Below are 132,615 nucleotides of genomic sequence, written 5' to 3' on the forward strand. Positions count from 1 at the left end.
CTGTGGCCTAATGGTTAGAGATTTGGACTTGTAACCAGAAGGTCACAGGTTCGAGTCTCGGTGCTGGCAGGAGTTGTAGGTGGGAGGGAGTGAATGAACAGCGCTCTCTTCCACCCTCAATACCCATGGCTGAAGTGCCCTTGAGCAAGGCACTGAACCCCCAGTTGCTCCCCGGGCGCTGGATATAGCTGCCCACTGCTCCGGGTGTGTGTTCACGGTATGTTCACTTCTCACTGCTGTGTGTGTGCACTTGGATGGGTTAAATGCAGAGCACCAATTTCGAGTATGGGTTACCATACTTGACAAATGTCACGACTTTCACTTCACTTTCACTTTCCATTTCTTTGTAATTATTTGTGAAATTTACAAGCAATTTCTGAATTATTTTTTTTTCTACGCCATTTATTTCTCAGTGTAGACACAATTAAAATGGATTAACTTAACTTCTGTTTTACAAATTTAAGTTAATTGCATGAAATCAATTTGGGACAGAAACATTTGTAGAACTCTTCTTGCATTAACTTAGCAAAAATCCATTTATCAGCGTGTAAACTTTGTACAAAAGTTATTATACCCAAATTGTTTAAAAGTATGGCAAATGTATATGAATCATTTTAGAAAGAGAAATTGACCAGTTTTGGCTGAAAAGTGTGCAAAATTGGCCAATTCCGGCCTAGGCCCCTCCAGCCACCCGATGACTCCAGAAACAATGAAAAGGAAAAAGCCAAGATCTGTCGGCGATTAGAAATTGTCAAATTGTCTTCTCTCTCCCGATCTCTTCCTCCAGCTACTCTCTTCATCTCTCTACCTCCTCCCTCTTCTCTTTTCTTTTCCTAACCACCTGCCATATAAATAACCCGTTAAAAATGGACACCTCAAATTGAGCTCTGGCTAAAACAACCAAGTCATTTCACCTCCCGACAACAATTGATCAATTGTAATTACCGACCTGCGGATTGGAGCTGGAGTCTGCCTGGTGCCCCGGGGGGACCCTACAGAGAAAGCAAACAGCAGTAACAGGTAGACTCCATAGGACAGAGCAAGAGAGGGAGGCTTTTAATTGCTTTGTGCAGTGCGTAATTGAAGGTTCAAGTGAGTTTCCATGAAGAGTGTGACTTCACTTGGCCTTGTCTAATTAATCCCGTCACACGATCCTTCTGCCTTCAATTTTCACATTTGGCTTTCATTGCTAGGTGCGAATAAAGCTGGAAATATAGGATGGTAACTGTATGCTGCTTGCTGAGCCAGATGCACACAAATAAAACCATATGGAGGGGTCCCATTGTTTTGGATTCAAGATAAATGATTTCAAATCTCGTGCGCAGAGCAGTGGAAAATTGAAAACATAATGCGGCGGTTAGCATTGTTTACTTATGTCGAAAAGATAAAGATGGCACAAAGGGGATGGCTATTTCACATTGTGACAAAAACAATGTTTTGTGATGGTTTACTTTGGTTCTAACATAAGTGATTTTATATTGAGGATATCATAAGGTTATCTGAGTAGGAGTAGTGGAAAATAACATGAATTGACCTCAGAAAATCCCACTGTGCAACAGGTTCTATAAGTGTCTTTTCTATGTTGATGTATTTACTATTGAAGCAGATAAAACAATATATATATACAGTATATATATATATATATACGAATACTGTTCAGAAGTTTCAGGTCAGAATTATTATTATTATTTTTTTTTTTTTTAGAAATTGACTCTGTTATTCAGCAAGGATGCATTAAATTGATCAAAAGTTTCAGTAAAGAATTTATTTTTATTTTTTTTACCAAATTTTACATTGTACCAAATAATAATAAATAAATAAATAAATAAATAATAATAATAATGGTTTTTTTTTTACTTTTTATTCATCAAAGAATCCAGAATTTTTTTTTATTGTTTTCCACAAAAATGCTAAATATTAAGCAGCACAGCTGTTTTCAGCATTAATAATAAAAAAGAAATATTTCTTAAGCAAGCGATCGGCATATTAGAATGATTTCTGAAGGATCAAGTGACACTGAAGATTGGAGTAATGGTGCTGAAAATTCAGTTTTGCATCACAGGAATAAATTATATTTTTAAATTAATTAAAACAGAAAACAGCTATTTTAGATTGTAATAATATTTCACAATATTACAGATTATTAATGTATTTTTGATCAAACATATACAGCTTTACAGGCTCAAACTGAAAGGTGATGCGTGTGCCAATAGCCTTTATTTAGTACAGTAATTTGCTACTTGCTGACTGTTCCTCCTCAGTGTATATTATTCCTCTTTGTTTTCTAACTATCCAGATATTAGCGTCACATTCTACATGCCATTCTGGAATCAGTTTCCTCTTGAAATATTAGCCTAATAAACCACAAAGAGGCACAAGTGGTCTAGAGCGCACACTAAATAAACACCCTATGTTCTTCCCAGCAGGACTTAACGATGAGCTTTTTGGCTGACTTTCGCTACAAGGAGCCGACAACATAAGCTTTCCTTCCAACGCAGTGTTTACACAGTTACATATGTCTGGACTCACAAGAGTGCTAGAGGGTTGTTGCCCATCGTGGCCCGTGCTGCATCGCTAAGACACGAGGAGCACGGCGCACCTACCTCCTCACTTCCTTCTGTTCTGTTCACAGCACATCTGAAGTAGGCAAACTGCACTTCTACTAACACCCCTCCCCGATACCCGTGTTGCCGTTGGACGGCAGCCACCAATCACGAGCCAACCGAGTCAACACAACTTCCGTTCAGCACAAGGAACCATCTGTTTTTAAGGCAGAAAAGAAATAAATAAATGCATGCACCCCAACACACACTTGCACGCACCGTACATCACTCGTAAATAGATGCACAAAAGAAAAATGTTTTCACAAAGGTTTTTATTCATGCTTGACCACATGCACTCTTGACGGCATCTGTCTTTTTTGCGTAATTCAGTGTGACTGAAAAGTTGTACAAATTTTACAAACCCCCAATTCATGCTCTGAAAACGAATGTTTTGTTAACGTTCTCATGACGTTATGAAAATGTTAGTTCTAAATGTTTTCTTAACATTTAAATGGCCAACATTTCAAATGTTTTTAAAAAAAAAAATGTTGGTTATACAAATGTTAGTGAAAACATTAAAGGGATACTCAACCCCCAAAATTAAAATTTACTTACCCCCATGTCGTTCCAAACCCGTAAAAGCTCTGTTCGTCTTCAGAACACAATTTAAGATATTTTGGATGAAAATCGGGAGGCCTGTGACTGTCCCATAGACTGCCATGTAAATAACAGTGTCAAGGTCCATAAAAGGTATGAAAGTCATTGTCAGAATACTCCATCTGCCATCAGAAATGCAATCTGGGTTATATGAAGCGACGGGAACACTTTTTGTAAGCAAAGAAAACAAAATAACAACTATTGAATAATTCCTTTGTCAACGGTCTACTCTGTGTCTCGCCATAGCACCGTATGCTGTTCATGCTCTTCTGTGTCATCCGCGCCACAAGGAAAAATAAAACAGCGCATCCTTGTGAAGCGGATGACACATTTGTGTTCCAAAGATGAACTGAGCTTTTCCGGGTTTGGAACGACATGGGGGTAAGTGATTTAAGGACAAAATTTTCATTTTGGGGTGGAGTATCCCTTTAAGGGATATAATGGGAACTTTACTTTTGAATGTTCTCTAAACTTTCTGAAAAAGTGTTCAGTATTAATGTTTATTTCATAAATAAATATTTTGTGCTAATGTTTTGAGATCATTATTAAAGACCAGATAACTTGTATATTCTGTTAACATTTCAGTTTGCAAACATTATGGTACATGTAGTGAATATATATATATTGTTTGTTTCTAACTTTGAAAGAATCTTGCCAGAACATTAGCCAAAGTTCTGAGAACATTGCCTTTTAGCTGGGTAGACAGTTAAGCATATCATTTATGTCACAAACTGTGAATTTGTTTTTGCGATATAATTACGACACGTGGCGAGGGCTGAATGAATGGTGCTTTTATTCTCATGACCTCTATTTCGAGGTGTTTTTGAATTGCGAAAGCTGTTTTTTGTATGTACTTAAGGACAATGACTCTGTTCTGCAGGATAACAGTTATAGACTTTAAGGTGGAGGTACATCCATAATCGTCCTTAAAGAGCTGAGGTATATTTTAATAAATGCATTATTTAACAGTTTTGACACAGGGGCCATACGTTAATGCTGAGATCCAATTTCTGTATAAAAACTAAGCAAAGCAGAGAAAAAGAGGTCATTATTCAGAGGGCCTATTTCTAGGTTTCTTTTTTAAAGGCTATTTCAGGAGCCAAGGGGCGTTATAAATGTGTCTGCCTAAATTTACCTCAGTAACATTAGTCTTGACTCCACCTCTTCTAGTATATTTTCCGGACAGTGCGATGACAAGACTTCATCTGTGGAGATGACATGACTGCTGTGTGGCTCCTCGTTTTTAACAGTAGATTATGGGAAGCTTTTTCTCCTCTTTTGTTCTTCGCTGTCACAATCACTCATGACTTTCTAAAGCTGTACAGTCTCTGTACTATCTTTGCTGTACAGTTTGAACAAAAATAATGATAGCAATTTTGAAATGTACTCACAAATGTACACATTCTGTAATGTACAGCTTAAAAAAGGTTTTCTATTTTTAAATATTTTTTTTTCTGCTTTGCTTATTTTTTTTATACAGAAATTGATAAGTGTAAGGGGGATTCTTATTTACATAGACAACTATATATATATATATATATATATATATATATATATATATATATATATATAATATATATATATATATATATATGTATATATATATATATATATATATATATTAAATTACAATTTATGTATTTTGAATACTTTTATATCAGACCACAAAGTATGTTAAATATGTAAAATCTTTTAGCTAAAATCATAATCAAATCATATTTTTGGACCTCTCCTCATTGATTTCTCCCTACTTAACCCCTTCCTTTTGTCTCTGTCTGCTCTCTGTCTCTCTCTCTAGTGACAGATGGGTTGGCCCACCTCTCTGAGGACAGTGTAATGTGGACCTGTCTGTGCCTGACAGGACGGCAGAGATCAAACGACATTGTGGAAGGTGAAGAGCCTTTCCTTTCGCCAGCTTCGCTGTGTGACACGTGGCAGAAGAGGCCAGTTGCAGCCTGACTGACCAGGGAGTCAAACTGCTTACTAACCTGTTCAGTATACAAAACGCTAGCACTGAATGCTGGCAGAGTGGAAGTGAGTGCTTAAATACTGTCTGCATCAACATCTGTCCATCATCATCATTTGACCATCTCATATTACTATTAGGGGAGACCGGGGACAATTCTAATATTTATTAATCAAGAAGTAGAAATAGTGATCAAGATAGTAATCAGTGTGCCATACTTCAGTAAGACAAATTTATAAGTTCCTATTATAATATTTACACACAGGAAAACATATTATAATATAAAAATTTATTTTAAAAAGTCATAGTATTTTTTTGTAAAAAAAAATCAATAATATATCATGCTATATTTTTGTATGACACATTTGTAAGTTCTAACTAATAAAACTATTACACGTGCATACAAAAAAAAACTTTACTTTTTTTTTTTTTTAAAGTCAATGTTAAATCCTAGTTTTGTAAAAAAAAAAATAAAAAAAAAAATTGTAAAACAATATGCTATCAGTAACTTAATTTCTTTAATATTTATTCAAATTACTGATTAATTTGAATAAATAATAGTATCAGTATTAGTATTAGTAATAGTATTACCTCTTTATGGTACTTACTGTTTTAGCATTCATGAGAAATTTGTGTTTAAAGCAAAAGTCTAATTGGTACCTACTTTATTATTATGCTAAATGGGTTAAATCCTAAAATATATTTATCAGCTAATAAGTCAAGGGCAGTCTTCAACAAGCTACTTTAATGAAATAGCGTTCATTTTAAATCATAAAGGCTCATTCTTTGCAGTCATACAGTTTTAATTTCATAACTATTGTTACAGTAGCCACCGACCACACAATTATGATAAAAGAGAGTTGAATGAGTGTCATAATTCTACCATATAATATTTAATGTGGTGCAGTTGTCCCACGTCTTCCCTATACTAATTTGCATATTACAGAATGAATTTTTGTACAATTATAGTACACAAAAAATGTTGTTCTTAATTTATAATTTTATTTCACATTCATGGACAATCACAAAAAATCTAGCAGAGAGTATCAAGACAAAAAAAAAATATAAAAAGTTTATACATTTCTGTTGACGTGACCTTTGATCAAGTCAGAAGACCGTTCCAGATTAACTTCTGACTCCCACCGTCTGCCAGCATCTGATTATAACCAGCGCAGATGCATGTGACCCAAAGCTATAGCACAGCACCACAACCCAATTTCACCGCTTTCTGAGCACACATCAAAAGTGATTCATCAATGTCGTACTTGCAGACATCTCTCCCAAAAGCCTGACCCCTTTTGTGTTTTTATCTGCCGTGAACCTGCAAAGTGAGCAATGCTGAACAATGTAATGGATGTCAACCGGTGGCAATGCCTGAGTTCAGCCTCTGCTCAGCATCAATTATTGTTCCAACACCGTGATCCTTTCCAGAGTCAGCAGCAACTACCCCCATCTTTGATCATCTCGCTACATACGATTATCAAAGGTGTGTAAATCAGGTCTGTGTTCAGAGTGTTTCCATACATGCCAACAGATGCGATGGAAAAAAGTGCCAAAATATTTTTACTCCTTAAAATCAGAACCTGTAACCATTTTAAATAGAGAATATAAGCATTTAAGCACTAAAATGTGCACAGCTCGCACCTATAATGGGTTGTGTGAGATATCACAGACACAAAATTTGTTCACCATCTTAAATATTTGCTCAAGTGTTAACACTTTTCAAATTGCTGTTTATTTTCCGTGACTGTAAACAGTTTAAATGGTCATCGTTATATCAGTCCATGTTTCCAGCGCAGTTGTTCCCTTGAATTACCTCGTGAATGATTTATGTTCATCGCTACGGCTTTCGGTGGCTGAAGGCTGAGAGCCTTTTCATAGGTAAACACGCCATATTAAAAACCAGCACTTCAAAGACGTTTCGGCTGCAAGGAGAACATTTGGTCTCATTTCACTTGTCAAACATGTGAGTGTCACAACCACTCAGACAACACAAACCATTTCCCATAAGTAAACACAGCCTGCCGTAAAACTAAGCAAGGTAGCAGGACTCTAAGCAAACAGACAGAATCAAGCTAAACTGCTGGAGCTACTTTGCTAATGGATCTAGTAGTTATTTGCTTGCAGGTAATAGATGATTTATCGGTTAAAGACCATTTAAGAGAGGTTTAATGGGTCGTGGTGTCACAAATGTAGAAGCACAGATTGCAAAAATTACGCATTGACAAAAAAAACCTGCAAAAACAATCAGTGTTTTTCCATGCAGGCTCACATGGTACATTTCGAAACAAATAAAAACGGTCTATTCTGGGCGTAGAGTATTCAAATAGATCTGAGAACAATTCAGCGTACAAGATAACAGAAAGAGGACATCTGTAGCCCCATTGAAAGACTTGTTTGACAAGATTAGCATGGAGATTATCGAACCTTACATGGGTCCTTTTTTCCCCTGACCTCTTTTCAACTCTCTTTCCAGAACACTTCCTCACCATTCCACCACATACTTCGAGCGCCGAGAGGTTTTGCATGAGATTTTAATGGGAGATGTTTGAATAAACCACAGTCATTTGTGCTTTTTTGGTAACCGTGACGGTCGTTTTAACAGCCAAATTTGACCACAGCCTTGGGCCAGTGTGTGCTTGATATTATGGGACACAGTTGTCAAGATTGTTTACCAGTGTGTTGTTGTGACGAAGTGTTTGTATAAGCGTATAAAGGATGGCGGTTTGTCTGCACCACTCAAACGTATGTTGGTAATACCAAGGTAGGCTACTTTGAAATGTACCAAGGTATTTTTTTGTAAGTAACATTTCACAGTACAAAAAGTCAAGAGATTAAACGATAAAGCAAAATGTAAACAATTTAAACAAATTAAAGTGGTTTCATTTTGCTTTTTCATTTAATTTGTGTGTGTGTGTGTGTGTGTGTGTGTGTGTGTGTAAAACTAAATAGTATAACAAAAAAAAAAAAAAAAAAACATTTACTGCATCAAAATCTCCAGATTTAAAGCATCAATACAGAAAAAAATAAAAAGGTTGAACTGGACAACCATTTCAAGTAATAACTTCTATTTTTTCAGTTTTATTGTGGATTTGGAACCTGAATGAAATCATTTACTAGGGAACAACACTGCTTATTTGCGTGGCTGTATTTGTGATTGAAATATGCGACAAAGATTGACAAAAAGAACATAAAAAATGCATAAAAAAACAACCCAACTGTTTTTCAAGACTATTTTATTACAGAAGTGTAGCTATTGCCATTCCCTTTGCAATTATGTATATATTTTTTACAATCAATAAACACTGACGTTTTTTCTTTTTTTTTCAATGTAAAAAAAACAAAACAATTAACGTACTGCAGGGCATAGCTGCCGTCTGATCATACTTGACTAAATTTACACAAAAAGCAGCATTGAGGTGCATTAACCTGAATATACATGTTTTATATTTATTTTCAATGATGGCATGGGGGAGCGAGTAATGGACCAACATCCACTTTTTTTCCTAATAAAAAAAGCAATTTGTCTCTAATATTAGAAATGTAACTTTCATAGAATGATGTCATAGACACATGTGAAGCTGTCTGAAGAGAACTCTTTGATATCTATAGCTGCGTTTGATCAAAACGTGTGTATCAGTGAAATATGGTGTCAGTTATACTGTATTGTTACAGATGTTTATTTAAATAGAGCTTAAGAAAAAAACTGGAGCAGTATTTGAAACACCATGTACTGTATTACAAAATCATGCTGTCATGGCAGTTTATTTATTTATTTATTTATTTTTTGTCTTTATTTGTTTCATTAAGAAAAAATCTGTTGTTTATTGAGAAAATTACCTGCATCTTCCCTCCTCTAAGACATTATATTCATAAGGGAATATATATATAAGGGTATAACTTGAATATAAGTATATAATATTCCTTCACAAATAACATGAATCAGTCATTTGTTGTAACTTTGCAAGTATTTAATCACTTTATGGGTCTTGAATGGGCAAGGAATAATGTGGGTCGTTTACTCAGTCAAGTTTAGATATGTGCTCACTTTGAGATGGAGAGTTTTAAGGATTTTATTTCCATTGTAATACACTGTATTATTTGCTCAGTTTAACACCAAGGTAGAGAATACAAATGTTGAGAAAATGTGTGAAAATAACAAAGCGCTCCACAAACAATCCAAGAGATTCAATGGTAAAAGAGGTTGGGATTTTTCCATTCACGTGCTCCAGACTCTAACTTGTCTAAATAGTTCAAAACATCTGTCCGAAGAGAGGCCATTTGCCCTCAAGAGTCTTTTCAGTGAGAAAACGGCATGCTTAAACACCCCATCCCCTTCAGTAGCAACAAAAATCACCAAAGGAGCATCTAACATAACCACACCAGTACGTTTGTAGGTTTACACACTGCCATCATCCTCTGTTCATAAAGTGCTCTCTTTTGTCCTGGGGAATGACTGAAGGAAATGAGGGACAAGTCTGAAAGTTTGTTTTGTTTTCGAACGGCCGGTAGCAGTTTTCAGTAGACGTAGCCCTCATTGTACGGGTGTGGGTTGCAGTAGCCGCCCTCTTGAATATACGCCATGTTCTCATCGAAGTGTGACAGCGGCATGGTGTCTTCCTCGTTGATCTGCCGCTCCAGGTCGGTCTTCAGCACCGGACGCTGATTGTCGGGGAAGGCCATGGAGAACAAAGCCTCGGGGTCGCAGACAAACTTATACACGTATCTTTCACCTGCCACCTTTGAGTCAGGAAACCAGAATATTACTATACATTTCAACAGTGCAAGGACAATGTTTAATTCACAGAAATTTCACTTGTTTTTAATGATCACTTGCATTAAAAGAATTCCTGTGAAGTTCTCAAATAACATGTCTATTAGCTTTTTAGTTTTCAATAAAATGAGGTCTTAAAAGGCATGTATAGTAATTACACAAAAAGTTTATATAAAATAATTAAATACTTTTAGAAAAATAATGTCACAAAACAAGAATTTCGAAACCTTCATGTCCAAATTTTCATGTTTTGTTGTTCACCATAAATGCCTATTTTTGCTAAAAAGATCCTTATCTTTATAAAAATAAATAAATAAATAAAAAAGGTTGGGGTCAGTAAGATTTTTAAAAATTTATTTTGAAAAAAGTCACACCAAGTCTTCATTATTTTATAAAAAGATACAGTAAAACCAGTCTTTTTTTTTTATTTTTATTTTTTTTTTATTTTAAATATTATTGCTATAATACACACGCACGCACACACACGCACACACACACACACACACACACACACACACACACACATATATATATATATTGGTCACATGATCCTTCAGAAATCCTTCTAATATGTTGATTTGGTGCTGAAGAAACATTTCTTATTTTCAATGTTGAAAACAGCTGCCTAATATTTTTAGTGGAAACTGTGATAATTTTCTTCTACAGGACTCTTTGATGAACAAAAAGTTTATTTATTTGAAATAGATATCATTTGTGACAATATAAATGTCTTAATTGTAACTTTTGATCAATTCCATGCATCCTTTTGAACAATAGTGTATTCAGACTTCAGTTCTGTATTTGAGCGTTACATTTTCTTATTAGCATATTAACATCATCATAATTAAAAAGCAGCTTATTATGAAAAAAATAGGAAATATTTGCCAAAAGGAAAGTATTTTGAAAACAGGTTATGATGAGTTTCATTATGTGTCAGAAGATGTAGCTTAGCTTGTTAGCCTACATTACCTTTTGCATGATGCCTTTTTCATAGTAGTAGCGCAATGATCTGCTAAGCTTGTCGTAGTTCATGGCAGGTCGATTCTTTTGAATTCCCCAACGCCGTGCCACCTTTGAAGCAAAAGAACTCATTTGTTACAAATGAACGTAATGTAAGTTTCTCTCAAACATTACATAAAAATAAGACCTAACACGCACTCATTACTAAACTAGCCCACAAACTAGCCCTCAAAAACAAAGCACTGACGGATCTGCAGCTAAACCCTGTCAGGGGTGAAATACAAGTGGGCGTCCTCTCATTAGCCACAGCCGTGTACTCATACCTCTAGCCAGAGATGTGTTCATTAGGAACAGTAGATCGTGGCAGATGTTCCTGCACCTGTCCGCATGGCCACCCACCTGTGCCCCCTCCTTTTCAAATCTCCCTCCCACCACTCTCCCAGAGCCCCGCGCTGTGGGCCTTTTTCACTCTACTGCAGTTCATTCACGCCTTGCACCCGCCCAGCCAGTCCCAGCGATTGAATGACTCCCCTGTTCCCTACAGCTGCCCTGTGGACCAACGCCAGTACACGCACACACATATATACAGGACTAACAAATCCCACTGTTGCTGATACTTTACACAAACACACCTCTGTCCGCACTTTCCAAACACTTTGGACCTTTTGGAGAGTCAACATGTTGAAATACTTCATTTTTTGGATGGACATAACAGACACTTTTGAACAAACAAATGAAGAGTCTCTTAAGGAATCAAAACTTGCATACTGGGTGGAGATACTTTAAATTTCGTAACGATAATCAGATAATGATGCAATTAAGCAATATATAATCTCCAAAAATTATTTTAACCCTATAAAGCCGACTGTATCATATTTGATACACAAAATTCAAAAGCCTCTATGTTATCAGCATGATTATAATTTTGCTGAAAAGCAACTGCAGCATATATTTGCTCAATTTGGGCCTCTGAATAAGTGAAAAGTGTTTTTTCCCCAGGTATCAGCTCCATATTATCTTATATCTTAATATATGAACCATATAAGCCTGCAGTATCAAATATGATATTCAGCAAAAAAAAAAAAAAGTCTAAAGGCTTAATATAATGAAAAAGTGAAATAAAAAAAGTGTTTTTATTTCATGTCAGGTTTTACAGGGCTGAATTATTTATAATGAATAACTTGCTTTAAATTAAATTATTAATGCCCTAAAATAGTTTTTATTAAATACCACAAACATAAAGCTTAAGAGGCCACATACAGATAAAATCTTGGTTGAAAAATGTAATAGTGAGGCTAGTTAGTACCTCCTCAGGCTCAATGAGTTTAAACTCCATGCCCCGGCCTGTCCAAGCAATGAAGTGTGAATTTGAGGGGTCATCCAATAGGGCCACCAAAAACTGCCAGAGCTGCAGTGAACCTCGTCTCTGATAGGTTGGGCCTTCACGATACAGCCCCGCCTCCTGCTTTATATCACCTGTGGGAGGAAAATTTATAAAAGGCGTTAAATCTCATAATGCCTAGGGGCATGACATCATCACGATGAAGCTGGGCATAAAAAAAGATTCAGCTCACGAGAGCCTTCACAATAAAAAGTAAAGGAATAGTGCAACCTTCAGTGGATAAAGTTGTCATTTTATATGTTACATGTCTGGAGGTTCATACAGTATTCAAGATTATAGATGACTGTACAGTACAGTACAGAGTCAACTTATTATTCAATAAATAATATTTAACTCAGCACATAAATATCTTTTTAAGAAAAATACATTTTGTGCACAAACAATGATATTTTTTAGAAAGATGAATGAATGATTGAGTAAATAAATAAAAAATGAAATAAATATAAAAACATACCTTCAACCTTCTCTGGTACCACGCAAGTGTCATCATAGAAGTGCCTTGCAACTTTTTCGAACATACATCCTATTGAATAAAAACATTGAGATATTATATATATTATAATCTGACTTTAAACATTTCATACAACTTCAAATTAGACACTTTAAATAATAAAATAGCCATATAAGATAAAATATGACTGTGTGGACAGTTACCCTCTGTTCTGTTATTGTGGGCCAGATATCCTTCTTGTCTAAGATATACAGAGTGACAGCTAGGCACTTCTGAAAAAGAAGAAAACAAAAAGCATTTTAAAAATGTGGAAAAAAATATGCATGGGCTCAGCTAAAAACTAAAACCCATATGTGTATATGTATGCATTTATTTGCTTATTATTTTCCATTTTCAGGCAAAGCAAAAAAAAAAAAAAAAAAGAAGAAGAAGAAGAAAAAGTCCTCCAGCACAACATCTAATTTAATATTCAAAAAATTTTGGACAACAGATTTGTGAGGATTAACCGCAGTGGACACCTTGTGCTCATGTCAGTCATGTTGTTTGTTGGAGCTGTTATTCAATCAAAGCAAAGCAAGACAGCTTAAGTGAATGCTCCATAAAACATCTAACCCTGTTCATTTGGACCTATAAAGATCACTCTGGGTTTCATTCAAGTAATGGGCCTGTCGAGGAAATTACCACTGATTAAATTAGCCGCTGACTGCCCAGTCCTTACACAGCTCACAACAAACAAACTCCTTTATGAGGCAGAATAAATGCTTCTAAATGGCTGGGAGGGGATGCAAAACATGTCAATGATCTCCTCCACTGATGTAAAGAACCAATGCAGACAAATCACTTACACATATGAAGCCTTCATCACTTTATTTGTTAGCTTTTAGTGTGTCTAACTTATAGATAATAATTAGACAAAATGTTATAGATAATAATGCTAACATAAAATGTGAAATTTAAAGTGTATTTACCTACGAAAAAAAAAAAGATTTTCAGGGTATTTGTTGTAAAAGTAAATGTCATAATAAAAAACTTTTATATTGAAAATAGAGTCTATAACATTAATTTTGTTTAAAAATTTAATGCACTTGAATTTGTTGCTTTGACATTAAGTAAACAGAAAAGGCCCCGGTATTACTGCTATTATCCTCAGGTTGTGTTTTACATATTTACATAATCAACAGGAAACAGCTGAGAACAGTGCTGTATTCTTTCCTGACAGGCTGCTGCTTCCACCTCCATTTTTATGAATGAAAACCAAAAGCCTCTTCATTCATGCCAGAGCTGGGCCGACAGCCTGGGGGTCCCTGGGGGAGAGATTAGGGGCCCCTGTCTTTTCCAGCCAGGCCCTCAGGAAATGAGATCAGACCTAAATTTCCTTATAACACGTTAATTCTGTTAATCTCTCGTCCCAAAAAAAAGTTGCTATCTGGCTGTATGTGTACCCAGAAGAAAACAAAAGAAAAAGGATGTTCAGACTGTTTCCTGTTAGTTTAGAGAAGTACATACTGTCTCCATACCATTATAAATCAGGCTTTAATTTTTTTTATAAAACATTTCTTACCTATTTATTCAATTCTATTTATTTATTTTTCTGTTTAATTATTTTTAGGGTCTGTTCATGTTTTTGAAAGAGGCTGTAATTATTTACACAAAATACAGTAAAAACAGCAAAATGTAATTTTTTTTTTTTTTTTTTACAATTTAAACTGTTTTCTATTGTAATTTATTTGAAAAAGCCATTTTTTCCTGTGATGGCAAAGCTGAATTTTCAGCAGTAATAACTGCAGTCATTGGTGTCACATGATCCTTCAGAAACCATTCTAATATGCTGACTTGGAGCTCAATAAACATTTCCTTTTATCATCAATGTTGAAAACGGTTGAGCGGCTTAATATTTTGTGGAAACGTTACAGATCAAGCTATATACCGCTCTGTCAGCATTAGCAGACATGTAAACGGATAAAAACAAACTCACCTGAGTCATAGGTGAAGTCGCGAGGCTCTTGTTTGATCATCATGGAGTGCGGGTACGTCTGGGGAAGCGGCGCCCCCACCATGGCTGGATGTTCGAAGAGGGGGTCGCCATACTCTTGCTTGAACCCCTGAGGAGGGAAGGGGATGCTGGGTTCTGACATCTGTCTGTGATACATGGGCCGTCCGTCCCGCGACATTGAAGGAGAGGGGAAGGAATGACACGGCTCCGACAACTGCCGCCGAAATCTGAACAAAACACTGAATAGAATAAGTCTCACACATGATCTGTCTGTCTGTCTGTCTGTCTGTCTATCTATCTATCTATCTATCTATCTATCTATCTATCTATCTATCTATCTATCTATCTATCTATCTATCTATCTATCTATCGTTTGTTCGTTCGTCTGTCTGTCTGTCTGTCTGTCTGTCAGAAGTGTTTTGGTAATTGGTAGTACCTGTGGTCCATGGGGTAAGCACTGTCAGGGAGGGGCTGCGGGGGTGCGAGGTGAGGGTACGTCCTGTCTGGTTTCGGGGTGGGGGCGGCAGTGGGAGACCCATGCTGTCCAGGGGACACAGGCGTGCTGCAGGGGGTAGACACTGGGCTGGAGGCCTTCATTCCCGAGGGATGCTTCTGCTCGTAGGCACTGGAGACACCAGGGAACAAAAGCAGTTTAAGTTAGTCTTTCCTGAGGGCCCTTCAGGCAGCTGAGATTATTAGACTGTGCTAGACTTTATTGCTTGAAAATTAAAAAAAAAAAAACTTATACTGCATACTGTATAATGCATGCTAAACTGGTATTTCAAAATTAGCTTGAAAAGTTTTTTTAATATATATATATCTTTTGAATTACATGTTTTTAATGAAAAATAAATACATGCACAAAATTCTAAATAATACAAAAAATATGAGTGTATCATATTTCATATATCAGTGTCACGTGATCTTTCAGAAATCCTTCTAATGCTCAACTAACATTTCTTAATATCAATGTTGAAAACAGCAGTGGTGCTTAATATTTTTGTAGAAACTATTTTATGTTTTATTGTAGAAATTATGTATTGTTCACATAGTTCCATAATCTAACAATAAAAAAAAAATCACCACATCTATCCCTAGCCATCCAGCTACCGGCTCTCCACGCCTCACATCCCACAATCGACAGGGTACCAAAGAGAAACCATCTGATATCTTGTCAGATATAAACCTTAAAGCAATTACACTCCATTCAGAAACATTAAAAGACAAGGAAGGCACAGGCTTCTGTGGGGCTTGACAATCTCCAAAGCACCTCTGAAGAGTACATCATTATCACAGAGGTTGTTGGTTCAGCTTGAGTGCCATCTGCAATATGAGGGCAGGTTGGCTCCTCCAGCGAAATAAAACATCCAAGTGAAATGTCATAAATTTAAAATCAAATCAATAAGAAGATGACTGTAACCAAGCAACCGTGTTTGCCGTAGACGCTTGTCCAAGTGGAAAAGCCATTTATTGCACTTAATGCACCGTAGCGTAATTTCTTGTTTTTCTTTTTTGTGTTTCTTCCCCCTTTCCAATTTCAGGTGGATCTCATTCAAATCATTTCGAACAGCACCTGCTGTACAGTTGGCTTTGAGTAAATAACTAAAGGAAAACTATTATTATTGTGCTTTTTCCCCCATAAATCTAAGACTATTCTTAGCTCACATCTATGCCAAGACCCCATCTGCTTTAGGACTGTTCTGTCAAATGAACGTCTGTGCTTTTATTCAGCCTTCAGTCACATATAAAAAGGTGAAATACACACCAAATGTAACACCTTAGTGTCGGAGGTGAATTTTTGCTTTATTTGAATCCCTGAAAATTCAGCGTCACAAGCAGTGTGATTAACAAACCCAATGTTTGCATTCAGAAAATAGTTTTTTTTTTCTTCACAAAACATCTGTAATTAGGAAAATAACACACTCTAAATTGACAGATAATGGGTAAAAATTGTTTGTTAAATGGTATCTGTATTGCAAATGTATGTAGACATATTCGGCCTATTTAACTCTTTCACACCAGCTGCCGAGGCTGAATTTGCAAACAAAACCATGTGATGTTAGTGTCGCTCTGACAGCTGAAAATATACAGTTTAGAGGTGATTTTCACTGATTTGGTGCAAAAACACTTACGGTTTCACGCATATTTCTCTCAAACCTCATAGTCTAGCATTCGTCTTGTTACTCTCTGTATTTTCTTATAACACCTGATGCATGTAAGTTATACAATAATTTGGATTTATAAACAAGATTTGATTATTTAAAAGAAGAATATGTGGTGTATGTGTGTGATTCTGTTCAAATGTGTTTCTGCACTACAGTACCTGATGTTATACAGGCACTTCTCCCCATAGTGGAGTCTGAAGGGCCTCTCCTGACTGCAGGCTGAGCCCAGATCAGTACACGGACTGTGGGGCTCTCTCTTTATCCTCAACTGCAGCCCGTGGAACGCCACTGAGAAAGAGACAAATGTATGGATGTTTAAACAGAACATCAAAATTAAATCATGGCTAAAGAATATAACAGTGAACAATAAGATTCTCACTACATTCATTACTCAAAGGATGCAGAAGAATTGTTATTTAAAATAACACACAAGGCATCTGCAGGTGAAGTTGAGGTGACCATTCAACATTTACCTTCTTTTATGCATTCACCAAAAATCATTAGATTTCTGTTTGCATGCAAAAAGTTGGTATTTTTTTTAGCAAAGGTTTCTTGCAACTAATCGCCAAAAAAGTCCTCACATGAACAAGGACAGATAAATACTGTATGTAATAATAATAATAATAATAATAAACATTTGTAAATATAAATCTGCATCAATTCAGTAACCAAATTAAATAAATAAAAAAAATCTTTAAAGCAACATTTAAGTAAATTCAGCACATGAAATAGATTTTTGTCATTCAGTAATTTTAATAAAAAAAAGTTTAAACCAAATTAAATAGTGTAACAAATGTATTTGAACATTTCTGCTTACTTCTAAAGGTAATCTAATACTTTGATACTAATTGAAAAAAGGGGGAAAATAAAAGCATAAATAGAAAGTACTTCATTTATTTAACTAGATTTGTGAAATATAAAAATATTACTGTCTAAATTAAAAAACCTTAATTTATTTGCTCGGCTTCTGAAATTTTAAATGGTCTTGTTAGGATGTGTCGTTGTTCAAGATAGTGGATTCTAAAAGTAGCAGTATGGATGAATAATTTATACTTGAGAAGACGTTCTTGACGGACCATATTAAGAAGCACGTAGACAGACGAAGAAAAAAAAATGCCATAATTGATTTTACGCAAAGGAATACGAGTAAACGAATCAATACAAAATCTGTTAGCATCAAGGACGTCATACATGTAGGATGTCATTCCACGATTGCAACAATTACAAGTGCATTGATTGGTGTTAAAGGACAACATTTTAAAAAAGTCGTTTATGACATTTACTTTCAATTTTTTGTATCCTTGCAATTTATGAGATGCATTCAAACCCCCTGAGTACATCAGATGTCAACTGAAGTGGGCAACACCTCAGAGAAGAAGAAAATAAATGGAACAGGAGCAGCAGTACATTGAATAAAATTAAAGAGCTCTTATGAAATCAAAAGGACATCTAGATCTCAAATCTCAACTTGTTATGCAAAATATTCCCAAATGATTTCCATTGTTATGACGTTAACTAAACTTTCATGTTCCATTCTATGAAAAGTTACATTTCTTTCCATTATAAAATGCACTCTTATAGATTTAATTTTCATAAATCAATAGCTTGATATTTCTGATTAAACGCTAAATGTAGCACCTCCACCTGAATTCCATTAATAATGTTACCGAACACTATTTTCACTGCTCTCTGTTACACGAAAGTGCATTTGGGTAAAAAACACAACTGTTTCTAAGTGTCAAACTGTGTCTTTTTTTTCTGTGCTGATGGTCGTGTGTTTTCTCACCCTTCTCTCTTTCTCACTCTCAGCACTTCGCTGACTGTTACTCGCTGATAATAGATTCAGTCACACCTTCTTCTTAAACACTCTGGGCTTGAATTACGATGGCCTTTACAAAAGGACAAAAAGCTCAAATATAATCACTGTTTGATCACACATACCCAGCCAAAAATCCCTACTATACTAGTGTTTAAATCGATTGATCTTTCTACAGTAACACCACCAATTCTCTTAACAATTATAAATGAATTTAAAATAAAAGCATATACAATATAATTAAAAAATGTGGGGTCGGTAAGATTTTTTTTTTTATGCTCACCAAGGCAGCATTTACCTGAACAAAATACAGTAAAACAGCAATTTTGTGAAATATTATTGCAATTCACAATTTTTTTTTTTTCATTTTATTTTAATATGTCTTAAAAATAAATTTTCCGCTAATTTCATTAATCCAGTCTTCAGTGTCACATGATCATTCAGAAACCAAATATGCTGATTTGCTGTTTGATTTCTTCTTATTATAAATGTTTAAAACAGTTGTACTGCTTTTTCATTGATTTTTTGATGAATAAAATGTTCAATATAAAACTTTTTTGTGCATCTTCGCTGTCACTTTTGATCAGTTTAATGCATCCTTGCTAATTAAAAATCTGATTTAAAAAAAAAAATAAAATAAATACGGTCCCCAAACTTTTAAATGGTAAAAGTAAACAATGTATATCTTACAAATCTTCAAATGATACAAATAATTTCACAAACAACCAGTTTATCAGGCCACGCACGTCTAATGTGAAGCAGCACCAGTTTGAGAGGTGTATTTTCTGGCTGTGTTATCCCTGTATATCCCATTTCGAGGTGTTTTGTGAGAAAGGACCACATGAAACGGAAGTGATCCACTGGCATTGTCGACTCAGACCCATATGGGAGGGCCAGGATGCCCGTTCAAGAGCCCAACCGCCATGCCCTCGCTCTACCTCCATCTGCCTGTCCCTCCTCTCCTCCCCTGTTCTCCCGACAACGCCAACTAGCACCCTGCAGTTACAACGTTTTTGCTTAAATATACATTTTGGAATGAAATAATATTTACTTAATAATACAGAACAAAAATAAAGAACAATGTTCATATAGACGCAAACAAAAAGGCTTCCTTGAGTGACATTTCATTTCTCTTTTGTCACGGACTATGCTCACAATAAATTCTAGCTCACACTAAGGAAGGAATACAGGACAATAGCCCATTATCAGCAAACACTAGTATATTTTATTTGCCTAATGAGCTTGAGTTCTCTAGAAAGACAAAGCCCCCCTTCTTCTCCTCTACATCCTCTGTAGCAGAGTCTGTTTTGGCTCCTCTTTAAGACATAAGCTGGACTCGCTCCCCACTGTGCCTCATTCAGTCCATGCCACTTCCGACACTGGCACCGGCTCTGCCACGACCACTCCGTGCCAACTTTACTTCCTATGCCCATTTAAAGGCCTATTGCTTCTGGCTGCACTCGCTGAGAAGGTACACAACCTAGAGAACACACACCACTCGTGCTCTTTCTCTCTCTCTCTCTCTCTCTCTGTTTATTCACAGAAACAACAGCGGCGAACGACAACATGTCGTAAACGAGTGAAAAAGTGAGCTGCGCTTGCAAATTTTCGCACGCTTCTTTTAGTCAGGCCTTTCTACAGTATGACATTTTGCAAAATATAAGCAACTATTTTGAGCCACAGTAAAAGAAAAAAGGCCATACTTACAGTTTTCACTCTGAAAGTCTGGAACAAACTGCTCATCATTGTCAGGAACTTGAGCTGGGAGGGGGAAAAAGAGAGAGAAAAGGGTAAATAAACAGATTTTTTTTCTTCATAATTATTATATGTGACCCTGGACCACAAAACAAGTCATAAGGGTCAATTTTTCAAAATTGAGATTTATAGATCATCTGAAATTCTAATAAATAAGCTTTCCATTGATGTATGGTTTGTAAGGATAGGACAATATTTGGCCGAGATACAACTATTTGAAAATCTGGAATCTTAGGGTGCAAAAAAATCTAAATATTGAGAAAATCGCCTTTAAAGTTGTGCAAATGAAGTTCTTAGCAATGCATATTACTAATCAGAAATTAAGTTTTGATATATTTACAGTAGAAAATGTACAACATATCTTCATGTAACATGATCTTTACTTAATGTCTTGATGATTTTTGGCACAAAAGAAAAATCAATAATTTTGTCCCATACAATGTATTTTTGGCTATTGCAACAAATATACCCCAGTGACTTAAGACTGGTTTTATGGTCCAGGATCACATATTTGGTTTCCACAAGTTGAGCTAACACAATCTCTACTCTAATAATCACTTTAATGAGTAATTTCCTCCAATAATCCTCCGTAATTGAAACACTAATGATTTGAAGTTCTCAGACCAACCCATAAAGACATTTATTGGTTTAAAACAGACAAAACATATCCTCTAATTATGTCAGTAATTTAATTTCAACTTAATTTAATGGACAAAGCTGGCTTTTGCGTGTGAAACGCATCCCATATGTGTCTCAGTCGTTCGCTTTGACATCCAGCTACATAATTCATTGATATGTGTACTAAAATAGTTTGAGAATAAAAAAATAAAACAAACCTGGAAACCAAATGAAAACACCTTGCCTTGTGATCAAATGTGCTTTACACAGTGTCTTCATGAGGATAGCCATGCAGCGAGAAAACACCTATTGTTCACACTGTCTAATTGGGACACATCCCCACTGGTGAATGCACCTGTACCTGCGGCGACGGCTGCCGTCCAAACAGAGCATGTTCCCCTACCTCATATTAATGCTAAAATAATGAAGCCTTCATATGGAGCTCAATTAAGCACATTCATGTTTATATCACATGCGTTTGCACTCTTGCAAGAGTTCTGTTGATTATTGCTTGTTCAGCTTGACACAAAGGCACTGTGGCAGAGGAGAGCACGAGACCTTGCTGCACGGAGCTATTAGCACATTTATTCCTCTGTGCTAAAATTGGATTTTCATTTTCACAACAACAGTAACAAGTCGCAACACACACAAATCAGCATTTGCTTTGTGTAAGGCAACAAGTTTTGGCTTTTCGGAAAAGACAGTGTTTTCTCAAGTCTGTGTAAATTGTAATGCATTCATATCTGATGTAAATATGGGAGAATGTTTAACTGAAAAACTACTTGTGAAGTTTTATTTGTTAAAAAATATAGATGAGACCGTGCCACACTGTAAAAATTTAAATTTTCTATAGTTTTAAGTAAAACTTTATTGGAGTACATTTCACAAGAAAATACTGTTTCAGTAGTCTTTCTACTTCAAAATTTCACTGCTTGCTATTTCTTTGAAATTAAATAGCAATTTCTGAGTAAAAACACCAAAATTATTTTTAGAGTAGTTGTCATAAGTTTTTTTTTTATCTTAGTACCTTCTTAGGTTTTTAAGTCAAAACTCTTATTCAAACAAGAGACAACTGCATAATAAAGATATATTATAACTGAAAAGTTAAAATACAATAGATTTTATTTTAATACAATATTTGACATGTCAGGTCAGGGCAGGTTTTCACATATGTTTTAATTCACATAAATTAGAACTATTTATTTATAACAACATTTGTAGGCCAAAACAATAGCACTTTTGTTATTTTTACATCTTTCCTGTTTTAAATTTTGTTGTCAATTTTGCTAAAAAAAAAAAAAAATGCTTAATCGCCGGTTTTTCTATAACAACTTACCCCATAGAGGCCCACATGTATTGAATTAACTGTATCTTTTATTCCTGTTATGGTTAAAATAGAAATACATAAATAATAAATATAAACGTGTGTGCATATGCAGAAATTGACTTTCATTAATAAAAAATAAAAAAATCAGAAATATTCACTTGACTAAAAAGTCTGACAACTAGCCCCAGTCTATATCTTAAAATACTACAAAGCATGCATTACCATACATTTTTTCGGTAATCAGGACCAATTTATCTTTACAGTATTTGTCAGTGTTTTGAAAAGGCAAGTTGAGCACAACCGCAGCAGATGTCTTTACTGGTTAAACTCTACAAGAAATAACACCGCCATTTCTCTGGCTGGTTCCAAAGCAAACACAATCAAAGTAATACTAAACAGTCCCCTCACCAGATCAGGAGAGAATGAACAGGAAAGAAAGACCAAGTGCATTAAGAGTCAGAAAAGTAGCGTAAACATCAGTTAAAGAGAGAAAAGGTGAGAGGAAGGGAAAGACTGAGCTGCAGCCAGTATTCTCAGCGGGGTGAATGAGTCAACCTGTGAATGGGACAGCTGATCCCAGCACCGCTCCTGAGGCTAGCTAAGGTGTTGGAGCATGTCCACCAGTTAAAGAAAAAAAAAGAAGAGCAGAAAACACACAAACTGCAGCGCCAGGCCAGGAACTACATAAAGAGACTCAAAATCACTTCTCTGCTAAACAAAGAGGAAAAGATACAGAGAAATCAGATAAAACTCACACTAGAAAACAATGAAATCATATATATATATATAAAAAAAACTACTAAATCCAATAAACTAAATCCTGATATGACATATTCAGTGATCGTTTCAGAGTCTTTTTTTTGTAAGTTTTCTAGACGTAATAAATGACTGTCAGCTGTCTCTGGCCAAAATGACACATGTACGTCAAATGACGAGCCATCAGCTCTTTAGTCGACGCTGCCGGAAATTCTGTCCGTCGCTCATACATCGTCTTCTTTCCAATTACCTGAGCTAATAAATCTCTGAAATGAAACTGCTAGTTCTTCGTTTGGATTCTAATGGACAGGAAGTCATATATTAAATCTATCTGTGATTTATCTGGAATCTTTGGGCGCTGCGGCTGATGGATGTAAGACAGGTTGAATTGTACTCCTCACTGTAATATCTACTGCAGCGATGACTATTTTTTTTTTCTCAGCACACTTTTTTTTTTACCCCTGCCAGATACACTAAAATATTTAAGTCATGTCTTATTCTTTTAGAGGCCCTGGGGTGGATTTGGCATAATCAAACTCACGACAAGAACAGTACAGTCCGAAATCTGTTCTAAAGCGTACTTTTAATTTTAAAATCCACAATTATACTGCAAGCATTTTTAAATATATTAAAGAATACATGAAAGCAGCCTATTAAGAATGAAGTGTCTCTTTCCTTATGCAGGTGCATGGGCAAATCATATTTTACTTACTGTATTAAACAGATCATTTCCTTATATTTTAGATGTTTGGCTTTAAAAGGTGACCAGTACACACAACAATGTCCTGTAGTGCAGCTGTACTTAAGCCTATTTCAATGAAGTTATTTGAGATGACGCTAAATAAAAAGATACTTAAGTTGCATTAGTCTGACTTTCATGTGGCATTCAAAAATTCAGTCACACACGCCAGATGTAGTGCGATCACTAACAGAAAACAGACACACACTCATCTTCATTTCCTCTTTTTGTCCAAAATGCATGCAAATGCATTCCAAAGGCTGAAAGGCAGCTGGGATTTCACAAATGCAAAGTGCTGGTATTGGTTTTACAAACTGCTTTGCATGACTTTCAGCTGTCCAACTGCTTTTTTTTTTTTTCAATTTGCAACTAAACTGCTTTTTACAATAAACAGACAAAGGCTGTTATGTCTATCATGATTTGCGACATTTAAACTTTTGCACAGCCTAAATTAATTTATAACAATAATAAAATCCCACAAAGCTTATTTATATTTTACTAAAAATGGAAACATCACAGTATAATTGTCACCAACTATATATAATATTTATTCCTTTTTTAGAAGACTAAAAAAGTTAACTCAAATAATAAGACTGATAAAGAGTTAAACATTAAAACTGCATGCACATAATCAGTTTAGTTTTTTTCCCTGAATGTATACATGTCCTCAAAAACATTTTTAAAACGTTTCAAACCTCTCAAAAAAATTTGGCAGCCCAAAAATAAATAAATTATATATATATTTAGTAGCAATGTTTTGCAACACCAAAAACTTCACACTCTTTAACATCAAAATTGGCAGTTTGCAATTTAGAAATTTTTCACATAACATTGTTAGAAATATAACATTTTAAGACAAAAGACAAAGAAAAACCTTACAATTTTAACATCAAAATTGCCAGTTTGCCATTTATTATTTTTTTTTACGTTACATTGTAAGAAATTTAACATTTATATCACATTAAAATATTTCCAAACACATTAACAACCAACCAAAGGATGAACCATTTACTAACCTAAAGGTCGGTGCTGCAAGCAAGGTGGGAAGAAGACACTCGCGCTTAACTCCTGAAGCATCACGTTTGAGTTAGACCACAACCAGCATGTCTTGCCATGAGAAACAAAAAATTGCCAAAACAAACCAAAAAAAAAAAGTTAGGGGAAAAAAACAAAGCGGTGAAAGTTGAAGCTCTGGAAGCGATGTACCATCAATCCATTTCTTTAACAAAAAGAATTACAAAAATAAAGAAAAGTAAAGAAAAAGCACTTAGAACTTAATATATGAGAAGTACCAAGTGAGAAAGAGAGGGATACAAAAAGAAAAGGAGTGAGGAAGAAAAGGTGTGCGCAAGTGCGTGCATGCAAGAGAGAGAGAAAGGTGGCAGTGTTGGTGGCTCGTCTGCCTTAGCTCCTGCCAAAAGCAGACGAGAGGAGAAGAGAGTGAGCGAGACTGCAAGTTCTTCTGGTAATTTGTGATGACACTCAAAGTAGAACCTCCTCGGTCTCCCCCTAGTCTCCTGCTCTTCTCAAGCACTAATGTATGCATGACACACCAAGTGTCTTTGCTACAGATGCATTAATTGGACTGCAGATTAGGTCTGTAACTTGAGGCATATTTGCTCCCCTCCCCCAAACCCCCCCAAACCCCCCCCAAGCTCTCTCCACTTCTTCAGCTTTGAAACAAAAGCTCGATCAACCACTGAGAACCTTGAGCAAGACTGACGTAAACAGACCAGAGCTTACCTTCAGCGAGCCAGGTTTCCTGAAGTTGACTGAGATCTTGAAACAGCTCTAAAAACAAAGACAGCAGAATTTGAGATGGCAAAACAACAGGTACAAAGCTTTAATTATTAGTTTTGACCCTCAGCGCATCTCGATTTCAGTCTCAAAGCCCTCTGAAGACCGAGGCGAGTGCTGCTGATTGAGATTTTAAAGCCCCGAGTGCAGGTGGCAACGAGCGATATTGCATTTTGCGAGATGTTAAGAAGGCGTGAAATGAACATTGTCTTTTTCACCCACACCTGAGTGCTTACCCTGAGTGTCCAAAGCCAGGTCAGAGTTAATGAATTTTCTTTTCCTGTCCTTCGCTGGTCTCGTGTTGGACGTCTTTCCCCGAGGATTCTAAGCAGAAAGCAACAGATCAATTGACTTAAATGAAGATGGAGTGTGTTGAGTTTGCTTTTGAAAGACATGCAACACACAACTTTACCTTCACACATCATGCTTACTGCTAATATATGAGAGGTTCTTTAGTTAGTGGCACCTTTGACTTATTTGGAATCTTTAAAAATGAAATATAAAACTGTGTTTCATCATGTCCTGGAATAAAAGATATGATCATGGCCTTGATCAACCCTTAAGTAGAGTTTTTATTTTGATGGCAATTTTTTTTTTTTTTTTTTAAGAAAACTTTGAATAAGTCTTGGACTTTCTAACCCAACATGTTAGAAAGTCAACAATTTTTTTTTTAATTGTTTTGTTTTTCAGTCTAAAAACCCCGTTTGTTAATGATACCTAGTTTTAAAAGTTATAAAAACAAATTTAAAATGAGCATTTTTAATCTTTACACTTTCACTTCTCATTTCCGTCATAACATTTTGTTTTTGGAACAATTATTTTGCAAAATGCATCTGTGCATTGTGTAATAAATGTGTAATATCTTATTTAAACTATACATACATATACCAGCGGATATATATATAAACTATACATACACATACCAGCGGAACTAAAAATATAATTTTCTCAGGAAAAAGTGAAATGCATAAATTCCCTTATTATAATCAATACTTTAAAACTATCAATGATTATTAATGTCTTCGAGATCAGTCTAGAAGTTTCCCTAAAGTGAAGAACCGCGCACATACAAATGATAGACCTGTCACGTTACGGTTTAAAAAACGCAGATTCTCGTCATCATTCAATTATATGACAGATACATATTTACAGTCATGGAGAGCACTAATTTACCTTCATCAGACTTACATGAGATTTTATGAAAGGCACTTGTTGGTCGTAAAGTCCGTCCATTCTGCAGCGGTTGGACTCTGAGCGCGTCGTCCGATCACCCTTTGAAGTAGGAGACTGACTTAAGCGATTTATTGGAGATGGAACATGAACTGCTGCGCGCTCGAGCGCATTCAGCGACTCCACTCATAAGCATATCTTTCAATTGACTTACTACATGCTGACTATTATGAAACAGACATTAAATGCAGCAGATCCGTGACACTTTATAGATAAAGTTGCAAGTGTCCTAATGTAAATATGTTGCGGTACTGTGCGTGCGTAAAGTGCGTAATCGGTGAGACGATCCTCCGAAGGGACTGGACTTTTGGAAACTCTTTTATTTTTTTCTGTTTCTAGTTACGTTTTACTGAAGCGTCGAAGGTGATGGAGAACTTAAAGCTTGCACTCACCCCAGTAAACGCACCGCATTCATTCATGGAGGTGTCGCCGGACTGAATGAGAAAGGCGCTCTCGTGTCTCTCCTCTGCGCTCAAATCAACACACACTCGCTGCCTGCTGCTCCAGGGGCCTCCCTGTAGAAACAGCCGGCGCCCCGTTTCCCATTGGCTGCCACTGTTCTCCGCCGGATCAGATTTCCACCCGTCAATCAAGAGCCTATTTCATCGTTCCTTCATTAAAATATGCAAAACTGATATTGCAATTATAAGGTGTTTATTTATGAGAAACACAGCACATCATTATAATCTCTCTTGTGGCTAGATGTTTTGGAAATTATATGCATAAAAGTGCACACAATCATTGTATCTCGTTTACAACGCTTACAAATGACCTAACAGTTCTTGACAAGCTAAAAAAAAAAGCTTTCAAAAGAATGAAATAAACAGACATACGCTCAGAATGACCACATCAACATATTCTAAAACCATTTGTTATTCATAAATCTCTCTTTTAGATAATTTAATGCAGCGGTTCTCAACCTGGGGCCTGGGTATCTCAACGCCCCCCTAGAGGACCTCAGCAAACTTCCAAGGGGGGTAATATTATTTTAATATTAAATATAACAGGCAACATGACATGGTCATCAGGACATGAATGGTTATCTTAGAGACAATGAACAGAACACAAGCACAGATGAGTGGTCAGTTATACTATGTTGCCATGGACAACAGTCAATATTCAGAAATATTTGACCAATCAGAATAAATTAATTCCAAATATATGAGCAATGAGTTAAGCATACTGTAAAAAAAAAACAAAAATTAAAAAAATAAAACCTACAAATAAAATAAAAAATATTATTGAAATAATAATAAATAAATTAAATTAAATAAAAAATATTACTGAAATAATAATAATACATTATATTATCAGTAAATAAGTAAATAAAAACACAGGAGAATGTTTACAAGAAAATACTATTGCAAAATACTATTCACATTTAATTCAATGTGTTCTCGTTTCTTTGTAATGGTTTCTGAAATTAGCAATTAATAAAATGATTTATAAAATAGTTCCTAGACCTTTTTTGTAGCCACTAAAAATCTAAAAAACATAGAACAACATGATCTCACAGTTTTTTTTTTTTTTTTTTCTGTATGAAGTAAACTGATTTTTCCATTTCCATTTTTCCACTCCCGATTAATATAGGTTCCATACTATAACCTTGTTTCAATTTTAATTTAATGAAAAGACAAATATACAATAGCAATAAAGATCCTAGTTTCTTTTGATAAAAAAAGAAGATCAACAAAAGATCAACAAAGGATCACTTAGATTAGTATTTTAATTTATTTGAATCTAAAGTCTAAGTCTTGTAAGTTGTGATTTGTGCTAACTATGTAGGGTTTGTAGGGGTCAAGTGAGGAGGATCTTCTTTCCCTTCATAACACCTATAGTTATAGATGTGTTTTCACACCTTATCTGACCTTTGAGATGAAGTTCATTATATCCATTTACATGAACCATATTTAACGTGCTAAAAGTGTCGGTCCAGTGTTTCACGTCATTAAGAAACATCGAACATGTAACTTTTGCAGGATCAGGTAAACCAGCATATAAACAGAGGAACTTCCATTATGGGAAACCTAAACTGACATTTTAAGTCATTCTTGATGCACTGTATAATTCTGTGTGCTTTACAGAATGCAGGACAGGTATAAATGTTCATTTGACAGGTTAACATTAAAAGGTTACAACCACAGGGATCCATCTGTTGTCAGGTCAAGAGGTGAGGGTTGCAGCAAGCTGACAGGTTCAAAAGGTAAAAGTAGGTGTGTTTGTTAGAGTTACGAAAAGAGAAATTAACATGGCAACATCTGGTATTATATAAAATGCTTTTTGTAAAAATGTTGCTTTTACTGGTTTAATATTTTATTTTTATTTTTTATTTTTTATAAAAGAGCCAATTGGTCAAAATTTGTAAATGTTAGATTTTTAGATTTTTCTCTAATATAAATCTGGGATCTTAAACAGTTAGATCTCATACAAGATGATTCTGTGAAAAAAAAAATTAAGTATAATTAAAATGCACAAGTATTTGATGCTGCACATTAATAATGATTATTTGAATGGCTTCAATATAATTATATGGCTTCAATATAATTTTTAACAGGCCAGGCTTAAAATGCAGCACTCACTTTTATACAATATAAAAATCTCTTTATCCACTGAAAGGGTCTGTGAAGATCCTTGGTATAAACAGTCTATGAATTGTGACATCCGTTTTAATGGCTAAAATTTCATATGTCATAATCTTGATCCAACATGCAAATATATCAGGCAAGTTCATTGTCAGTTCACAGAACAAAACACTTATTATGAAGTGCAGGCTATATGGGGTGAGTAAAACATAACGAGGCCCAACAAGAAACTTAAGAGTTCAGTTATCAGGATGTGTATAGTATCTCACATCACTGCATGCTGCTATCGTAAGAAAAGGAATGGTGCAGTCGCAAATTTGCTTTAGCTCTGGCAGAAGTGCATCACAACACATGGATATTCATGAGCAAAGCTCCTTGTGACCATGACAACCAGTCTTTTAAAGACAAAATACAACAAAATGCAGTCTTTCAATCTGATTCTTAGTCAAAAACCAAGCAGTTTTGTCTTAAAATAAAACACAGACAGGCATTCACATTAAAATGCCCAAACACTGACTGTGCATCGATTACTGACTCCGGACGAGGATTGTCAAACAATTACCTAAAACCACCATTTATGCTTTCTCAGTTTAGATTGAGTGTCCACATGTTCATGCTTCTGGAAATGGTTCTCTTCACAGTTAGTTTATCCTTCTTCAAGTGACTTGACCACATTTTGCGTTTAGCAGTTAAATCATTTTATCCATCCAGATTTTTTGAGCCAAGTGAATTTTTAAAATGCAACTTTGAAAACAAGTATATATATATATATATATATATATATATATATATATATATATATATATATTTAAACAAATTAAGTTGCATAATTGTTGTAGGAAAAGTACTGTAAGAAATCACCCATTCACATGTAAATTTGGTTAGTCCAATTTTTTCCATAGAAAAACACTGGCTGTAAGTTTCAGATGCAATGCAATGTAATGTAATGTAATATAATATAATATAATAATACAACGTTTTACAAAGTTATGGATTTGAACCCAGCATGCTAAAGCATGTAAACATGTACCACTAGACAAATACACTACACGTTTTATGTTTAAAAGTACTTGGTTTTTTATTTGGCCATGTCTTATTTCACCTTTCACCTCAAGTAATCCAGAACTGCTGGCACTTAATCTAAATAACATACCCAAAATAAAATGGTTCTGCTTCATGCGTCCATCTGAATCCACATATAAGTCTCAAACTCCTCTTCAGATTTGAAGTGTATCTGCAGTGCCTATTATCCCTAAATCTCTATGATTCCATTTTCAGTATTTTCACAATTGTACCTTTTTACATTTTGTAAACAAAAAAACTGGACCAACATTGGCCTTTTCCTCCCTGTACTTGGCTTGTACTGTATAATGGCAGTTTAATCAAATAGCTGAGACAGTAAACCGGTGGCTGAAGTGATCAACTGAAATCTAGAGTTGTCTCATATGGTTTTCATCATTCACATGAACTCTACAGCAGGTGTAGTGTTGATCTCAGGTGTCGTGGGTTGTCAGTCTTTGCTCCCTCTGCGGTCAGAAAGAAAGAAGGAGAAGAAGCCAGAGCTTTGAGGAGGACCCAGCAGCATATGGGCCTGATTCTCATGAACAATTGTAATCTGTCAGAATATGATGTGAAATGTTTACGTTGTATGATATACATTCATAAAGACAACCAGATGAGAAGAGATATGACAGATAAATATGAAATGAACTGGCATAATACACAAATAAAGGCACATAACTTGCTCAAGAGTCTCTCCAAGACATGTTAAAAAACAGCCAGTGAATGTGAAATGTAAGTGTCATTAAAATCTTGTTTATTAACTATGTACCTGTCACATTAATTGGGTGCTGAATTCCCTATTTGTGGGTCAATTATAATTCCACATCAAAGGTGATGGTAAATATCAAGCTCTTCTCTTTGAATTCACCCATTTGTCTTGTTCATGAAAGTATTCAGACACAGTAATGGCAATAAGAAGGTAAATGGTACTGAACACCTCAAAAAGAAAACCTTTGGAGCATTTAAGCTTAATTAAGAGGAAGAGTCAACATGACATTTTTAACATGGGGTGAAATCGAGAGTGTTCATATATAATGCAAATTTATTGGAATCATGCCCTTTTTAGTGTCTCTCTGGAACAATTTGGAAGAGAAAATTAGGTGCCATAAGGTGAGGATTTTAGCTTATTTTTATGAATAATAAACTTGATGTTTCTCTGTGGAATAAAATTAATCTTTATTGCTAAATAATACACTACAAAATAATAAAAAAAGACACAAGAATGAAAGAAAAGAAAATTATTTTAGAATATTATTTTCCTAAAATTTAAATTTTGAAAAATACTGTATTTAGTGATATTATTTGGTACATTTTTTTTTTTTTTTTTTTTAGGCTGTATTCCAATTATTTTCACACTGATTGCCAGGAATATATAATGAAAAATAATGTAATGCAACTGATTTACACATAAACCATCACAAGCAAACAGATGCAATACAGCACCACCTAAAAATGGATTAGCATAATCACTTTTGCTGAGGATAAGCTGGAACACCTGAATATTGACTGTAGTGCCTCAAAAGCATTCCTTACGTTTACTGACACTAATTAAGCCTTAACGAAGCCATAGGTTGCCATGGAGATCACCTGCTACGATAACCGTTTTGTTGGTTTCTACCTTTAACTAGAGTTTTAATCTACAGGTACAAGTGCTCCTTCCAATTAATTGTGTTGTCATGCTTTTTGGATTTCAGGCATCGACAAAATGAAGTATATGTAAATGAACACTGCACTTTAGAAAAGATGCTTTCAGAGAAGAGAAACTTTAATTAAAAGCAAACAAAGCTTTGAGTCTTGCAAATGAGGTGGTTGTTTCGGGCAGGAGCATTTTTCAGCTTTCTTGTAAAATGCTTCTGTGGTTTTTACACATGATATCAGGAGAATCTAAGGCTGACCAACTAAAGACAGTTTAGAATTAAATGAAAAGTGAGAAAATGGCTCTTAAAGAAAAAGTCAAACTCTTAAACATTTTGACTTTTAAAATGATTAACACATGCAATATCAAGGACTTTTAAGTAAATAAAAAAAAAATGTAAATGTGCAAGTCATACTTACAGTGCAAGGGCTTTGCATCCATGGCTCACCATCAATTTGCATAGGGAGGGCTTTACACTGGTCCTGTCAATGGAACATAGTTATATAATACTGAAACATGAAGATATGTTAAATGAAGTAAAACAAATATTTTATTATTAAACAAAATTTTTTCTTTATATACAGTATATATGCAACCATATATATATTAGGTTAAAAAATAATTGTTTTTCTGCTCTATTTAAAAAATTCTTAAAATGTGGCAAATGAACTTTGGATGTAGTCAAAGTACTGTATAAATATTCCACATAGTCCCTCAAAATAATACACTACCAAGTTTGGAGTTGGTCTCGTATGCTTACCAAGGCTGCATTTATTTGATCAAAAATACAGTAAAATAGTAATATTGTAAGCTAATATTACAATTGAAAACAATTGTTTACTATTTTAATATATTTTAAAATGTAATTTATTCCTGCGATGGCAAAGCTAAAGCCATTTCAGCAGCCATTACTCCAGTCTTCAGTGTCACATGTTCCTTCAGAAATCATGCTAATATGCTGATTTGCTGCTCAAGAAACATTTCTTATTTTTATCAATGTTGAAAACAGATGTAATGCTTAATATTTTTGTGGAAAACTTTTTTTCAGAACCATTTATGAATAGATAGTTCAAAAGACAGTGTTTTCAATTATAAATGTCTTTAATGTCACTTTCAATTAATTTAATGCATCCTTGCTGAATAAAAGTATTTATTTTTAAAACAAAAAAACGTACTAACCCTAAACTTTGAAAAACTACTACACTACAACTTTAATATAGTCAAGAATCATAAAAATAAAAGAACTACCAAAATACAGCTTTAGAAACTCATTTTAGAAAGAGTAAAGCACAATATAAAGTGTTTTACTATAGTAATAAGTCCCCAAATTTACTACTTCATTGGAACGAGTAAACATTTCTAAATTCAGTATATTAGGAACACGGCACTGGAAGAAAGAGTTGATTTGTAAATACAATGAAAAGTAACCTGATAATGATGGAGGAACACTGGGCCAGACGTCTGCCTGCGCTCTTCAGACCCGTGTAGATCTGCCCCATTTCCAATGCCCCCTCCAGCCCCACCACCTCCAACAGCTGATCAGACGGGTCTAAGAGACAGAAAGAAAACTTGTGACAGACAGAAAAGAAATAGGGAACTGATGAGGTCAACCTGATCTAAAATTCATCAAATACTGAAAATGACTAGTTGCACATGAGTAAAGCTTCATCTTAGGAACTTATGTTGCTAACAGACATTTTCATTCACGTCAAATTAAATAAAAAATTAAATGTCTAGTCTGGATAAAGTCTCTGAACTTACAATGACCTGCCAGTTTCTCTAGATCCAGACACTGAATCTTTAAAGAATACATTTTTATAGTAAATGTTGTGTCCTATATGATCGATTGCTTGTAATTTTTGTGATAAAATCACCTGCTAAATTAATTTTTTTTTTTTTAATATGTAACATATGTAAGACATGTGCTAATACATAAAGTGAATTATTTAGCATTATCATTAACGTACATGAAATACACAAACCAAAGAGCCACAAATCTTATCAATATCCCTGTCAAAATGTTTTAGCCTGTTAAACCATCCATTTCTGCCAAACATCAAGCTTGACCCGTGGGGGACATCAGGGGGGGAAATTATGAGGAGAAAGACCAAAAGAGAAGATGAGGAGCAGACAGTGGAGGTGTGTTCCACTGGGGTGGGGGGGGGGGTATGGGGGGTGAGAAGGAGAGAAAAAAAGCAGACAAGCTTGATTTGGAATCTTCACAGTCTGCCTTCCGCTCTGAAAAAGCATAAATTGTCACCGTTGGAGAAAAGGAGGGGAGAAAAGAACACCAACAACCCACAAACAAAACACCTATTAATTAGAATGCGACACTGATGCAAAGCAATCTTGTGTTCCTCCATATTTATTAATTTCTTTTTTGTTTTGAAGTTATGAGCATTGATTTTTCCTCGGTCGGAGGTCCAGTGTCGCGCTGGGACCATCTGTTCAGTAACAGCTCCTATGAGTCTTCCTCTCCTCCTCCTCAAACAGACACGGTATCATTCAGTCCACAGACAGGCAACAGTCAAACCACAAATAAACAGAAGTGAGTGCTGGCAAAGCTCTGACTAGCGCTAACGCAAGGTCTAGTCAGGTCTGTTGCACTGCAACCATTTCTCTTTTCATTTTAGGTTTTTTACATCTTTTTTTCTACTTTTGGAATCTTAGTGAGATGGAATGAGAAATGTTGCGAGCCAGATTCAAACTCTCTCCACTAACATAAGCACTATGGCTTAATGTACACATGTATCATGTATCTTACGCCTATTCTGTTCTGTTCTGTTCTATTCTATTCATTACATTAACTAGCTAACAAATTTGATATACCTTGTTTTATTCTACTCCTAACATTTATTCTATTCTATTATCTATTGCTAACATTTGTTCTATTCTATCTTACATTTATTTCATTCTATTCTATAGCTTGCATATTTTATATCGTAATCTATTTCTTACATCAAATCTATTTCTTACTTTCTCACATTTATTCAATTCTATTGATTACACATTTCATATCTTATTCTATTTCTAACATTTATTCTATTCTATAGCTTACATTTATTAGTCTATTCTATACTATAGCTTTCATATTTTATATCTTATTGTGCTTCTAACGTTTACTCTATTCTACATCGTACATTTATTCCATTCTATTCCATACAGTAGCTTACATATTTTATATATTATTATGTTCCTCAAATTTATTGTTTTGCCTAACATTTATTCCATTCTTTAGCTTACATATTTTCTATCATATTCTGTTTCTTACATCTAATCATTTTTACATCCAATTCTATAGCTCATCCATTTTATTATACATGTATGCTGTTATCTTATATTTTTTTCCCATTCTGTTCTTTAGCCTACATATTTTCTATCTAATTTAACTCCATTCCTTACATTTATTATGTTCTGTTTCCTTAGTTTTATTATCTGTTATCTGTAGTTTATATTAGAATTCTATTCTTTTATATCCTACATACATTTTAATATTTTATTATGTTATATTCCTTGCATTTATTCTTGCATTTATTCTGTATCTTACATTCTTTAAATTGGGTGATAACAGGTGTTTCAAGTCATATTAAAATGTCTTTTAGAATGGCTCAAACACTACTGACCAATCAGAAGCCAGGAACAGAAGTATTTGTTTTATCAAAATAATGTGTTATACTACAAGTTCATTCACATATTGAAGTTACATATCATTTGTGTGCAAAATGCCATTCTATGGGTACCTAAGGCTAATGCAGGAACACTGTATATTCCTTAAAAATGTAAAAGCTAAACACAGTTGTTAGTTACAGTTGTCTGGCAACTGCAGTTAACAGGGTAACACAAATTCTTGGATTGTTGTACCAACCCTGTGTTGTCAAGGAGACAGGCTGTGAACGAGGCCTTGCTGGGATTCGAAAAAGTGTGAGTGTGTTGAGTGTGTGTGTGTAAGTGTGTGTGTTTGTCTGTGAGTGTATTTGTGTACACAGTCCTTTGACCACTGTGGCTCTGCTCTGAGTCAGGCTTGCATGACTGGTGAGGCTGAGAACTCACACAGAGGTCTATCATCAGCGATGGACAGCATCAGAGAGAGGCTGAGGGGATTTCTAAACACCTGAGGGAGCAGAGAACACTCTCTACCTACAGCTTCACATGCTCTGGATGGAAGCTGTTTTCTCTCTCTCTTTTTCAAATGGGTATTTAATAGATTGTCTAAACACGAATGAGGAGAAGTTACATCAACACCACAACACCAAGGTTTTGTGTTCCCATTCATTTCAATTAATGTCTGGTTGGTCAATGCTGCTCCAGAGTTGTGTTGCCTCCAAAATCGAATACTTCTACAGTATAAATGCGAAAAACAGTATGCCATAACACTAGGCAAAAAGTTCTCAGATGACCTAATACATCTTCTGAGATTCTTAAGTACATATTTGATGGACACTTTACTATCCCATGAGGCCAAGTGAGAGGTTTTCTGAATGGCAGTGAAGCGACACAACTGACGCTGGTAGTTCACGTGACAGTTACAACATGGCAGATGTAGTACATCTGAATTTCGTTCATACTACTAAGATTCATACTATATATAACATATTTTTATCCATTGCAAAGTGCAAATTTAGACACACAGCTGGTGAAACACCTACTAGCCAACAAAAAATTTGGCTCTAATTATATTCTAATAAAAACAAAAATAATGAGTACAATTTCAGTCAAATTAAATTAAATAATAGATTTTTGTATTAAATTATTAAAAAATTGCAACATTTAAATAAAATGTAATTATAAAAAAATACACATTCAAATAAATGTAAACTTATTTTTAATTAAAATAATATTAATAAAAATACATTTACATGGCTTTTTGAATGGCTGCCATTGAAGAAAGATCCTTTTGTCCACATAAAGATCTACCAGCAGGGGTTAACTGGCCAAACCTTAACCCCTTGGTTCTAAAAATATACAAAAAATAAAAAATAAAGTGTGTGATTCCGCACCACTAGAATCACAAAACAGTATTTCAGAAATAATGACTGTTTTCAAACAGGTTTTCATGAAGACTCCAATCAAACGGGTTTAAAACAAATAGCCCCTCCCCAAGCTGACACCACTGGTTGATGTCCACTGCTTAAACAAACAGAATTTTTTGAAAGCACTTACAATTTCAACCTCCACATCCATTTCTAAAAGACACTGCATATAAAGCTGGGATAAGAAAAAAATATTTTAAAATCACCTTCACTTTTGAACACAAACCTCTCTTTCTTTTGCACACACATACAAAAGCTGTATGCACTCTATAATGGTGTTTTCTTGTCACCTGTTTTTTTTTCTGTGTGACTGAACAGCCTGTGTTGCTCATGACGCACATGGAGTGACAGGCGCAGGGAGGGCTGAGGTGCACGGGAGGGGGGTTGGGGGGATTTTGCACAGTGTGTCAGGGGACATCAGTAGGCCCAGTGCAGCCCACATCCATGTTGAATAATTCAGCCTGCCTCCATTCCCTTCCACCTGAGGAGGCCTGTCTCCTAGCGTCACCAGCGGGGCCACTCAACTGCTCCCGAAAGGTCAGACTCTACCCCATCTGAGAGCCAGGCCTCGGGAGCTAATGCACTCCCTGTTTACCATCCAGCCAATGCTCCCTCGACTAATCTGACAAGCACAGGCCTCTCACCTTCAGAGCTCCTTCAGATGAAGCTGTATCTACGAAGGCTTTCAAAACTAAGGCTAAGTGCCTTCTCTCATCCAAACCTGGGCTTGCAGTCGCCTTCGCGCCAATCAATTAATCTTTTTTTCCAGGGTAAATGGAATAGAATGGAGGGTAAAGGGTTTTGTCCTTTTGCTGTCTTTTTCGGAAGCCGATTTTATTCACCAAGCGCTCCATTTCTGCTTTAGCCCAACTGAGAAAAACAGCAGAGATGCAGCAGCAGGATATTAGTGCAAACATGCATGATACAAATGGGTGCATTTATCAGCAGCTGACTCGTATTGACTGAAATTAAAGAGTGCAAGGGGCTGGATGAACCGAAAAGACCGTCTCATTCTAACGACACCTAAGATAATGGATTGGTACTTGGGGTTTAACTGAGGTGGACAGATTAAAGAGTTTAATGAATGAGATACTATGGAGTTATGGCGTGTTAATTTATATTGATGTACTGTACAAAACATGAGTACGTATACTTATATGAGAGGTTATAATTCATTTTCACCCATATTGACTGGGAAAAAGCAGCTGGGCCAGGAAAGTAAACTCTTTAACCTTCGTAAACAAGAAAGTCTAACTGGGGATCTCTTTCAAATGGGTGATTTCTCATCAGGGAACCTCAAATTCTGTGATTGCAAGACTCGAACAGGCTCTGACGTTTCACCCTTCATTCTGCTCTTTGTGATCCCAAATGGTCCCATGATAACGGCCCAAAGAGATTCTTCAAAACTACAATCAATGCTCTCAAAGCAGCACGATACATGGATTTTCCCCAATGTGGTGACAACCGGCGTACACATTTCTAGATTAGTGAACGGTGTTCTGCCTTGATGATCCTCCGTGGAGGGAAGATCTAAGTGTTTATCTCAACAACAAATCTTTACTGTTTTTTGCACTTTGACAGGATTGGGGTTAATGTCATTTGGAAGGGAATTACGTGTAAGGGTTTATGCATTTGGTACCTCCGTTGTATTAACATGTGCAGTGTTTGCTCTTATTTCTTGCATTAAGATGCATTTTTATTAGGATCCATCACAATCATAACAAACTCTAGACCAAATGGCTGCTTACAGGGCAGTTCATGGGCGTACCATCTAAGTCTTAGACTACAAAGAACCAAAGATGCACAACTTGCTTGAAAATTGTGTACATTTTGTGTTATGGAAAACAGGAATTTGCATGATGGTAATTTCAGTATCCTTGAGCACAGCTAGTGGCAGCAGCAGACGCATGTGACAGTAAGCCTGCTGCTTTAGAAAGTTATTGAAACCCCAATCAGCCTGTTTTACCATGGTACAGTTGAGTCTGCTTTGACTAGACAGGATTGTCCACCAACGCTAGCTCAAGCCATTACAGAGCCACTGACAATCCCAAACACTGACATTAAAACTGCATCCCTTCAACCCAAACAAAAGCCACTCGCCATGATTCAGTGTGTCACTGGTGAAATATTCATCATGAAAGAAAAGTTCTTCTGAAGTTGCCTTTGATTAATCAGGTATGAAGACAAGGACTTTGCAAACCAGTAACGTTAAGGTGACCCTTGAAGAAATGTTCCAAGTTCAATACAAGTATAAGTTAAGCTCTGTTGACAGCATTTACCGCATAATGTTGATTACCAAAGAAAATAATTTTGACTAGACCCCCAGTAAATAATAAATAAAACATATATATAACATTTAAATTTTTTTTTTTTTAAAATTTACAAAATAAAAAATAAATAAAATGTAAAAAAAGAAAGAAAATATTAAAACAAATAATAAATCTATCAAACTATTTTTGATATGTAAAGAATATGTGTTTGTATACCTTGGACAGCAAAAACAAGTTGTTTTGGGTCAATAATTGGGGTCTTCTTTTCCAAAAACTTCTTCCCTGTTCGATGGATACCCCTCTGTTTCTTGCTCTCTCCCCATAGGTTGGAACCGCCATGCATGCTGGGAATATTCAGGATGGCCTCCAATGAGATGCTGCTGAGGTTCAGGGTGACACCATCACACTATAATAACATGGGAAAGATTTGCAAGAGCGTAAACAGTGCGTGAAACACCTCATAAATGTATATTAAATTACAATTATACAAGAGAATGAATAAATTAATTAATCAGTCAATCAATAAAGAATAATCTATCACTGTTGCATTAGCACTAACATATTAAAAATAATTTGCTTTTTGTTAAGTGGTCCTTCACTTAACCTGAATTGATCAATAATTTGTGTGAATACAACAAAATCTTGAAAGACATTTTGGCAAAATGTAATTTTTTTGTATTTAAACAATACACTACAGTTCTTTCCAGTGGTTCAGCAGGGAGTGTTTAAGTGTTAGAAAGGTGATAAGGCATGTGGTTTCTCACTTATTCTCATTACCTCCACCTCAAGATAATCATGCAACTTCTTGCAAGTTGCCGAGAAGGTCTCTGAGGTTCCATCTCGAAGTACCAAAGCTTATTCTTCATCCTGAAACCAAGAAGTTGAGTCAGTTTATTTTTTATGTAAAAAGTATTATTTACATGTTATTCAATCATAAAGAACATGGTGAGGTATGGTGGTTAAATATCTGAGCAGGTAACTAGTAATGCAGAATATATGGATACCATAATGGTAATCAGTCAAGCGCATGCTTTTTATATGTGTGTATATATATAGATATATATATATATATATATATATATATATATATATATATATATATATATATAATATATATATATATACATATATTATGATTCATATGCTGATATTTAAATGGCCAAATTCTGATAGCTTCGAATGTAAATCAATGAGATCTTTATGACAGTATAACAGACTACCTACATAAGATGTATATAAATATCAGTTGCCATCACTCTATAATTCTCAACAATACGTCTTGGAAAGATTGTATTTAACTAAATGCTTAATTTTATAATCAAAGCTCCAGTTTTTATAATGGGGGCAAACATAGTATAATGCAATGCATAACAATGATGATTAAGAGATGAACGAATAAATGTTCCTTGAAAGCCTGATGCATCATATTTGATACTATAATAAAGTGATGTATGGATAACCGAACCAAAGTTGCTTCAATCCAGTACATGTTCATTTTGAAATATTAAAAATAATGTTCAGAATTGTAATATTAGTGCATCTGTGCTGGTAACTGTAAGACTCAAAATAAAGGCTTTAGAGTAATGCATAACCTAAAGTAACCAACAATGACTGTCTGGTCCTCATCTATGGCATGAAAAGGATCAATATCCAGGATGACTCAAAAACTGAAGCACATGGCGCAAACCCCTACCATCACAGAGCCAAGCTAGGGTTCAGAGAGGGTAATCTAACTGCCCCTTCAATTATGAGTGGGCTGTGGAGCCGGACCCCTGTCCCCCACCCCACACAAAGTCTCTCTGGGATCAGGATCATGATCAGTGACCTCACCAGAACAAACCACCATCTGTTTTCATTACCAGCAGACACACACCTGAACCTTCTACAGCAGGGACCAAACACAGAGGATTTAGAGATTTACAGAATTACACAATCCGAAGCAGAAGAATGGGATCTGGTTAAAGTAAAATAAAGGAGATAAATGATGTGGCAGTAACTGGCATGAAAACAATAAAATAGATATAGCTCAGACAAAAATTTAAATTAGCTGAAACTGCATAGCCCTCAGGCCATCCAATATGTAGATGTGTATTTTCTACATCAGAACAGATTTGGAGAAATTCAGCATTACATCACTTGCTCACCAATGGATTCTCTGCAGTGAATGGGTGCTGTCAGAACAAGAGTTCAAAGAGCTGATCAAAACATCACAATAATCCACAAAAAAAAAAGCTGCTGTTACATGAAACAAAACCATCATTAAGGCATTTTTAACTTCAAATCAAAAACTTCAAATTGATTCCGGCTAAAATATGAGTTCTCTACCCATAATGTTGCTTTCTCCAATGAAAAAGTCTTGTCTAAGTCCAGAGAGAAATATGCACAGATCAAGCTCTGTTTCTAAGCAAAAACAGTCCAAAACAGTTCTAAACAAATATGTCAATGGATTTTAATGTGAGAGGACAACAGGGGAAGGACTTTTTCAATAGATTAGATACTATTAAAAATTAAAAACCTATATTAATACAATAAACTAGGGTTTAAAGTTAAAACACCTTAAAGAGATATTCCACCCCAAAATGAAAATTTTGTCATTAATCACTTACCCCCATGTCGTTCCAAACCTGTAAAAGCTCTGTTCATCTTCAGAGCACAATTTAAGATATTTTGGATGTAAAATGGTAGGCCTGTGACTGTCCCATAGACTGCCAAGTAAATAACAGTGTCAAGGTCCATAAATGGTATGAAAGTCGACGATTTTCATACCTTTTATGGACCTTGACAGTGTTATTTACTTGGCAGTCTATGGGACAGTCACAGGCCTCCCGGTTTTCATCCAAAATATCTTAAACTGTGTTCCGAAAATGAACGGAGCTTGGGATTAAGTGATTAATGACAAAATTTTCATTTTGGGGTGGAGTATCCCTTTAATTATGGATCTGTTTATTACAGACCTGCAGCTTTTCGCTTTACAAGACATTGATTGATGGAATGGATTCAAGTGGATTACTTGTGGATTATTATTATTATTATTGTTATGTTTTTATCAGCTGTTTGGACTCTCATTCTGACGGCACCCATTCACTGCAGAGGCTCCACTGGTGAGCAAGTGATGTAATGTTAAATTTCTTAAAATCTGTACCAATGAAGAAACTCATCTGAATGGCTTGAGGGTGAAAACATTTTCTGCAAATTTTCATTTTGTGTTAAAGGACTAGACTGGCAAGCATGCAGAGAGCCATGGCATTTGTTAGCATGGTAGTTTGGGGGGGCAAGCATTTGCTAGCACAGCAATATTGTAAAAGAAGAAAAAGATAAGTGCATAAAAGCTGTTTTAAAGCATTATCTTTCTAACATCAATCTGTGCCTCTGTAATTAAAAGGGAGGTGACAGGTATTTTTCACCTAATTTCACACAGAATGGGTTACATTTATATTAATGGCAGCATCACTTCTTAAATGCCCACAACTTGAATCAGACCAAAATTCTGGCATAAGTCGCAAATCCACAACAGATTATCAATCAGGGGTCCGTGGCTGGGGAAAAACCTCTTAAAACACGCTGATGTGCAGAAACTGCGCAATAAAAAATGGCCCCCTCTTGGCTGGATCCCAGCCCCAACAACCTAGATCTATTAGTATAAGCAGGACAACAATCACTGAATTATTGATTTCCTCATTAGACTTTTTGTCAGGACCATTTAGTAATGTTAAAAATGAGCTTTCATTAGCCACTTGCAGGAGAACCTCGCTGCCTTTGATTTATAATGTGCAACATGGTCAATATACGGCAGAACAGATGAGGAAAACACAGCGCACATGCTGAGATCGGCCTCCATATGTAACGACACACACCTCAAAGCACAGATTACATGGACATACACTTCTTCATAGTGACAGAAGCTGAAAACTCTCCTCCCAGAGTGTACTTACAGTTACAGCACACATTCAGGACATACAGGATGCCTGGATTAACATATGTGACCCTGGACCACAGTCTTGATTCGCTGGGGTATATTTGTTGCAATTGTCAAAAAATGATTGTATGGGTCAAAATTTTCGATTTTGCTTTTTTGCCAAAAATCATTAGGATATTAAGTAAAGATCATGTTCCATGAAAATATTTTGTAAATTTCCTATCATAAATATATCAAAACTTAATTTTTTTTGCACCCTCAGATTCCAGATTTTCAAATAGTTGTATCTCAGCCAAATATTGTCAGATCCTAACTAAAACGAACATCAATGGAATGTTATTTATTCAGCTTTTAGCTGATGTATAAATTTCAATTTCGAAAAATTGACACTTAAGACTGGTTTTGTGGTCCAGGGTCACATATTGGACCTTCATGTTCGTTGTGCATCTACTGTAGGTAGGACTGCTAATTAAAAGACTGCTAATTAAAAGCTGCATTAAAACTCAGAGCAGAATGTCGAGGGATGGTTTGTTAGCATAATTTATATTTTATGTGAATGCGAAGGGTAACAGCCACAGGTAACTGTCTGTGTTGCACCATTCATGAACTTAGTCTCATTTTGACTGGAATTCTTACTAAAAATAAGTTTAATAGAATTTGGCTCCAAATCAATATGCTGTATTTTTTAAAGAACTGGAGAAACTTCATACAGCTTTAAAAGTTACAAAAATGTAGTCTATAAGACTTCAAATTCTGAATCTTCTGAAACCATTTTTGTATTGGAATATGATTTTTATGAGATTTTAGAATTTGAATGATTGAATTAAGGAACAATTGAATAAATAAATAAATTCATTAATTAACAATGAATAAAAATGTAAATATAAATATAAATTATAAAAAATGAAAAAGTAACTAATGAACTTCTAAATAAATAAGAATCCATTTTTTCATCAGAATATGAATATAGATGAGTTTTGGAGGAGAGATTTTAAAAAATGAAAAAAATAAAATATTCAAGATATTACTTTAGAAGTTATGTAAGCTTTCATATAGTTCAGACTTAAATACAAGTGCTTTGTGACATTTTTTGATGATAGAAGTGGCCAAGATAAACTGTTCTTGTATTTAAAAAATGCATTGTGCAAAGATTTGTCAACATTTCTCCTTCTTCTGTATGTTTCAAGGAGAAAGAGGGAAAAAAGCATACAGTACAGGGATTAGATCAAAAGAAAATAAACAAAACAAAACAAAACAAAACTAAACTAAATTAAATTAAATTAAATTAAATTAAATTAAATTAAATTAAATTAAATTAAATTAAATTAAATTAAATTAAATTAAATTAAATAATGAAGCAATGACTAAACAAAATATGGTTGTCCAATTATAGAAGTCTCAGGGTTTCTAACATACTGCAGATCTCAGACAATGTGTCTTTTTCCTAGACCTCACCTCTGATTTCCAGTATTTTAGACAATAAAATCAAAAGATCAGGATAGATTGAGCCACGATGGCTTCTTAGTCGATTCCTTCCACTTAACCTAACAAGAGTTCTAAAGTGACAAATCAAGCTGATCCCTTTCCTCATTAGGTAATTAGGAGCATCTCGTCTCTTCAATCGAATTCCCATCTGTTCCGTTCCCTTTCACCGACGCACACAAGTAGGGCTGACAGACAGGGTCACAGCTGCACTAAAGACTGAGGGAAAGATCTGTACACAAGCTAGGCGAGGTGGAATGAAATTTTGGATTATTCTTACATGGAAACAGATATTAAAAAAATACCAAAAATGTACATAAAGTGTTTTGAATCAATACTGTCTGTTGTGTGTCTTCCTAGTGCTACCAAACAGGGACTTGAGGCAAAGTGTCACGGTGGCGTTGTCGACCCGAGGCGACTTTGCCTTTCGCCACTTTCTGCTGCTTCTGAGGAAGGCAAACATGGTCTCGTCATTGATTTTTCCTTTGACACCTAATCTAACCTTGCAGTGATGTACGACCTCATTCTCACACTAATTTCTTCTTTATCTGAGGTGATAAATATCACATTGATACAGTATAACCACCTCTGCCAGGACTGCTCCGATGCGCTGGTTTGTAGAACATGACACTACAAGAAGAAGAGTAGAGGGAGAGGAAGAGAGAGGTGTTTGCTGTTCAACAGAAAGAAGTTTCTAAGTAAAATCACTTGACGGGTGTCTGGGTGACTCTGGGAGCACTGTAATATTCTTCAAACATCCTACTTAGGGTTTGTTCTAAAACCGTAACTCTTAGTATAACAGTGTTATTTGAGCATAAAATTAAGCAATTGAGCATACTATTAGAGGTTTTAATTAATAATTTGAATTAGTTTTTTTTTTTTATTTAAATGTAAATGTTTATCAATTTTGTTGTGTTTTTGTCATTTTTATTCGTTTTTGTCTATATAATGTTTTTTTTATTTCAGTTTTAGTTTTACTTATTTAGTTTTACTTTTTTTTAAGTTTTATATATATATATATATATATATTATATATATATATATATTAATGGTTTTAGTTAACAATAACCCTGCTATAGCAGATTTTAAATAAATTACATTTTAAATGAATAAATGAAATATTAAAATATATTAAAATAAGAAACAGTTATTTTAAATTGTAATAAAATTTCACAATATTACAGTATTTTTGAGAGACTTTTATGTAGATTTTTTTAAAATCTAAGAATGAAAAAGAGAAATATATAAGAAAAAATACAAACAATAATATACATACACACACACACACACACACACACACACACATTTTTATATGTGTGTGTGTGTACACCTCTATTTGGACTAAGCAATCCCAGAATGCACTACAACAAGTAAAAATCACAATGTGAAGTGTAATGCATTTAGTGCATCCAGTTCACATTGAAACCAATTTTGAGTTGAGTCTATCATATTGAGTACTACGTACAGGTGAGCCGTGCAGGAAAAAAAGAGACTGTATGATTTCAGTGTAAACTAGACTAAAATTTAAAAGCTGAATTGCTGCTTTAGTCTGAAATCAAACTTGTAAATGTACTGAGTATGGATTCTTGCATGCTAGATATGGATGTAGCATTTCAAAATGCGGAATCAAACCTAAAATCTACTTAAAGACTACGTTAAAAAAGTTCAGAGTGTGCATTTTGGAGCGAAATACTTGAAAGTGTAAAGCCAGGCCTGTCATGTGAGTAGCTGAAGAGTATAGTAGTCACTCCTGACTCCGGGTGATGGTTAATGGCTGAAGAGAGTGAAGGAGGAGAGGTTCCCTGACAGCTGGCAGCCCTGCAGGAGTCAGTGGCTCCACATGGGGCTGTGGCTACTGAAGAGGTTGCCGTGAAGGCAGAGGAGAACTCAGCAGGGAAAGGAGGCCTTTCTAGTACCGCTGGGTTTTATCTGACTCGCAGTACTCGTCAGAGACTAAGAGCACATCGGCACCAACTACAGCTCTGCGTAATCTGTGGTCATGGTACACAACAGTCATCAGTGCTCATGTATAAACTCAGTCTCTTGAAGAGTAAGGGCTTCCCTGTGGAATTCTGTTCCAGTGCGGATGGGGAATGTCTCACAGGCCCTGCAGATGGAGACCAGCGTCTGCCAACTGAGTCTAAGAGATACACACAGGTAATCAGATGACAGCAAGTCCTGGCACGTCTACAACATGAATTAACTAAGACTAAACCAAAGAGGATCTGGCCGATGGCCATCAATCTGAAATCAAACACAACGGGGTCTTCCAATAAACCCACTAATGAAAGGCACATTGTCTTGATTTCTAGCTTATATATATATATATATATATATATATATATATATATATATATAGAAATTGAACAATTTTATAAATGCTGCTGTAAAATGAACTGCTTCTGAACTTTCTGTTCATTAAAGAATCCTGAAAAAACAATTATTAGTTTCAACAAAAATATTAATATTAATATTAATTGAGCAGCAAATCAGCATATTAAAATTAGTTCTAAATGATTATGTGACACTGAAGACTGGAGTAATGATGCTGAAAATGTAGCTTTGATCACAGGAATAAATTTTGAATATATTAAAATAGAAAACAGTTATTTTAATTTGTAATAATATTTCACAATGTATCTGATTTTACTGTATTTTTAATCAAAAAAGTAAAGGACCATAAAAAGTATGATAAAAGTCCATACAAGTTATGCACTATATGTAAGGCAATTTAAAGTGACCGTTCACTCAGAAATGAAAATTTTGTAATCATCTGTTCATTCCAAACCTTTCTTCTGCGAAACCTGAATGAAGATATTTTGAAGAATTTTTCTACTTTTTTTGTACATACAATAAAACTCAGTCAGGTACAAAACAACATTGGAGCCAAATTACTTTTTCAAAATATCTACTGTAATTTTGTGAAGAACAAATTAAGCCATACAGGTTTGGAACCACATGAGGTTTAGCAAATGATGACCGAATTTTAAATTTTTATTATTATTACTTTAAGAACAGATGCTTCATTTGGAAGATTCAGCCGAGACCAATGCATAAACTTCCAAGTCAAACAAACAAGTCCATGCAGAGCTATAATCACCATAACTATTAAGGAGGACAATATCCCGTTTCACACATATGGGTTTTTCAGTGATTGATTCTAAAATATTCCTGTATGAACAAATACAATGGTGTGATTTTTTTGATACCTTACATGATTGTGCAAGGTGTGATATCTTCTTCTAACTTTCAGTATGTGAAGTGGCGAACATCAGGTGGAGTCGTCTGCTATTTCCGTATGTACGCAGTGTGTGAACATGAGGAGGTGGAGCAGGGAGGGGTTTGGAAGTCCAGCAGGGAAGGGGACAGGGCCACAGGTGAGATCTCAATAAATTACACTCTGAAGTGGTCATTAATTATAGATGACATCCCAGTCAGACCAGCGATTTCATCTGAAATGAGAAGCAGTGTGCATAGCGGTGGTGCCCAGGGCTCTGGTGGGATGGCTGATGTATATATGTGTGTGTGTGTGTGAAAGAGAGAGAGAGACAGAGAGCAGTGGGTCAAACAGTCTTAGCTCTTGCAATAGCTTTTTGATGAGGACCCTCATTACGCTAAACGGCCCTCTATGGTTCAGCCTCCCTCTGACTCGAGGAAAGGTTAAACAGAGAATAATTAAAGAAGACCGCCTCAGGCTGAGCGTGTCACCCTTAAGGCAACACTCTGGTCAGCGGTAGGCTGTTTCAAAGACGGCTCAGTACAGCTCAAGTGCTCTTAACTAGTCACACGTTAATTCATTTCACACTTGGTATGAATGTGGAAATGCCAAAAAACAACAAAACCTAAAAACAAAAACAAAAGTTCAGTCAGATTTTTTTTAATGTTTTTAAAAAGTCTCTTATGCTTGCAAAGGTTGCATTTATTTGATGAAAATACAAGAAAGTTTGCAATATTGTAAAATATTACTACAATTTAAAATAGATTTTGTATTAATATTTTTTTTAAATAGTTCTATTTGAATATATTTAAAAATATGATTTATTCCTGAGATAAAAAAAAAACATTTCAACATTTCTTATTATCAATGTTGAAAACAATTTTTTGTGAAAACTGTGATTTTTTTTATTTTTTCAAGATTCTTGGATAAATAGAAAGTTCAAAAGAACAGCATTCACTGGAAATCTAAAACATTATAATATATATAAAACATTATATATAAAACATTTTGTAACATTATAAATGTCTTGACTGTCACTTTTAAACAATTTGATGCATCCTTGCTGAATAAAAAGTATTTATAATTTAAAATAAATAAAACAATGACCCCAAAATTTTGAACAGTACATTATTTTTTATACTGATTTACAAAAATAAAAAAAATTAAATAAATAATTACAAAAGTGAGAGTAAAAATAGTATATTTATAATCAGATGTATGGAAATCCTCTTTTAGTATTAATGGAAAAAAAGAAGTAATTTTCATTTAAAATTATTTATGTGGAAATGTTGAGTATATAAATATTCATAGCCACACATCTAATCATGATCATCTGCCATTTGACTGTTTCCACCATGATACCATTTTGCTCTCATTGTTATTATTGTAAAACCTGAATAAGTTAATATGAGACCTGCCTCAAACATTGTAGAGACTTTCAAATGATATTAACTTTATTTTTTAGATGGCAGTGATGGCTAATTCCAACTCACACAGTTTTACTATAGTATTTTGGTGTAAAACACAGCTACATTTTTTTGTAGGCAACAACCACAAGATCTAAAAAGATCTAAAATCACAAGTCTAAAAAGACACAACTGAAGCTCACCAAACGAAGACAACTGAGACCCATTCTTTTCTCCTTTTTCGCATCATCTTGAAGACAGAGATTATCTTGGAACCGCATGACCGATCAGTGACGAGAGATAAAGTGTACTTTAACAAGCCCACATGACACTGCCACACTGATTGTCTGCTTTTAATCCTCGACCTCATTATCACCCTCTGGTCTTACTCCAGCAGTAAATTAATCTATCTGCAAAGTGTCAAATCTTCACACCTTCCTCCTGGTAATCACCCGAGGTGCAAATAAAAACAGGGAGCCGGTTTCGCTCAAGACCCTGCGTCCGTTACCAACAAGATGATGCCGTGTTATAATTAAAAACCAATTGGCCATTGTTGGGTTGCTTATTAAGCCGATCAAATATTTGTGTTTTCACTAAGGTCAACGCAATGACATACAATAACAGGGAGTGAGAACTGAAAAAAAAAAATAATGGTAGAGATTGGAAAAGTTGCAGAGTAAACAGCCAAAAAAGTCATTAAAAAATATGCTAATTTTAATACTACATCATTTTAAGAAGGAAAGAACTATTTGAAGTAACAAATAAAGCAAGTAAAAAAAAAGTTAAACTGTAAAACTGTATACCTTAAATCTGTCTACACTGATACCTTTCTGAAAGCTTAAAGGAATAGTTCACTCAAAAATGAAAGTTTGCTGAAAATTGATTCAACCTCAGGCCAATATGTAAATGAGTCTGTTTCTACATTGGAACAGATTTGGAAAAAAAGTGCATTACATCGCTTGCTCGCCAATGAATCCTCTGCAGTGAATGGGTGCCGTCAGAATGAGAGTCCAAACAGCTGATAAAAACACAATTTTATATATATATATATATAAATCACCTTATCAAACCTGAAAAGATGCTGTTTCATTGAACAGCCTCTGGGTTAAGACGAGTCAGTGTCAATAAAAAACCCCTCCAGTGCCATTAACTGTAAGTGAGATATGCATGGCCTTTGTTTCACTAATATTAAGATATATTAAAACAGCTATATATTTGTAAAAGATAAAGGTTCCTAGAAAAATCCAAAAAAAAAAAAAATCTGCAATACCTTCCTACAGTACATCATACATTTTTGAGTGAGAATAGATACTATGTAATAGAAAGATCTAAACCCATTCTCTCATGTGAATTATTTATCAAATTCAAATAACAGATGATATAATTTTCTTAAAATATCTTAATCATTATTCAAAAGACACAGTGGTATAAAACAGTTCCTGTACACATGCTTTTGTGTGATCAGAATACGGTTTGATTCTTTATACAACAACACAGGCATACACAAAGGCATTCATGTCTTCTGACTGCTGACCAATCCTTAATTCCTGAAATTAAAATGTTATCTGTTCACCAGGTTTGAAATATAGGACCACACGTAGCAAGTATAATTACCATTTGATTATTAAAAGACTCTCCTGAAGGTCTTGTGTCATCATGGTGATGGAAAAATGATGTCAAACTACCCAAGCAAATTAAATTACCCAACCAATTACTCGCCTGTGTTCGTACTGACTTATTGGGACATTAAATATTAATGGGAGCATAGATATCAAATTTGCTCATCATTAGAAGGTGCACACATTGTGGGCTAATCACAGATGTTCCACATCACTCAGATCCTTTCAGCAAAGAATAAAACACTCCAACACAAAGAAGCACCTACATCTGTTGCTTGACTAGGGGTACCTAAACGAATAGGATTTTATAAAGTAAATCTACTTCTGTGAATACATGAGTAAACTTGTGTCACTCTGTTACTTCAATAGCGATATACAATAAATTAAAGGTGAAATGTATAAGTTCTGTGACACTGGCATGACTAAATGCAAATGCAAAAGTAACGAATGTTTTCAAATAGGTTTCCTGGTCATCTATTGGTCAGACAAACAGAAAGTCCCACCCCAAACAAGAACCACAGAGCCACAGTGAAATCAACCTATAAATACCTGATTTAAAGCTGTATCTGAATATTAAGCCTTTAAAAAAACATCTATGGTTGAAAAAAAGAAAGAAAAACAATATAATATTCATATTATGAGTAATCAATATGTGTTTTTAAAATAGTTTAAAAAAATTACAGTGGTTATATTACATTTTCTGGTAGGGGTGGAGATTATATTCTTGAGATTATTAATAAAACAATGCATTAACTAATAAAAATATATATATGTATATGTGTGCATGCATTTTTATACAATAAAATAGAAGTAGGGAGAATAAATTATACATTTTAAAATACTTGTAATCAGACTACAGTTCATTTTTTATTGATTATATGAGTACATATCTGTCACTCAATATCACTAAATTATTCATAAAAATAGAAATTAATTAAAATATAATATATATTAATATATATTACTCTGTGTCTCTTTGTGTCTGTCATTTGTCTGTCTATCTATATAGTATTTTATATGTAATATTTCAATTAATTACTTTTCATTTTCATATTATGTATAAAAATGCCCTTAGAAAATGTGTGTAATTATATAATATATATATATATATATATATATATATATATATATATATATATATATATTATAATTACACACATTTTCTAAGGGCATTTTTATATAAATAAATAAATTAGAAAAAAAAATGTAAATATATATATATATATATATTTTTTTTTTTTACTTAATTACTCCTTTAATTATGATACATACAAATACACCCTATCCCCTACTGGTGCATTTAGGCCCTATAATCTTAAAGTAAATATATATTTGTATCTCTTAATACATTAAAACTATGTTTTTTTCAGACCAAGAAGGTTATTCAGCTTCAGATCAAGTTTTGGGAATCCTTAACAATGCAATCCCACATCTTCACCTAATTTTAGAGAATAAAAAGATTGTCAGAAGCCTCAAAGACACACCTGAGGGGAAAGGAGAGTTATCAGGGCATTAACTCATTGTAAACCCAGCAGACACACTGGCGAGCTTACAGATTGAGATGACAGCCGAAACAGTGGGAGTTAAGGTGCAGTGTCGGTGAAGTGTTTGGTGTTAACACAGAGATAGAGAGCGAGCAGTACCTGCTGTTAAACCTTTCTGGATGTTTCTCTCACAAAATGTAGAATCAATGAGCAATGGATGCATCCTGCAAAAGGAGAAAAAAGCTAATCATTTTAGTTTTTTATGCACACCGATGCACCATCATCGCTGTTTCGTGAGCTTCTGACAATGGTTCGTTAGGAGCCTTTAATGTATTACACTCGCGCATCAGATTCTCTCATCATCCTCTGTGCATCTGGGTCTTAAAATCTTGAATTTGTCAAAACAGCTGTGTGAAGATGAAAAGACAACAGATTGAGGATTGTATTGAATAGTTTCATGATGGTTTTATCATGGATCATTAGCTATAAACAAAAGCCCCGCATCAGAGACGTCGCAGACAGAGACGTGTTTATTTTAAAACCAGATGAATGTATTTTAAAACCAGACAAAACTCTGACGACAAAACCGAAATTCCTTCCCCCACACCGAGAACCAATTATGGGCCTGATCGCCCTTCCACACGACTGGAAACAAGTTTGAGCTCCATGCATATGTATGTGTGTTAACAGATAAGGTGTTTGTGATTCTTCGCTGGGGTTCTAGCCAACGAAGATGAGTATTGACAAGAGGACTGAACACGTGGCTCAGGCTAATTAATCACACACACATACAGGATGCTGCGGCTCTGCTGGCGCCCGTCGCAGGTACTCTGACATCCGGGGGTTAGAGGTTCAGATGCACTTGCATGTGCTCTGTTTGCATGTACTTTGTGTACTGTAAATGTTTTGTTGCTATGGTGATGTATAGAGATGGTGGTTGAAATGTAAAGAGATTGCATGTCCTGATTGAGAAATTAAGATTCTGAAGGCCTGATCATTTGTAAGAACGAAGAGGAGAAGCACGACAAACATGACACTTTTATACACATTTTTATCGTTTGTTTCAAGCTATATTTTTTGTTGACATATTTTGAAGATGTTGCATATTCACAGAAAACAGCAACATGGCACAAAACTATTGGACCTACGATGAATACAGGTAAAAGTGGCACCTTTTCTGATAATTAGACACAAAACCATTAAAAAAGTAAAACATCTACAAAACACAGGAAAATGGAGTGAATAATTAAAACAGATACTTAAGCATCCCACTTTAACAGTATTCTACCTACACAGGTTTTATACTTTGTATTTTTGCTAAAAAGGCTTAAAAAAAGTATCACCACATGTTATCAAGTATTATTATTAAAAGATTGGCTTTCTAACTAAATTTATGATCATACTTTTTCTACTAAGGTAAAGTTAGAATATGTGTTACAGTCACTTATCTTTTCTTTAGTAGACTAAAGGACTATAATGTTTATATTGTTTGATTCAAAACATAATTCAAATGCTTAGTGACCTTTTCAGGAATAAAATATGATTTTTTTTAATACATGCCAATTCTGTTGAATCATCAAAGCAAATTCTAGCAATAACAATAGAAACAAATGAAACAAAAACAAAAAAAAAAATAAAAAAATAAAAAATAAAATAAAAATGTTTAAAAAGTCAAAATAAGTTAATACATAAAGTCATTCTTATTTTCATTTCAGTTTAAATTGAAGTAATAAAACGAATAAAAATGATCAAATACGTCCAAAACGTAAAAAAAAAAAAATGTAAAAGGAAAATGTAAATGTAAAAATAAAATTCTAAATATTAGCAAAAACTATAATAGTATACTAAAATAACAGTATGAAGAAAAATGTTCAACAAACAGGTCATTTCCACCTGACTAGGTATATTTGGGGGGAAAAGTATGGGTGAACTTGGGTGTGCTCAAACAGAGATTAAAAAAACTTTCTTCTTCCTCCAAGAGGGCCTCCCTCTCTTTCCCCCAAGCCCCAAACACACTGTTAGGACCATTTGTGAATCCAGCCCCTCCAATGAAACCACCTCCACACAGAAGACCCCCTGCTAGCTCACTGCTGAAAAAATTCTAGTGTAAGCCAAAAAAATCAATTCCTTTACTGTTGACATCTTTTAAACCCGCTGTTATTTGCAGAGCATAGGGAGGCCCGGGGTCCCACCAGGCTTGGTTTTCTTCAACGCAGAACAAGAAGAAAGGTAAAATGACAGGGATATCTAAAAGATTGCATTGCTCTTTTCTTACAAAAAACAAAAAAAATAAAAAAAAGAGAGCAAATCCACTCTCCCCGCCTCAACCAGCCTCAAGGAGCTTTCAGAGACGTCATCGTATCCGGCGTCCATGAGAGAGAGAGTTCAAATTACCCTTAATCAACTCTAAAGTCAAAGTTGCAGCAGTCAGTCACTCGCTATCTTTCATCTGCCGTTGTCCACCCCTCCCCGATAATCACCACTGCAAAACTCTCGTGCCCAAATTAATAAAGGGACATGTGTAATGTTCTTTCATAGTTCACCATTTAGTCCAATTACGGCTTGTCCAGGCAGATGATGTGCCTTCAGCGGGAGAGTAATGACTTTGACATGAGCGCAGGGTCATTAGGAAACAGACTACATTATCTTAGGCGATCCTGTGTGATTAGGGACTGTCTCTAGCTTCTGGCTCTGACCGAAATGATAACACCCCCTGTCTAACGGAGAGGGATATTTCAACTTTGGTATTTAAATGGTACCTAATTACCCAAAATATCACTTGACAGGGTGATCAGTCAACGAGACAAGCGTTAATATGAAGAACAGCTTTGATTTGAGATTTTTTGTTGATGCGTTTCATTTGTTTTACCAGTCTTGGTGGTCTTTGGGTTTAAATTTGACTAATTTTGTAAAAAAGTATTTTGCTCTATTTCTTCTATGCTATTTATCAGCACTTGACTATGAGAAAAAAACTTTTTTTTTCTTTTTTAATTGCTAGTTTTCCCTTTGACAGGGTTTCTGCAGGTCTTAATCTTAAAAAGCCTTAAAAAGGTCTTAAATTGGAGCATAAATTTATGCTCCAATTATTTATGCTTATACTAGCGGCAGTAGTGCACATTCTGAGTTAAAGTTGCTTAGAGTTGATACTGATGTAAATGTCTAAAATTACCCCTTTCTGTTAAAATGCTCTTGCACCATCTTGTCTGGCAACAGCTGCATTTGTTGGCTGTTTAGTTCTTAGAGTTCATATACATAATTACGGAAGACATTGTTTTTCATTTGCATAATCTGCAAAGTAATTATGAGCACGACTTGCTCTGTAATCTCTATTGGTTTTCAGTTGTTTTCAAAAGGAATTTGTGTTTTCTTGTAAAATGTGATAGGAAAAATATCACTTGATCCCACTGAGATTTGCACTTCTCTTTAATCCAAGCAAACAACTACATTTGTCAGTAACACATTGAAATTTTTATTTCATTAACACAGTACTGAATATACTGGAGCTGAATGATTAATGAGACAGAGATCTATCTATCTATAAATTAATTTCTATGTAATATGCATGTATGTTTGTATATATATAAAATATATATAAAAAAAATTATTAAAAATAAAAAAGAACAAAATAATAATAAACAAATATTTTGTATTTTATTTATCATGTGATATCTTTCTATCTATACATTTTTAAAATATTTTTATATTTTATATAAATGTAATTAATAGCTTTTTATTAATTATATATATATCTTTATCACTCTGTCTGTCTATTTATCACAGACTTGTTTTAGTGAACATGGGACTGAATGTTTCATGAATCAATACTTAAAGTCATCAATTCCCTTATTAACAAGATGACATTGACTAACATTTGTCCAAGCATGTCTCCCTCATTACAAATTCTTTTTTTTTTTTTTTTTTTTAGATGTGTACAAATCTAAAATAAAACAGAGCCGTCAAACCTGTAAATGTCAATTACCGTATTTCCCCTGACATTTCTGGATAATGGCTGACATGCAGTCGCCATAATAAGCATCATTAGATTTCAGACGGCCCGAGAAGCATCAACACACGACGTGTTTGATTACCGTTCGGTAAGACGAGAACCGTGTAACGTCTACGGCATATTTCATTGTCAATTGGCAAGCTTCGCTCCTCACCACAGTGATGAGGGACAGCTTTGTTAATGTAATAGATGCTCTTGGCATTTCAAAAAGCACTCAGCCCTCTTGATTAGCTCATTTAGTCTTATTACTTAGGAGCCTTATTCACTTCTTCATTCATAAACTCCACTCACAGTCATCACATACTGTATCACGGTTAACAGACCAGACTAGCACACCGGCCAGATGCGTATATGCAAGTCTTTCTCTGTTTATTGGGAGGGAAAGAGTAGAAGTATGTGGATTGTCAAGGAGTCTCAGGGGTCTCTACATCCTCACATGCAGCTTTTATTGTTCAGACTCACCACGCCAGTAGAAAAGTAATTGTTCACAATGCAGTATGGGACTGGATCTCCTCTTTCATCTTTGTCTACAGGAGTGATGTCAATCTTCCACCTGTCCATCATCACTTCAGTGCTGTTCTCAATGTCCTTCAGAATCTGCAAAAGACATTCTCCATCGCAGCCTGAAACCCAAAGGACACATTACAAATTACTCTATTGAGATGTTTCGGGTTTGAATCAATTGCTCTCCAGCTATTTCTAGACAAGGAACTGACGTGATAGTAATGTTTTAATTTAAGTAGCTATGAATGAGAAGAAAAAAAAATGTGAAAAATACTACAGTGATAATATGTGATAAGTTTCCCAAGAGTGGCACACGGTGTGGATTTAGGGTTTAGGATTGACACAAAATCTCATTTACAGCATCAAATTAAAATATTGAAATTACTTATTACCTCCACCCCAGCACAGACACCTTGCGAGGTCATTTCCTGTGCCAAGAGGAAGTACACACACAGGAGGATTCTGTTCAAAGTTGGCTTTATCTAAAATAAAAAAACAGCACTTCAGAGAACAATAGGAAAAATAGAACATTCCATGATTCCGCTTTTGTAATGGCAGAGAGGAAATTTTTTTTTTAATTAAAAATTATATTTGCTCCAGAAAATAAAGTGATAATAAATAAAAAGGGCTATTTATGGAAATTCAACTGCAGAATACACACAGTATAAAGCATATAGAGTCAAAATCTGCTAAGGGGTAATAGTGGAACACAGTTTTCAAAAGTAATTTTTAACCATTATTTACAACAGAATCTGCATTTTCATTGGTTTAAATAAAAGATTTTTAAAGAGACAATGAAAACTACTTTATGCATCAAAACCAATCAAAAAATTTTTTTTTACTTGATTTTCAAAAATCAACGAATTTGCAACATCTGAATGTAAAAAAGTCAAACATATCATTCCCTGAGCAACTTGTAATTTATTTAAGCTACGAAATAAAATTCCATAGAAAAAATATAATGAACTATAATGACATATTTCTAAACCAATCTGTCACATTTTTAACAGATGTCTGATTGATGGTGAGTGTCCAAAACTTTGGAAGGAGGGTAAGATAATTCCTTTACCCAAAGATACAAAATCAACTTTCTGTGGTCCAAATAGTAGGCCTATAAGCATTTTGCCTATTCTAAGTAAATTATTGGAAAAGATTGTATTTAAGCAAGTGCAAATTATTATTTTTCTAACAATGATTTTGACTACGATGTTTTTCAGCATGCTTTATAGGTATGGTCATTCCACCTGCACTGCAATGACACAAAATGTCGGATAGCTGGCTAACATCAATTGATAATTCAATGCTAGTGGGTACACTACTACTGGACTTTAGTGCTGCCTTCGATGTGATCGACCATGAAATTTTGATTTCCAAACTTATTAGTTATGGTTTCACTTCCTCAGCAATCAAGTGGTTTAAGAGCTATTTGTCGGAGAGGTCACAAAGAGTCTATTTTAATGGTGCATTATCTTGTAGCAAGTCTTTGGATTGTGGTGTTCCTCAAGGAAGTTGCCTCGGACCTTTGTTATTTTCAATTTTTACAAATGATATGCCGTATATACTCAGTAAGGCTACATTGACTATGTTTGCTGATGATACTACTCTTTATTATGCAGCCCCTACATGTTCAGAGCTTAATCAGGTTCTGTCTTGTGAGATTAGCAAATTGTATAACTGGATCAAAACAAATAAACTTGTTCTAAATATTTCAAAAACTATGAGTATAATATTTGGTTCTAAGTATAGATTATCTGATAATCCTAAATTAATATACAAGTAAATGGTCAAAATATACAGCAAGTAAAAAAGGTGAAGCTTCTTGGACTTTGGCTTGATTCCACACTGTCATGGTCTGATCACATTAACACAGTTGTTGCTAAAATGGGTAGAGCTGTTGCAGTTGTGCGTAAATGTGCACAGTTTCTAAATTCACAGCTGTTTAGTCGTGTTGTTTGTACATTGGTTTTGTGTCATTTGGATTACTGTTCTGTTGTAAGGTCTGCTGCATCAAGTAGTCATTTAAAAAAATTACAAGTGGCTCAAAACAAGGCTGCAAGACTGGTTCTTGGTTGTTCTTCGAGAACTAGTGTTGCAGAGATGCATGAACGTCTTGCTTGGCTGATGGTCAAGCATAGACTATCTGTTAATATGTTAGTATACCTTCATAGAATTATTAATATTCGGACTCCTAAATTTTTTTATGATAATATAATTTACTATTCAGATATGCTTTTTCATTATACAAGAGGGGCGAATAGTCGACAGATCTCTTTACCCCTACCTAAATCTGACTCTATTAAGAGGACCGTGTTTTATAGGTCAATTGTGTTTTGGAACAATCTTCCAGTTGGGGTTCGTGAAATCAAGGGAAAAACTGGTTTTAAAAAAAGACTAAGACTGTATTTGTTGTCAACATCATAACATTGTCTGGATTGGTTGAGTGAGGTTGTATTATGTGCTATGTTGTTTTTCATTATTTTATTATTATTTTAATTAGTACTTTTTGTATTGTTGTTGTTGTTTTTTTTTTGTTCTCTCATGTGTATTTACATATGATATATTTGGGAGTAATTGTGATTGTAATTATTGGGTTTTGTATGTATTGTTTGGACCCCAGGAAGACTAGCTGTCTTTTCGGCGTCAGCTAATGGGGATCCTTTTAAATAAACAAATAAACAAATAAACTGTGCAAAACGCATTTTGAACATCTCCAGAAAAAATGTATAATACCCTAAAAAACGTAATTTCTATTGGATTACCTTACTAACCATCTGAATATCACAACATCAATGTCTGTCAAAAAATAACATGCACAATATACGGTAGTATTTACGAGAAGCAGAGGTCCAGCGAGTACACACACACTTCCTGGAAAGCCCACACTACCGGATGTTTTGACAGAAGGAGAAAATAGCTGCTTAAGCATGCTGTCTGTCAGAGACCGTAATGTACGTAACAAATAACGCACACAGATATAAATTTGTTCTTCATTCACTGAAATTGAAAGATTTTAAAAAGTAATTTTAAAATTAAGGCAATTATCAAAGTTTGATAGAGTGTTGTTTAATTTTACAACAACAACATAAAAAAGATAAGAAATTTTTACATGATTTGACCCATATACATACACACTATACAGATTACAGTATCTATGTATTTGTATGTATGTATGTATGTATAATGGAATAAATGGCAATGTCAAAACTACAGTGGTTCTTTTCTAATACACTCCTCTGAAAGCATCCAATCTATTACTCTGCCTTTGTTTTGATTGATAAAAAATAGAGGCAATTTTGGACACAAATAAAAGACTAAATGAGTATGCAGTCTTCTAAAAAAAAAAAATAAATCACCTGCGGAGACTATTCTTCAGATGATATAAGTAATATGCCATTTCTTGAAGAAAGATAATCATCCTATTTGCCCTGAAAATACAGGTACGAATGTAATAGCTTTAGTTCTGTGAAAAATAAGTATTTGACTATTTCAACAAATATAACAAAATCGCTTCTGTACAAAAGAACCTCTGAAACAACAAGAAAAGCCTTTTTTGCAGTATTTCCTCAAGATGTCTTTGTGTTATGACGTTTACTGTAGCTTGCTGTTTTCCTTAAATCTAACAGAAAAAACTTCCTGGCTTTAATTTACAACATGGCAACAGTATGGAAGACCTGATCCACATGACTCAAACTTTTAATTGCTCAAAGAAATGACTCAGTCAACAAGAGGCCAAAGCAAACAAAGAAGCACTAAATGAACATCTAACAACTGCAAACACACACACACGCACACACACACACACACACACACACACACACACACACACACACACACACACACACACACACAAAAAAAACACTCATCTGAACTCACCTATAACATCTAGAATCCATCCAACAGTACCATCTCCACCACAGGCCAGGACTCTGAAATCTGGAACATCTCAAAAAGAAATTTAAACTGAAATGAAGAGCCTTATCAAAATTACTAAGATGCCAAGTGTTCGAAAAGCAATTTAACCATGATTTATTAGACAATACACATAAAAAAATAGTAAAATATATTATTATATAACAATATATAAAAAGTATTTATTATATTTAAGAATAATATACTCTCTATATAAAATAATATGCAACACTAATATGCACATCATATACAATATCTATCTATCTATCTATCTATCTGTCTATCTATCTATCTATCTATCTATCTTCACTATACTAGATCTTTATAAACAAATCTTTTGTTTAAATCACAAATGCAAATCCATTTTTTCGAAAGCCAAGCCTGTTCAGAAGCTAATCAGATCTACCAAGACAATGCTCATTGCAGCGCCTTCCGTTCCTTCACAATAATAAAGCTCTAACTACATGAAGGGACCTTATATGGCAGAATGTTGAACAAAATAAGACTCTCAATTACTTTACTTATTGGGACATGCAGGCTTGGCAAATCATATTAGACAGCAAAAACAGACGACCAGTCACATGAAAAAAGCAACTTTGAGGATGTTTGAGTATGAAGAAACAAACAATCAATTTGCTCTAATTGTGGTAGCCGGGACTGTAATTGACAGACAGCCCAGAGCTACGGCTGACAGTCACCTTGACAAAACAATGTCACATTATCATCACATGACTACACCAAGCTCATGTGTTATTTCAACAGATGTGACTGTGAATGCATAGACACAAAATCTATTTTTTCCACCAACAGAGAACTGTCAGTACTTAGGCTACACCTGACTTCAAATGGCATAATCAAGTTTCAAAAGCAAATTGGCTTACAAGGTCACTTAATGGTGTTTGGAGAGCATCGCTCAGTGGGGTGCATTTATAAAATCATATAGAGGAACAGGCCAAGAGGAACAGAAATCATCCTTTCAAAAATATTCCAACACTGGGAAATATTTAGTGTAGTAAAAACTGTGCCAACTCTATGCATCGATATTCAAACATAATTTATTAAATCGTGAATCGTTTGTTTTGAACCACTGAATTAATTGAGATTTTGTTCATATATGTATATATATATAGTTTATTTTGCTCACCAAAACTGCATTTATTTTAGCAAAAATACAATTAAAACAGTAATATTGTGAAATGTTATTGCAATTTAAAATAACCATTTTCTACTTTAATATATTTTTAAAATGTAATTTATTCCTGTGATAAAAAGCTGAATTTTCAGCAGCCATTACTCCAGTCTTCAGTGTCACATGATCCTTCAGAAGCCAATCTAATATCTTGATTTGTCACTCAATAAACATTTCTTCTTATTATTATTAAAAATCACCAAAAGAATTTTATCTTCCTTAACTTCACCCAAGAAGACCAATACATTCATCTATATAAATCAAACTGAATCATTCAGAATTTACCATACATGCATTTATAAAAATGCATATATCTTATTACTAATTGAATCAAATCAATTAATAAATCAAACTGAATCATTCAGAATTTTCCAAAGTTGAAAGTATATGCATATAACCTACAGTAAGAACAGTGAATGGAATCGATTTACTGTCCACCCAAATATTCATACCTTTTGCTAATTTCCATGGCAACATCCCACAAAAACATTTCTGCTTTCTTTATTGCTCTTTAAAATTCCATTTTCAAAATATAGTCTCATTGAATATTGTCACAACCCTCATGGCGGTACAAAAGTGACCATGCAGCTGGCATACTAATAACAAATTCAATCAGTGATCACAGAGCCTCATGGTTGCATGCATTTGATTGACACCAGCCATGGTATGCGTGATCACACAAGGCCCTGAGAGCAGCAACACTAACATGAATCTATTATTACCAGCTTACTGTCAGTACTAGAGACTTCCACAACCTAGCTTTGTTCTCTGCAGTGTTTGTGATGGCAGATCTAACCCTTTAATAATGCCTACATTTACAGCTAACATACAGAGCGAGACTGTCATGCTTGAATTAGAGCACATTATTATCAAGCAGTGTCTGCATACACAATATATTATTAACGTCGGGTTGTCGTAACTCTCGTGATCATAAAGCAAGAATGTGGCACAACAATACGTTTACTAGAATGCAAGACAGCAGGGAGCTAAATATTTCTGTTAGAATGATAAGAGAAAAGCCTCTCTGGAGTGTCTGTCGCTCATCCAGGCATGGGGCCATTCTTGGCCAGGATGTAGACTTGACGAGGGTTCAGGAGGTACTGGAATTTTTGGAAGATCCTAGATAGGGCAGAAGTTGTAAACAAATCAGTGACTAGGAAAACTGAGATTAAATGTCCCTTGCTGTAAAAAAAAAAAAAAAAAAAAAAAAAAAAAAAAAAGGAATTTTTAAAGAAAGAGACTAAAGACACTAAAAATGCTGACATTACATTATGCTTTGTGTAATTTTTGAAAAACAGTATGAGGACATTCCCACATATAATTGTGTGAATTATGTGTGGGAATGTTTAAACTATAAAAACTATATTTTATAGTTTAGATTTTTTTTTTTTTTAAAATCACAAATGGACATTAGGTTTTTTATTTTAATTCATATTATTTTTAATAATAATGTTTACTGCCTAATTCATGTGTGTTACCCTGATGGTGTCTATGTATGTTTGACTCAATTGTTTGACTTGTGCAATGTCCATATATGAGTGTTGGCCACTGTATGATGAACATTGCTTCATCACGTGGCTTTTTATTTTATCACTTGTATTATGGTGGTTATCAATACAGGTATGTAGCAGATTTTGGTAGTTCATGTAGATTGGTATATTAACTTAAATATACATTTTTAAGTTGCAACTTATACAGGGACCATTATTGGAAATATTTTCACCATATTTTTACAGTAAATTTCTGGTAACCACAGATGCCATTAATTCTAACTGGATATTTTTACAGTGAATTTTTCAATAGTAAATGGATGTGGTTGGATGAATTTGCAATAGAAACTAAGGACTTTGTCATTATTAGCGATTACAAGAAATTAGCTATACAAGAAATACTGGTCATCATGGCCATCTCATCCAATATTGTTCAACAAGAGGAACTAAAATCTGATATGGATCTTTAGAATGCTAAAAATGGATTTTAAATTGAACTGATTTGATTAGATCCTCATTTAGGTTACCAGAAATGGAACTGAAACTGGAATTGTAACTCAAAGAAGTTTAAACAACAACCTCAAACACATTCAGCGCATTGCTTATTTGACTAAGGCTGCAACTGGTATGTTCTGATGTCAAACAAACTGTAGTGATGGATAAATTATGCAGATTGACTAAAAGACAGTTGAAATGCTACTGTATATGAAAACACTTATTAAAGAACCATCTTTCACAGTTCTCACCTTTCCCCTTGTTTGCCTCCACTTTTAGGGTTGACGAAAACAACGGATGAGTTCTAATGGTGTAATCTACAGATTAAAATGATAAAAATAAAAAAAAACATTACATATCCTAATTTTGAAACATTTTAAGTGAACTTTTAAATTGGCTGTTGTGCTTCGTGATCCAACTGAGAGAGTAGCAAAATTGCTTAGAGCATGTGACTGGCAAACCTCAGTAATCAGCTCCATATTTAGCCATTAATAATATTCTTTGACCATGAGTCACTTTTCTGCATGGATGCATGATGATTGTGGGGTTTTGGAGCGGACGACGCACGTACAAACTAATCCAGAGAGTGTGAGTCGTCTTCCGGTGGACAGTGACACAGATGAAGCGCTTAAAACAGGACCCTTCGAAACAATCCCAGCAGGCCCAGGTGAATTAATGAGCCGCTCGTCCGGTGACGAGTGATCTATTACTTCCTCTAATTATAAATAATAATCCTGATTATTACACTGGTTAGCCGCCGCCAGCCAAGATAGATGACCCAGGACCTGATTTATCTTTTTTTGTTCTGTCATTACTATGCTTAGACAACACCCAATCACAGCGGGTCACTGCAGACTAACTGTTGCCTAGAAGTGTGATTTTGAGACAGAATTGTAATATTGGGCGAAACTTAGTTGAGGAATAACCAGGAAGTTCATCATTAACATTATGTTAATGGACTTTGTTATTTATATGATTATATTTTAGTTTAATTAGTAATGAACAATGCAGATTATATAATATCTGTGGCAAATCAGTTATTGGATGATTCTTTTTCAATTATATGTATTAGTTAATACTGGAAACAATGTTAAATGTAATCTTTAGCAAAAAATTTTTTTAGTTATTTTTGAAAAACATGTTTTTTTTATTGAATATCAATGGTGTGATGCAAAAATTCAACCATAGCATTAAAATAATTGATTTTAGTTGTTTTATTTTCAACTATTTATTTAAAATATTTAATTTATTTAGACAAAAAAGTTCAGAATTTGAATAATGAATATTATTTATACCGTAGGTTATCAGCCATATAATACAATAAATGCAAATAAATAATAATACATAAAAAACACATAGAATAAAATAAAAATAAAACATTTAATATCAGTGCATCCCTAATTAAACTGTCATTTAAATCTCTATTTGTCTACACTAGTTCATTTTAAAGGGTGTATAAACATAAAAAACCTAAAAAATATATATATTTAAATAATTTAGATGCAGTACAGTATGGCACACCACAGAACATGTCAACTTATTTTACATCAACAACCAGAAAAAAAATCTGGTATTTTGCCTGATAGAATTATGACTATTAGATTCACTAAAGCACTGTGTTATTTCATTTGATTCCGTCTGCAGGAAATGTACCCCTGGACTTCCTATTTTCAGTAATATCCAACTATAAGTGTGTGTCATTCACCTGTAGCCCCTGTCCATCCACTGATACTGAATTGGTCCTTTGAATTTTCCCCCGGCCTCCTGATTGGCTGGAGTCTTTTCTCAGAGTGGACTGTCTCTCCTGCATTTAAAGGTCACATGTAGCATACAAGTAACATACAAAAAGAAATATAAGATATTACCAGTACAACAGGGCATATTGTGTTTGGAGGAAGTATGTGATCTCTCAGTGATCCACAGTCACATTCGGGTTTGACATGTGAAGCACACTTGTTGTGTAGCTGCAAGACAGAGCAGAACAGTGGAGAAGTTGTGGCCTAATGGTTAGAGAGTTTGACTCCTAACCCTAAGGTTGTGGGTTCGGGTCCCGGGCCGGCAATACCACGACTGAGGTGCCCTTGAGCAAGGCACTGAACCCCCAACTGCTCCCCGGCTGCCGCAGCATAAATGGCTGCCCACTGCTCCGGGTGTGTGTTCACGGTGTGTGTGTGTTCACTGCTGTGTGTGTGCACTTTGGATGGGTTAAATGCAAAGCACAAATTCTGAGTATGGCTGTATGTCACGTCACTTTCACTTTCAGAACCTAACTTTAAAACATATTGGATGATTCCTCAATATTATTTACGTACAGATTGATGTTACCTGTAAATACGTTTATTACAAATGTAAATAAACGCCTAAAAATTACCCTTCACTATTCGCACATGGTTATATGCTCAAAGCAAAAAAACTGAAGTAATTATGAATACTGATAAACTCACAATAATCTGGCACCAGACACAGTGAAGGCCCATAAGACCCTAGTAACAAATGACGGTTTTGTGACACTTATCGCACTCGCTTGGACAGTTTCCCTCAACCCAGAAATGACTTTTAAAAAGCAAAAATGCAAATAATTTTTGTTAAAATGCAAAGAAATAGATAGAGGGAGAGAGAGAGAGAGGAGAGAGAGAGAGGAGAGAGAGAGAGAGAGAGAGAGAGAAAGAGAGAGAGAGAGAGAGAGAGAGAAGAAAGAAAGAAAAAGAAAAAAAAAAAGAGAGGAAAGAAAGAAAGAAAGAAAGAAAGAAAGAAAGAAAGAAAGAACAGATATATAACAAATGAGCATAGGCTTTGATTAGGACTCATTATTGGTGTATAGGTTAATCATGTAATTAGCAATGCTTAGAACGAGAATTTCTTTTTAATTTCATTAGCTGAAAAGAAGCCCTTGGTCTAAGCCCCGTGAAGTATTGGTGATCCAAGCGTGCCAGTTTTTAAACACTACAATTCGACGCACCTCTGTGTTTTTCTTAGATTTGACGTATGTTTTGATGCAGGACAGGGGGGTTCGAGCCACACATCTCTCATGAACAGTGTACTTACAGACTATAAAACATACACACAGTAAATCAATGTTTTAATCATTTGTTTTTGGTATTAATTTAGATCATTTTTAGTACTTTAACATGTATTTTAATTAAATGTATTATTATTATTATTATTATTATTATTATTATTATTATGCCCACAATTGGTTATGTCAAAAAATTTGATTGCTGATTTATTCATATATAATTTTTTTTTCTTAAAAACACATATTACTTCAGATGGTTTCATTACAAGTACAAAAACAAACAAACAAACAAAAATAAAATACAAACATTTGATACAGTTGTCTTATTATGACCTTGAAACCATCTTCAGTTCTTTGAATGTCCATGTTTAAAGATGAGATATTTAATAAACTAGCTTAATTATGTTCCAAATTAAATTAATTTGATGGTCTTGGTTTGCATTTGTCCGTATTCACTTACAGCATAAAGCAAAAAAATGATAAGTGAACAGAAGTGACTGGTGGTTAATATAATAAATGTGAGGTCTGGTGCTGGACTTACAGGAGCAGCAGAGGCCTTGCTTTCCCAATACAGTCAACATATTTAGACACAGGTTACAGTATGCAGGTTTACAATCTCCACACATGCTGCCCGTCATCCTTTACATTCTGCAATACAGAAAGAGTGAGGAAAAACAAAGATACTAGCAAGAGAATAAGAGGAAGACAGCTATGAGGACTTGACAATGATAATACAACTATGACAACTGTGATGAAAAACATTACAGCAAATTACATAAATAGTGTTCTGGAATCCTGCTGGGAGAATGCAAAAGTTGAAAAGAAAGGAATATGTCTTGAAAAGTGTCAAATCTGCATCGTTAAAAATCTGGATGACACGCAAAATAAATCAGACAACAGACCACTAATGCAGCTGTCAAAGCATTTAAAATTAGTCGAGGTCTCCATCTAGTGGGCAAACAGAGTATAACATCACAATTTATCACACTGATGCATTTGTATCTGTTCTTCTGCTTTGGATGAATGATAGATGTACAGACAGATGGACAAGATGGACAGATGAATATATCAGACATACACATATACATATGTTATGCTTAATTGATAATCACAGTTTCGAGTCCCAGCAGCACTAGCAGAGGAATGGTGGTCAGGCCACCCTAGACCCACTCTTCAAGAGAAACCATCCCATCATGGTCATGGTCAATCTCCTGCATCATCTCCTCCAAAATCTACATCTCAAAACCAATGATGTTCATTATTAGAAAATATGATCAAATACTGCACAAACTATCAGGCCAGGGTAAAATTCAAGTTTATTGTACCAGCTTCAGTTCTGTGACGTCCCACTCCAGATACTCTGCAACATGCATCATCCGACAGATAATGTGCTCCAGCTCCTGTTCAAGAGGAGAAAACATTTTCTGTATAACATCACTGTAACTCTACACAAAGATCTAGTGTTGGGGTGCTCAATCCTGCTCCACGACATCTACCTTGTATTAGTAACTCTTTCTGAGCATTTGGCCTTGCATTTGTTTGTATTTTAAGTATATTATATGTATGTTATAAATCAGTTTAATAAATGCAATCAATCCAGCATTAAACCACTATGTGGCGTTGTTAATACAGCAATAAAAACTGAAGAGACAGATGAAGTCTCATCTTACTGTCTAAAAAACCCATTTCCATCTGCATCATAAAGGCGAAACATGACTGCGACAGAAACAAAGAGAGAGAGGGAGAGAATGAAAAAGAGAAAAATGTATGCATCTAACAATCATCTGATAATTGAATTGCTCTGTCGTCTTCAAAAATAAAATGGTTATCTATGGAAAGAATCTCTCAATTCAGTGCAATCTCAGCTTTTCTTTGAGTCATTATAAAGTGGGTGTCGCCATGGAAACCAGCAGCCTAGCCAATGACAGCATCTCTCAAGAAGACAATTCAATCAAGCTTAGCACAATCTAACCAAAACTAGCCCATCTCTGATGTGTTTCATTTAAACAGTTTGCAAAAGGTTATTACCATCTGAGCAGCCCATAGCAACAGGTTTCTAAACTAGCAGCCTGGAATTACAATAAGAAAACCATTAGAGATGTGACAAAAGCTGCCAGTAGATGGAAGCACAGCCTCTATTTCTCTATTATGGAAACCAATTATGGAACCAAACGGGACCCCTAACCAATAAAGAGCTTCTTCCACATTATAAAGGACTCGTAAGTGTACTGTAAGTTACTTTTAATACAACTAGTCAGTTAGAAGGAATGGTACTGTATAGTATACTCTCAGAAAATAGATACAGCTTTTGTACCTTTTTTTTCTGAGTGTAAGTGATCATACATTCCAGTTTGTCTTCTGGTCGTCCGGCCTCCAGCAGAGAGAGATAGCAGATCATATACTTCAGCTGGATGGTGGCGAGAGGTTTGGATGTGGATGTTACCTTCGGCGGCGTACAGCTTCCCTTCATAAGTTTTAGACCTTGTAAACCACAATTAAATTATGTTTAACTGTTAACACATCACTTTTTGTATGTTTGGCCAGAATTAAATCTAGAAATCCCTGGGAAATAATGAAGAGATTTAATCGCTATTGTTACACTGTAGCTCTAGTAGTGTTCTGGGAGAAGACATTAAGATTTTTTTAATGCTTTTGAAGAAAGATGCTGAACGAGGCTGTATTTATTTGATCAAAATGTATTACAGTATTAGTATTGGTAGTGCAAACTGACTTCACAAATGTTTTCTCTAAATAAAGTAACTTAGTGGTGGTTTCTTGATTAGATATGACAGTGTATTACATATATTGTTTTTCTTAAATACGTTTGAATAAAGGTTGTTCACCCTGTGTGAATAGGCAGATTTAAATTACCCATGATTACCTGCTTGTCTGTCATGAAGGGACTTGGTTTGGGGTCTTTGTTGCAGGAACTGAGGAAGAGATGCTGACAGAACTCATCAGCAAGTTCATTCTCCAGGAAGGTCTCCATGAAGAGCTTAAAAAACCTCAAAGTCAATTTCCAGGCCATAAACCATACAATGACAGTTTACCTGATTGAGGATTTCTGGTTTCTATGCAACACAAAACGACAAGTAAAAGCATCTTCAGTAATTGGATGCCAAGCAATTATGGAAACCAAAATGATTTCATTACCCAAAAGCAACATCATAACCACTGAAATTAGATCATCGTCACAACATTCGGTCCAGTACAGCATTCTTAGCTCAGCATGAACACAGCAAAATAGTGTGCTTCGTAAGGCTTTAAAGAGTTGCAATACCTCTTCAGGATTACACTAAGCCAGAATCCCATCTCCATGAAACTCCTGGAGAACATCTTTTAGTTTCTCAATTGTGCCTGCAACAAAGGGGTAAAACAAGAGGAAGATACTGTAAAGTGAACTGAAACTGTATTATTTGGCACTTCCATCTCAGAAATGTTCTTTAGGAAACATATACCTGGATTAAACCATAATTTATGCATTGATAAACAATTATTGGACAAATGGACTATTATGCACTGTTACTTCCTGGTTTTAGATAAGCAAGCTTAGTCATTTCCGGTCAACTGTCAAAATCAGCTGTGCTATTGGGGGTTAGCGTCCTTTGCTCGGATTCTCTACATAATCCATTCACAATTTGAAGAAGAAAAAAAAAAGTATTTTTTTTTTTTAATTAAATCAAAATATTTCATGCATTATTATTAAATTATTATACTATTAATAATTAACTTATTTAATTTGAAGTTAGTTAAGTATTTAAATAATTAACCCTTCTAGGCTGTTGGTACAGCAAAAGAACTGAAATGTGTTATAATAGTCATTTTATAATAAATCCAAAAGCAAGACGTGAAAAAACTAGGGAGTTGTAATGGCAACTGAGCTAATGAGTGATCCTCTGCTGGCATCTACTGGTTATAATGCTAATTTCATGTCATTTTCATCTTAAAAAGTCTGTTTTCCGCCATGTCATCTTTATTAATGAAAAATGAATCTTTAAAGTAAAAATTAAACAGCTTAAACAGTAATGACAGTGTTTAGTTGTAAGTGTCTGTGTTTTCTCCTGGGATTACCAGGCTCAGCATGTAAAATTAGCCTGTATGTTATTAAATAACATGAAACTGTATGTTAATGCCGCTTTCATCATTTACGGTGTTGCAGTTTCTGTCAAGAACGAGGCAGGCGAGGTTTCAAATGATGTTTCACTGGAAGTTTATGAGCTGGCTTATCTTGAACTTTACAAAACTCATCTTGTGTAATATACTCTAGCTTTATTTCTCATTTCAAGTATTTCTGAATTTTCAGCAGTCATCACACCAGTCATAGTGTCACATGATCCTTCAGAAGTCATTATAATATGCTAATATGCTGATTTGGTGTTCAAGAATCTATTATCAATGCTGAAACAGACAGAAACACATATTTTTGTGGAAACTGATCATTTTTTCAGGATTACTTGATGAATAGAAATGTGTCCTTTATGAATAAATATGTAAAAGAAATAAACATCCATTGTAGATATTTATTGTTATTCAAGATAAATTGTATTATCGAATAAAAGAAAATATCTAGTTATAAGTGAGATATGGGTCTATATGCCTTATAAAGTGTAATAATCTATTAATAAAATAATAAAGTATGCAGTTTTAGTTATACGGATGCACCGATAAATTGATAATTATGAGATTATAGCCAAAAAAAAAACGTTTTGATGTTCAATGGTGCCAAAGGTAAAATATGGCAAATAATATTGTACAATTGAATATTCAATATCAATTGCCACAGATATTTTTTTAAAACACTTTTTGTAGTAAATATTTGTTTTATAGAAACCATATTTGCACTGATCGAATCAGTTTCACCTGATTTCACAACAAACATTAGTTAAACTATGATTAGTCCTTCTGTGCCAAAACATTCATACAATTTCATAAAAAAATTATGACAGCCACAAAAAGGAAGAATCTGAAATAAAATGAGCTCATGCACTCATCCATTCTGAAGTATTCTTCAAGTCTCACTACTTAAGGAAAACTCTGCAACTCAATTCTACATCCTGTCATGCCTTTGAACTTCCTGCGACGAGAGCAGGAAGTGCCTGAGGCAAGTGTCTTTTCTAAAAGATAATCTGTATTTATGAATAAAAGTGCTTGCCATGTCAAGAACACAAAACAAACTCTTCTCAGTGTTTCCTCAGGCTACGAAAAATGGATGATCTTGGCCTCATCTTTACCTTAACCCACATTCAAAATGGCTTTTACTTACAGCTCACAGTTAAAATACCCACATAAGCTCAGAAACTTACAAATTATGTTACATGACCATAAGCACAAAAAATCAAATACAACAGTGTTTGTTCAACCCTGTCACCATCGGTCTGCAATACAGCCTGTAGTAGCAATGGGAATACAGTCAAGAGCTCCATCATGTTGTCACTGTTAACAGATTAAACACAATTCCCTCTTTCCCACAAAAACTAGTGCAAAATGGAGTTCCACTCACCTGATGCTTCTCAAAGTCAACAGCAGCGATCCAGCAGACATGTTATGTGTTTTCCCGCATCGTTTGGAGGGGACGTCACCCCCCTCTCTTCTAAGAGAGCCACTGTGTTTGTATCTATGGGAAAATGAGCGTGAGAGAGGAGCGCTGGAGAGAGGGAGAGCGATCTACTCATCCACAACAATTACCGGTAGTTCTCGTGCCTCTGGTTGCATCACACACATTCCCTTCCTCTTTTTCCCCTTGATCTCTCCATCTTGCCATTTAACAGGCAGTGGATCTAGGATGCGATACCTGGATGCAGCCTATTGAGGGTGAGGGTAAAGGATTTACATCTACCAGTCTCAGCCAACTAAAGACCCCTAAAATGCTGTTTACATTGTACAGTATATTAACTTTCACAATAACAAACATCATTAAATGGTGCTAAACTACTGTTTTTTCACAATTAACATCCTTTTTCATGTTCTGGGTTTATTGTGCTTCTTTGTTGTCTAACAGAGAATGATAAACTATTGTTTGATCATGACTCTGAAGAAGCAATCAAAATAAATAAATAAATCTGCAGAACAAATTAACCACATTTAGAAATATAAAGAATATTTTCATAATTTTGTTGAATTTTTTTTTTTTTTTTGAAGATTTGTTGGGAAAAGAAATTTTTAGAACAAATTAAACATTTTTTATGAATATGCAGAACAAATTTTACATTTTTTAGATTTTGCAATGTCCGAACACCACCTATCTCTCAAATGGACCCATTGACATGCTATCTACAATCTCAATTAGCAGTGTCAATGGTCCATTTGAGAGATAGGTGGCGGTAATGCACTTATAAGTCTGCAATCTGCCTTAAAGCAAGAAGAAGAAGAAGACGCGTCATGTGTCGGCTGTTGAAAATGCGCTCAGGACGGTTTGGACGTTGCAGTGAATCAGAGGTAAAAAACGATATAAATACTGTTCAGTTTCTTGCACAGACTGATCATTTCGTGTCTTTACACATCAATGTGTTGTCACGAGCCGCAGGGTTTAATTTGGATTTGTTTGTCTTTTTTTTTTTTTTGACTCTCAAAGCCGTGATTCCCATTCACTTCCATTATATGACTGACAGACTGCAACGGATTGAGTTAAAAATCTTTGTTTGTGTTCTACTGAAGAAACAGTCACCTACATCTTGGATGCCCTGGGGGTAAGCAGATAAACACAAAAATGTTCTTTTTTTGAGTGAACTATCCGTTTAAGTTAACCAGTACAATGTCTGAATGTACTGTGTGCATCACTTTTCAATAAATAGCTGTTTGGAAGCCATTAGCAAATTACTGACAAAAGTGTAAACATGTCTAGTTGGAAAATGCAACCTAAATGCCTCATATTTTATAAACAATCTCGTTACAAGGCTAAATGAGGCCACAAATCCCATAATACTGTATATTTTACTGCGGTCAACATCCCGTGGAAGAGTTTCATTCCAGGATAGGAGATATAAAGGATGGGCCTGTTTCTTTCTAGTTCTGCCAATTGGTGCAAGCAGTGTAATGCTACAATCTGAACATGAGTCATTTGGGTTTTTCTGGCAGCAGAACACCACATTTGTGAGGCTAACAGGACCCATCTGCCATTTCGATGAGGACACAGGCCTGTTATTTTCGCCACATTATACATTTTACCTAATCAAGTCTCTGAAAATGGTTTCCAGTAGATTGCATTGTGTACTTGTAATGCAGATCTTGCAGTCAGCACTTAATAGCATAATAGGGCGACAAAATATCTGTGCAAAAGAGGCTCGGAACACCGCTAATGTGAGTTATCCTCACATCAGTGAGCTTTTAGCTCAAACTCAATGTGCAGGCATGCAACTAACAGTCGGTGATGTCAAGAAAGAGATTTGTGCCAAACCAAGCTGTCTAGTGAGCTGTACTAGTTTATATAAACAATATCATAACTGAGTACACGCACATAATGTCTCCAACATCTTTGAATGGAATAACTGATTACATGTAAGGAATACTTTTAAATGTCAATGGGGACCATTTTCAAAGCTCTCATTCAACACACACATAACAGTGCTGATGGTCATTTGCTCACAAATAAGCAAAGCAGGCATCTATATAAAAGCTTTATACTCTTAAGTTATATACTATATAGGCAAAAGAATTGGGAAACACCTTCCTAAATTAATGTAGTTTCAATCAGACCTATTGCATAAGGTGCATAAAATCAAACACCTAGCAATGAAGTCTACATTTGCAACCATTCATGAAAAAATGGGTCATTCTGATGAGTTCAATTAATTTGACTGTGGTACTGTGACAAGGATGCCACCTTTGCAATAAGTCAGTTTATAAAATGTCATGCCTGCTAGACATTCTACGGTCTAGTGGAAGTGGTATTATTGAAAAGTGGAAGTGTTCAGGAACAGCAGCAGCTCAGCCACGAATTAGAAGGTCATGTAAAGTCAGAGAGCAGGCTCACAAAGCTGAAGAGTTACAAACTTCCACTGCCATATTTATTTATCACAAAACTGTGTGGCGGGAGATTCATGGAATGGGTTCCCATGGCCGAGCAGCTTTATCCAAACCTCACATCATCAAGTACAAGCGTCAGATTTAGTGCTGTAAATCATGCCACCACTGGACTCTGGAACAGCAGAAACCTGTTCTGTGAAGTGACGAATCACACTTCTCTGTATGACAATCTGATGGATGAGTATAGGTTTGGCGGATGCCAGGAGAATGTTACCTGCCTGACTGCATTCACCAAATGTAAAGTTTGGTAGAGAAGGGATAATGGCATGGGGCTGTTTTTCAGGGGATGGGATAGGTCCCTTACTCCTAGTGAAGGGAAATCTTCATGCTCCAAAATACCAAGACATTTTGGGCAATGCTATGTTTCCGAATTTGTAGAAACAGTTAAGGAAGGCCCTTTTTTATTCCAGCATGACTGTGCTCCAGTGCACAAAGCAAGGTCTATAAAAATGGTTGGATGAGTTTGGTGTGGATGAACTTGACTGGCCTCACCTTTGGGATGAACAGGAGCGGATATCGCAAGCCAAGTCTTCCCGTCCAACATCAGAGCCTGACCTCACAAATGCTGGATGGATGATTCCCACACACACACACACAAAAAAACACACTCCAAAATCTTCCTTCCCAGAAAAGTGGAAGCTATTATAGCTGCAAAGTGGGACCAATCCCATTTTAATATCCATGTATTTAGAATGTAATGTCATTGAAGTCCCTGTTGGTGTAATGGTCAGGTTTTTCCAGTACTTTTGTCCATATAGTGTATATTAGATGCAAACTGCTTATATTACACATAAACATGCAATATATTACACGTTACATAGTCCATCTAAAGTGAAATAAATCAGTTAGTGATGTTTTGGAAGGTTTCACCCTGAAAAAAGTAAATGTGTTAATATTCTGAAGATTCTGCTTACAACCTTCACTTAAACTATCGCTGCTTCTATCTGTAATGAGCAATAACATTTAACATATGTAATTCAGAAACACCTCCAGGGATATGTTAACAAGACATCTAACAAATTTGTCATTAATTATTTACACCATTTAAGCACGCCACCTCACTTTATTCCAGGTGTGAAACCAGATGTTATGAAACAGTGAAACTGTAAACAATGAAATAGTGACAAACAAGTCATGTCATATGTTAGAAAGGAATTAATGTTTTTATTGTGGTGGGGGGTATATTTTTTTTCTTACTATCACTACTATAAGCATTATTTATAATAATAATAAATTTTAAAACAAACACTTTCTTTGAACTAATCATTTCTTCTTGTCATATGACAGTATAGTGTAATTGCTCTCCACTGAAACTGGCACTGACCAGCAATTAAATAATCAATAAACACATGTAGGCTATTGAATGAAACGGGGACACAATTTTTTGGGGTCCTGCTAGCACCACCTGGTGGTAACTTGTACAATTACATGAAATCAGACCACCGATAACAAGCAGACTTTTTTGGTTTAAAATTATAAATTATACCTAAAAGCATGTTGGTTCTTCATGTTGTCACTAAGAGGTCAGGTATTTTCTGTACAGTATGACAAAACTGGTGTATAATTTTACAAAATTCTTTATATTACACTAGTTATTGTACTTGCATTATTTATATACATTTCAAATAATAGCATGCATGCAGATTAAGCTACAGTTAATAGGTACCTTTTGCATTTTTATATACCACATGCATTGATTATGGCTGAAAAGTTAGTTTTAAGCTGGAAGAACTACAAACCATGTTGTCTTTACAATATATTAATTCATGCTTTTTATAGCATCGCTTCAATGCCAAACCAAAATCAGTGTGAAAAGTTTGTGAGAGCAGCAGGTTTTTTTTTTTTTTTTTTTTTTTTTTTTTTTTTTTTGTAAAATTAAAAGGACAAATTTCATGATTAAATATATGAAAGATGTCACCGGTGCAGGACACTGTATCGTAATGCATCAGTATGAGGTTGCTTGCTGTTGATGTCAGTTGATGTCTTATCTAGTTTTGTTTCTTCATCCTGTTAGTTCGCTGATTCACAAACTGTAGACCCCAGTAGACTGCAGAGATTAAGACAAAGACCTGCAGAAAGCAAGATGATTACATTTAAATGCCAAATAGGTTAAAATATCACTGTAAAAAAAAATGTATGTCCTATCTACTTTTTAAAAAATATGGTAATAATATTACACATATTTTTAATGGTTGATTTCTTTAATGGAATCTGCCTGAATAAATCATGTAAAACCTCCTAAATTATTTAATCTATGACACAATGAATTTAATATTAATAAGAGTGTTCTACTCTTCTGCACAATGGTAACGACAGAAACTTCAACATAACAGAAACTCTTTCAAATGTCAAACAAAACTGACCATTAAACATTAACAGATGTTTCCCTTCACTCAAAAACACATAAAAATGTACTCTCCATATTCAGCGATATGCAAAGCATGCTGGGAACTAACAACCACTGCCAAAATAAAACTGCATAATTGAACTTATTTTCCTAAAATAAATAAGTAGCCTCCTTCCCTTAATTTTATCAGCTTAATCGGTTCCTCAATTCAAGCCTCAAAACTGCTTAAGTTTCCTTAAAAAAACGAGGAAAACATATTCTCAACATTTTCTATACAACACAGAACCACAATTTCTTTAATAAAATAAACACACTATTTTTAATTATCACCTTCATTTTTTAAATGAAAATTACAAGCACCATGTTTCATTTTTTTACAGTGCTAATTCTAGTTTATGAATCATACATTACTACAACCATAATTAATAAATGTCTTAATTTTCCTTAGACACCTATCTCTAGTAATGCACATTAAAAGTTAAGTGTATTTTTTTGTATTTATCATATTTAAAATGTAAATTTGTATTTATCACATTTAAAATTTAAATAAGTTTCTAAAACAATTATTTAGAAAGTTATGAATTATCACAGGTAATGTGCAAAAAAAAAAAAATATAAGAGGGTATAACAATAGATACATTTTAAAATTTTGTTTGAATATCACTGTGCACTTTTTTTTTAATTCCATAAGTCAAAACCTTATTTGAAGTGATTAATTATGAGAAACCTAAATGTCACATACCAGGAAATATACTACATAAAAAAAGCCAATAGGTCAAGCATGTGGCTAAAGAATCTCCCATGATGCATTTGGAGTTGAGGTTCACAGAAGCCACTGTGGAAACATGCCAAAAGTGACATTCTTCCAAAGGGCTGTAACCTTAACTGCTCCTCCTTCCTTGCGTTCTAGACCATAAACTGCACCCAAGCTCTAAACAGTCCAAAATCATATTCTATCTATCAGAACTACCTCTCCAATGGGAAATAACCAGAGTTTCCCCAGGAGCAGCATAGCTGTTTCCCTCTGAGAGAAGAGTGAGAGAGAGAGCGAGAGAAGGGAAAGGCATGGTCCTGTGCTTCCTGACCTCACACTACCTGATTCCACCCATCAAATGCCAATGCAATCTTTTCAATGGATGTAGTTTACCCTCATTCAAATAATTTTTTTTTATTATTATTATTATTAAAAGGAGAGCATTGTACTTAAATTTTCTGCTTCTCTGATTTTCTTATGACCTTTGAAATCTCAATGGTCTCAGACTGTGCTTAGATTTGCAAAGATCCTAAAGTCTGTCATTAAAAATCAGAGATTTCAATTTGAACTCAAATATTTCTCATCAAATTATTACATTTTTAGTTGTGCTACCCACATTAGTTTTATCTACACTATGTCGTCAAGTCTTAGGAGAAATATCTTACGGTACAATACTAAAGTTTTTCTTTGGGGAATCATGTGCATTGGAGAAAGCCCTCTATATTTGTGTCTGTATGAAACATCAAACCATAACTGGAGTATGGCTCAAAGTGTGGAGCTGAAAAGAGTAAAGGGAGGGATTTAGAAGAAGAATTTCAATTAATATTTGCATGACAAAAGGGATACAAATATTAGAGACAGCACAAATGCTTTTTAGACACTACCTCATTCTATACTTTCATTCAGAACTATATACTGCCACCTGAGTCGATTTTATTTAGCAGAGAAACTGTCTTAAGAGCTTTGGGAAACCTCACAAATCCCAGAATGCAACCTTAAATTACAAACTGGCAGATATTTCAATCAATCTGAGAGGCTTTTTCCCTCTTAGATTTTCCTCTGCAGGCATATTTTAAGTGAAAAAACACATGAGATGTGTACATTTTGATATAGTAATTTTCCCTTCTTTTTATGGCTCTTGCTGTCTCAGATGACCACTTGTGTCTCTCTTTCTGTCTTCCTCAGCTTTTCTCTCTCTTTCACACACATAAAAGTAAAAGTAATAAATATATAGATACATGCTTAGTTGCTGAAACTAGCAGCACACATTCACACTCAGTTGAATAAGCAAAGAGTGGAGTCTCCGGGGCAGCTGCAGTTTTGGGTCAAAAGCAAACAGGACTAAATCTCTGCTGTCACCTCTGTGATGTATGACTAGTGAAGGGGCTTTTTCAACCTGTGGACACCTACATGTTGGTGATGCATTATGCTGCTTAGTTAGAGAGTGTAAAATGTCATGTTCCACAATAACATTAAGCAGAATAATAGGAAATGTTTCTTGAGCACCCAATCAGCATATTAAAATGATTTCTGAAGGATTTCTGAATGATGCTGAAAATTCAGCATTGCATCACAGGAATTGATTACATCTTAAAATATTTCCTTTAAAATATTAAAATAAATTGCAATAATATTTCACAATATTACTGTTTTTACTGTATGTTTGATCAAATAATGCAGCCTAGATGAGCATACACTGAATCGCTCACAAAAGACCCAGCATACCTAAACTATAGAAAACATCAGCTTACCACACACACAAAGACAGATTAAAAACCCCCTTAAAGGGGATATATGATGCAATTTCAATTTTTCCTTTCTCTTTGGAGTGTTACAAGCTCTTGGTGCATAAAGAAGATCTGTAAAGTTGCAAAAGACTAAAGTCTCAAATCCAAAGACATGTTCTTTATAAAAGTTGAGTTAACCACTCCTACCTAAAACGGCTCGTTCTAACATGCCCCCACCTATCTATGTCACGATGAGGGAAGATTTGCATAACGCCACCCAAATGTTCACACAAAGAAAGAAGGCATAACTTTTATTTTGGCCTTCCAAAAGAGGACACGACTAGAAATCAGTGGTTAAGTTGTATTTACAACACTGTTCCAGAACAGCTCAACCCAAATATTCAGATGTGTGCAGAGCATTTTACGAAGGACAAGGACTGTTAGCCTACAATGCTGGTGTGTGTTTCTATAAAGTGGGGCAGTTCCAACTTTGCAAGGACAGTCTGGCGCTTCTGACACACAGCCTGTTAGTATGTTTACATATGTAAAGAGTAGAGTAACTGTTAGAGCTTGTTGTTTGTCATTTCTCCAGTCACAAATGCAGACATGGTTTTATGTTTATGCAGCACAATGATATGCAACGCAACACATAAAAAAACAGTATAAGTCATTATAATCAGTAATTATCTCCCCACTGGATGCAACAAATGCAAAATTTTTATTCTTCCCTGTCAGATTATTCTACCCCCCATTAGACTCAGCATCACGGTTTGGTAAGGGGCGTAACATTTCCATCACACACTTGAGGCATTCGGCCAATCACAATGCACTGGATAGCTGGCCAATCAGCATACACCTCGCTTTTCAGAACGATGAGCTTTGTAAAAATCAGCACGTTTCAGAAAGGCGGGGCATAGAGGAGATACAATAATGTACAGTTGTGGAAAATAATGTGTCTTTTGAACCTTAAACTGCATAAACACATTGCATTACACCAAATGCACAAAATAATGTTCTTTTTAGCAATGTCATATGACCCCTTCAAGCAGTTCAAGCACTTGTCCATGACTCTGAGCTGAGGTGGCAGTGGTGACCCATTACTGAAACCCCCTACTGCTTTTGGCAGTCAAACGAGCGCCAATTCTCTGAAAAGAAGCTGTCGTGGCAGCCTCGTGTGACTCTCACTGGACTTTCTGTAAATCAGTTCAATGGGATTCCTGAAACAAGGTCCAAGATGGATGGATCTATTGGGGCTTTTAAGGAACGTTCTGTTCACCATGGCAACCTGCTTAGCAACCTGAAGCCACTGAAAACTCCAGAATATATTAGCATCAGAGTGGTGATTTTCATACTGTTACTGATTATGTCATTGTAAAAGAAGTAATTAAGACACTAACTGTTAATGTATCATATTTTTAGATCAGGAATGTCTTTAATCAAAATGCAACTTTTATGTAAGAGATATGATTAGATCACATAAGCAAGAGATGGTGGAAAGAGAACTGTGATATTTAATAATAAGAAAAGTTTCTTGAGCAGCAAAAAGCCAAAATTTCAGCTTTGCATCACAAGAATAAATTACATTTTAAAATATAGTAAAATAGAAAACAATAATTTCAGATTCTAGATTTTTTAAATTTATTGCTGTCCAAACAGATGCAGCCATGGTAATTATAAGAAAGTGACCCCAAACTTTTGAATGGTAGTGTACGAAGTAAATATGGAAAGAAAAAAAAAAAAAGTTGTCCTATTTCTTTTCCAAGATATCCCAAACAATCCACAGACCCCAATTCACTGTTGATACCGGAGAATTAACAGTGGAAACAAATGTGCCCAATCACCTGAAATGCTTGCTAATACTCTTCTTATCAGTTTAATTCAGGCTCCAAGCTCCAGAATTCCTCTCCTGTGGTGTGCTGGAGGGTGTCAAGTGCTATGAAAAGATAAGCCACGGTGCTGCTGACTGCAGCTTTTGTGTGAAGCTGATCTTGATAATATTATTTTAACCTTTTCCTTCAAAATAAGTGGGGTGGGTTTTTGCAGCGGTACAATTTTTTGTTTCGCCCTTGAGAAATAAGGAGGACAAATATTAGCTTTGAAGGTTGGAAAAACACAGAATGGAAAAAACACAAACAGAAAAATAACAACAACAACCACAAACAAAAATAAACAGAAACTAAGATTAAGTGAAGAAATGACGGCAATTTTTAGCAAATGATGATGTTTCTAAAGCGTCATAATGGCATTGCTGCAAATAGACCAATGTAAAGGAAATTTACAGGGAAAGGGATACTCTTTCCTTGGTCTATTACAACAAAAACACATTAAATCAGGTGGAGTCTATGGGTATAGTTCACACAGACCCAAAAATATGACGCTACTTTGTGTAAAACTGTTCTGCATGCATTTCAGCACCTGAGATTACAGATGCACACTCACACAGTAAAACAAGCAATTCAGCTCTTGTGTAAATCTACTCATTCTTCCACGACAAGCAGCAGACGTGTTTAATTGATTCCAGAAATGTGCCTTTGCATAAAGCTGGGATGGTGAGAAGAGGAGAAATGGAGGGAAGGATGGAGGGCCGTGAAGAGAGAGGTTGCGCGCTAATGAAAGGTCAGCTGAGATGCACGGCCCACGCTGCAAGTGCCAGAAACACACACAGCAATTTTATGGTCAATTGGGCCATACATCTAGAGTCATACATCACTGAGTTGTGCAGAGAGACCCAGTGCCAGATCCGAAACACACACACACACACACGCACACACACACACTAGAAACAGACATACATTTAGGACGGAGTGAACACATATACACAAGTCTGATACCACTAGTGGAAAAACATCTATTTCTATCATAGCATAAAAATTTGAATGAAAAGCTTAATCGAAAAATCAGTTTGCCAGTATTTGATTTGTCTCACTTTGAGCAGCACACACGCTGCATGAACTCCACAAGTTTGTGTAAAACCTGATGATCATGTTCTTCAGCATCTTGAGAATGATCCAAAGAGTGTCTTGTGCTTAAACGGAAGCTGGACATCTATAATAGAGACTGTGGTAATGATGCATGTGTCTGTCAAACTTACTTCAATCAGAAAAGCCAACAGAGGCACTAGAGGCTTAATGTAACCAAACCGTTGAAGAGCCACTATCAAAACACATCTCAGCATCTCCAATTCAGCTGCATTAGCCCTGAAAGGAATACAAAGCATTTTATTTTTTTCTTAGTTATTTATCTATTTTATTATTGTACTGTGCTGTTTAGTATATATTTAGTATATAACAAATTATCCATATTTACTTTGTATATACAGTAAATAAATTTTTAAAAAGCTGGTTCTCTGGGGAAAATTACAGTTTACATAAAATAAAATAAAATAAAATAAAATAAAATAAAATAAAATAAAATAAAATGTACACACAATTTAAGTAAAAGGGTTAGCTTGCCCAAATAATACACTTACTGTCATAATTTATTTAATAATAAAATAGAATAAAATAATAAAAAGCATGTGTACACACAGTTTAAGTTAGAGTTAGTAAAAAATTCCTTTACTGTCATTATTTATTTATTTACTAATAAAATAAAATGAAATGAAATGAAATGAAATAATTAGGAGTTAGTTATAGGAGCTGTACCTCTGATCTATTAGGAAGCCCAGAGAGGTTAGAGAAAGTAATACGTAGGCAGTCAAAAGAAGTGCAGTCAGCCCAGATAGTATCTGCAGGTGAAAGATAAGTAATATAGTATACATAGATAAGTAATATATGTGTGTGTGTGTGTGTATGTGTATGTGTGTGTGTGTGTGTGTGTGTGTGTGTGTGTGTGTGTATGTGTATGTGTATGTGTATGTGTGTGTGTGTGTTGTGTGTGTGAAATGTGTGGTGTGTGTGTGTGTGTGTGTGTTTGTGTTTGTGTGTTTGTGTGTGTGTGTGTGTGTGTGTGTGTGTTTTGTTTTAATAATAATAACTCTTACTCAAATCATTTTGCAAGCAACATAGCTGAATAAAAGTGACCTAACAAATTTAGGTGTCAGGACAGATGAGTAATACCATCTTGACACTCCAAGAACTCAAGGCCAACCATTAGGCAAGTATCATCTATGACTGAATTGGCACTCCTCTATGGATGGATTTACACTGAAATCATAATCTGGTGATAATTTGCTGTTAATACAAGCAGCAATGTTAATGAGGTTTTCTTGACCTGGCTAACCTATCATACTCAGCAGTGGTTAAGTCAGGTGACTGACCTCATAATGTCTTTGATATGACACCAGCAAACAATTACAGACTTTTTCCTGCGTGACACCAGATAGAATCCAGATCTCAGACCTCAGCCCTGAAGCACTGGCTCATTTTTCAACAATTAACAAAAAGGGGAAAAAATCTATTTTGATTGGTTATAATTTAAAGCCTCTCCATATCCAGTTTCAAAAATAACAGAGCAAGAGGGCAGAGAGGAAAAAAGGGGGAAACCATCTTCCAAAATTTGCATTTCAGCAGAGGTCACTGCACAGACCTTGCATTATGAACAGTTAGTCAAACATCCAGCAGGATTGATAGCCCTGTACAGATGATGTAATTGAAAAATGACTAAAAATGAATGTTTTCCATCTTTTTGGAGTGCCACTAAGCAGTTCTGTAGCATCACTTGTCAATGTTAGAGCATGCAAATAGACAACGAGGTATAAATACACACTTTCACATTATTTATTGCTAAGCCTGAAGGCCTCGGTTTGTTATTTTCCTTGGATAAGGTGACTGATGCAGAAGGAAGGTTTCCAAGGCTGGGAAAGCAGTCAGAGCATTTGTATCGGTTGCTGGACCACCAAAGGCTTGTTTTATTGGCTGGTGGAGCTAAGGAAAGAGATCCAGGGGACACATCTCCTGTTCTCTGAGAGCCACAACTAAGGGAGCACCACAGAGGTAGGAATCACAGGAAAACAGGCCGTTTCATTTCAGCAGGGAGGCAGGGTGGGGCCACGCTTTCTGGCTAACCAAAACTATGCCTGGGGAACATGGACTTCCAATGATAACGGACAAGGGCAAATGAACATCTCTATGTTTGAAAAATAATAGACAATGATTACTTTAAAGTTTTCAGTCCATACTCAGCTAGTAAAATGCCTTATTATTAGAGGAACATTTAGGATAATGAGAGAGAGACCGAGGTTGATAATAGACCTGGCAAGGTAGCATAAACCACACAGCAAATTAAAAGCTTTTAAAGCTCCTGTAGATGACAATGAAAGATGGCATTTAGATGATAGCTTTGACATTTCAGTGGGGCACATTTCTGGGAAAATCTGATGCAGATTTCAACAGGGAAAGTAAAAAAATAAAATAAAAAAAAACACAGAAACAGTACTTACCATTTGATACATTAACAAGTTGTTATATACATCTATCAGAAGCATGAACTGTACAAACACATAGGCTTGCATTGCAGGGGACCATGCAGGATCGTGAGGCATTTCCTCTCCTGTAATCTGATTGTAGAAAGAACAAAGTTTAGACATTAAAAAAGAAAAATAAATCAATAAAATAAATTCAAATTCAAATATGAGATTTAGAATCTAGTCTTTTTTTAATCTTTTTTTTCTACCAGAATAATTGCATTTTCAGGGAGTTATTAATACAGCATAAAAACAGTACAAATGCTTTTAAGACTATATATGGTTTTAAATTTCAAGTTGTTCAAATTTACTTAATTATAGCCAATAATTAGAGTTGTCCCAAGGTCACCTTGGTTAGAGCTAACAGACCACCTTGTACCAGCAATAAACCAGCTACTATGCTCGAAAAACCAACTTGACTTCTTTAAGTGGTAGAATACTTCCTTTTTCAACAGAAGGTAGCTTTTTAGGTGGTAGATAGATTGACCACCTTAAGCAGTAGAATACATATATTTTTAAACAGGAAGATTCTTTTTAGATGATAGATGGTTTAACATGGTTTCTAGCTGTTGCAACTGACCTATCAGTAAGCCCCTCCCCTCGAACACACATGGGCCAGTGGCAGTTGAGTTTAAGGTTCAGTTGCATGGGGAGCAGAACTCGGACATCTTTAGGTTTCAGCGCCATAGAGAAACACTGGAAGATCCGCAGCTTGCATCGGTTTAATGGTGTTTATGCTACAAAAATTGAAAAACTATGTGCCAGGAGTACTTGTAACACCTTTTCCTAAATCCAACCAAAACAGAGCTAAATGTCCCTAAGCATTCAACCCCAATCACAATGAAGACGAAAACGTTAATTTTCTGGTTGTCATACTCTCATTAAGTTACACTTTTCATCTGCTCAAGCAGAACGTTAATGTCATCTTGTGCTTCAGCAAGGTATCTCTGGCTAAAACTAGTCCATGCTAACGTACAAACCTAAATAGCGAACTGTTCTCACATCATGTACCATGCAGTGAAAGTAAAAAAAAACATAAACGAAGGTCTGTATGAGAGTGCCTCTCCATATAAATCTGGTTAAATGTAAAGTAATTTAATCTTACTCTGCAGTATATGAACGGTGTTGATCCGGGATGTTGTAACTGCGATCGCGACAACCGTAACATAATTCTCCTATTTGCACTGTGATCTGTATTTTTACATATATATATATATATATATATATATATATATATATATATATATATATATATATATATATATATACCTCCATGGTATATTTAAGTCCCACCCGAACGTCCATCTGTGTCCCAAATTTAATAGAAACACCTCGTAAGAAAGTTTTCACTGACAGCTGTCATTGTAAGACAGTGAGCAACAGTAACTAAGGGGGGTGGGCCTTACCGATAGGTCAATTTGGTTAATTAGAGTAATTAGTTAGTCGAAGGCTGGTAGGCCCAAAGTCAACTTGGGTAGAGCTTAGAAGACCACATTGAATTAACCAGCTACCATGTTCAAAAAGCATTAAATGGTACAATAAACCATTTTTTTCTACGGGAAGTGGTCAAACCTAACATATACAGTATATATTCCTGTGAAATATTTTAGGACTTACTATTCGGACGATCCAATAATTCCCCATTAAATCACAGTACATAAGAAAATTGTATCACTGTTTGGATCCCGACCTAAAATAATTCATACATCAGTGTTTTTGGACATGAATCATTGAGAACTTGATCACTGTTGATTTCCTAGGAATTCCTGAGGCTGTCTCAGCTGCAGACACGTGTGAGTTTTCCCTCACACCAGAACCCTGGTGGCTGCACCGCCGCTGTATTCTGTTTTCCCTCAGAAATCAACACATCCGAGCCGGCCTCCTTCTCCTCTACTCCACAGAAGAGAAACAACAGGCACACCCAGGTCTGCATCACCGAAGGCCTTTCAAGATATTTCTGTCAAATTCCTGTTCTCTCCACATGTTTAGGATCACCAGGACCCACTTTGAGGTGGCTTTAATTGTAACATGGTGAGTGCGACAGAAAAAGAGGGAGAGACAGGGTTTTCAGAGTGTGAAACTGTGTCTGTTAGTATGTGGCACAGTCAGACGTGTTTCAAAGCAAACCGCCGCTCTCCTGATGAGAAGACTTCAAAACCTTTTCGCAGGCCTGCTGTTTGATCGGGTCCAAAAAAGCTCGCTTTTTAAAGACGAGAGAAAATGAGCCTATTGTGCTTCGGCCCACAAAGGCGGTTAAGATTCAATTGGCAACGGCGCACACTTGTAAAGCCTGTCTGAAATGTGAGTCTGTTTTTATGTGAGAACTCAGGGAGTCATTTGAGAGACCTTTTTTTCCTGTGACAGAAACAGCAGGTAGTAAACGACAAGTAAGGTGAAGAACAAAAGAGTTTCCAATTTAAAGGTGAACGTGAACATTTCTGCACTACCAGCAGAAATGGAACTTCAAAAAATAGTCCCGCCCATAAAAAAATTGTTTAGGTGCATTTTGGAAAAAGTGTTTTTCCACACTTTTCCACACTTTTATTAAAAATAATATTCACCACTGTTGAAAAGGTTTTAATGTCTCTTATGATCACCAAGGGTGCATTTATTTGATCAAAAATACAGTAAAACATTAATATTGTAAAACATACATTTAATACATTTAATCTTAAAATACAAAATAACTGTTTTCTATTTTAATATATTTTAAAATATAATTTTTTCCTGTGATAGCAAAGCTGAATTAGCAGCCATTACTCTAGTCTTCAGTGTCACATGATCTTTCAGAAATCATTCTAATACACTGACTTAGTGCACAAAAAATATTTATGACTATCAATGTTGAAAATAGTTATACTGTTAAATATTTTATTTTTTTTCCAAGATTTTTTTGATAAATAGAACAATTTATTTAAAATGTAAAGAGTTACATCTTTAAAGGGATACTCCACCCCAAAATGAAAATCTTGTCATAAATCACTTTCCATACTTTCCATGCTTTCCATACTTTTCTGGACCTTGACAGTGTATTTTACTTGGCAGTCTATGGGACAGACACAAGCCTCACGGTTTTCATCCAAAATATCTTAAATTGTGTTCCATAGATGAACAAAGCTTTTACGGGTTTGGAACAACATGAGGGTACGTGATTAATGACAAAATTTTCATTTTGGGGTGGAGTATCCCTTAAAGTGTTTTGAAGTCTTAACTGTTGGTTTTGTTCAATTTCATGCATAACTGTACATTTTATGAACTTGAACTTTTTAATGGTTTTTCATTCCATTCCTAATGATGCACCTAATGATTTTAAGTCTATATCCTAAAAATGTAGGAATTTAATAAGAATTTTAAATACTGTACATCCTCAATTCATAGCATGCAGTCTACTGTTTTATCAGAATAAGAAACATCTTGATATAGTGGAGCAAACGAAGAAAAAAAAAAAAACCCCACCTGGGGTATATCAGCAATGTCTCCCAGTCTTGGTTTTCCTGGAGTCCAGCCTGGCCCTTTAAAAATGATGGACAGCTTATTTGAAATTCCTTCAGTTTCCCAGAACCTCTGCCATAGGTACGGATAATAAAGGAACTTTAGAGAGGAAAGAAAAGAAGAATGAGGGTATAAACCATAAATGGCACATGCAGCCTTAATATTAAGCAACCCTCTTTAATGCTGCATTACCTAAAAACTTTTCACTCAACTATGACGATGAAATACTACCCTTTTGATCTGTATTTTATTAATTTTACAGACTCTTCATCTCCCTACATTTTTTTAAAATCACAGTTTGTATTTCACTGTAAGATAAACATTATTCTTATTCATTTTATTCATCATCATCTAGTCCTTGTGTCTAAATGCTTTTTGTCACACACATCAGATCACTCTTACTCCGGACTGCCACGGGAGAGCACCCGAAAAAATAATCAAACACAACCTCCATTTGGTTTTGCAGGACTCTTTCACCTCTCCTGAGCCGTATGTTTAAAGTGAAGTAATAATGTTATGGTTACAGCATGGCTTTTCCACTAGAATGGTAATGTGAGGAGAAGCCCGGCTCCCATTGACTCTGCTCAGATATTTACATCTCTAAAATTAGGCCAGTCTGATACACTAGAGCCCATTATGTGAAACCCAATTCATCTGCAGTGTTGATATTTTCACTAGTCAAAGTTCTTGATAGAATGTTGGGGCAAATTAATCTAAACATTTTGTTTATGAATGATGTAAACTTTGCTTACAGACTGTGATCACTGAGACGATGTATGTTACAATAATACCATAGTAAAAGCTAACCCTAAAACAGACATTATGCAAAGATTAATACAAAAACATGATACTGCTTTTACTCTGAGAAATTACAAAATAAATAAAAATAAATGAAAATAATTAATTAAATAAATAATATTTTTTGCTGAAATACTTGTATTAATATTTTAATACATGTGTAAAATTTAAATCAATTAATTAATAATTAAATTAAAAATAAATATATCACAGAATATTAGAATTTTAATTCAAAATCCTGACTAACCTCGACAGTCCAGATTTCAAATGTGCTGATTGGGTGTGTGAGCCCATAGATAACTTTATCACTCTCTGGAGTGAACGTACCTGTGATGGGATGAAGCAGAGAACATCTCATTTTCAAAGTGTATCTGACTTGCATGTGTGTTTATAAGTCACAATTCACAAGATCATTTGTTTTGTTAAGTAATTAAAAAAAAAAATAATAATTTAGGTTATAAATTACACTACTAATTTGTGCTTTGTGCTATTTTTTTTTTTTTTTTTTTTTTACTCCAGACAATAGAAACATGCCATGAAATAATGGGGAGAGAGAGTTTAATGAATGCATGTGCTGCTAGGGCTCATTTTCATTCATTTTCAGACAACAACTATTGGTTGACATTTTTTCCAAAGCAGATACACACAGAACTTACCGAACATCCTGTCCCATATGATCAGAATTCCCGCATAATTCTTATCGATGCAATATGGATTTCGCCCTGCGAATGCATGGTCAAATGTTACTGATTCACTACACACATAATCACTAGTCATTATCACATCTCTGTTAATAGGTGTAGAATGTTTTTCCTTAGATGAGGGGTATAACCAGTATTACCAGTGTTACTTAAGTCACATGATAAGACAAAACAGGCCTAGCTTTTGACCCACAGTGATAAACTAAGCAACACCAATGCACTATGGGAGCAGTGCAATGCATCTCTACTGTCAAAGGTAATAATGCTTACCATGATGAACTCTATGGTGGCTGGGAGTATTTAGGATCCACTCCAGAGGTCCAAGATTTTTGACCAACTAGTGATAGAAACAGTTTCACAAGGTCAAAGATAATATTATAAGCACCATATCATAAAATAGTTTATGTGACTTATGTGCTATATTTCAAGTCTTCAATAGTCATATGACGTTATTCACCGACAATCTTGACATCAGTTGAACTGAACCAGTGGGTCCTGTTCACAAAACCCATCTGATTGATTCATTCAAATCTTACTGATCTGTTGCCCAAGTTCAAATCACAGATTCAATGATCCATTCGCAATGGTTAACAGCTTACTGAAGGGAAAGATTATCAATGAATAAATTTGGATCTGTTTCTCAAACAAGCCGCTTTTACGGTGCTTTTATGTCATTTATGTTTGAAAGTTTGCATGGACAAAAATGACTAGCACAATATTCAACATTCATTCTTTTGTGTTCTGCAGAAGAAATAAAGTCATACAGGTTTAATTTGACTTTAGGGTAAGTAAATGATGACAGAACTTTCATTTTTGGGTGAACTTTCTTTATTCTCTTTAACCTCACTAATAACTATTTCCTTTCATGCACAAAAGGGCAACAGCAACAGGTCGTTCCTATATACAGTATGTAAACCACACACAAAACACCAAGAGACAAATGATCATAGTTTAGTCCATTGTCCTCCTTTGACATTTTTCATATGGACAGGCAGACTGATTCTTAATATTAGTCTTACATACAGCATGTGATTCATTTTCCCGATTGAGTGCCTTGTCTTTATCTTGGCTTAAAACGCTGAAGAAATGTGCTCTTCAGGGATTGTGGAACCTTGACTGTTCACAAATGTACTTGGAGACATCATTAATACATAGTGTTTTCTTATCTGATGAGCTCGGTCGAAACTCTGCGAACTACGGAAAGAGAAAGGTGGCCAAATTTCCAGATGGAAAGAACAATATTTATAGATTGGAAGTAAAACAAACATTACATTGGATTAGAAGACGCATATAGAAGCCAATGCGCCTGATAACACACAGTCATAAATATGCGTGCGTGTCACTGCACAAGCTTCATGGTGAGTTAAATGCACACGCACACACACACACACGCACTCCATGCCTTATTTTACCAGGATATAAACATCCATTTGAGCTTGATGAGGCATATATCACAGGTGTTAGAGCCGACCATCATGTTTTTTACTTGAGTGCTTGATTTCTGACGTCTGCAAAATGGGAACAGCTCTGCATAAGTGAGCACCATATTTCAGTGGGCCATTATTTCCATATAATGAGAGATCTGGCAACAGCTGAATTTTATCTTAAAAGAAAGGAGCTCCTTCACAACTTAACTCGCGTTCTAATGTTGGATGAGGACTGGGAATTCGATGCCAATAATTACACAACATCAAAAAAAGCTTATAAAGGGAACATAAATTATACCCTTCAGAAAATTGGAGACGTGAAGACTGTTTTCACTAATAGAGCTCTACAAGATGGAAGTGATTCCAAATCCATTTCCCAAATGATCCCCGAATGTAAAGCTGATACTGAAGGCCATTTAAATGGCAAATGTAAAGCTTCTGTTTGGAATATTTCATAAAATCTCAAAATCTCATTACGCATGATTGAGTGTGGTATTCAGAACCACAGCACGGGCAAAACTACAAATGGTTGGAGTTTTGAAAATGGCCAAATTAAAGTCTAACATGCTATGAAACGGTCAAGAGCAAGAATAGTGAAACAAATGGCTTATAATGTGCCGCTAAAAGATTTAAAACAGACATCAAATATACTAAACAATTAGTAAAGACAAATCTCATGGTACCTCAGTATGAATCCAGAACTGATACAGCAGGTTAAACTGTATGTGCACTGCAAATACTGACGGAGGGACCATCAGTGCCAAAGGAAGGTAAAACACCTGATAAAACACATAAAATATTATCACTTCATAATAGGCCATTAGCTTTTAGCTACACAGTTAGAGCTCATTAACTAATAACTGTTACATGATCTAACGTGTATCGTGCCAAAATTATCACAGATTAATTAGTGAGATGCAGGTACTTTGTACCCATGAGGAAAACTGCTGGGTGACAGACTGGCGTAGTGCTGTCGACAGATTGTAGTATTCAGAACTGTGGTGAACCTGATGGGCAGCCCACAGGAAGTTTAACTCTGAAACAATAAAAAGAGACAGAGATACAGCTGAATGACACTGTCAAAACAATGTGGAGAATGTGAATCAATGATAAGCAGCAATGAAAGAGACTAATTTCTATGTTTTGACTGTAGACATTTTTTGTTGGCAAATACTCTACATTTGACCTGTGCTGGATCTGTGCTATATTAAATCTCTTGCCACTATTGGACTATTGAGACAGTAACTGTTCTGTAATTTACTGGTCCTCAAAAAAAAAAAAAATCCATCGTAAAAAAACGGAAAGAGACCATTTTCGGACCACCAATATCTTTTTTGGGCAGTAAGATTTGTCTGCATCCTTCTGAATATGCACAAGGAGAAAGAAAAATTATTCTAAAAAAATAATAAAAATAAAATAATGAATTAAAAAAAAAGGTCCCTGAAGTTTCTGAGGATTCTAGCATTTGGAACATTTTTTAATTTTCTCAAGAAAATAAACTGTGTTAAAAAGAGTAAAAAAAAAAAAAAAAAAAAAAGAGTAAAAAAAAAAATTAAAAAATACCCCTAAGTCTCAATAATATTCTGGTCCCTTGATACGGCTCGGGTTCCTGCTTCAATAAAAGTCTACGGGATTGCCTTAGCAAGTACCTCTAATGAAGTTGCAAACACTGTCAAATCTTTTTAGGATTTTTCTCTGAGATAGTCGAAGGCCTTGTGTAAGTGTGAGGTCCATCAAATCTAAGAGCTGGTGAAGTTCCCAATGAAATGCTGCGATCCAGCTGACAAAACACACCGTGGTGAGAGTGTAAGAACGAAATCTTCCTCTCTGCCAGTAGGGCTCTGCTGAGATGTTAGAATAACCAGGCCAGCAAAGTGAGCAGTCAAAGCTCTCCACTGAGAAAACAACATCTAACAAACTATCCACTTAATCCCGATAACAGAACCAGGAAGGGATGCTTTGTTTTTATTCACACACTATGAATTTTCAATGCATTTTAGATGCAATGCATATATATGTATAAATGATAATAATGTTACCAAAAAAGTGTGATTTTACTTGCACCACCAAACAGAATTCCAAAAAGAGTGACAAACAGATAGTCCCGCCCCAAAATACCGCCACTGGTTGTCTTTGCTTTTCAAGCTATTATAGAAGTACTTTACATTACAAATATACACAATTCAGCTTTAAATTCCAAACTTTAAATGAAGTATTGCATGAGCTAACACTACTTTGTTATAAATGACACTCTTTAGTGCTTTCTGCTTCAAATCAAGAGATGAAATGAGAGGTTTTTCTCAAAACACACCCGCAGAGCTCCAGTCATTGCTTGAGAGTGTGTGAGCCCATGCTTTCAACTCCTAGGGCAGAGCAGTGTAAGATTGATGTGAGGTGTCACTAGTAGGAAGTATGTTCAGCTAGGCCTCATTGCAATCCATGTCCTCGTGCGCTGGCCTCAGCTGGAAGCCGCATAGTTTGGCAGGCAGTATTCAGAGGGGAAGAGCCTTAATGATGAGAACCTATGCCACAGAAAAGACTTTCCCATCATGCCTGAAGATCATGGTCTGCTCAGACACAGAGATTGTGTTCTTTTCTCAAGAATACAGGGATAAACAGCATGGTTGCACAGAAAGCAGTGTGTACTATAAATGGATATAGAAAAGCATTATTTTGGTCTCAACATACAACAATTGTAGTTCATTCACAGCCACAAACATAATTTGCTAGTTAGTTAGGGTGAGATAAATAATAATCATTATACTCATAATAATAGTAAAAGTATTATCAATTCTAAAATAAAAAATATTATTATTATTATTATTGACGAGTGCACAGAAATCTTGGTAAAGCTTAATAAGTCACAAAAATTGTCAATAATATCATGCAAAAAGGTTCAAAACTGCTAAATGGAATTAGTATATACAGTAGGTGACCTCAAAAGCTAATATATTAAATACATGGACTAAATTAATTTAATTATTGTTTTTTAAGCATTTCTGATATTTCAATACATTTTAAGATTTTTTTTCTTCTTGAAAATGTCCATCGTGCTTGCTCATGCTACAATTCTAGGACTTCAAATAGTTTTTCTCTATCTAAATTGATAAATATGTCATGACATTCTCATGACATTCATGGCATCTAAGTGAATCGAAGTGTCTATTGTACTTAAATCGCTCTTATCTATGAACTCTGGTATGAACGCAAAGTACAGGAACAGAAATGCACAAACTCACATACAGTTACCTTAAGCCACTGTAGAGACGCCTCTACACAAGCCTCACACAAGGTGAAGGGTTAAACCAACAACAAAATACACTGATTATACCATTGTGCATTACAGCGCACAGTTTAAAGAGTACTGTAGAAACATTTTGAAAGAAACAATAAATTCATAAAAACTCTCTACTTGCAAATACGTTAATGCATTTTTAATGTGGTAAACATTTGCACATTCGAAAAACCTAATTATAAAAACTATAAAGGACCAAGAACACTTGTCAGTCAAGCAGTTTTCATCACATGCACTAAATAATGAGTTTTCCCTTTTCATCTAGCTTGCAAATATCCCCTCAGCTCTAGTGCCACCCTCAGACTCGCTCCCACATGATGCCATGGGCCTCACTGAGCCTAAGCGTGGTGAGAGACTGCGTGCGATGTCACTCAGGTTTATCAATGAACTGTGAACGTCTGGGCAGAGAGGACAAGCTGTCGGCGAATAAAAGAGGCCAACACAAACAGTCAGCAACCAAACCCATGTCTGTCACAACAAAACTTCAATGACTTCGCTTGCAGTCAAAACTGCTGCTGGAGACATTTGTAAAAAGAGTGGAATTTTTCAAATGACAGTGCACATGAATAATCTCAGCTGATATTCAGAAAAACTGTGTGTTTGTTAATTGTTAATAAACAATAGATTAATACGGAGCAACTTAAGTTTTATTAACGGAATCAGTGTTTTTGAACAAATCGGTAAATTGAATGCGCCAATGACTAACTCATAGAGACAAATGCTGCACCAGATATTGCATATGGAAAAAAACCCATAGGAGTTAAGTTATTAATTATTCAAACGAAGTAAAGTAACAAGTTTAATGTATTTCCTTAACATATTTCATTATTAAAAGTAATCATTAATTGTTTATGTTGAGTAACCACTCGGACAGATTCATTTAGTTTAAAGATCAATTAGACTAATTCAAATGGTAACTTTTCTTTTTGTTCTTTTTGAATGATTCATTTAAAGGGCCGGCTCATAAGAATTTTTAGTGAATCACTTTTCACTTGATGTGCTGTAAGTTTTAGATTCACTAAAAAGAATTGGTTTAAAAGAGTCATTTATTATTTAATCAGACTACGGTTGTGCAGAATGTTATTGATTTCAACTCCGAGGAAAATGCAATGGAATTTTTTTACTTGCCATTTACTGGCGATACGCTGCCTATTTCTATATTATAACATTCAATTCGCACTGCAAACACAGATAAATGGCAACTTCCGTCATGTGTTTGTAAATTCAATAGTGGGGATTACTTCTGAAATTTAGTGCAGGAAACACTAGAATAAAGTAAATTATCGATCTTGGTATTGTAAGAAAAGATATCAAAATCAAGTTCAAATGATGATTGAGATTAATCAGAAAAATATTTTTACCCAGCCCTACTTCACACATGGCATATGGTGAAGGCAGACTCCAATCCTGAAGGACAAAATTTTTAACACAGCAAGAGACATCCCACAGACTGACTTGGTCTGGCCTCATCCAAATATCACATGCACACACACTCGCCTACAATCACAAGTGGCTGATTTGCTGAACATTGTTGATATTATTGCAGGGTCCCGGGTGGCGCTCGTTTGAGCCCTGGCTCTACATCCTGACTGGTTTGATTCTTTTGTACGCCCTCCAACCTCCACGGCCAGGGACTTCCAGAGGCAGGAGAAGATTTATGAAGCCCCCGTGGCCTGGGGTTAAACCCCGCTGCCGTCCACCAAGAGGATTCCTTTTGAAAACAATAACATCCAGTCCCGGCCTCCTTTGGGACGGCACACAGCGGCGTTGACAAGATGTGTTTGTCTTGACAACTGCTGCTGTCTGCATAAGCGCTAAACATGTGCCACTACTGTATCCTGAACCTGATATTGAGAGGTTGCATATGTAAACATATGTGCTACTGCAACCTTTTGCTACTGGAGAAAGCTGAGTTTTCTGATTCCAGTTACAAATGAAAAATGTGAAGTGATAAAGAATGTAACATTACGTACTGCCTTCTATAACTTGTTTATAGTTTCTCTCCGACTTTATGACCCTCCCTGCCCTGTCTAAACCTATAACATCTAACCTCAACCAACCCTCAAACCACAGTAGAAAAAAAACGACAGAATATGACACTTCTGCTAGACGTGCACACCAGATAAAAGTGTGTCTTAGAAACCCGGACAACGTTTCCCAAGGTATCATTATTCAAATGTCTTTATGTGACACTAGTGAATGAAAAGGAGAGGGAATTAGGAACTTGAAATGCATGTTGCTTTACAAAATTTGGGCTTACAAGTGGGTCTCCTGATCCAAAGACCTGCAGGACTTGTAATCAATCTAAAGACGTCATGCTACACATCTAGGAGGAACAGAATGTAACCTTAGGCCAAACTAATCACCAAAACTAAGGTTATTTAAGCGAGTCTGCCATCAAAAGCACTCCAATCTGATTGCATTACTGTCGGAAAATCAATCTTCTGAAACGTTTGGGGATGCAATGTAACATTTACTGTCCAAACAGATGATAAAAACATCACAATAATAATGTCTTATGAAGTGAAAACTGCTGGATCCAAGTGGTGAGCAAGTGCCGAAGTATTTCTTATTAATATTATTAATTCTACATAACATTTCTTTGTTTTAGATTTTTCAAAAACCCCAAACTTTATTTCCAGGTTTAAATTAAAGTCGATCCTCGAACCCAGATGTGGTCTCAGACTTCTGTAGCCCACCATACATCTTTCATTGCTCATGACTCATGAGACTGAAAAATGAAAGAATAATTGATGAAGCCCTAATGCAACAGCAGCCACAGTGGCCTTGCCCATTGGCTTTCTTCAGAGTTCCTGAACGGAGGGTTGAGCTGAGGTTTTGGTGGAGCTAGTAGCACATGGGGACCAGAATCACTGCTGGTCTGCCTCCATGAGAGCAACAGTGCAAACTGAGCTAACACTGCTGTCAGCGAGCCAGCTGCATTCAATCTTTCTATATTTTATTTCAAGAACACTATACAATCAAAATGGCAACAAATATCAGTTCACGAGTTCGCACTAACATATAATATGGAAGAACAATTTGTAGCATATTTGGCGTGTCCGGAGGGAGGGCTCCAAACTCGGTAAGGAGCCCGAACCCAGAGAACTCCCTCCCACCATCCCAAGAATGGGATGAAATTAGATTAAGAGTGAGGTGTTGGGGTGGAGGCGGGATGCTGGAAGACTGTCGTGGAAGAGGGGTAAGTTGGCTGTATATATACCTGTATTGTGCTCGTTAAGGTAATTAGCTGACGAGCTCCAGCTGGGTGGTTAGCTGACGAGCTCCAGCTGGGCCAGACTGATTGTTTATCTGATCGTGCTCCTCCCGAACCTTGTTAATAAAACATCATTTTGTTTTAATGCAAAAGCACATCTTATAGACAGTGCAATCGACCATTTTCTTATTGCACATTGGATACTGCAGCTATTTTAATACATTTCTCTGTCCACAGATAAAAGAAAAAATCTTGATGCATAAAAAAAAAAATCCAGAAGACCATTAACCTAGTCCGGGCTAAACCATAAACCTTGTCTGACCCATGTTGCCAAAACCGAACGTGTGGTCGGAAAGCCAGCCCCGCTACAGTGGAGTGTGGGATCACTGTAGAGGAAAACATGGAAAGGCCAAACACCACCAAGAGTCGCAATAAAGGTTTGCAGGCAACTGGAAAATAAGGCAACATGTGGAAAAAATGCAACAGAGAATGACAGAAGAGAGCAGAATGGGAGCATGCAAATAGCTCACGCAGAAGCAGATGCCTGGACAACATCAAAAGCCACCAAAACCAAACACAGCCTTTGATTTATGAGGATATGAATTTCTAACAATATTAAATGGCTACTTCATACAAGGAAAAACTCCTACTTTACAAATTGGTTTTAAATTTAAGCTTGAATTTAGTTTTAAATGTCATTCATGACAGCTGTGATACATTCTGTAAAAACACAATACAAATTTAAAATGCTACAGATTTTATATTACTGATATTACAGGGACTTTAAAAGATCACTACATGGCTATATTATCAAAAAAAATATTTTCTTTTCACATCTTAACTTGTGTGCGTGAAAATAAAATTAATAAAAATAATTGAAATATTGTTCAGATTTTACAATGGCACTAATTGGGGTCAGTATAGTTTTATAGTGGTCATATTTTCGGCTGTTATGCCCCTAAAATTGTTTTCTCATGCTAGAATAAAAAGATTTATAGCTTACAAGTCCCAAAGGAATAGAGCTTTAGATAAAAGCTTCTGTGCGTCAACTGAACCAAAACTGAGTATGAAAACTATTCAAGGATCATTAGCTAAAACATAAGACCACCAGCTGTTTACCACTCAAATCAGTGTTCAGATGATAAATCTGAAATAACCAAGGTGGACATGTGTTGTAGTCAAAGAGGTGGTGCTGGTTTTTTGTCATCAAATAATCATAACATATTTTACATGCAACGCACTTAAAAAAAAGTTTTCTATATATTTTTATTGCATTTTAATGTGATAAATTAACATAACACTTTCTTAAAATACAAATTATTAAATATTATTAGTAGTTCACCCAAAACTGAAAATTTCCTCACCTTCAGGTCATCTAAGATATAGAGGAGTTTGATTCTTTATCTGAGCAGATTCTGGGAAATTTAGTTTTAAATCACTTGCTCACCAATGGATCCTCTACAGTCTACAGTGAATGGGTGCCGTCAGATTGACAATCCAAACACTTTATAAAATCATCAATCCACAAGCAATTGCAAGTAACTCACAAAATGTGTGTTTGTAATAAATCCATCAATAAGATATTTTTAACTTCAAACTGCTGCTTCCATAATACTCCTTTCTCCAATGAAAAAGTCATCTAGTCTGAATCAGGAGTGAAATATGCACAAGTCACGCAGTTTAAAAACAAGTCCAAAACAATATTAAACAAATATGTTGGTCAAGACTGATTTGAGAGGACAATAGGAGATGGACATTTTCACTGGAGAAATTATTATTATTATGGATTATGGACTCTGGATTATGGCACCCATTCACGGAAGAGGATCTGTTGGTGATGCAGATTTAAATTTCTCTAAATCTGCTTCAGTGAAGAAACAAACTCATCTACATCTTGGATATATAAGGGCGAGTACATTTTCAGCAAATTTTCATTTTTGGGTGAACAATTCCCTTAAAATAATGGAAAAATAAAAATATCCTTAGGATATCCTAAATATGAGATTATTTTAAACATCCCCAAAATAATCTCAAAACTGTCATTACTGTTGTCTGTCATCATACACTTTGTCTAGGTTTGGGAATAGAGAGCTTTGTGAATGCACGACCAGCAAAGTCCAATTCATCAACAAATGACTCTTTTAAGTCAGTTATTCATAATGAAATGTTTTAAAGACTCACAAATTCAGAATGGAATCAGAACCATTAAATCCCATTGATACTTCAGTCACATTTCAGATTCTTTTCTCAGCAATATTCTCTGGTTGTAAAGGTATAGCAGCTACACTACTGTAACTTAAACTTATGTCTGGGTCTTTTATGAATTATAACCATACGATATCCAAAAGAAGTCATCTTGGACAGCAATGGAACAGAAAACTAGACAAATAATTTCCTCTGACTTCAAAAAGAACAAATTGGGCACAGGAGACCTCTGACAAAAATGACATTTCCGACTCGGAGCAGTAACCCGACACAATGGAAAACATAACATGACAGTCAAAAGCACCTCATCACTTTATTTAGGGGTCCAAGTGAAGTCTGGATAGATGTTATATGAAAAACGTCCTGCCATCGTATCAACATTAAATCTCAAATGGACAGAATTGGTGTAACATATGGTAAGCATACTTCAGAAGCAAAGTGCAGTAGCCTGTTTTACCCTTTTCACTAAGAAGAAACTAAAGTCAATGCCCTGGCCTCTGACACACTGTGGATGTTTACTCGTGTAATAGAAGAGGACATGGGGGGAATTATTGAGCAATGCAGATTTGAGACAACAAAACAGCCTATAAAATTGTATTATGTTAAACCAAAACTAAGATTATGCTAAACAAGAGAGCTGCTTTCAAGGACAAGATCCAACATCTCAAGAGAGAGAACTGCTGAGAAGCAGATTTACAGTCTATGTTAACAAAGTATGTTTACTGGCAATGCAGTTCTGTGAAGGCTGCTATTGAAGAAAGAAGAAAAACACCACAGCGCTCAAAGATTACAGCTGTGACAATGTTATCCTCTGTTTGGACACATGTCTCACGGCTCTGTGCCTGAACTCTCATGCTACGCAAACATAAGTGTCTTTTGCAATCGCCTACTTCTTGACAGATTGATATTTCAAATGCGCAGCCCGATAAAGAGTTTCACCTAAGATGCATTTTCCACATCTGGATAGCCGATAGATTATACGGTATATAATGTGTTTACTGAAATATGGAAAATAAAAATCCTATAGAGTCTGAGGTAAATGAAAAACAGTCAACGGTTACTTGCTTTTCCAAGTTATGAACTCGCAAAAGTAGCAAGACATACGATCCTTAAGGGTCAAAACCACATTATCATGGAACCAAACCAGCCCTTATGGCAATAACATAAAACTAACATCCGCAGATATGACGTTGGAAACAAATAATATTTCCAGAACACTTAAACATGACCAAAAGCTATTTTTTGAAGTTTTGAGGGACAGCAAGAATATCAGTGAATTATGACCTAAATTTTTATGTTTTTCACAAAAATGCAGTTCATATTGAGTTATTTTGTCTTTATATAAACTATAAGGAAATTTTTAAAAGTTCCTCTCCCAGTCCTGAAAGGTGTAAAAAATACTATTGGTGCTAGATTAAAGGACAAAATAAATAAAAAAATTAATCATATTAAAATTCACAAGAAGAAAGTAGCACACCCTGTAAAATTGGGAATGTTACGATGTTCCATTTTTACATTCAGCAAACTACTTTAAAGCAGATGGACGGATATAATAGCAATGCATTTGGCAGGATATTCACATACCATGGGCGAATCGATGGAACCAGTAGTATCCCATGTCCACACCAAGAAACGCAAGCCACCACGTCCAAGCTGAATCCCAGGGAAGCTCCAATACACGAAAGTTGTTCCAGACATAAATATAAGCTGACAGCTCCAAACTTCTCATCACGAGCTGAGAAAGACACCAAAAGTGCTGAATTAAGTTACATCAGCAGAGAAACATGTCTATTTGAGAGAAACTGCATGAGTAAAACATGAAATAACATTAGTTTTGTTCTCAGTTTCTTTCTGTTCGTTCTAATCTGTTTGTAAGGTCAAGTGTTATCTGATATGTAATATGACGGTTTACAAATCAGGTTTTGAAATCTATGACTTTCTTGTGTTTCATATCTACAGACATTTGAAGGAACTGTGAGGTTAATCTCACACATGGGAAGTTGTTGTCAACTCACTGAGGCAGACGCGACATCATCCCTGCGGACAAAGACGTGATGAAGTCGTTGATCTTGATGCGAGGGCCATCTGTTTTTAACCATCCCAACACAATCTCCAATAATATCAAACCAATGAAATATGGTGTGGCCTACAACACACAAAAATTATAAATCCTGCTGTAAATAAAAACAAACATAATGGTTACTCCAACTTTAAATATTGTGTTAATACTATTCACAAGACTAGTACAACTGATGGAACCTTTTAAGAGCTGCATCTTAATACAAAAGAGACAAGTTTTGCAAATGTTACACATGACTTTCTGTAACAGCCCCAGTGCATGTCAAACTAAGCATAACACTTCAACACACTAGGCATCTGTCAGCAAATAAAGTCCTTCATTTGCATAAGTATGTGGAGACATTCTGTTGCAAAGTCGCGGGTTCAATACCCAGGAATGCATGAACTATTACCGTATAAGGATGCACTGATACAGACCAGAATTGTTAAATATCAATAAGCCAATAATTCATGTTATAGCCGATAACCAATAAATGTCTAATATTAAAATTCAACATTGTCTATATACATTAAAAGCATTTCTGCAGCTCAAACTGTCCAGCATGTTGCTAGCAACACAAAGGTCATGGGTTCGGTTCCCAGTGAAATAAAAATGTATAATAAATGCACATAATTTCATAAATAGAATTAATAAATATACAAAAATATTAGCTATATATTTCATTTACTATAGTATTGAATATGGCCAATATGGTACCAATATACTGTACTGTGCATTCCTATTAATGTATAGCTTCAATGTAATGTAAGCTGCATAAAAGTGTCTTGCCAAATGCGCACATTTTGAATGCAAGGTGTATTTTGGATTGGAGCATATGGAATTGAAAGGTTCCACTCAAGTTGGAATCTCTAAACTTCTGCAATCACCAATTTTATAATTTACCAGCAAGTTTTAACTTTAAAGGGGTCATATGATGCAATTTCAATTTTTCCTTTCTCTTTGGAGTGTTACAAGCTCTTGGTGAATAAAGAAGATCTGTAAAGTTGCAAAGACTAAAGTCTCAAATCCACAGAGATATTCTTTATAAAAGTTAAGACTTGTCCACACCCCCCTGAAACGGCTCGTTCTAACACGCCCCCACATCTATACGTCACTATGTGGGAAGATTTTCATAACGCCACCCAGATGTTCACGCAAAGAAAGAAGGCGTAACTTTTATTCTCGTTGTAGTATTGTTGTTGCCGCCACCACCATGTCGTATAGACGCTTTGTGTTTCATTGTGAAAGCAATACTACTTTGGTTGGCCTTCCAAAAGAGGACACGACTAGAAATCATGTTTATATCACGTTTATAATGGGTTTTATGTTTTGTCTCGTCGCTCTGGCTGGACAAGGCATCACAATATGTTAAGAGGAGGAACATTTCCGTCACACGCTTGAGGCATTCAGCCAATCATAACGCACTGGATTGCTGGCCAATCAGAGCACACCTCGCTTTTCAGACCGATGAGACACGTTTCAGAAGGCGGGGCATAGAGGAGAAACAATAATGTACAGTATGTGGAAAATAATGTGTTTTTTTAACCTTAAACCACATAAAGGAAGTTTTTTGGATTCCTTAAACTTGGATTACCCATCAAAACATGGTGCAAATCACCAAAGACCAATTAAAAACTTAACAGATGTGGTGCTGGCAGTACCCTGGGTCACTCTTTGCAGTGTGAAACCCGAGACTCACTTTCTCACATGCAAACACACATGCACATGGAATTGAGAGTGTGTTTTTTTTTTGGGGGGGGGGGGTGCACAACAGTATAGAGTAGATCTACAGGTGGAACGGGACATGTGTCTGTGTCTGTGTGTGTGTGTGTGTGTGTGTGTGTACAAGTGAACTGAGGCAGGATAGACCACTTGGGAACCCCTATCACATGCAAACCTGGACACATCTGGCTGCCGACTGCAACAAAGCTCTAGATGCTAATGCTATGAAACCTACTTCCAAAACTTACAAATTAAAGTTAATGTAAATGAAATTGAATCGAATTCGATATTAAATTCAGTGAGCTATGCTGTTTGCAACAAGTAAACTATAAGTGCACTTCAGTTTCAAAGGTTTGAGAAACTTATTTTACTTTATTTTTTTAAGAAACAAAATGAAAACAGCTATTAGCCCTGCAGTAACATATTTCAAGCTTGCAAAAATTGTTGAGGGGCTCTTAATAGTTGTATATAAAGCTGTGATTGTGGACTCAGATCTCACCGGGAACAAAAACAAAAAAAATTACATTTGTGAAGCAGATGTTAGTATTTTAGGTTTTTTTCTTCAGCTTTCTTGATCAGATTCTGGACGGTTCATGTAACTTTACACAAAGAAAATGCAAATGCAGTCAAACAGTTTTTTAAGGAATGTACAGTCAACTAAACTTGCTTTATACAAATTTCTAATACACACTTTTTATTGAGATTTTATTGTTTCAACTACGCTTTTATCGTCTAACAGTGACGTGTAGACAGTCTGAACGACAGTTTTTAATTATACTCCAAATTCAGACTTATGGAAGAAAATATCTCAAATGTTGAAGAAGCACAAATCCATGTATTGAGAAAGACAAGAAAACAGAGAATTTCTATTGTCTCACCCACACACATCAATAGACAGAAACTTCAAATAAAATTCTGCCGGAATGGTGAGCGAGGCAATTTAACAAGTGTGTGTTTGTGACAGAATTACAACAATTAGGATTCCTGCTGTGTGGTTAATTGCAATTTCTCTATTCATGTGTTTATGGCGGCCTGTAAAAAATGTGAGTGTTTTACCTCAAATAACAAACATGTGTTGATTTGAGTGCAGCCAAACCGAAAAACACACACATATGGGTCTGTTAAAATGTAAGGAGTGAGCTCCCCGCTGTAGGGCTTAAACACCTGAACAGGTGGCAGACTTGTTTTTCAATTGTTGCAGCAATGGTGCTCACTGTTCTTGCACGTTAATGAAAATTAAGAAACCACACAATTAAAGGTAGTACAATATGCAATTACGGCATCATTTAAACCTGTGGTATTAGATGTGTTGTTAGAAATCATGAGTGGAGACACCAAAAAGAGCATTATGTCAGAGAATTTAATGGAAACCATGAAGAAATCACGATTACAGACGTTTAGTTTACAATAATATACTGACCATATGAAACATGCATAAACAAAATTAAGAGCAAGAAGCCTAATATTTGCACATTCGAAATTCATAATCGACCGGTACCAACTAGTTTATACATACGTGCGTGCGTGCGTGCGTGTGTGTGTGTGTAAATGAATAAATATAAATATATGTATGTTAGTGTTTTTGGTGGGTGGTGGGGGGGTGGGGGTGTTGGGTGTTATCGATATATTATCCATATAATCACTTAGTGATTAGGGTTCACTGTCTTTTTGCAAAAATAAATAAATAAACGTCACACGTACCTGGTTGACATATGTCGGCACCTCTCGTACAGTCGCGAATGAGGATTCATTAGGAGTCATTAAACTGAACAACATACGAACCCCCTGAGAAACGGTCACATTGGTTACTTCCACTCGCGCCATTGCGTTTGTAAATGTGGTAAAAATGAAACTACAATATAGATCAGTAGCTCCTCTCACTGCCGGATTTATGTGTGCTGAGCGTTTATGAACACCTACAGGAGTCCGGACCTTTGAACTTCACAGTAAACGCCGCCGTGAGAGAGACATCGTCATCACGTGACTCACGACAAGCACTTTTACTTACTAAGATAATATAGCCAAGTCGACCTATAGGCCTGCTTTTATTTTTATTGCAGAAAGACATAGAGAACAGAGCGATTATATAGATGACATAGATAATATATCGACAATAGGCACAATTAAATAATATACTGGCACTTTTTGTATAATTTCACATAATCACTAGGCTGCATGATTTATAATGATGCACAGTAAGAATAAATAAAATGATTTAAGTAGCCTAGTACTTTTTTAAATACTAAAAATCATGGTTTCTTCCTTGACAATTTGCATTACTGGATATGGAATTTAAAAGACAGTAAATACTGAAGCAATTATGTTATCACATTTTTTTTTTTTTTTTTTTTTTTTTTTACATTTTAATAGTTTTTTTTTATTTTTTTATATAAATATAGAAAGACAAGAGACCTATCATATGAATCCCTTCAAGGCTGCAGCAGCAGCAAACTGTAAATTAACTGTTAATATTTTGGAAAGGTTTGTAGTGTCTGCTGCTGTTTTTGGCTTGGACTATATTTAAAACAATGTAGCTTTTCCTGTCCAGGAGAAAGAACCTAAGAAGTCAAAGGGCAGTAAAAGGCTTCCATGTGAAACAGAGAGTAGCATGGCTTTGTGTGTGACCTCTCTATTCCATTGTGCAGGAAGTTCCAGATATCTCCTTGGTGATGCAAAAACATTCAAACAAAATATATTTTGTGGTTTCTTCTGTCAAAAGCAGTTGAAGCTTCAATGTTGATTCTTTTGGCAGGACCCTCAGAATCACTGGTCCTGGTGGGCAAAGGTGTCTTGATTCTCCTGGCTTGCATTACGAATTAGAATGCAGGCTCACTCTGTGGCGACAGCAAGAACAGACCATAACAATATTTCAGACCTGATTTTGTAATAGAATATGATCCGTTTGCTCACCCACCTCTCAGAATTAAGGCAGAAGTCGTGACCCTGCCTGGAGGAGAAGCTGAGTTTAGCATATTCCCCTGCCCCTTCCTTAATAACTTATTCATGTAAGCTCCTCGCTCAGCCTTAGCATATATTTGTCTCATAATCATGGTGATGAGTCGCAGACCCTCACTGGATTTCGAAACATTCAACTTAAGGCATGAAGGTGCCGAGGGTTAAAAAAATGTTCTTGATGGATTAGACTTGCAGCTGAATACACAACAGTTGTGTTTCAGTGCAGAAGGTCCAGTCCAACTGTGTGCAATTAAGGCCCAGAATTTTAGCTTCTGTGAGGAGGTCCCTATCACTCAGAAATAGCATAAAGGTAGATGCAAAGTGACTCAAGTCAGGCGACACAAATTCTTACTACTACTTAAATCTACTACTTAAAGAATAAGCAGCTGAGCAACAGAAGAGGACAGCAGCTTGGTTTTTTTTTTTTTTTTTCTCATTAGATTTTAGCACGGTTGTCATGCACCTGTCCCAACGCTAAATTGCCCTTTTGGTCCAATCAAGGTACCCCTGGACTGTGATTTGTGATTTCTACCAAAGTGGAATACATTTCTAATTTATATATACATTTAAAAAAAAATGTAAATCTTTCAAGATTACTCACTACTAGAGTCAGCAGATGTCTTCACATTAAATTAAGATAATAATTTTAAGATTATCCATTCATCACAATGCATCTGTTTTAAGAAAATTGTGTTGAAATTAGTAGCTAGAGGGAACATACAGTATAAGATTTCAATAATCAGATACAGGCAACAGGGCTCAACAATAGAGATGTTTTTTCTGCATGCTCATTCGGCCCACAAGTTCACATTTTTTTAAAAACACAAAAAATATTTAAATTTAATTTTTTAACATTTTTATTTTCATTAAAAATTTTGATTTTTTTTTCATAAATGTATAATTTTTTACAATGTTTAACAATGTTTTTTTTATATATATATTATTTATAATTTTTTCCCTAAATTTTTCCTGTTTCTGCCATGGAATAAAAAATAAAAAAAGTTAAATTGCAACTTTTTTCTCAGAATTGCAAGATATAAACTCAGAATTCTGACTTTCTTTCCCTGAATTCACACCTGAGTTTACACCTTTCCATTGTTTTCAATTGCATCATTTTATTATTTTATTTTTCTCACAATTGCAAGTTTATACTGTATCCTACAATTCTGACTTTTCTCTCAGAACTGTTCTGTATCTCGCAATTCTGAAAAAAGGCTGAATTGTGAGATATAAACTTAAAATTGTGAAAAAAAGTGTGAACTCTGAGATAAAAACTCATTACCTTTCTATATTTTTATCACATGGTGGAAATAAGCTTCTGTACTTTTCACACTTATGCGTTTGATTTTGTCTGGGAAATTATAGTAATTACAATTATACAGGAAACTCCACCACACCATTAAATTCATAAAAACATTTGCTAGAAAACTTAGGCATATAAGGCCAATATATATATATATATATATATATATATATATATATATATATATATATATATATATATATATATATATATATATATATATATATATATATATATATAATTTTTGAACCCATTCTTACAGATGCTACTAAAATGTTCCAAAAATGACAAAGAAAAATTAACAACCAAAATGTCCTAGAAAATCAAATAGGTGGCAATTCTATCAGCTGGCCCAGAACTGTAGTTGAAAGCCTCGAATCCTTCTTCAAGCATTATCTTTCATTAGCCGACTTCAAAGAAAGAATCATTCACGATGAACAAATCATACCAAGCAACATATGAAAAGTTTATTGTTGAAGCACGTGGTATTGTGTGCACATGATACAGCTGTCAAATTTTTGAAAATAGCAATATTTATATTATATTTACATGGCATAATATTATCTGAAATGTTTTTGACTGCACACTTGATTGATCATTATTCCGATGACATCAACATTGTACAAAAACATACAGTAGAAATCAATTAAGGCACAGAAACTGACAAGCATACACTTTTCAATGCAAGAACAGAATGGAATGTTGTTGAGGCAGATTCGACTGCTAGATTCTGTCTTTCAAGTAAAAGAGCAGTAGAAGGGTTCTTTATAGATGCTGTAAGTGATTATTTTAGGAAAAAGCATGCAAAAAATATCCATACGACCTGACAGAAGTCCCTAGGCTCTGTGTACAGCAACACAAATCTGGGATGCTACTCAGCTTTGCTGACAGGTAGGATTTTAAAGCACCTTTCAAACATGTAAACATTTCTGTCAAACTAGCAGGGCACTTTTTCTTTGTGAATACTGATGCCAAAGTATCACACATATTCTGTATCATCCAAATGCACAACAATACATCAGTCCTATGTACATTTGTACATGTTTAGTGAGCACTGTCACTACTCTGAAAGGCGTCCTCATTGGCACATACAGTCTTTGTGTACTTTCAGTCCGTACTTAACATAATCTCTAACTGAACATGACCCCAGATAAGCATCGAAAGGCAGATGGGATCTGTTTGTATCATAAGTGAGCGTGCTCAGAGCTCTGGTCGCTGCCGTGGCTGTCCTCATTGTTGATTAGTGAGTCCGGTGTATGGAGGAGTCCAGGAATTCCAGAAAACTCAGAGGGAAGAAGCGTTCCCTTCTTCACATTCACAAGCTCTTTTTCTCTCACTACCGCCCCCTGTTGACCTCCTTTAACTCGCTTCCACTTCATCCGTCTGTTCTGAAACCACACTTTTACCTAGTGGGAAAGGAGGACACATGAGTTATGTTCTATACTTTGAAAAAATTATTTGACATCTATTGTATGTTTCCATGAAGAACCTTAAACATCCATGGAACCTTTCCATTCCACAAAAGGTTCTTAATATTGGAAAAAGGCTCTTCAGATTGTTAAAAAGTTCTTCACACTACGAAAAACATGGTTATTTTAAAAACTGTTCCATTAAAGCTTCTTTAGGAACCGAAATTGGTTCTAAAATGGGGGGAAAAAAAGAATATCTTTAGGAGTGTAATTCGTGTTAAGCAAATTAGTTTGTATGTTCGCTCTTTGGTGCAGATGATCTGTTTACTGTGGTTTTTTTGGCAGAGCGATTTTAGAGGTGGATCAGGCCATGACTCACCAAACTCCAGTAAGCTAATATCCCTCGATCAGGTGCAAAAGTGCCGTGCAATCAGTTGACCTAGCCCGGCTATTCTAGGGCATGATCCACAAAGTTTGGAATTGTGTTTCTCTGAAGTAGTTAGAAATATAACATGGCTTTTAATGCAAGTATTTGACAGCTATTTCCAGATCAGCAATAATTGGAGCCCATATGTTTTGTGGCATCAGACATTTCCATCTTTTCCTTGTGAGTTCAGTCAGAGCCAGTATTTACGTTTCCCAGAATGATGATTAAGCCGTTTCTTAAATGGTCACTGCAGTGCAAGTAAGGCTTGCTGGGGGACCCGGCCACCATACACTAAAATTTATTTCTGGAGGGGTATAATGTTGTAGATAGTCACATGAAATGGACTGTAATTCACAATCAGACTTGAGGAAAACCAGGCATGAAACATAAAAATTCATTGGCCATTGTACTCTAAAATGTATTTCTGGTGGAGTATAATGTTGTAGATAGTCACATGGAATGGACCAGAATTCTTCATATGCAATTAGACTTGAGGAATACCAGGCCCAAATCAGCATAATCATGTCATTCAAAGTTTTTTTTTTTTTTTTTTTTTTTTTTTTTTTTTTTTACAAATGGCTGTCAAACTTGACGGTCAAGTTCAAAGGCACATTTTAGATCAAATTACATACACAATGATTAATTCAGCTTACATTTCATGAATCCACAAGGAATAATCTTTGATTTTATAGTCTGCTAGACACTATTCAATTGGCCGCCCATGTTCATTACTGTCAGCACTGTAAGACTACCACCCTTAAAATATATCTGCAACGTTTGCAGTTCTTCTGTCAGCCTTAAGACTTCTAGTACATTACTGCTCAACGGACAGTGTATGCCATTAGACAGAAAAACAGGCAGACTATAAAAATGAAATACTGATTTTCTAAAAATACCATCACTTGCATTGGCAGCATTTGAATACATTTGAAATTACATCTTGAAAAGATGAAATCATTGTTTTTGGTTAGGTTTTGATTGTTGAACATTCATGAAATCAACAGGAAGTTTGCACACTTTAATTTTACATTTCTCAAAAGTAAAAAAAATAATATATACTGTATGTAAATGTATGAATTATAATTTGATAAATAAACTAAGTCCGAACAGAGTTTGTATGTTAAGTATTTCAGACTGAATTAACTGGAGTTTAATTCTTAAGGATCAGTATCTTAAGTCTATGGGAATATTTCACACTTTAAATTTAAATTTATTTTAAAAAAGTTAAAAATAAATAAAAATATTTTTAAAAATAATAGATATAAAATTGAATTATAAACAAATAAATAAAAGTTTGAACGGAATTTGCATGTCAAGTAGTTCAGACTGAATTAATTGTAGAAGTTTAATTCTAATCATTGAGGAATATTAGATTTTGAAAGTTGAACAGTATGGGAATGGGAATCTTTTACATTGTAATTTTACATTTCTTCAAAATGTTTAAAAAATACATAAATAAAAATAAAGATAAAAATAATATATATAAAAATCAAGTTTGAATGCTTGTTTGTTAAGTACAGTAGTTCAGACTGAATTAACTGAATGGGTTTAATTATAAACTCCTAAAACATTAAGGAATATCAATACAGTGCTGTCTTGCAGGAGCTGTAATAAATTTAATCAAAGATAGCTGTTGTAATTAGGGCCGTGCAACATTATTATGATTAGCAACCATTTTACATGTGCAAAGTTGTGGTTGCCCAACAGTCATAATACCACTCCCGCCACAAAGGTCCAGAACTCCAGCAGGTTCACACAGGGATCACATTGCAGGAGACGGATTTGCTTACTTGTCGTGTGGCAAGGTTTTTAATTCTAAGCCTTGGGAATGTATCCCCAGAGAATGTAGCATAATTTAAGACCACAGATGTCACTTCCTTGTGGGATCCTTGGCAACCTGCAAAGTCTAGAAACACATTTGTAATCTAAAATACTGTGACATGTTATAAATTAAAGAAACTGCATGGCTCATTGAGCAGTTAAAAATGTTATGAATGGTGTTTCGAATAAGGCCAGAATGACCTGCCAGTGATGTCATTTCAAAAACAGCAAGCATTACGTCATCTATTTATGTCTGTAGAAGTTAATAAACTTCAATGGTTTAATAAGATTACATAGTTGTTTGGTTAAAACATCAAATAGCTACAACAACCCAGATTTCTTTGGCTCCAAATAAAACGTCATGTGCTATTTGTTTCACATATGGCTGTAGGAAGCACCTTCCCACGCAGAGACCGATTTGTAAGACGGAGCGGCAAGACGGAAGTGCCTTAGCGGACAGAACTTCCTTCGCCTCTCCCGTTACTTGACTACAGCCAAAAAGAGATCTTGCAGAAACATCTGGAATACAATAGTCCCACTCCATAGCCACAGCTGGACAGAAAAGCACTGAACCCGGAAAAACTCAAATTCTTCTGACAGAATGATTGATGAACAGGTACAAGGACACGGTCGGTCATCTCACCTGCCTTTCCGTGAGATCCAGGTTTACAGCAATTTCGTACCGCCTCAATCTGGTCAAATAGTTGTGATGGGCAAATTCTGCCTCCAGTTCTCGAATCTGCTCTTTGGTGAACGCCGTCCGCTCCTTCCTTGGCTTGCTGCTCACATCCGATTTGTAATTCCCATCTTGGGACTCTTAAAAGAAAAAACAAGAATGGAATGGAAGAAAACATTTCCAATGTCAGAAACACTCACAAAAACTTTTGAAGAGCAGCATCAACAAAACAGCCTTTGAAACCCAATCAGTTCATTTCAGCACAATCGTTCCAATTAAATTCAATCACTGCAGGGTTGAAAATCCCAGAAATGTTATAAAGGAAAGCAGAGGAAGACTGCCAGTCATCTTTTACGATGCTGCAATTATTCATGCCAGCTGTTTGTAAAAGTCAACCCCAGCCGTGAGTTTTCATAGATTCTCACAATGAGTTGGCGCTCACCAGAACAGTTTCCAAAGACTTCATTTGACTTACTGTTAATGGAATCTGCTACCCTGTAGTTTTAATACGGAACAAAACAGTACTGGAGGATGTGTAAAAATATATTTCCTTAGTTTATTTACCTCAAAATTTTACAAGCGTCTTCCACTCAAGCTCACAACAAATGTCCTCGCTCTTGCGCTGAGAAATGCTTTTTCTTACTTTCAGATGGATTTTGGAGTGATAGAACATGAACACATAAAAGCACATATATTTATTGCTAGAGCTCAATTACGTTGTCTAATCTTGAATGGGAAACAGTAAAGGTCACTGAGGAAATGTCAGATTAGACCTGCAATCCATCCTACCAAAGACACATGCGCTTTTGTTGTTTTGACACTGGAGGAAGGAAACTTCTTTTTTTGTTTTCTTTTTTTTTTTAAGAGACTTGCGCCTTCATCTTGCTGTGACTCACTTTCAAAGCTTTTGGGTTCATTTATCTAAGGGTGTGGAGTGAGTGCTAATCCAGCTAGCAATCCAAAACCCAGCTGTAAATAGAGTCAGCTTTAATGAGACCCCATCCACAAGTTGCTCTGCTATTTCAGAAGAAAATACATCATTTTTTTTATGTTTTTCTATTTGCAATATCTAATTTTAAAAAGGAAAGTTCACCTTAAATGACAATTCAAATTTACTCATTCTATTAAAAAATGTTAAGACTTTAAGATGAAAAAGAAGATATTTTGAAAATGTCTTCTTTTTGTTAACACAGATAAAAGAAACTAAATGAATAGATTTGTCGTTTTTGGGTGATCTATCCCTTTGTTACTGTTTTCAAACAGTTTTTTCCCAACACCTCTTTCAATGGCCATTTGTCAGCGAAACAGATGGCTCTGCACCTAAACCCATGCTATTGGACAAACAGAACAATGCTTTGAAAACAGTTAGAAAGACCTTCAAGTTGTCTCTTCAGAATAAATTAAGATAGGGAAAAGTATTTGAAATGATTTCAGATTTAATATACCAATCAACTTGAAGGTGTCAGTTCAGGTGGATGTTCAGATGATACATCATATTGTCTATAAACACATGCCAGATGTGTTAACAGTATAATTTACAGGTTTGGGTTTGCAGAGGTTGACAAGGACAGAGACTTGTTCATGCGATGATGATATAACAAAGTCGCACTTTGTAGTGACTCATGTTCATTGAGCCTTTGAACAAATAATCATCACATGGTTTCTAGCGGCAAAAACAGCCTTGATTGTACCCTGTTTTAGCTAAATACATGTGAATTCGACACACAGAAAAGAGTTCGGCTGAATATGGCTCTGATTAAAACAAGCACAGAAAGGCAAGTTTATTGCGGGCTAAACGCAGCCATTGTGGAGTGAGAAAAACCAACACGAGCACTGTTTTGCGAACAGAGCTGCTCTGAGTTAAAGCAACTTTTCCCGGCTTTCCAACACGGCGGTTACACCACAGTAATTAGGCCTGCGCCTTAACTTTTATCTCTGCTTTAAAAAAAACCAATGTACTGGGAACAAAATGAGCAGGACGGCCTGAGCTTTCAAAGATGATTTTAAAAACTACAGCTACAATGAAAATTTAGACATCTACTTTAATATTCTAGTTACACACACTGAAGCTGAGCTTTATTGGTGGAAAAAAAGAAACCAAAATGAATATCACGCAAACCCACATGACAAAATGCACGCTAAGCTTCTGTCTTCTATCCAAACCAGCCATGTGCTGTTTTATTAGAACAGCAACACATGCTTTGAATAAATCAAACATTGTATCTTAAGATGAACTTATCTTAAAATGCATTAAAATGTTGATATTTTATTGATAAATCATTTATTGTTCCATTGATTGATGCTCATTATATAACCATTTTATAAAGCAGAAACTTTCATTTTTTTGTTTGGCCATAATTACACTGAAATTGAGGCAACCATCAAGATGTGTGACAGTTTATGTTAATAGAAAGGATATTAAAAGATTTTAAAAATGATAATGCTCAAAATAGTACAACTCTGTTCAAAAGACCAAACCACGTCTGTGACAATTACTTATTAAATGCATTTGCAATAATTCAATACATTCTTGGGCCAAACCAACCACTAAAACAATATTAATTTGCTATAACTTTGCTATTGGTTATCACTGCATATTTTCACTCTAGATGTATTTGTTAATCTCACTTGCACTGTCAACTATCACTGTAATGTGTTTGATATCTTACAGGAAAAACATGTCTTACAGATTGTATGTGTAATTCAAAAGTCATATATGCTGAAAATTTGACCGTTTAATAATATACACAATTATTAATCTTTACAAAAAATACAAAAAGTAAATGATTCTATTTAGCAGTTTAGGCATGATTAGAAGAAACTTTTGTATATACATACATACATCTACATATACACACACATATATATATATATAAGTACATTGCAGAAAAAATATTATATATATATATATATCTATACATATATATATATATATATATATATATATACACATATACATATACATATACATACATATAGATATATATATATATATATATATATATATTATATATATATATATATATATATATATGCACACACTCACACATATATATACATATACATATATATATATATACAAACATAAGTTTGTGTGTTTGTGTGTGAGTGTGCGTGTGTGTATATATAGTCATCCAATTCTGACCTTTTTCAGCAGTGTAGCAAGTGTATTTATGTTATGTTAATTTTGGCTTGGTGCAAATGAGAATAAATCAACATCTGGATGGCTGTGCTTCTTGTATGGACCTGAACTTTGTTTTAAAGGGCAGAAAGTAGTTAAAATTCCCTTTGAAGTAAGTAGATCGTAAAAATACATTTTATGATCCATTTTATGCAGTGTTAAATAGATTTTTTTAACAGCAGTGGCAGTTATTCCAGACAAAACAAATTGGAGATCCCCATCAGATTAAACCAGCTTCTTTTTGCAGTGAACTGAAAACCCTTGAGTTTACTTCATATCTCCCTGCATGTTTTACCCATCAGCAAAACTAAAAATAAAGTAACAGTATATTCCCATTCTGATTCCAATGTACAAACAAATTATATTCAAAGAGAAAGCTGCTCACAGCATTCCTGTCATCTAACGTTCGGCTTTTCGTGTTAAATGCCAACACGGGCGTCCCTGTTCTCTCTCTCAGGCCATGCTATTAGTTACTTTACCACGAGTGTTATTTTCTGCTTGCCAAAGAAGCGAGGAGATGAAACAGATGAGACTAAACGTGAATCATGCGTGCAGTTAAATGCCCACAGAAGACTTACAATCTGCCGTCTGCTAGGCAAAATAATTTCTTCTGTGCGTGTCAGCCAACACCTACAAAACTCTTGCGCTCAAAACACGGCTCCACAATTCCGAACACTGCATGGGAGAATCATTTTCCGAAAACACTAGCACTGCACCTCTTGTGTTTAATGGGGACTAAAACAACTAAATGTAATTTATATTTATATATATATATATATATATATATATATATATATATATATATATATATATAATTTAAATAATTGACATTTAAATATATCTATCTATATGTACACACACACACCTACACTTATTTAATTTCAAATAATACAAGACCACTGTAATACCAACAATATTGCAAAAAAAAAAAAAAAAAAAAAAAAAAAAAAATTGTAAGATTTGGCAAAAATAAATAAAATAAAATAAAATTATATAAAAACTCAAACAAGACTACATATGAAAAATTACTTGATCAGATCAGACCCCTTAATTAGTTAAAAAAAAAAATTAGCTTGTTTCTTACCAGAGCTGTCACTCCTTCGTTTGCCATTCCTCTTCTCCGCCTCGGCTGGAGACATCGTATGACGTCCGAAATCCCCTCCAGGAACACAGGAGGCACCCGAGGGCACCCCTCCACCAAGGCTCGGTGTGCTTGCGCAGAGGCTGGGGCCCCCGGGGCCCATGTCTGAAGAGCCTGAATCAGGGGCCGAGATCCCCAGTCCTAGACGGGCGCTTGCTGGAGAGACACTGGCCGTCTGCGGTATGTGCCATCCGGTCTGCTGTGTTTGGGGTACATGATGATGATGCTGCTGGGACATGGGTAGCCCTCGCTGATGCCCGTGTCCCCCAAACAGTCCCCCATCCTCACCTGGGTAACCGCTCACGATGCAGGTAGAAGAAGGAGATGAGGTGGAGAGGTCAGGGTACGAGGAGAGGTGCTCGGAGCGTCCGTGAAGGGCAAAGGCGGGGTGCAAGGACTGCGGAGGGGCGTGAGGGCTGCGCAAACAGCCGAACAGCGTGTGATCCATCGCATGCACGAAACCAGCTGCTAGTGAAACAAAAACCACAAGAAAACTTCCCAAAAACAAAACAGCAGAAACACAAAATGCTCCGTTGCTTCTCACTTCAAACAGTGTCTCCTTAAAAAACAAAAATGAAGGAAAAAGAAAAAAAGTGTGTCAGTACACGTGTGTGTGTGTGATAATCCCATGCACGTTGCGATTGAGAGTTGCAAGGCACCACGGCAAAACAGCAGCCGCAGCTGATGATGACGAGGAGGAGAGCTGGATCTCAGTTGACAGTCTAGCGCAGACTGCGGCCCAGCTGAGAGGGAAAGGTGCTTCCTAACAGTGGCCGGGCTTTTGGGCAATGGGCTGGGACTAAACTAGGGGTGGGAGATGTTATAAATAGGGCCGTAACATGAGAGGGAGGCTGGGTCACAGAACCCCGCCACAACTGTCCACTGAATCGAGCCAGTCCAGTCCTGCGGCTCCATACATCTAAAACTTGTCAGAAAATAACCGGCAGATTTTTAGTTTGGCCCTTTTTAATCTCTCTTGTGATTTGTGTTCAAAACTATTACTTTTTCCTCTGCTCCCAAAAGACAAAAGTCAGATTGGTTGAGAAGGTCGGAGCAACTGAGAGGAGTTAAAAGTGTTAATGGGTTGTTGATCTTCAGCACTTTCTCCTCTGTTATGAGAATGATTTAGAGGACAGGAGCTCAGGGCTAAAAGTCACTAAGCAGTAGATCTTCTTCTATTGGAAGTATGACTGTACAAAAACTTCTGCCATACTTTTTGTGCAGTTCATCGACAACCATCTACAACCTCAACAAAGTACAAATCCATGATTGTTTTTTAAATCGCTACTCATGTTTTTTATAATACTGAAGTCGAAAATGTTCCACTTTATTAATTTCTGAATAATTATAATTAAATTGTAATTATTTCTAAATTAATGAGGTAGAAAAATGAGATGGACTAATCAACATCATGTTAATGTACATTCTGTTCAAAAAGTCTGGGGTGGGTAAAAAAAATATTTGTTTAAAAATACAATGTGAAATATTGTAACAATTTATAATATCTTAATATATTTATAAAAGTGATGACATTTGAAAAGATCAATACTTTGTAACATTAAAAAAGTAACATTAAAATATTCTGTAACAATAAAAGCAATATTTTTTGAAGTTGTAAGTAAAATAGAGATTATTGGAGTTTGTTTTACAAAAAAATAATTTTCTTCTTCCTATTCTTCTTCTATAACTTTTCATAGTGAAATTTACTAGCAATTTTTGAGTGAAAGTTTCATAGTTTCAGCACCAATTGCATAATATAATAATATAACTGTATTATGAAAACAACAGTAGGATTATTTTACATATATATTTAAATTATCATAGCATGTATATATAATTATTCTAATACAATATAATTAAATCTTACATATAATCTCTCAATTACTGAAGTCATAAAAACTGCAGCAACATGCTTAATAATCAGAATGATTAGCTAAATTTAGTTCAAAATATATATAAAGGTTCAAAAATCATAATGTTTTACGTGCAGTGTATACACACATGCACACACGTACAGTATGCAGTATATATCCAATAATATAGCCCATATAAATTCAACAACAACCACTAAAATGAATAAAAGATTCTTTATGGAATATACATTAGCGGTAATTTGCGGTCATGGTAGTGTATATCATTGCTTTAATCAGAGTAACAGCGCTCATCGCGGCCCGAACTACTTCTGCTGAAGTAACAGCATCGCCATTCAAGACGTCCCGAAGGTTTCACCCATAGAGATAGATGCAGTGCAACGGCACACAGAGCAGGGCCTTTCTATGCTCATGGGTAAAAGAAGGAGAGGAAATCAGATGCCTTGCTGGGGGAAATAGCTTTAGCAGATGGGGAAAAGAGTGTGGAGTCAGGGCCTTATTTAGAGAGAGTGGAGAAGACGAGAGACGGTCATTCTCATCTCTCAAAGCACCATGTCACACCGCCAACGTCTCAGGTGAGTAAAACAAATTCTCTGTTTGTCCTGCTTATTAGTCAAATTACCAGGATGGATCTGGATGCTGTTCACACAAGGCTGGTTTTCATAAGCGGTTTCTCTCTTTCACTATCTGTCATGCCCTCTTGCTCACGATTTACTGAGGCCTGATCAGATCTCACACGAAGCAGCTGTTTTTTTTTTCACTTTTGTGTTGACAAACAGAAAACAGTTGCATAGGAAGACACATAATAGAAGGAAAGAGAGAGGGAGCGTGAGACAAAAAATTAAAGATACATTACATTACCAACAGTGCGACATGTTGAGTCTCTAAAGATCAGAAATCAGTGGAGTACTTCAGCAGCTTCTACGGGCAGATTTCCCGTAGTACCTAGAATTAAAAGCAGACTTTGAGAGCATGTAAATATCAGATGGAAAACAGTCATCCAGTTTGGGTTTTCTTGAACAATGGACTTTTTCCATTTCGATTTAATTTCATGAATCCACAGTTTTCTTATTGTTGCACCCATGACTGCTATTTAAAGTACTTGCACAAAACATCTGACTAAACAATAATCTTATTTGCTTAACGGTACGGTGACATCCTTCTTTTATGCAGGCAAAAATTTAATCGTCATACTGTGAAATAAATTCTGAACTCTTAAAAATTCTTTTTCAGTAGCATTCTTCAAACATTTACACGCAGCTGGCTTTCATAAGTGTTGCATTTTCTGATGATATAAAAAGTTAAACAACAACCGATTCATGTCGAGTTTATCTCAATTTGCATTCCAAACAATAGCATTAATAAACAGCAATTGTAAATTGTAAATGACAACAGTACAATGCAAATAGCTTAGATTGTATGAACAGGACTGATTATGTGGAAACACAGTTATAGTGCTATAAAGCTACTGAGCTCTGAAATATTTAATGTCCTGTAAAAAATCCAAAAGACATCTTTTGGACAGTTTTGCCACACTGCCGTCCTGTGAACTGACATGATTCTCATATAATACAATAAAAATCATTCAGTCCTGATAAAGTATCACAAAAAAGTCTGTCCTCTATCAATTAAAGACAAGTGTTTGCTAGGTTGTTGTCCATTTAAAAAAAAAAAAGTTTTTAAAATTCCACTTCAAAAGATTTTGAACCAAATTAAAATTATAAATAGATAAGATAATTTTGTACCCCCACCTTTGATGATAATTGTATAAATATTTATTTTTATAAATATTTTTATTTAAATTTAATTAACTTAAAAATGCAATGGTTAATTGTTTTCTGTGCCTCTCTAAAACGTCCTTGAGAACACAAAAAAAATCTGGTACTTTAGTACCCCTAAGCTTTTGTTGAAAATCATGCAAATATTTTAATTAAAATGGAATTTAAATATCTTTTTCTTATAAATAAATAAATAAATAAACAAATAAATACAAGTAATAAAGAAATCATTCTGAGATTATAATTATCTGGGCCTCTTTAAAATCTTCTTGAGTGGTCCTAGAGTGCCCTAAAAACTATGGTACTTTTATAACTCTAGCTTTTGTTGAAAATCATACAAATATTTTTTTTTTATTTAAATGACATTCGAATTCAAATATCTTATTTATAAATGTTTATTTAATTTAATTTAAATGTAACAAACAATTAACTAATTAAAATAGCTTTTAAATTAACAAGCGACCTTTATAAACAGCAGACACACATACTGTTGGGATGCGCGCTGACGTTGTCTACTAGATTTCACTGCAGCATTATGAATGTGTCCTCAGAGATAATCTGGGAGGTGTGCTTTACACACTGACTGAACGCAGTAAAACGCCTCCATGCTATTCCTTGTGCTGGTGGTACAATTTGTGTCTAATAAATCACAAAAGTATTTGACTGTAAAGTCCGACTCTCTCTGCTGTTTGTCACACACTCCAATTAGTTGCGTCGCACCCACCAGCTTCTCCGGCCATGAATGGTTTTGACGACTGTAACAGCCAAATACATCACAAAGTCTTTTGTACCCCCCGGTCCACCATACTGTTTTAATAAATGCTTTCATTTTAAAAAGTGAAGTCAACATTTTATGATTTAATAGCTTCCTTCTCGCTGTCGGTGCTGATGACGAAAGCCAAATCCCAGAGCGCTGGAGACTCCCTGTCCTTAATAGGGGCTTGGAAGGTTTATTCCTTTATCGGACTAATGCATTCTCAATGTGAGGGTAGAACTTCATCAGGAAAAACCTACTGTACATGTGATGTTGGACTCTTTCTTTATATGCTATTCCAAGATTTATGTGGCATTCAGGTTGAAGTATGGTGGCCATTAATCTAGAGCTTTTGTCTTTAGCTCCTCATCAACCACTATTAATTAGACAGACTGTGTTTAATATGTAAATGGCCTTGCTGACCTCTACTGGTGTGTTATTGGTGTGAACTGCCCAAATACACTCATGGAGCTAACGAAGGATCCAAAAGTCTAAGAATACTGAAAATCTGAGATTTTTTTTTAAAGCTTTAAATAACTTTTTTTTTAATTATTCTGGGACCTATAAAAACCAAGATAAATAATTATTTTGCATAGGCTACTAAATAAATAACAGTTATTTTACATTTAATCTTTTGCTCAAACTACTATGCAGTTTATAATATTAATATTTAAAATAATGCAAACTAAATCTTTTTTTTTCTTCTAGTGGCTTTAGACATTGTACCCCAATGTATAGGAACCTTTAGATACAAAGATATTGAGAAATTACATGACATAATCATAACACTTCATCAACCCATATTTAAATTTTTTTTAATTATAATAAAATATAATTAAACATATTAAATATTTAACTACTTGTAGTAATAATAAATAAATCAGTATTTAATTATCTTATTCAATATATTTTATTATATTCAGAAAAAAAATATATTTTGAGTAAAAATATATTGCCTCACACATCCAAATCATTTGTAGGTGTATGGGATAAAAGTGGAATACAGTAGAAGAACATATAAATCCCACACTCTACTCAAACTTCAATGACCATAAAAAGTCCCCCCCCCCTTTCTATTTTGAAAAAAGTAAATGTGGGTTTATGAAGTGTGATAATATTAAATATTAAATATTACATTGTTAAATAAAATATTTAATTAATTTAATTTTTCTCTTAATAGCCCATATAATCTCATCTCCTTTAATTATTTTTTAATGTAAAAATTATAAACATTTTTGTACAAATGTATAAATGTTTTGTGAATTTCTTCTGTTGTCAGCAACCGTTTTATTTTTAAGCAGCATAAAATAAGCAAAATATCAAAAATTACAGCATAATTATGTTTGTCCCCAGTGGTGGACATGCCACCACTAAACGCTTCTTTGGTATGGCAAACATAATTTCCATTAAACAGACGCGCATCACCCGTCAGGACAGAGCCAAGCTAAAATAGCAGGTTTTCCTCCTTATGCTGTCAATCATACTGTGATCCAGCCCAGCAGAACTCACTGACCCATGCATATTTTGTCCTCACTGGGGTCAAACACACACACTTACAAACACACACAGGAGTTCTCAAGGGAGGCATTACTTTGGCTGTTCTTGCCTGAGAGTGGGAAGTGGAGCTCTTGAGCATTTCCCCATTTTGCTGCAGGACAATTCCATCATCCTCTAATCAAGCCTGCGGTTTAATAGCCAGCTCCAACTCGATCCCATCTCCATCCTTGGTTGTGACGCAGGCTCATGACAATAGAAGGATATTGAAACACTTCGGCATCCACTTGAAAGTCCCGATCACTCCTGCCAGATCAGTCAATGCTGAGCTTGTGTCTCCTCAGACGGCGTTCTGCGAAGACATGTCAAAGTGGGTTGGTAAATGTGTGCCTGCTTAACATTTAAAGGTCACTTTAAAACACTGAAAGAAAATACTGTCATTATTTACTCACCCTCTTCAAAACCTGTATGCTGTTAATTTATTCTGGAACACAAACGGAGAAATTTTGAGTTCCAAAAAGAAAAACAAAAATTTGACTATAAAATTTAAAATGACCACAAATATTAATTAATTTTCACGTTTTTAACAAAGTTTTGAAAGTGTTTTTGTCCTATATAGAGCTTGACAGACATTGCATGGAATCTTTTGGGGTTTTTACACCTTTTGATGCCAAAGCATCTTTTGTAAAATTTAAAAGCTGCTATATATTTTCACATTTTTACTGTATATAAAGACTCATTTATTCTGTGTTAGAGAAATAAGTAATATTAGATGTATAACCAGGAAAGACACCTTTACAACAATAAATAAATGCACAATAAATTCACAATAAATAAAGCAAGAAAGAACCATTAGAAAGCAAAATGATTCAGTAATATTATGAAATTATAAATATTTTTTATATAAATGAAAGAAATTACTTTTATTCAATGAGGATGCATTAAACTGTTCAGTGACAGTAAACACATTTCTATTTTAAATAAATTCTGAAAATATTGACATAAGAAATGTTTAATATGCATAAGAGACTTCTTTCAAAAACATTTTTAAAAATCTTGCCGACTTTTTAAAATAAATTTAAACAGTATGAATATGATAAGTATACAGTATATATGCTTTTTTATATAGCTTGTTTTTTTGTTTTTGTTTTTCATTAAAACTTTTAGCCTGCCCTGGACCTTAGTTTGAAATGAAATAGACATACATATGAGCACACTGTGGATTAGCAGTAAGATTCATGATCTGAGGAAAACATCAGTGAATCCTACTGAGTTTGAAATGACATTCTGATTACGCACATCGTAATAATAATAATAATAATATACAGAAAGATGAATCAGTCTCAATGTGTCGACAGAAAAATGATTCAAAATGCCATGTTGCTGTAATAAAAAAGACATGATGTTGAAGATTAGTATGAGCAAATAGTCTGAAGCATTAAAAATCCAGTGATTTCAGCACCATTTGCTTCATATTACTATCAGTCGCACCATCGCTTGCTCTGAATCTCAGGCGAGTTTTACTGAGAGTATGAGGGTTGCATAAGCAGGGCGGGAGAATGAAGCGTAAGGTTTAAATGGAAGAGACAGATCCAGGTCCAGCCCCTATCCAGACCCTCTCCAGAGATTCATTATAGACAGAGAGCGAGGGGAAGAAACTTCCTGTCTGACCCAACATCTGCCTGGCTGGTCCGAAAGAATAACTGGGGATATTTGAGGGGACAAAAAGAAAGCCTCTAAAAACTTTCTTATGATAGGTAATTTCCTTGAATATTGCAGATGTGGATGACCATAATGCACAAAAAATTCAATGAAACTTCACTGCATGGAGACATCCCTCATTGTCAGGTCTCTTGGCCGAGTTTGAATACAATTCATGATTTAGGGAACAATAGGGAGTTTTGTCAGACAGACGGGGGCGTAGAATAACTTCTCACCAGAAAGCAAAGCGTAGGACGATCTCGAAGGGACGTGAGCGTGCTTCATTAGAACTGCATTATGAAACAATGAAACAAGATTCTCCACTTTCACTGGAATTTGGAAATTTGAACAGACATTTGCCAAGCATGGGTTAGTCCTCTTTCTAAGGCAGAACAAAGCAGGAAAAATCAAAACTCTGGATTCCAAGACAGTTTCATAGGAAATGAAGTCAACCGCACATGGACGTATAGCAGAAATGCTAGGGATCACAAAGAGTGTGTAAAAACACTCACCCAAAAGCGAGAAGCAGCTATAAAGAGACTCCTAGAAAGCATGGAGTGTGAATTTGAGCCCACAAGGGCAGGTTGTTGAATCACCATCTACTAAAACTACTTTATTTTACTTTTATTTATTTTGTTGAAAGAAATTAATATTTTTATTCATCAAGGACACGTTCAATTGATAAAGAGTGACAAATCATTGCTTTTCTAATGTTAAAATATTTCTATTTCAAATAAATTCTGAAAAAATCCACAAAATATTAAGCAGAACTATAACTATATATATGGTAAACTGAGTTTATATCTCACAATTCAGACTTTTTGCAAGAGTCAGAATTGCAAGATATAAATCCAGAATTGCGTGTTTTATATATAAACTTAATATTATGAGGAAAAGGGAAAAAAAGTCAGAATTGAGAGATGTTAACTTGCAAATCTGAGAAGAAAAGTTGGAATTGTGAGATTAAAAAGTGTGAGATAAAATATTGCAATTATCTTTTTAATTTTTTATTATGTGGCACAAACAAAAAGATCTAAACTCTGAATTCAGAGGGGAAAAAAGTCACAATTGTGAGATGCAAATTCAAAATTGTGATGAAAAACATCGGAATTGTGAGATATGGACTCTGAAAGAATTCCGAGTTTACGAAAAAAAAAAAAGGCAGAATTCTTTTCTGAATTGTAAGTTTGTTTCTTTTTTTCTCTCAGAATTCCGAGGGGGAAAAAGTCAGATCTGTGATCTAAAAATACCTTTTTAAATTTTTAGAAAGGGGCTTTCATAGTTTTTACTGTATTTTTATCAAATATATTATATTTTAGATACTTTTCTAAAAAAGTTGTTCTTTACTCATTTCCTTTTTCACAGAATGCCAGCCTTGAATGTTGTGGATTCTCCCATCCCAATCTGGTGTTCTGTTCCTGAGAGCAACAAACTGTACTGACAGCATCACAAATCAAGCGGATGAATTATTTACTGCACTCTCACACTTTCACATCAGTCACAGAGCGCACAAAGGCAAATCCTGTTGCTGTGTAATCAAGACATCATTATCCTTCCACCTTCATAAATAAACAGTTTAAAAAGACGGGCGGAAGCAGATAATGAACGTGTCTCTGAGTGTGTGTGCATATCGAAGTTTGCCAAGACACGAAGGCCTCTGAATCCCTCAATGCTTTTGCAACAGTTGTGGCGTATTGTGTAAATAATGCTGATCAAACGCCCCAAACTGTGCTATTTTCTCTCTAAATGAAGTGTATCACATTTATCGAGCCTTTTGATTAGTCTAAATAAAATGGGCTTATCACGGTTGAGCTATAGTTTTGCATTTATCATCGCAGATAAACACCTGGAAAAGGCCAGATGCAAACTTGCACCTCCAAAATGAGCACCACAACTCAATGTACGCTGACCACTACGTCACGACTCCAAAAACGGACAAGAGACTCACAATGCTGTCAAAAATGACTACTGGTCTGATTCTTTAAACCAGACCTCCACAACTCAAACAGAATTCCCTCTACAACAAACTTGGGCTAAAAAAAACAACATCCTTTCCAACTCAGATAATATCCTAAAGGACAAAAACCTAAATTATTGGCTTTGACATTGTGGAGAGAGAGCGTAAGGTTCTGAGGTTAAGGGAGGGAAAGCGGCTGAGCATGTCTTGTGTTTTACAGTCCGTGCTGTATGTTTCTCTCACAGAGTTTGGATTTATTTTTGTTTCTCAATAGCAGGACATAAATCACTTCTGTCTTACCCTCTCTCACTGTATTTGTGCATTGCTTCTCACTCTCTTTCTTTTATACCATCCTGTCCTCTTTTGCAGTACGTTCTCTGTAAAAATAAATAAATAAACAAATAAAGATTTGTAAAAATCCTGTTAAAATTACAGTAGAAATCTGGTGAATTTAAGTATAAATTAATTAATTTATCTACTTAAATGTGCTTTGTATGTTGAAATGTATTTGTCAAAATAAAAGGCCACATAATGATTTCAAAATAAAGAAATGCAATATATATACGTTTCCATACATAAAAGTAAAATAATAATAATTTATTTTTAAATTACACAATTTTTTTATTTGATTTTATTTATATTTGCATGCTCAATTTGCATTTATTTGCATGCTCAATGGAATAAATAAATACATAATTGTTATAATAAATAAAACTTTTAAAAATCCTGTTAAAATTATGGTAAAAATCTGGTGACACAAACAGACTTTCCAAGCAGGAATTAATTCATTTAACAACCTCCTCAAACTACTTAAATCTGCTTTGTATATTAACATTTACTAATATAATCTCTATAACATAAGCGGTATAATAAAAAGCCACATAATGATTTAAAGTTATTATAACTGGCTTTATGAACATTAAACAATGCAATAAACATCACATAAGTAAAAATATTTAACAAAACACCATGATGCATCAAATAATAATGCGCATAAATCATGTTCATTTGTTTGTTTAAAAAAAATACAAATGTTACAAAAAATTTTTTACTCTATAATATTTTACTCTAAAACAATAATGGTCATGTTGAATATTCTTCTTTATGTAATAAATTTTTTACCATAAATTTTGATAATTCATACTTTTCACTACCGAGACCAAAATTCTTACTGTATTTTATAATTAAATTACTTGTATCATCCTGTTAAATCAAATATAATTCTTACTGAATATGTTAAGTTAAATTTAAAAAATCATAAACAAGCTATTTAGCGTAACATTTTTAGTGTTAGTGTTTGTGTTAAAAGTAAAAACTATCTTTGTGTCTGTCCCCTCCAGGAAAGGCCCTGTTTTTCCTCATAAGGAAGAATTAGTCTCTCAGACATTACCACAGCCAGCCTGCGGTGTGCAGCTTTAGGGCGAGTGTTTCCCTGCTTCACCACAGTCTGTGGCCCCACGGGCCCCGTCCTGCCCTTTAATTAGATTACCCAACATTCCCAATTTCGTTGTGCTATGTGCTGGGCAGCCATTACCTTTAGAGAGTTGTAATACGGGGTCTTAAAAAGAGGAAATGACCTAAATGGCTGTCAGACAGGATTTTGTTACACTCGATGGTGTGCTGACAAAAACACATCTGTGAAATCACAGGTGTCAGGATTTTTAAATGCTCACTGAAATGGCGCTTCATGCCACACTGTGACTGAACAGTATGGAGAGACATAATTGGCAGGTTTTAGAACATAAAATTGAAAAATATATATATGTGACCCTGGACCACAAAACCAGTCTTAAGTGTCAATTTTTCAAAATTGAGATTTATTAATTACCTGAAAGCTGAATAAATAATCTTTCCATTGACGTATGGTTTGTTAGGATAGGACAATATTTGGCCGAGATACAACTATTTGAAAATCTGGAATCTGAGGGTGCAAAAAAAAAAAAAAACTTAAAAAAATACGCCTTTAAATTGTCCAAATGAATGTTTTTAGCAATGCATATTACTAATCAAAAATTAAGTTTTGATATATTTATGGTAGGAAATTTACAAAATATCTTCATGGAAAATGATCTTTACTTAATATCCTACTGATTTTTGGCATAAAATAAAAATCTATCATTTTGACCCATATAATGTTTTTTTGGCTATTGCTAAAAATATACCCCAGCAACTTAAGACTGCTTTTGTGGTCCAGGGTCACATATATATATTTTTTGTACATATACAGTATTGAAAATCAGTGGAGTCCTGTGTTTTGGACCCCACTCACTTTCAAAAAACATTTGAAACTTTGTTCAAAATATTTATTTTTGTGTTTCACTAAATGAAAGAACATCACTGAGATTTGGAACAACATGAGCGTGAGTAAATCATGACAGATGTTATTTTTAGGTGAACTAATACAGTTTTACAGACTATTTTAAGGAAATTCAGAGGAAACACAACCCTTAAAGGGGTAATTCACCCAAAAATACACTATGGCTATGTCAGCCGTTGAAATGCTACTCTATTGTGAACGCGTGTACGACAGTCAGTGGAAGCTAGAGATTACGGTTTATAAAGTTTTAAATCTGGATATTTTTCTTACACAAATGCATTACTTTGCTTCAGAAAACCTTTATTAACCCCCCGGACCATGTGGAGCACTTTTTATGATGGACAGACACACTTTTTTGGGCTTCAAAATCTTGACCCCAATTACAACTATAAAGCTCCGAAGACTCCGATTGTATTCATCTGAAAGAAGAAAGTCATATACACCTAGGATGGCTTGAGGGTGAATAAATCATAGGGTAATTTTAATTTTTTTGTGAACTATCCCTTTAATGTTGATGCCTTCATCATCAACTTGGCCTACGAAAGGACAGCTTGGAGTGAACTATCAAACATGGCCAAAACAAACACAGCAAAGCCTTCACAAAATCAAATTTACACATGTCGGGCATGCAAATGATTCTCAAGAGGGTCTCTCTGATTTCACAGGATAGAGGTGCTGAATTTGAGTGATGTTCGGTCATTAATCATCTTTGCAAACCAGTAAGAGGCAACTGAACAAACCGCAAGGCATGTTTGAGAGAAAGGTTCACCTCTCTTCATCTCACTCTGATACTCAAGTTTCATTCAGACACATCAAGCAAAAGATCATTCACATTTGTATCAAAACATATAGTCATTACTATAATTGAAATATTCATGTCTCCTCTTTACCTCCTCTTACACTAACGTTCAAAAGTTTGGGGTCGGTAAGATAAAAGCCATTACTGCACTCTTCAGTGTCACATGATCCTTCAGAAACCATTCTAATATGCTGATTTGCTTCTCAAGAAACATTTTTGTATTAAAATTAATGTTGTAAACAGTTGTGCTGATTAATATTTTTGTGGACTATTTCTTTTCAGGATCCTTTGATGAATATAAAGTAAAAAACAAAAAACAAAAAAACAAAAAAACAGCATTTAATTGAAATATATACAGTAGAAATGTCTGTATTTTCACTTTTAATCAATTTAACGCATTCTTGCTGAATAAAAGTATTAAATTAATTTATTTTGAAACAATCTTACCCCAAATATTTGAATGGTATTGTAAGGTATTGTCTTTAAACTGTCCTTTGTACTAAAGGCAAAAAATAAATAAAAAGTTCATAGTTTCTATAAATAATATTAAGCATAAATAATAATATATAGCATGAAACCCTTTGTAATGGATTCTTCCCTAACAGTAATTATTTATTATAGTCATGCACCTGATTTTTTCAATACAGTCCATATGTCAATTCATCCATCTGGAACCCTGTAAATGCTCAAATACATGCTGTTAATAACACAAAGGGGAACAAATATTAATAATAATAATGATAATAAATGAAATTTGTGTTAATTTCTCTAAAAGTTGATCATATAATTTGTAAAAAAAAAAAAATAATAATAATAATAATAATTTTAAAAAATTAATTGTAAAAAATATTGCAAGAAAAATATATATATATATATTGTAATAAAAAATATAAGTCACTAGTAATCTCAGATTTTTGGACTTCGCGGTCCTCTTTTTCTAAGATGCTGTAGCAAACAGTTCCTCAAAACATCAGGGAAGAATTTGTCTTCTTGGTCTTACAATCCTCAAAAGTTACAGCTCTATGAGACGAGCCAGAAAAAAAACAAATCACCAGAAAATCTGCAAGTAAACCATAAGAAACTGATGAACGTCAAGAATGGAACAAAACCCTGCTGTAAACTTCATCTACACCGGCACCACATGCATTTTACATAGTGCAGCTCCGCCAGACGAAAACGAGTGAAACCTCTCTCATGCATAAATATGGCGAGTGCTTACTTGACCGTATCACAGCTGTTCCTGGTTAGCGGTTTTCTCAGAACGTTTCACGCAAACTCTCAGAGCTATACGAGCAAATGATCATGAATCATATTGTCTAAGACTAATCCAGACATGCCATTGTACTGCAGCCTCAGAGGATGCTGGCATGTAAGACTGGTAAATCAGATGAATCAAACTGAAAAAAATCAGGGGGATAAATATTTTATTTGGCTTTAATTTCTTTGACACATTCTCCCTAGACTTCAACAGTAGTAAGTGGCTTTTTCAAAGTTGATAATCAGCATATTAGAATAATTTCTGAAGGATCATGTGACACAGAAGACTGCAGAAATGGTGGCTGAAAATTCAGCTCTGCCATCACAGGAATAAATCATACTAGCACTAACATAGTTATTTTAAATAGAAATAATATTTCATAATATTACCTTTTTTTTTTACTATATTTTTATTTAAATAAATGCAGCCTTTGTTAGCATTAGAGATTTCTTTAAAAAAAAAAAAAAAAACATTTTTGAATGGTAAGCGTTTGTGTAATTGGCCTTGCTATGGACATCATCCAAAAATACTGATATGGTCAATTCCCCTTTGTCCATATAAGCATAGTCAAAAGGTAAAGTATAAACCTGATCCTCTCACCCTTGTTCCATCTTAAGTCTTTCCAGAAATGTCCATGACATGTTGCTGAACATCTGAAAGGTTAATCCATCTCAGTCAAAACCTCAGACTTCAAACAGAGATATGCTCTCGGTACCCCACTGGCAGCCAAAAATCCAACGCACTCACCTTCAGATGTGTACATGCAGAAATGTGGAACGAATTAAACAGCTAAAAAAATAGAGTTTGGTTAAGCAAGAAGGTGACAGAAACTTTGTTTGTTTGAATGAATGAAGCACCAAAGCGGTTGCATATTTTTAAATTGTAGAAATAACTCAAGACATGCTAAGATTGAGTAAACAATGTCAAGTTAGAAAAAATTGGGGTTGTCGGCCATTCACGCCATGGAAACTAAAATGGCAAGCCAACACTCAGACATAGGAAGTCACCTTAACAACCCACCACAATTATCAGACACTCACTGGAGAGGAAGCACAAGGCCATAATCAATTAGCAATCTGCGGTGAGCACAGGATAAAGAGTCAAGACGCAAATTTGGGGGCTCGTCCGGGATCATGTTTTTGCTAAACTGGGGTTAAGCTATAAAAACAGCTAAAGTCATGAAATGTGGTCACCAGGGCTACCTGAGTTGAGTGGGTGTAAAGACAGCCCATGGAGAGTTCATGTTCTGCATTATGTAAGGACTTCTGCAAAGGATTTTCAGGGTCAGGTAAATAGGGAAACCACAAATTTATTTAATTATTAAACTATTTGTTAAAAAAA

General features: G+C 35.1%; 3 protein-coding genes and 1 pseudogene across 13 annotated transcripts; all 4 read right to left on the reverse strand.

The window, feature by feature from the left end:
- Positions 1 to 8,385: 8,385 nt before the first annotated feature.
- On the reverse strand, positions 8,386 to 27,551 carry LOC109079860 (ETS translocation variant 1-like). 10 transcript variants are annotated; one of them, XM_042771454.1, is made up of 13 exons: positions 27,342 to 27,551; positions 26,893 to 26,991; positions 25,956 to 26,043; positions 25,666 to 25,713; positions 20,435 to 20,488; positions 17,070 to 17,199; positions 15,183 to 15,371; positions 14,729 to 14,985; positions 12,957 to 13,025; positions 12,757 to 12,825; positions 12,207 to 12,376; positions 10,910 to 11,011; positions 8,386 to 9,906 (listed from the first exon to the last, which is right to left on the reverse strand). In XM_042771454.1, exons 1-13 carry the CDS (start codon positions 27,366 to 27,368, stop codon positions 9,685 to 9,687), a joined length of 1,524 nt encoding a protein of 507 aa, XP_042627388.1. In that variant the 5' UTR covers positions 27,369 to 27,551; the 3' UTR covers positions 8,386 to 9,684. The 10 variants fall into 10 exon arrangements, with proteins under 10 accessions (XP_042627388.1, XP_042627379.1, XP_042627381.1 ...); XM_042771445.1 differs by lacking the exon at positions 26,893 to 26,991 and adding an exon at positions 24,939 to 25,029 and having other exon boundaries at positions 27,342 to 27,536; XM_042771447.1 differs by having other exon boundaries at positions 26,908 to 26,991; positions 27,342 to 27,517.
- A 3,032-nt stretch (positions 27,552 to 30,583) lies between these two features.
- On the reverse strand, positions 30,584 to 73,131 carry LOC109101485 (annotated as a pseudogene).
- Positions 73,132 to 76,424: 3,293 nt separating this feature from the next.
- Positions 76,425 to 106,387, reverse strand: LOC109101830 (alkylglycerol monooxygenase-like). Of its 2 annotated transcripts, none has more exons than XM_042771456.1 (13): positions 106,134 to 106,387; positions 102,671 to 102,797; positions 102,236 to 102,391; positions 92,867 to 92,970; positions 92,618 to 92,713; positions 90,778 to 90,844; positions 90,463 to 90,528; positions 90,054 to 90,133; positions 88,973 to 89,107; positions 85,493 to 85,609; positions 83,757 to 83,839; positions 83,204 to 83,309; positions 76,425 to 77,353 (listed from the first exon to the last, which is right to left on the reverse strand). In XM_042771456.1, the coding sequence occupies exons 1-13, from the start codon at positions 106,254 to 106,256 to the stop codon at positions 77,273 to 77,275; spliced, it is 1,341 nt and encodes a 446-aa protein (XP_042627390.1). In that variant the 5' UTR covers positions 106,257 to 106,387; the 3' UTR covers positions 76,425 to 77,272. The 2 variants fall into 2 exon arrangements, with proteins under 2 accessions (XP_042627390.1, XP_042627391.1); XM_042771457.1 differs by having other exon boundaries at positions 102,236 to 102,386; positions 102,666 to 102,797.
- A 2,748-nt stretch (positions 106,388 to 109,135) lies between these two features.
- On the reverse strand, positions 109,136 to 118,715 carry LOC122147728 (homeobox protein MOX-2-like). Its single transcript, XM_042771458.1, has 3 exons — positions 117,289 to 118,715; positions 112,991 to 113,163; positions 109,136 to 110,096 (listed from the first exon to the last, which is right to left on the reverse strand). Exons 1-3 carry the CDS (start codon positions 117,791 to 117,793, stop codon positions 109,875 to 109,877), a joined length of 900 nt encoding a protein of 299 aa, XP_042627392.1. The 5' UTR covers positions 117,794 to 118,715; the 3' UTR covers positions 109,136 to 109,874.
- Positions 118,716 to 132,615: the final 13,900 nt, after the last annotated feature.

This window comes from Cyprinus carpio, chromosome A15, assembly GCF_018340385.1.
Source record: "Cyprinus carpio isolate SPL01 chromosome A15, ASM1834038v1, whole genome shotgun sequence".
Classification (NCBI taxonomy): domain Eukaryota; kingdom Metazoa; phylum Chordata; class Actinopteri; order Cypriniformes; family Cyprinidae; genus Cyprinus; species Cyprinus carpio.

What these genes read in the sequence shown, in the direction of transcription:
- LOC122147728 (XM_042771458.1), bottom strand. Translation starts at nt 117,793, where the DNA reads ATGGATCACACGCTGTTCGGCTGTTTGCGCAGCCCTCACGCCCCTCCG. An exon ending in ACGAAGGAGTGACAGCTCTG is followed by an intron (nt 113,164 to 117,288) that starts GTAAGAAACAAG and finishes TTTTCTTTTAAG; the next exon opens with AGTCCCAAGATGGGAATTAC. An exon ending in TGGATCTCACGGAAAGGCAG is followed by an intron (nt 110,097 to 112,990) that starts GTGAGATGACCG and finishes CTTTCCCACTAG; the next exon opens with GTAAAAGTGTGGTTTCAGAA.
- LOC109079860 (XM_042771454.1), bottom strand. Translation starts at nt 27,368, where the DNA reads ATGAATGAATGCGGTGCGTTTACTGGG. An exon ending in GGAAACCTGGCTCGCTGAAG is followed by an intron (nt 20,489 to 25,665) that starts GTAAGCTCTGGT and finishes TCCCCCTCCCAG; the next exon opens with CTCAAGTTCCTGACAATGAT. An exon ending in GGTACCAGAGAAGGTTGAAG is followed by an intron (nt 12,377 to 12,756) that starts GTATGTTTTTAT and finishes TTCCTCCCACAG; the next exon opens with GTGATATAAAGCAGGAGGCG.
- LOC109101830 (XM_042771456.1), bottom strand. Translation starts at nt 106,256, where the DNA reads ATGGCGCGAGTGGAAGTAACCAATGTGACCGTTTCTCAGGGGGTTCGT. An exon ending in GTTCCATCGATTCGCCCATG is followed by an intron (nt 92,971 to 102,235) that starts GTATGTGAATAT and finishes TTATTGTTTCAG; the next exon opens with AGTTAAACTTCCTGTGGGCT. An exon ending in TGTTGGCTTTTCTGATTGAA is followed by an intron (nt 77,354 to 83,203) that starts GTAAGTTTGACA and finishes TGCTTTCTGCAG; the next exon opens with GTCTTTGTCTTAATCTCTGC.